The 144179-nt window shown below is 39.1% G+C and overlaps 3 protein-coding genes across 3 annotated transcripts; 2 read left to right on the top strand and 1 right to left on the bottom strand.

The window, feature by feature from the left end:
* The first annotated feature begins 2295 nt into the window (after positions 1-2295).
* Positions 2296-31217, top strand: SGCA (sarcoglycan alpha). The gene is made up of 10 exons (XM_087713629.1): positions 2296-2342; positions 7881-8015; positions 10187-10344; positions 13397-13469; positions 13744-13942; positions 14468-14630; positions 14743-14951; positions 17957-17983; positions 30352-30556; positions 30779-31217. The coding sequence occupies exons 1-9, from the start codon at positions 2303-2305 to the stop codon at positions 30542-30544; spliced, it is 1197 nt and encodes a 398-aa protein (XP_087569755.1). The 5' UTR covers positions 2296-2302; the 3' UTR covers positions 30545-30556; positions 30779-31217.
* On the top strand, positions 19660-20596 carry LOC148046010 (histone H1.1-like). Its single transcript, XM_087713630.1, has one exon. The coding sequence runs from the start codon at positions 19800-19802 to the stop codon at positions 20454-20456; it is 657 nt and encodes a 218-aa protein (XP_087569756.1). The 5' UTR covers positions 19660-19799; the 3' UTR covers positions 20457-20596.
* An 8083-nt stretch (positions 31218-39300) lies between the features above and the next one.
* On the bottom strand, positions 39301-79305 carry COL1A1 (collagen type I alpha 1 chain). Its single transcript, XM_014061051.2, has 51 exons — positions 79083-79305; positions 76615-76806; positions 75709-75746; positions 75564-75599; positions 74894-74986; positions 74726-74797; positions 73611-73655; positions 72432-72485; positions 72101-72154; positions 71371-71424; positions 70915-70968; positions 69983-70036; positions 69837-69881; positions 68397-68450; positions 68217-68261; positions 67865-67918; positions 66908-67006; positions 66614-66658; positions 66424-66522; positions 65624-65677; positions 65418-65525; positions 64686-64739; positions 63145-63243; positions 61369-61422; positions 61173-61271; positions 59675-59728; positions 58969-59022; positions 58817-58870; positions 58235-58288; positions 56894-56938; positions 56696-56794; positions 56240-56347; positions 54922-55029; positions 53863-53916; positions 53637-53690; positions 52221-52328; positions 52072-52125; positions 51167-51220; positions 50164-50325; positions 49128-49235; positions 47560-47667; positions 46823-46876; positions 46562-46669; positions 46191-46244; positions 45798-45905; positions 44649-44702; positions 44161-44268; positions 43784-44066; positions 42864-43054; positions 42517-42759; positions 39301-41248 (listed from the first exon to the last, which is right to left on the bottom strand). The coding sequence occupies exons 1-51, from the start codon at positions 79162-79164 to the stop codon at positions 41102-41104; spliced, it is 4365 nt and encodes a 1454-aa protein (XP_013916526.2). The 5' UTR covers positions 79165-79305; the 3' UTR covers positions 39301-41101.
* Positions 79306-144179: the final 64874 nt, after the last annotated feature.

The raw sequence follows: 144179 nt of genomic DNA on the forward strand, positions 1-144179 counted from the left end.
GAGGAGTTCAAATCACCAGGACCGGATGGATTACACCCCAGGGTTCTGAAGGAACTGGCAGATGAGATCTCAGAACCACTGAACTATATTTTTCAGAGATCCTGGAGCACCAGGGAACTGCCAGAGAAGCAAAGAAAGTAATAGCCAAAAGCCAACATGGGTTTGTCAAAAACAGATCATGCCAGATTAATCTTATTGCATTCTTTGATAATGTGACAAAATTAGTGGACCAGAGGAATGCCGTTGATATAGTTTACTTGGACTTGAGTAAGGCATTTGGGTTAGACAGCATCACCACCAGATGGATTTGTAACTGGCTGACCAACTGCACTCAATGTGTAGTCCTCAATGGAACTGCATCTACATGGAGGGAAGTATGCAGTGGAGTACCCCAAGGCTCTGTTTTGGGCCCAGTACTCTTCAACATCTTCATCAATGATTTGGATGAGGGAATAAATGGGAACTCATCAAATTTGCAGATGACACCAAGCTGGCAGGAATAGTCAACACTCCAGAAGACAAGCTTAAGATACAGAAGGATCTTGACAAACTTGAACATTGGGCACTATCTAATAAAATGAAATTCAATGGTGAAAAGAGTAAGGTTCTACATTTAGGCAACAAAAACAAAATGCACAGGTACAGTATAGGTGGTACCTTGCTCAACAGTAGTAACTGTGAAAGGGATCTTGGAGTCCTAGTGGACAACCATTTAAATATGAGCCAGCAGTTAGCAACAGTTCTAGGCTGCATAAACAGAGGGATAGAATCAAGATCACGTGAAGTGTTAATACCATTTTATAATGCCTTGGTAAGGCCACACTTGGAATGCTGCATTCAGTTTTGGTCATCATGATATAGAAAAGATGTGGAGACTCTAGAAAGAGTGCAGAGAAGAGCAACGAAGATGATTAGGGGACTGGAGACTAAAACATATGAAGAACGGTTGCAGGAACTGGATATGTCTACTTTAATAGAAAGAAGGAAGGACTATGGGAGACATGATAGCAGTGTTCCAATATCTCAGGGGTTGCCACAAAGAAGAGGGAGTCAAACTATTTTCCAAGGCACCTGAAGATAGAACAAGAAGCAATGAGTGGAAACTAATCAAGGAGAGAAGCAACTTAGAACTGAGGATACATTTCCTGACAGTTAGAACAATTAATCAGTGGAACAGTTTGTCTCTGGAAGTTGTGAATGCCCCAACACTGGAAGTCTTTAAGAAGATGTTGGATAGCCATTTGTCTCAAATGGTATAGGATTTCCTGCCTAGGCAGGGGGTTGGACTAGAAGACCTCCAAGGTCCCTTCCAACTCTGCTATTGTATTGTATTGTATGTCCAGGATGTGAGGGGTCCATAGTTATTTTCACAGCCCTCTTTTGACTCATACAGTATACAGGTCCTCAATGGAAGGCAGGTTGGTAGCAACTATTTTTCCTACAGTTCTAAATATCCATTGAAGTCTGTGTCTGTCTTGTTTGGTTGCAGAGCTAAACAAGACAGTTATAGAGATGACAGTCTCAATAATTCCTCCGTAGAACTGAATCAGCAGCTCCTTGGGCAATCTGAGCTTTCTGAGTTGGTGCACAAAGAACATTATTTGCTGTGCTTTTTTGACAACGTTTTTGATGTTAGGTGTCCACTTTAGGTCTTGAGATATGATAGAACCTAGAAACTTGAAGGTCTCTAGTGTTGATACTATCTTGTCTTGTATTTTAAGAGGTGATAGTATAGGAGGGTTTCTCCCAAAATTAGTTCCCTATGTTATTAATATTATTCTCAGAGATTTTGCCTAGTCTTCTTTTTCCCCACCCCCACCCCCAGAAATAATACTATTTGGTTACATTGTATAATATTATTTGGTTATTGAATTTCCCATTTTCTGGGTTTGAGGTTTTGAATTACTTTACATAGCATAGTAAGCCCCCCTACTCCACCCTACACCTCTCCCAACATTGATGAACATAACCACATTTAGCACCTTGTTAGACGTCCTAACATAATATGTATGTCATCTGAATGCTGCACTGCTTCTCTGTATTATCTTACCTACACTATTGAAATGCAAGCACATTTTGGAGTGAAGGACAAATTTATGCTTAACCATTTGACTAGCTGCTTCTCTTCGGAGTATCTATTCCTGGAATAGGTTGATGCTGCCTCCTTGTGGCAGTTATGGGGCCTAAAACATGCCCCCCAGTTGGTATACATTATCGTAACCTTTGTTGGCGACAATACACATACACTGCCTCCCCCATTTCCACACCAACCTGCCCCTGTCAATCATCTTCCACTTGCAAGATGGCAGGACAGTGCTTAACTGGGAGCTGTTTCCTCGCAGGCAAGTTTGTTCCGAGTTTTCTTCTGTTTATGGGAGTATAGAAATGTGCAGCACCCTGGGTGTGCTTGTGCGTTCCCTGTACGGCTCAACTCTGTCCTTCTGTGTGAAGGTGCAGCTTTGAACAGGGGCTGTTTATAAGGCTTCAAGAAGCCATAAGGAAAGATTGTAGAAGGAAGCTACCATGAAAGTTGTTTCAAACTTGCTGAATACCACTTGAGAAAATTCACATATGAATTTTCTTGTCTTTTGTACCTTCCCAATTTCTCAGGAATTGTATACATTGTCAAAATTTCACGGAGATCATGTTTTATCTGCTTTCTCACGGCCTCTATCAGGCACCTTCTAATTTTAGTGAGCTGCAGTTCCTTTTGTGGTTTGGAGCAGAGATGGTTGGTTCCCTGTTTGCTGAAGAAAATAGAGGAACAAAGCATGAGTGGTGGCATTTATTAGGGGCCCAAAATCCAATGGGTGTAATGTGCTTTTGAGTTATATAGAGCTCTGGTCAAAATAGGAAAAAAGATATTTCAATAAGATATGGAGCCAAAATTCAGGAAAATATCTTTGCTAGGAAAAAAGAAATAGAAACAAGGGTTTATTTTTTATTTTTTTAAAAAAAAGCAGGACCCATTATTTCTGGATGTTTTATTTTTAGCAATGAATAGGAGATCTGAACTTGATCCAAGTATTTATTTATTTGTTTGCCTAGGTTTAATTATTTGTTTGTTTAGGTTTAGACGCCACTGCATTCCAAGCGACTCTGCACGGCTCATACTAAAAATAAATGGCAATGAAATGGAAAGAAAATAACTTAAAACTGGTGTAAAGAAAATAAAACACCATTTCTTTCTATATCTTTTTTCTATTTTTTTCTCTCTTCCACTTTTACATTTTCTTTAATTTTTTAAATTTTCTTTTTTATTGCTTTACTTATTGTATTGCATTAGTTTTTTATCTTCTTTTATAACACTTTCATAAAATTATTAAAAAGAGTGAGAAAAAAAGTAAAGATGTCCCTGTGAATTTTACTCCTTTAGTTGTTACTGACTATATGGGGCAGTTTTCATCTCGGTTTCAAGGCCATTAAGCCAGCGCTGTCTGAAGACATTTCCACGGTCAAGTGGCCAACATGACATCATGCTGTTACCTTCCCACCAAAGTGGTACCCATTTATGTACTTGCACTTGAATGCTTCCGAAACTGTTAGTTTGGCAGAAGCTGGAGCAAGGATGGGTGCTCACCTGAACATGTGATGCTCGGGTTTTGAATCTGGACTATCAGCTTTCTAGCCAATAAGCCCAGCATCTTAACCACTGAGCTACCGCAGAGAGGGAGAAAGAGGGGGAAGGGATGGGAACAACCAACAACTCATCTGCAGGACCAGGAAAAAGACACAGGTTGCTGTGACAAAGAAGACAACTTCCATGGTCCCACAAAATGACTTTTTGATTTAAAAAGTCCTGGAGTACATCCACTTTGCCTGATCTTACTGGGCAGTCAGAGGTAATTGGTCCCTCAATAATGATGCAGTGTGTATATGCGCATGTGTGTTTGTAGTTAAGTTCTTCCCTGCCCTGTTTCATTACATTGAATTTCCCTACTTCACCACTACACCAAACTGGGGGTCTTTTCTATCATAATAAAATGGGGAAAATAAATGCATGACATCTTTAAAGACCAACAGATTTATTTTACTTTAAATTGTCTTCATATTTTTAGGATTCGTACCTAAATGTGTGAATATTCTTGTCTGTCTATGCATCATCCAAATCAATCTATTACAGATTGAAGATTCATTGAAAGTTGTGGGATATATTTTATAGTACTGGCGCAGTATGAGTTGATAGATATTTTTTTCAACTTCCCAATTTACAATAGATCTGAGAAAGAGTCACCATCTCAAAAGTCACCTAACTGGCTTAAAGGAAGTCTATGCTTAAAGGTAGTCTAACTCTCCCCTATCCAGCACCTGAACCACTACATCGCATTGGTTCCCACACAGATGCCTACGTGTACACACACACACACACACACACACACACACACACACACACACACACACATACAGTGCCAAACTTATTTAAAAGTAGGTTCCATACATCACAAAATTAAATCTTTATGTGTCCTTAGCTCTCAGTAAGAAAAGAACTGATTTATTAAAATCCTACATTGCTTGCACTAACAATGAAGAGTGATTCCTCCTCCTTCCCCTGGATAATTTCCCTTTCATTAGAACCAAGAGGAGAGGAATTTGACATTTTTGATTCTCTGTACATTTCCTGCCCAGTCAGGAAGAATAGGGACTGGGACAGTTTTGAATCCAGCAGAGTCAAATTTCTGATTTGGCTATAATACACTTCCTGATCTATTCTCCTCCTTCTGACATTCTCCTTATTCTGATAGCATCGCATGAGATCAATATGGATCTCTATTAATGAATGAGAATGAAGAAATTATAAAGAATTGAAGGAATTCTGCTGGGAAGATTCAAAGAAGAAGAAATAATATTTTCATCTGTCCTCTTGGGGGCGCCAGGGGCTTTATTGGTGTACACAAGATATTCAGAGAATGGGAAAGGAAACTTCTTACTCAATAGGCGTTTAAGATTTCTGTATCAGGAACTTCTTGAATCTTGCGGATGTGAGAAAATAATATATTCTAAGGTAAAAAGATCTAATCCTGTCTGGAAATAAATCAAGCAGTGGTAAGAAAAGTCTGAAACATTAACATTGTTTAAATATCACAACAATCACAAGAAAATTGAAGCTAGAGAGCAGATAGAACATCAAACATCAAAAGCACATAAAGTAAAAAAGAGAGAGAAATTCAGTTTGGTTGGACTTCTGCACATATAGAAGTTGGGTTTCAATCAGTGGTGGGATTCAGCCGGTTCGAGTGAGTTCGGCCGAACCAGTTCTTGAATTGCTAGCTGCCTCTGCCCCTTTCTGCCCAGCCCCTTCCAGCAGTCCCCCCCCCCCATGCCCTGTTTTGGCTCCCAGGTAAGTGCAGGAAGGCCTATTAGGCCCAAAAAGGGGTGCGGGGAGGAGTGTGATGCAGTCCCCTGCAGCCCGTTTTTGCTCCCAGGAGCCTACAGGGAGGCCTGCTATAGGCCCAAAATGGCCCGTTTTTGCAGGAGGCCAAGTTTTACCTGCCACACACCCCTAGCCACGCCCACCATGGCTACATCCACCTAGCCACTCATTAGGGCAGAGAACCGGTTGTTAAATTATTGGAATCCCACCACTGGTTTCAATATATAAACTCTATCTTATTTACACAAAAGCTATGTCTATTGGACTTTGAAGAAGCAGGATGGAAAAGATATTGACTCCTTTGAACTTCGAAGATTACTGAGAATTCGGTAGACAGCTGTAAAACCAAACAAATAGATCATCAAATAAATCAAAGTTCAAGGAATGTTATAATTTATCTAAATTTAGTTTAATAAAAGGGGAGTTAAAGTACAAGAGGGAGGTAGGATGCTATAGTTAGCTAGCTTATGTTAGTGTATGATTGTTAAATGTTTATACCCTGTATTTTGCTCTGGGAAGTTGGGGGGAGGGAGGGTTGGAGGGTGGAAAGTGAAGCGGAAGGGGAAATATTTCTAAAATTTATCAAAACTTTTCAATAATAAAAATAAATCAAAGTTCTCACTCAAGGGACAAATTACCAAATTAAAATTATTATACTTCTGACACATTATGCAATGACCTAGCTCTGTGGAGAAGATTATAATACAGGGAAAGGTGGAAGGAAGGTGAAGAAGAGGGCAGCCAGCAGCAAATTGAATAAAGTCAATGGTGATGGGGGCTCCATTGGAAGCCCTGAAAAGCCAAGTTAGGAGCAGATAATCAATAGAAATATTTATATTCTGTTCAGTACCAAGATTTCTCATCCACTCCAAAACAAATCGGAATCACAATTAAAGAAGCCAACCCAAAATGCACATGAAGACCTATGACAAGATTGGGAAGCTTCCCCATTCCTTCTGAAACAGTATTAAATGCAGATTTAACCTGTACCAGTGTTTCTCAGTCTGGGTAAGGTTAAGATGTGTAGACTTCAATTCTCAGAATTCCTTTAAAAGGAAACAGGTGTAAATATCTCTGTGTACTAATATTACAAATCTTCACCTCAATTTCTCTGAATAAATATTTATCAAATTTTATTACAACCAGAGTCCAAAATCCTGTCAGACCCAGAAAAATATACCTAATTCAACAGAAAAAGTAGCAGGTTTTGATACTACACCTTAATACTGGAAAAATCAAATTCATTCCTTACATGGTATGAATAACTCTGTTTAAATGGGGCAGAGTATCCTCCCCTGAATGTGACAATGGGACTGTCCAGCACACACTGCTTCACATAGTAACTAGCTGGTATCTTACAAGGAGGAAAAAGAGACTTTCTCCAATTAAGAAATACCACAACTGGAAAAATGCCCTAGATATTAACATAAAGAACATTTTTTTATTTACACGAACTAACAAATTTTAAAATATAGTTTATAACAATATACGACTTCTTGAATTTCTTATGCCTTACAAATTGGTCACACAACTCCACTGTATATATATCATATTATTATGGGTTCCTTCTGTATATCCTTACTATTGCTACTATTGCATATATTTCATGTTATATGCTAAATAAATAAATAAATAAGTGCAAAATCTCATTTAAAGTTTGCATTTCCAATCCTGCTTACATTATGATAATATTTTATAGTGTGATTTTGTAACTGTAATTATCCAAAAAGTTAAATCGATGAGAAAACCAACTAATGGAGCCTATAAATAACCTACAGAAATCTATTAACTAAAAAAAAAAAAAAAAATCACGAGAAGAACATCATCATTACGATGAAAATGGCTTAATGCAATTTAAAAGGAATTAAACCCAAGGAAATTTTATGTATTATCTGTGTTTAAAGCACATTCTGTGTTACAGTTTAATCTATTTCCAGGCCACATGATTTCAAATTATTGTTTCATTTTTAGCCGGAGTACAAATGTGCAGTTTTTCCAGATATGCAAAAATCTTGCTTCAGCTGGATATACAGATAGTCCTTTTCATTTAGCGACTGTTTGAAGTTAAAATGACATTGAAAAAAGTAAGACTATTTTTCACACAACCTTTGCAGCATCTCCATGGTCAGGTGATCAAAATTCATATGCTTGGCAGCTGACTCATATTTATGACGGTTGGCAATATTCCAGGGTCATGTCATCACTTTTTGTGACTTTCTGACAAGCAAAGTCAATGGGGAAGCCAGATTCACTTAACAGTCATGTTACTAAATTAACAGCTGCAGTGATTCATTTAACAATTATGCCAAGAAAGGTCATAAATTCACTTAACGACTGTCTCGCTTACCAATGGAAATTTTGGGCTCAGCTGTAGTTATAAGTTGAGGGCTGTAAGTTTTGCTGAAGCTCAGTCTACTGAAAGTAAGGAGCCCAAGAGATAAAATAAATATTGTATTTGTACCAAAAGAGATTTTATTTCTAAACTGCTACTTTCTCTACTTGCTCCTAGGGGTTATTTTCATTGGGGGTTTGGCAGCCAGTCTTCCTATTCTCAATCTCCATGCAGTGGTTGGAGTGATTTTCATCCATGAGCTGGACAGAGAGGACTTTAAGGATACTTTCCCCTTCTCCATGGAGGACAATGGTAAGCAATTCAAACATGCTCTTTTTGTTTTGTTTGCCCTTTTGTGAGTTTTGCTATAATAATTTATCATTATTATTGTTGCTATCATTCATGCACATGAATGCACACATCTTCTGTCATCTGCCTATTTACCCACCTATCTACCTCTTTCTCTCTCACTCCCATGCATACACACAAGTAAAAGTAATCTTCTATATTGCCTTCCCGCCTGCCTGCCTGCAAGATAAGAGCATCAGTCGCTACCCAGCTGTTCCTAATGTGATCAAATTACAAAGCTGGTTGCAATGGGACAGAACTTTTATACTGCCGTCCGAACTGAGCCATTCTCATTGTTTCTAAGGTCTTATTTTTCCTGGAGCTCAAACCAAAAAAGTGTAACTTTTGAGAGATCAGAAACTAATTTTTTTTCTCAAATTTATTTTTTCTTTTATTATAGGTTGCTAATAATTATATATTATCAAGGTAAAAGTGGTATTTATACTATATTAACTAGAAATTGTTAACATTATGACTTAGATAATAAGGAAACAATTACATCAGTATTAAATATAGTTTTTGAAATGTTAATGAATGTAAGGTTGCTTGAGTTGTACATTTAATATAATTCAATTTCTTAATCTTAGATTGATAACAGAATGAAGTAATTTTGGGATGTCTGATGGGTTTTAAAAGTAGAATGAGAATAGTTTGCCTACTATACTGTTTAAAAAATAACTCTGAAAAACCAACCTACTAAGCAGCCATTTTGCTGCCAGATTTTAGCAGTAGAATCTCAGTTACAATGAGATGCAGAGGGTCTGCATGATTTAAAGCAGTGTTTCTGAAACTTGGCAACTTTAAGCTGTGTGGACTTTAACATCCAGAATTCTCAGTATACTTTCTAGGGAATTCTCAAGGTTAAAGTCAACTTAAAGTCAACAACTTAAAAGTTGCAAAATCTGGAAAAAAACCCCACTAATTTAGAGCTCTATTGTAAGAAGCAGGAGAATACTTTGTGTCACTAGATTAATGCAAAATAAAAGAATGTTTTGATAAAATTTCCAAAAATTAGTAGCCTGTTGAAAATGTAATGTCTTCTGTTTTCTGCCAGTCATTCTAGTGGGGAAAAAATCCCATGACTGATAATAGAATGGGGAAAGCATTCTACTAATGTTGCCTTAATAATTCTAGTCCTATTCTTGATTCTATATTTATAGAATTTTTTATTGACTAAGTGTGATTGAACACACAAGGAATTTGTCTTCGGTGCATAACCACTCAGTGTACATAAAAATACATTCATCGAACTGGGCCGAACCAGGAGGATTTCACCCCTGGGTATCTGATTTTGCCTAGCTTCACCTGCTGCTCCCTGTTTGTTATGAAGCTTATGGTTTACAAGTGTGGTCAGGTACAGCTAGCTGATTTAGTTTAGTTAGAAGAATATCTGGAATGATGGTATTGAATGCTGAGGTGAAATCTATAAAGGACATTGCATAGGTCTTGGGAGATTCAAGATGTTGTAGGATGTATTGCAGAGCCATATTAACAGCAGCATCTGTGCAGGGGGGCTAACAGTGGGTCCATGATGGTTTTCAGGTGGGCCAGCACTAACCTTTCAAAGATATTCTTAACTACAGATGTTAGAGCAACTGGTCTGAAATCATTCAGTTCCTTGATGAAAGGTTTGTTTGGCACTGGGAGGATAGTAGAGCATTTGAAGCAAGAAAGAACATAGCAAATCTCTAGTGATTTATTAAAGATGCAGGTGATAATGGGGGCCAGGACAAGCTTTTAAGCAAGAAGGAGTTGTCTGGGCCTGGTTTCCTGGCTTTTGGCTGTAAAATAGACCTTGCACATCATTTTCTGTAATCTCCAGAGATGGGGGGCGCAATGGAATGGGGTCAGTTGTAGAAGACTGGGCTATTGTTAGTGTGTCTGGGATGGGGATTGTGGAGATATAAAAAAAACAATTATGTAGTTAGTAGTTAATGGAGTCTGCTGCTAGTACCATAATATTAGCCTTTTAAAGAAAATTCTGCCCATTTTAAATTAAAATTGTTTAGGTGAAAAAACAAATCTTCATTTTGTACAAGTATTGTATCATTTGAGTTTGGAACTTCACAATAGCATCTTCTTTATTGTGGGAGAGAAAACCACATTTAACTTAGACTGCATTTAAAATATTTCAGAAGAAACTCCGTTTGACCCTCCCATCACTTTCCATGCTAATCTTCTGCATCACCCTGATCTGCCTCGCTGGATACGCTACATTCAACGTACTCCTTTTGACACAGGATACCTTTATGGATCTCCCACAGAAAAGGACATCGGCAAACAGACAATTGAGGTTTCGTGTGTCTGCTTTTCAGAATGTTATATTTGTTTGCCTGCATCTCAAGTGAAGCTTTCTCAACATTGCATTTTATTACCTTTTATAGCAGGAGCTTAAAAACTTTATAACTGCATTCTGTGAAAGGTTTTGGGGGCCATAATCCAGTTTAGCTTAAGCTTCAGCAGATGTATTTAGTTGAATGTATCTGGGCCTGGAAGCTCAATGAAGCTGCGGCTGGGCACCACTAGGACAGAAATCTGCTTCATAGGACTGAGAAAGAGCGATTGACTCAATAGAATAGAATAGAATAGAATTCTTTGGTACATAAGCTCTCAGTGTACATAAAAGAAAAGATACATTCGTTACGAATCATAAGGTACAATAAATGATAGTCACAGGATACAAATAAGCAAGCAAATGATACTAGGAAACAGTCAATATAAATTGTAAGGAAACAAGCAACAAAGTTACAGTCATACAGTCATAAGTGAACGATGAGAAGATTAATAGTAATAATAATGCAGACTTAGTAAATAGTTTGACAGTGTTGAGGGAATTATTCATTTAGCAGAGTGATGGTGTTCAGGAAAAAACTCTTCTTGTGCCTAGTTGTCTTGGTGCGCAGTGCTCTGTAGAGTCCTTTTGAGGGTAGGAGGTGAAACAATTTCTGTCCAGAATGTGACGGGTCTGTAAATATTTTCACAGCCCTCTTTTTGACTTATGAAGTTTACAGGTCCTCAAAGGAAGGCAGGATGGTAGTTGTTTGATTGGGTAAAGGAGGCACAGTAGGCTTCAGTAAACAACAGGGTCCGCCGGAACAGAGGACCTTGGTGGAAACCGTGACCCGTCAAAAGCGCGGACGGCAAAAGCGCGATCGACAAAATCGCGCCTTTGACGTCATCACAGCGCGACGAAAAAGATCGAAAAATTCAAATAAAAATTAATAAAAATTAAATTAAAGCAAGCCGATTCACATAAAGGTAAGGGTTAGGAAACCGTGACCCGTCAAAAGCGCGGACGGCAAAAGCGCGATCGACAAAATCGCGCCTTTGACGTCATCACAGCGCGACGAAAAAGATCGAAAAATTCAAATAAAAATTAATAAAAATTAAATTAAAGCAAGCCGATTCACATAAAGGTAAGGGTTAGGGTTAGGGTTAGGGTTAGGGTAAGGGTAAGGGTTAGGGTTAGCTTTAGAGCGTTAGCGTTAGCGTTAGGGTTAGGATAAGGGTTAGCGTTACGTTTTTCGTTACTTTAACGGTTAGGTTTAGGGTTAGGTTTAGGGTTAGGTTAAGAGTTAGGGTTAGGGTTAGGTTTAGGGTTAGGTTTGGGGGGGTTAGGGGAAGGTTTTAGCTTTATTTTTACATTTTTTCGATCTTTTTCGTCGCGCTGTGATGACGTCACAGCGCGCTTTTGTCGAGCGCGATTTTGTCCTACGCGCTTTTGTGGTGGAACCGGTGGAAACATCTTGCAGTCTGTCAGCAGGGGGCGGGCGGATATCTAACAGTAGTAACTGTTTTTTTTTGCAGTTCTAATTATCCTCTGAAGTCTGTGTCTGTCTTGTTGGGTTGCAGAACCAAACCAGACAAGATCTTCCATCTGGCTTCATGCATAGTATGCATAGCTTCCTATTTTCTAGCCAGATGCCTTGACCACTCCATCAAATGGTCTCTCAACCATCAGTTATAATACAGGAATATTTCGGTATAATGGACATCTCTGAATCTGGAAAGAGAATGATAGTTTCCAAAATATCACAAGGCTAAAACAGCTACATATGCCTTCCATATCAGGGAGGTAAATAGCTATTCTAGCTATTTCAGAGGCAATCAGCAAGATCAAAAAATATCCGTCTTAATGAGCTTACTGATGAAAATCATGCTAATGTATATATATATACAAGGAATCCTCAACCGCAATTAAGCCCATAATTTTATTGCTAAGCAAAACAATTGTTAAGTAAGTTTTGTCAGATTTTACGATCTTTCTTGCCAGAGTTGTGAATTGAATTACTACAGTTGTTAAGTTAGTAACATGGTTGTTACATTCATCGAGCTTCCCCATTGACACTGCTTGTCAGAAGGTTGCACAAGGTGATCACATGACCCCGGGACACTGTGACCACCATAAATATCAGTCAGTCGCCAACAGAGGTGGGGGTCACATACTGCAATAACCGGTTCGTCCAGCACCAGAAATTTGAGTGTGCGCCTTCCATGGATCCATGTGGCATCAAAAAGCATGGAATTTCTCACAGATGCCTTCTGCACATGTGTGCAACATCAAAAACACAGTGATATAGGATGGGATTGTGCCTGGGCAGGGAGGGTTCCAGGCCCCAACTACTGGTCCACTTGAACTGGTCCGAACCGGCAGCAGCCTATCCCTGGTTGCTAAGCACATGAATTTGTGTGGAAAATGGTCATAAGTCACTTTTTTCAGTGTTGCTTTAAGTTCAAATGGTCACTAAATGAACTATTGTAATTTGAGGATTACCTGTTATATCTGTTTTCAAGATTTGGTAACCTATTTTTTTTCTTTTTAATAAATCTGGTTAATAAGATGTGAGAATCTAACCTTCTTGGTTGCAAGCATTGTAAGGTTTGGTTTTCTGATTCTGAAATGTTTGCTATTACTGTGAAGCCTCATCTCAGATTTCCAAATCGATAGAAGAAAGATTTGCCTTCCGGCATTTGTGTTATTTGGCTTTAGCAACTGTATTTTTTAGAAAATGAGGAGGAAGTAGGGGCAAAATTCAGCAGGTTCTGACATGTTCTGGAGAAACAGTAGCGGAAATTCAGAGATACAGCAAATACCACCTCTGGCTGGCTCCAGAGTAATGTGGGAATGGAGATTTTGCAGAATCCTTCCCCCAGGAGTGGGGAGGGAATGGGGATTTTGCAGTATCCTTTCCCTGCCAGGCCCACAGAACTGTAAAATAATTTGAATGTCACTACTGGGAGTAAGAATTTTCTTTCTTTTCAGGCAATAGATAAATAGATATACAAAAAGAGAGAGAATTAACACCCATACAGTAACCCTGTAACCTGTTGATTCTCTGTTGTAGGTGATGGCCTATAACAGATATACATTTGAGACTGTGAGGCAAACAATGGAAATACGAATTTCATTATCTCCAGGTAAATGGCTCATACGTAATAAAAAATATCTGATAGCTTTAACATAGAAGTGGTCTTTGATTAACTTGGCTTCTAACTTCTAGCTTTAAGTTATGAAAAAAATCCCTTAGTTAACATTACAATATTAATGTCTCTTTGAAAGAAGGCAGGTTGTCTTCTTGCTTAAAGCTGGCAATGTTCAATCTTTTTTAAGCAACATGCTGTGAATCCCTCAGCAATGGGTAGTTCTCACTTGCCTTTCCCTATCTCCCATTTTTCTGTCCTTTACCTAAAGATGGAGATATGCCGTACCAAGCCGACTTCCTTGTGAAGAACTGGGATGTTGAGGAAATGCTTCCAAAAGAAGCCCAAGACCTTTTCCAAGAAGCTGTAGATAGAATGTGGGAGCAAGAAGGCTTGACTGTCATTAATATTACCTCAGCCTTAGACCGGGGGGGCCGTGTACCTTTGCCAATTGAAAACAGGAAAGAAGGGTAAGAAACGTGACCCTGGAAATGACAATCAAAGCACAGTTGCTAAAGTTTTGAGTATCAATTGCTCAAGAAACCGAGGTAAGATTATAGCAGAATTAAGATATTTGATTGGAAGGACTTAATTTACTTCATTTTGTAGATTTCTATCTATGTTTTCCGGCAAGAATTTACAGTCTGAAGTATCGGCACCACCTATATGCTCTCTCTCAAAAACCTTGCGTTTAGCCTCTGGAGCCCTTCTAAAATTTCCCATTGAATTCTAATCATTGAGGTGGTGAATTTATTAAATATAATTGAGTAATCCAACTATGAATAAATTAAATTTTATTGCAATTACATTTAATTCAAGTATAGTTTCTTTCTGCCCTGACTCTGCCCAATTCTTCATCCTGGTCTTATCTATTTATTGAGGTGTGGTCCTCGGTATATCACTCAGTGGCCAAGATTGGATTTCAAGTTTTTTTTTTAAAAGGATGCACACTCCCAGGTCTGTAATCATTAATATGTTCTATGTTTGTCCCACAGGGTTTATGTTAAACTGGGGTCCAAGGATCCATTCACTGCATGCTTAACAGAGGCAAAGTCACCTGACAATCTTTACCGATGCAGATTGGAGCAACAGCCTATCATTACCTGTTATGATCACTTCAGTCCTCAATTCCAAGTTGATTGGTGCAACCTTACTTTGGTGAGAGGATGTGGGAGAAAATTGTGCATTGGAGGGAGAGGGAAAGCAATTAAGGAATCCTGGGATTTAAAGTGTTACCCCTCTTCTCGTTTTTCTTTCTTATATTCCTCAGATAGATCTTACAACTATGAATGATACGGAAATGGTGCTAGTTTATGGAGATGGTGTGCTTGAAGAAGGGACTGAATTTAATCCTCCTGATGATGCTCCTGATAGGATATTTTTCAGTGATTTCTTACTTACTTTCCTTCTTCCATTCCTCTTGGGCTTTCTTATCTTTCTACTCTTGGCCTACATCATGTGCTGTAGACGAGAAGGCGTGTAAGTTGGGCATGCATCCACTAGAGGATGTTATCTGACTTTATTAACATACTTGGGTACATATGAAGTAAATAAGAATGCAAAATACAGAATGACTCAGAGTCTCTCCCTCCCTCCCACCCTCCCTCCCCCCTCCCTCTCTCCCTCCCTCCCTCCCTCCCCCTCTCTCTCCCTCCCTCCCTTCTCCCCTCTCCTTTCTTTTATAAGTATGTTGGGTCGCTCAGTGGTGGTCTTTAAGAACTACTCTCATGTGTGGATGAAGGTGCAAGCAACTTGGTTCACACGTGTAAATTTCAAACTAACCACATTAATTGTATCCTGCCTCCAATATAGTATTTTGCCCAGGCTGCTTGCTTTATCTCAGGAACAAACAGATAAGGTCCCATGGACCTTGGGAAGTGTGGGAGGTGGTGGTGTCAGTGTTAGGTCTCTTGCAGCTGTTCAAGAACTCAGGGTCAATTCTCCACTTGAATCCCCCTCCTTGCCTGGCTGGAAGCTTCCTACAAGAGATCAAATAAAATCTATCCTATTGAATTGTTCTTTCTGGGGTTTGGGCTGCAACGGTTCATGGAAAGGACCTTGAAAAGCAGGAAGAGCTACAGACTGGAGAACCAGTTCAGTAAAAGATATCTCAGCCCACAGAAGGGGGTGGGTGGTGGGACACATTTCAGAAGAGACTTTCTGAAGAATAAAAGTAAAGGAGTGGGGGAGAAGTAGTAATGGCACCTGGAGTTTGCATGTATGTGTGTTTTAAAAATGCAGACAGACACTGTGCACAATTGAAGTCCCACTCTATTTCCCCCAAACCCACCCTCCCTCCCTCCCTCCCTCCCTCCCTCCCTCCCTTCCTTCCTTCCCTCCTTCCTTCCTCCCTCCCTCCCTCCCTCCCTCCCTCTCCCTCCTTCCCTCTCTCCCTCCCTCTCTCCATCTTCTTTCTTTTATAAGTATGTTGGTTTGCATTCAGCGGTGGGATTCACTTATCTTCCCTACCAGTTCGCAAATGGAAGCACCTGTGCATGTGCTTTGCTTGCACGCACCGCATCTGCGCATGTGCTCCACTTCCTGTGCATATTCAGTGCTTGTGCATTACGTTGGAGGGGGAGGGGCCTCACACCGCTTCCACTACTGGTTCGCGCGAACCAGAGAGAACCAGATGAATACCACCTCTGGTTGTTTTTCAGGAAGAAGGTAAGTCTCTCCATTTGATACCACACTGCAACTATCAAGATATATAATCCAGCCTAATAATATTTCCCAGGAGCACAAATCAGAAATTTAAAATCATAGTACAGGTAGTCCTTGACTTCCAATAATTAATCTAGTGATTGTTCGAAACTATAATGGCACTGAAAAAAGTGACTCAGTGACACGGTTTTCACACTTATGACCATTGCAGCATCCCCATGGTCATGTGATCAAAATGACCATTGATGTGTGCCAAGGCCATGTGATTATCTTTTGTAAGCTTCTGACGAGCAAAATCAGTGGGGAAGCCACATTCACTTGTTACTAACTTAACAACTGCAATGATTCACTTAACAACTCTGGCAGTAAGATCATAAAATGGAGCAAAAATTCACGTAACAACTGCCTTGTTTAGTGCCAGAAATTTTGCAGTCATAAGTCAAGGACTATCTGTAAAATAAATTAGAAAATACCAATTCCAACTCTTCATTCTGGGTAGGAGTCACATTAAAACATTAAAGATAAATGTCTGTCCAGCCTCTGTTAGGACTGAATTATATGTAGAAATAAAAATACTTATATCACTTTTTCTCACTTAGCAAAAGAAATTTTGGGCTCACTTGTGGCCATAAGTTAAGACCACAATTGAGCCCAAAATTTCTTTTGCTAAGTGAGACAGTGGTTAAGTGAATTTTGTCCCATTTTATCATTTTTCTTGCCCAGTTGTTAAGTGAATCACTTTAATTGTTAAGTAGTGACACTTTTGTTTAGTGGATCTGGCATCGACTTTGCATGTCAGAAGGTTGTAAAAAAGGATCACATGACCCTTGGACACTGCCACCGTCATAAATATGAACCGTTTTCTAAGTGTTCAAATTTTGATCATGTGACCATGAGAATGCTGCAATGGTCATGTGACAAACATTCATAAATCACTTTTTTCAGTGCAGTTGTAACTTCGAATTGTCGGTAAATGAATGGTTGTAAGTCGAGGACTACCTGCAATTTAAAGAGACGGTCTCTCCTATCTGGGACAGTTCTCCTCTCCATAGTAAACAGCTTTGGAAAGGATACCCATGGAGGAAGAGGGTACTTTCCTCAACTGAATTGATCCTGGTAATCAGTGGCGTAATCAAGGAAGGAGTTCTCCAACAATTTATCGAGCATATTAGTCCCCTTATTAATAACAGTAGCATTTATTTTGGAAAGATCCAGTGGGAAATTGTCTCCCGCTGAGGCTTAATTAATGCCTAAAAAGCCAGAAGCACTAAAGTTGGTTGCAGAGAGAACTGAATCATTTTGCAACTAAAGAAATGTTAATTATCTGCTCATGAAATATTCTCAAATTCTTTTCTCTTTTGAAACAATTTCTTATTATGGACGGATTAAGTCTAGGAGCATTTTTCAAAACATAACAATAGCTTAATAAGCTGTGTTTCTCTTATTGGGTGTGGGAGTAAACTGAGAATATGAAGATGGTTGGTGGGGCCTAAGAAGTTGGGCTTCCACGTAATTTTGGATGCCTGGTGACTATCTAGGCTACTCCCTGCATTTTTCTTTGTAAGATTTTTGAAGTGGTTGATCCTCACCTTCTTCCTAAGATTGAGAGAGAGTGACTGGGTGACCAGAGTCATCCAGCTGGTTTTATATGTGAGGTAGGACAACAACCCGCCATTTCCTGGTTCTTACCATAGAGATTTAAACCACTATGCCAGACTGTCTCTCATAAGGGGATGCTTGCAATTCTCAAAAATATATTACTGAAAAATAAAAATTTGCTTTTTTTCTAATTGCTTTTTCTCTGTTTCTTTGAATTGTAGATACAAGAGGGATCTGAGCACCTCAGAGTAAGTTGCTTTCTTTCTGTCTTTGCTTTTATATATACTTGAATGTAAAAATCTATCAATCATTTGTCTTGTTCAATTGTCACCATTTCCCTTACAACCTCCAGTGTGTTTGCATTTTCAAAATCTCCTTTCATTCTAGCTAAACTTTGTGAATTTGTGCCTTCTACTATATTTGCTTAATAGGGAGGTAACCAATTTTTTCCCTTAAAGTTAAAGCATATGGTCTAGTTTATGATAGTCCATATGGTCTAATCCATAGAGTCAGTCTAAACTATGGATTTCAAACTCGTAACGTCATGTCGTCACGTGGCATATCTAGTGGTGGGATTCAAAACTTTTTACTGGTTCTGTGCAGTGGTGGGTTTCAATTTTTTTTAGAACCTCTTCTGTACGTGTGCCCTGCTTTGTGGGAGTGGATTGCCAGCCATATGTCTGGGTGGGCGTGATCAACTTGTAAAATGTGGTGAAACTCACTTAACAACGCTCTTGCTTAGCAATCAAAATGTTGGCTCAGAAACTCTGGCATTTGAAGCATGCAAGTCTTAAAGCTGTCAAGTTACAAGACCCTTGCACCCCTAACCCTTTAGAAAAAAAAACCCAGGGGTGTTGAAACTTGACAGCTTTAAGACTTGTGGACTTCAACTCCCAGAATTCCTCCTCCAGTCATGTTGGCTCAGGAACTCTGGCATTGAAGTGTGCAAGTCTTAAAGCTGTCAAGTTACAAGACCCTTGAACCCCTAACCCTTTAGAAAAAAACCATAAGGGTATTCAAACTTGACAGCTCTAAGACTTGTGGACTTCAACTCCCAGAATTCCTCCTCTTGTTCTTCATTTTGATGATGTGCAGACGGGCGGGGGGAGGGGAGAGAGCTGGAACCAGTTCTAAATGGCACTGTAGATTTGTGGAACCTGTTCTATAGAACAGGTTAGAACTGGCAGGAACCCACTCCTGTTTCTGTGGTTTGGTGTACATGGCAGGGTAAGGATACTGCAAAATCCCCATTCCCTCCCCACCCCACTAACCTGCTTTCCAGCTCCATTCTCCTATGCAGGGCAACAAAAGAAGACCCAGCCGATCAGCTGGCAGGTTGGGAGGCAGTAATAGACTGACCACACTGATCAGGTGGGAGGCTGGGACGCAGAGAATAGATAGATTGGGTGCCTTAGCCTTAGAGCAAAAATGGCTGCAGGGGGGCCGTGCTGCACTCCTGGTGTCCCATTTTGGACTTAGTGGGTCTCCCTGCAGCCTCCTAGGAGCAAAAGCGGGCCACAGGAGGACTCCTGGAAGGGGAGGGGTGGGGAGGGGTGGTGCCAGCCAGAGATGGTATTTGCAGTTTCTCCAAACTACTCAAAATTTTCACTACCGGTTTACAAGAACCAGTCTGAACTGGCTGAATATGCATCGGTGATGCGTCTGGCCTGCGGGCTGTGAGTTTGACACCCCTGGCTAAACCATTAGCCAGGAGACACACATAGAGACACATAACACAGAGAGAGGAAGGCATCACAGAGTAACTGTGATACCACAATCTACCAAGCTGTTCCCACGGCAACACTTCAATAGTTTCAAGCACTTCCTCCACTGCTCTCATAACTGTGGCAAAGTGGGATGGCCTTGCACAGGAATCCCAACCAACATCTTACTTTCTGTGGCAGCCGGTCAGTCTTGGGGATTCCTGGAAGAACCATCAGAGTAAACTAACGTGGCACTCAGGAGGGAACCTCTACTAATAGGAAGGCACGAAGTGAGCTAAGCCACCTTGAAACGTGGGGTCATGTTGAGGAAAGAACAGGCCAAGCCAAGTTTGAGAAGAAAATGGGCACCATAAGTGAAAAACAGATGACTTTTTCTTTGACTAATGCTGAATCTTCAGAAGAAAGCATTCCTGAACCAATATCAGCCAACATCTTTGCACCAAACCTACTTTTAAATAATGACTTTGATGAACCTCAACCCTCTTCTTCAGGCCTGCACATGAAAACCATATCTAGTCACAAGTCAAAAGATAGAAGCAAGCCTTCTTTTCCCTGGAAATTCCTTCTGCCAAAGCGTGGTGTCTCCAAACTCATCTTCCAAGTGGTGGCTTCCACTGAGAAACGCAGTGGTGTCTCCCTGCAAGCCCTCAAGAAGAGTGTTGCAGCCACTGGCTACAGCCTGGAGAAGCGGACGAACCATTTCAAGAAAGTCTTGAGGGCCTTAGTGGCCAAAGGATTGTTGAGGAAGTTGACTGGGCATGGACTGACAGGCTCCTATGGGATTAGTAAAATAATGTTGAAAGTATTGAGAATAAGAAAGAGAAAAAGCAGGAGGAGGAGGAGGAGGAAGAGAAAGGCAATAGCTATCCTTAACAAAAAGAAACTTGCCAAGCAAAGGAAGAGGAAGAGGAAGAGGAGAAGGTCAAAGAAAGAAAAGGCCAAGCCTGAACAATCTGATCCACCCAATTGTTGTAGTGAGAAGTCAGTGACGACATGAAGTTTCCATAGCTGAAGCTGTGTGTAAGGAAAAAGAAAATAAAGCACCATAATTCAAATGTCTATTGTCCCTATTATTTGAAAAGGGAAGAGTAATGACAAATAAGGTAACATGGGGCAAACCTATAGAAAACTCTGAATGTGTTCTATCCTTTTATATTATGAACATGTGCTGCTTATAAGTAATGTAGAAATGAAAGACATGCTTAATCCTGTTGGATTGTAAACTTGGAGAAATGTTAAGAATGGTTTTATTTGCTTGAATGTTTGTGTGTGTGTGTGTGTACACTATGATAATTTTTTTTCCTTTATATATTGTATGGTAAATACTAGACATGATAAAGAAAGAAAAAGAAAGAAAGAGAAAGAAAGAAAGGGAGGAAAGAAGGAAGAAAAGGAAGGAAGGATGGATGGATGGAAGGAAGGAGTACATGAGGCTACCCTTAAAGAACATTCAGAAGTTTCAACTGGTGCAGAGTGTGGTGTCATGCACAGTCTTTGGGGCTCCTAGAGCAGCCAATGTTACAGCACTGCTTTGAGAGCTGCACTGGCTGCTAGTTTGCTTGGGGATGCAATTTAAGGTGTTGGTTATTACCAATAAAGCCCTTCATGGCACAGGTCCAGGTTATTTGAGGAACCACCCGAACCTATGGGACAGGCCTGCACCACCCATGCCAGCAGAGAGAAATGCTATGGGTCCTATCAAGAAATTCTGGCTAGCAGGGCCCATGAGAAATGCCTTCTCTGATGTAGCCCCAGCCCTTTGGATCATTTTGCCCCATGAGTTTTGCTCCCACCCTCCTGATTGACTATAAGAGCCTGAAAACCTGGCCCTGCCAGTGGGCTTGGAGCCCTAATGGAGGAATATCACACTGGAAGTGATTGTTTGACTAATAGTAGTTCCCACCCACTGCCAACCCCCATAAATTCTCTTCCTCCCAATCTTTAGTTACCACCTGTGTTTCATTGTAATTTTAATATTTTGTATATTTATAGCATATAAAAAATTGTACTTTGACCGAATATATACAGTATTTTGAAATATTTTTTTAAAAGAACTGTGCAGATAAATTATGTTTTGGTTGAAATATTCCCATCTGAATAGGAAGGCAGCTGTTTTGGAAAGTCTGATGTGGCAGAGCTAATGTAAATGATCTACAAAGTAGATCCGGTTTTGCTTCCCAAAGAGTGAGTGTTATTATTTTTCCTTTGGAAGAAAAGTTGTGTAGAAATTGGAAAAGGACAGAAATAATTTTTAATGCAATATTTCAAGACGGATATTTTTTATAGTGGTGGTGGGGACTAGCTGGCACATTTGTAAAGTTGACAGTATGCTATGGGACAATTCATATGAAATAATTGCTCTAGGAGAATTAAATTACTATTTGAAAACAGCTGCATTGTGGGTGTAACCATTCACAATATTGCCATTTCATGGCATATAAACAAGGTTGTTCCTAATGTAGTTCCCAAGATGGATCCCATTGACTCAGGTTAGTGTTATGTTTTGTGGGAGATATATCAAAATACTTCCAAAGGGAGTATTTGAGTATTGGCAACTATCTTGTGTTTTTATGTACACTCCAAAACCATATATACACACCCCATAACCACATATAACCCACAACCTCCCTCCCATAACTATAATTTGCTTTATTTTTCAAAGAAATGATAGAGACATTGTTGAATTTCAAATACAGTGATTGCTTTATTAGTCAAAAAGCTTCTGATGTCATTGTGAAAGATAGCTCAGGCATGTTGGCTTACACCTTGACCTGGCTTGACAAAGCCTGAACAGAAGACATCTTGCTTCTTTTAGAGGGTTTCTTGGCATTTGCCTTCGCCTGCTTCTTGGCAGTTTCTCGGCCTTTCTTAGACTTCTTTTTATTCTTCGTTGAATGTTTGGTCTTCGGACCTTTTCCTTTCATGATTGATAGATTCTTCTTTCCAATGTCAGGATTGATCTTGAATGAACCGGTTGCTCCAGTGCCCTTTACTTGCCAGAGTTGCCCTTTTGCCACCATATTCTTGATCGATCTCAGGAAATAGTGCTTCTTTTTGGTCACGTCATAGCCCATGTTTGCCACAATTTTCTTAAGAGCTTGCACGGAAAGACCAGACTTCTTCTGGGAGCCAGAAACAGCATTGTAGATCATTAAGGAAAGACTGGATGTTGGTGGCTTGGGTCCGATAACTCTTGTTTGAGTGAACTTCCTTCCAATTCTTCTGGAAGACGCGGTGGCTCTTTTCTTGGAACGCTTTCTGCCACCATGCAGCAAAGGATCTGGTGCAGCAGCGGACTCGGAAGGACCCGGAATATCTTGGGAATCTGGACCTTCATCTGCATCTTCCGTTTCTGGAGACTCAGCTATGTCATCAGATGTATCTGGAGCAGGAATCTCAGGAGATGCGCTTGACTCCATCATATTTTTCAAGAAGGGATTTTCTGTCACTTCTCTGTCGGATCAGGGGGATATTTTAGCAGCTTACAGCTCTCTTGCCCTGCTTGAAAGAGAGAGAGAAAAAAAATCAGTTCCTTCCCTCATACTTTTCAGATTTCAGTTGCCTTTCCTACCCTCCTCCTACTGGACTCTATTGTCCACACATGCCTATCACTTCATGGGCATACATTTGCAAATTTCTTAGGTCTGAGGATTCTGTTTTCCCTTCCACAGCTTCACTTTTTCACTCACCCAGTTCTTGCCTTGGTTCTTGAGATTCTAGAACAGATGCTTTTTCTTAAGTGCTTTTCTTTTAAGTTCTATAAGCATATCTAGTACATGTATACATTTATATATATATATATATATATTTTAAAATGGTTGTATGTCTTAGAGGATCTCAAACTGATGGTGCTCAACTGCAAGGCAAATAAATCCTATCCATCTCTCACAAGCACTTTTTGAGTGTTTAGCTCTAACTGGTTGTCAAGACAACATAGGTAGGTTCTCTATGATGTCGAGTTTCTGCACTATGATATCATGAGTGCAGGTACATCCTTGAATCCTCCTCTTTAGTTTTTAAGTATTTTTCCTTCAGGATCTTTAAAATAATAATTAAATGTGAGTATTTTCCTGACAATATTACCACAGTATCCAATAATTAAAACAGGGAAAAATGTGTATTTTGAAACAGGATCAGGATAGATTGGAGAAAATAGGATGTTTAGATCAGATACCTTTCCTCCCACAGTCTGCTACCCCCTTCTTGCCAACTAGCTGTCCCTGTGAGGAACCAAACACAATTGGGGAAGATAATTGGGAAGTCCCATCTCCCCTATATTCTTTCAGAAGCAAACAAAGACACCTCAGTTTGGGGGCTAAATTAAAGGCTTCCATTATCCTGGAGGGAAAATGACATGGTCTCCAAAATAATCTGCGTTATTTTTTTTGAAAGAAGTAAAAAGGAGGTCAGTTCCAGAACAGCTGATCCGTTTGATCAGAGAGTTGCATTGCTAGACCAGCCCCTGCTGCTTTGCAGTAATAGACTTACGTAACTTGGCTTGTTAAGAATAATGAAAGGCCAGTCTTGATGAACTTGGTTAGCTTAATGTTAGATTGGATTTTTGAGCCTTAATATATTGTGCAAACTAAGCCTGTTTAATTAGACTATGGTTCAGTGTTATTAAAGAAAATGGGTTAATTTGGTAACCAAAGTCAAACACAGCTAATGAAATTGGAATAAATTGTTTGAGGAGTGCAGCAGTTTTTGAGTTATTGGAATAGGAGTAAATAGACCTCTATGGCTTGGCTGTACACACTATCCTAGCTTGGCTGTGCTCACTATTGCAATTTAGGGGGAGATTTCCCTATACCTCCATATAGTTCAATTTTGTGCTATTAGGGAAATCTTCATTTGTGTTTTAGCTTCATTTCTTTTAGCCTCTTATTTTTATATATATTATCAAAACAAATCATTTTAATATGACTATTTTTCATTACTTATTGTAGTTTCAAACTGGGAGTATAACTACAAATACATCTACAAATTTATATCGATCAAAGTTTCTACTTTAACTCCACAAGGACAAATCCTGTTATTTCTAAAGTACATTAATGGTGACTTTCAAGACAGCAGGCTAAAGTCCTCTATTATTATTATAGGCTCTGTAGAGTGTAGTGAGATTAAAAGTTCAATTTATAATTAAATACTTATTGAATAATTTGCTTCTCTTAAAAAAAGTTCTATTCCTAAGCCAGAACTAGAACTCGTGGTGAGGAGAGCATGGCTTGCATGAAGAGAAAATTTTATGTCAAAGAAGCAAAGACTACCTTACTAGAAGAAGGCAAAGGGAGCTGCCCTAACTTTGACTTTAACATTACATCAAATATTAAACAGCAAGAGAACCTGCTTGTTGAATTAAGCTGCTTGCAAGATTATTTTTGGAATGGACCACCAAAGGAAAGACGTAACTAAGTAATAGCCCACTCAGTAGTATAAAAGAATGCTGAGGAAGCAATAAGACAAGGCTGAAAAACAACAAGAAATTCTACTCCTTCTACCACCTGTAATTCTCACTAAGTTGTAAGTACTCCCTTGCTTAAGAACAAGTGGACCTCCTACCTCAAGAAAGGAAGACTCTGCTTCTTCTCTCAATAGGGTTGAAAAAGAAAGGATCAGCTTCCTCTTTATAAGGATCCTTGTAGCTCCGCCTTCCACAATTACAAGACACAGGTGAAGTGGGTGGGGGGGGATGTAAAGGAAAAGTCATCCAATCCATCATGCTATACATACTGTTCTAAAGTCACTAGGAGAACTTTGTTTACACACGGGTTCTACAGTTGTAGTTATTTTTACTTCTCCGAATAATATTCAATCCAAACCTGATAAACATATGTACAGTAGTGGCCAAAATGGTGGAATTTTTTGTGTGTGGGTGGAGTGTATTTTTTAGGTTTGATGGCTAATAAATCCACTTTTTGGCGTACCATAACATTATATATCAATGGAAAAATAATTTAATCAAGAATGTAATGCAATATCTTTTATGAAGGATTTGCTATTAGAATAGCAGTTATAAAAAGAAAAGTGAAACCCATAGAAAAAACAAGATATACAAAAATTATAACCATAGAAAAAATGAGATATACTAAAATTATCACCATGTCAGTTAATACTTAGTTGGGTAACCTTTACCATGAATTATGGCCTTACAACGTCTTCCCATGAAGGGAACTAAGTCTTTTAATTCTGGAGCTGAAACCAAGATTGAATGATTGCTTCTGGATTTTATTGTTGACTATATTTGGTTATAATTTTCCATAGAATACAGATAACTAAACCAACTTCATTCTTCATTAAAGTATCTTTCCATTGATTTAAACCTTTATGGTATTACTACAAAATAAAGTGGTATTATTAGCCATCAAACCTCAAAAATACACCCCCCTCAAAAAAAAAAGGTTTCCACAATTTTGACCACTACTGTAGGTTCTGATAATATCTAGTGAATGGTATTATTTTTATTAACAGACTCTATAACAACTACTAATGTGGGGTGTGCTAATAAAAATAAACCCACATTGACTTTTAATAAACCCTACATTACAGAGTGTTTCAAAAGAACCAGGTTCTGTTGCCTATCCCTTTCAATGCCTTGCTTGCTAGGGATCTTGCACAATCCTATTCCTAAATTAGGATTGTCATCCCAAACATATAGATGTGGATAAGCATCATTTTTTAACCTAGCTCTTTGGGGTTTAAAAGATTTTGTCTTCTCTTTAATTCCTTTCCAGAATTTTTAGACACCTCAATTCACCCCCCCCCCCCTCATATTCAGCTACATTCTCCACATTTGTTTATGGATGCAGCTTTCTGCAAAGAACAGAAGAAAATTATCACAGAAGCCACTATTCTGGTACAGTGAGAATGCAATTACTCTTTCCTCTCTCATAGTGACTCATGATGCTCAACTAAAAGATCTCCAGAATGGTCTCCAGATTTTAGACCAACAAACCTCAACATTGATATCTCTTATCCCTTGGCTGGACTTAAGTGAGAACAGCCTGGACAAGAGATAATCCCCTACCCTAACCACTTACAGTCAGGTAGGTTATGTAGGAAAATTAGGTAGGTTACGGTTAGATTAGATAGAGAGCCCTAACACATTCCATGTGCCTTCAGCGTTTAGTCATGCTAGGCAGATGACCTCGAAGACATCTTCGGACAGTGCCTGTTCTTTGGAGATGAGCACCGCTCCCTATAGTCGGGAATGACTAGCACACATGTGTGAGGGGAACCTTTACCTTTACCTAACTGCTTAAGGCAACTCCATGAGAGGAAAACTATTCTAGTGAATTTACAATTTTACATCTACATCATGACCCAGCCAGGAATATACTCTCCAAAGGCAGAATTTCTTGCGCCTCCAATGCAAACCTAGATAAGGATTTTGATACACAAATGAAGTTGCTGGATAATGATGAATCATCATCTCACCTATTTGGAGGAAAGCTACTAGCTCCATCCCTAGATCATGGCTTAGATTCTACTTTAATACAAGAAAAGGATGTTAATGGCTTAGTCCCTCCTAATCAAGCTTGTATAAACCCATTATCACTGTCAAGATTGGACAAAGCTACCAGCCACGAAAATATGAGGAAGGGACCATTTAACATTCAGAAGCTGCTTTTATATGATTTAGAAGAGAGGAAACATTGAATCTCAAGGGATGCAACTACAAGGAGGGAGCAGGTTTCTGTACCCCAAACAGAATATATCATATCAGAAAATTGGTTGTCAGGCTTGCTTTCAGGGCCGTATAGAGGACTGACATGAGAGCCAAGAGAACCAAGTCACTCTGATTAGTTGGAGTGGGACTAACTGGCTGTCCAAATGCAGAAATGCTACCTTCACGAGCTTTATAACTACATTTGATGTCATCTTGCCACAAGAAACCTGGTTTCAACAGCCCTGACATTAAAGGGATATATAGCTTACTCTCTTAAATGTGTAGCAAGGTAAGGTAGAGACAAGCCTAAAGGGAATTCTAGGTATATTGTTAACCAGCAGCATGAATATAACAACTCAGGAACCTATGCCATTTGAATACTATGCTATGTCAGTAGAGATTCAATTAGGATCCTGCACTCTGGTGATAGTCAAGGTATATTTCCCACCTTTAAGAAGAAAATAGGCAGTCAGCAGCTTGTGGAATGTTACTTGAACAATGTATTTAATGCATTCCTATTGTGTATATATTGATAGGGGGAGATTTGGATTCTAGACTTGGACTTGACGATGAAACTCTGTATATGCACAATATAATCCTGATCAACTTAGTTTAGAATTTGACTTTCTCCCTACGTGCATGGAAAATAAAGGATCCAAAAGCAAACTTTGCAGGCTTATGCCTGGCCCAAAGAACTAACAGGCTGAATCTTTCCATCTTAAATGGCAGAGCTTATGCATTGGAATGGATCCAAGAGTAACCATATAAACTATGATTCTTTTAAAGTTTGACAAACCTCCCCCCCCCCACCAAAGTTGATTGTGATCATTTCCCATTTATTCAATGCTTGAGAGGTCCTTGGTGCTCTCTAAACTTGATTGTTTCAGTACTAGGTGACATCATCAGTGCTGGTAAGAAGTGGGGTTTGTTCTCAGTTTATATTCTAATAATTTTCCTTGTGTATGTTGGTAGGGATGGTCTCAGAGTTTCTTTGGTTGGGCATTTTACTGTCAGCTTGCTTGGCAATTCCTTGATTGATAGTTTAGTTCTTGATTGCTGGTCTAATGTTAATCTTGGAGTTCATCTAAGCTCATCTGGGTGTTAATTGTTAATGGGGAGATATCTTGGTCTTTTTTTTTACTCCCTTTTTGGTTTGCTGGTTTCTTTTTTCATAGTATATAGATTTTGTTTATGTCTATGTGTGTATTGAGATTAATTTGTCAGAGTGCCAGGCTTCTAGAAATTCCCTAGTGTTTTTGGATTTGGCTTGGTCTATGATGGTCACAGTTTCCACTTTGAAACAATGGTTAAATCTGTCCATATGTTGTGAAGTTAAAGAGTTTTAACATGTCTTCTGGCTGCTGTTTGGTGTTCATGGATGTGTTCTGCCAATCTTCTGCTTGTTTGCCCTCGGAAGTGGCTTTTGCGGTTGTTACACTCTACGTTGTAGATGATTCCTGTTTTGTCTTCTGAGACTGCTGGGTCTTTTGATTTATTTAGAATATTTTGAAGGCCTTTAGTTGGCTTGCGTGCTATACTGATTCCATGGGATTCTAAACCATAAAAAGAATAACACTGCCATACATAAAGAGCATTTCAGAAGCCACCTATAGGCTTCTACAATTGCATGGAATCAGAGTAGCACACAAATGAACTCAAGCCCTTCAAAACATTCTAGGTACATCAAAAGACTCAGCAGCCCCAGATCAAACTAACAATCAGCATCCAGATGAGCATAGATGAACTCCAAGATTAACATTAGACCAAGCAAGCCGGAAGTAAAATGTCCAACCAAAGAAACTCCAAGACCGCCCCCACCAACACAGACAAGGAAAACTATTAGAATATAAACTGAGAACAAACCCCACTTCTTACTAGCACTGATGATGTCACCTAGTTTGGGTACTGAAATGTCTGTGGACATCTCAAGCATAGAATAAGTGGGAAATGACCACTATCAACTTTGGGATGAGGAAAAAACTTTATAATAGAGCCAAGAAGCTAAAAATTTCCAAATACAATTGCATAGTTTATAAAGCTACTCTTGGACCCATTCCAATACATAAGCTCTACAAGTTGGCCTGATTTAAGGGACCCATTTAAGATGCTATTCTTTTATTATACAAGTAGAAATCAATATATACCTGCAGCCATCAAATGTGGGTAGTACTATTCAGCTTCCCATGATGGATAGTCAGATATGTATCTTGGCACCAGTCACACACCTTGATACGCTCCACCAGAGGAGGTCCTTTGTCTTAGTCCGATGCAATATCTTACCTACAGTACTATCTGGAAGATACAAAAAGATAGCATTACTCTTTATGAGTATGCCTTTGTGACTCAGGACAGCAGGAAACTATTGAACATGTTCTTTGTACTGCCAGTTTCCACAGCATTCCAAAACACTTTTAATTGCCCCATTCCTGAGTAGTAGTAATGGGATATAATGACTAGCAGTAAAAGCAATTCTTATTTTCTGAAATTACATGTAGTCCATAACTTACAACCATTCATTTAGTGACTGTCCAAAGTTACAATGGCACTGACTTATAACAGTTTTTCACACTTATGACCATTGCAGCACCCCCATGGTCACATGATAAAAACTCAGACACTTGGCGACTGACTCATATTTATGACGGTTGCAGAGTCCAAGTGTCAGAAGATCATTTGTGATCTTCTGACAAGCAAAGTCAGTGAGGGAAAGACGGATTCACTTAACAATATTAATTTATGTTACTAACTTAACGACTGCAGCGATTCACATAACTGTGGGAAAAAGGTCATAAAATGTGGCAAAACTCACTTAACAACTACCTTACTTAGCAAAATTAATTTTGGGCTCCCTTGTAGTATTAAATCGAGGATTACCTATAATACTAATTTCCAGGTATACAAAACTAGACAGGGAATAATTAAGAGCATTTGAACTTGTTTGAGTAGAGAGCAGTTTTGCTTCCCTATGATCCACTGGTCTTTTTTTTTTTAACGCCATGGTCTGTATTGTATCTTCCTCAGATTTGTCTGGAGCTCTATAATTCTACATTTTAGGTTAGTTTTAACTAATAAGAATGAAGCATGTTTTTCTGTGTATGGTTCGTTTAGTTTTGGATGTCCTGGTTAATTTGAAAACTATTTTTTTCTTTTCTTTCTTTCTTGCTGGTTAATGACCGTGATGCAGTTATTTGATTTGATTTAGTTCCATTTATTTCTTCTCCTGCAGCATCCAAATGGTGCATCATCACACAATCCATGACAATACAGAGGAACTGAGGGAGATGGCTGGTACTCGGGATGTGCCCCGTCCCCTCTCTACTTTGCCCATGTTTAATATCCGCACAGGCGAGAAAACAAATCCCATGCAAAATAACCGCTATGACAGTGCCCAGGTGCCTCTCATCTTGGCTCAACAATGAATAAATGATCAGGTTTGTATCATCTCTTTGAATCTGCCTGCCCATAACTCCAGCCATTTGAGTGGACAGAAGGGGTACAGGTGTGATTCTAGGCAAAGAAACCAGATAGCATAATGCAAAATCTATATGTAGCAATTCTATCACTCTCCCCTTCCCCTAGATAAAAAAAAGAGGAAACTTAGTATTATCAAGTTGCATTTTAAACTATGGGTTGTTATTGTTTTTTCTCAACAGGCCATTTTCACTGAGAAGGGTTTTTCCATCAAAGATGTTTCTCAGGATTGAGACAACTGTTGACAAACCTTGGCATGAGAGATCTGAGTTTATTGCAGTGTTTTATGTTGATAATAGTGAAGCTTGGAAATGAATGACGTGTGTTTGTTCGGTAATTCTTGGTCTAAGTTTGTAGGGTGGGTTTTGAGTCCTTTTGTTTCTACATATTCAATGGATGGGATATATTTAAGGTTAGTATAATAATCCTCTGTGTTGGAGATGCCCAGCCTTCCACACAACTATATTTTCTGAACTTCTTGCCAAAAGCAGTCAGAGTTAATATGTGTTTGATATGATACAGAATACACAATTTTCCTCTCCTCTTGTAACTTGGCATGATAAATGATAAACTCTTTTTCCTGTATTTTGCTTTCCTCAGTGAATAAATTGGCAAAACCTGGGTTTCTTTATAAATAATATTTATATTCACACATACATAACCATCACATTATACCGTTTTGAATAAACAGCAGTGTACAAAATACAGAAAACAAGAAGTACCATGCAAAAAAAAAAAAAAAAAAGACATGAGACAAGAAAAGAGAGAACTAAATTTAATGGAAATAAGGATTCATTGTAACTCTTTTTTTCCTATCCTTGGGAACTATTTTTTACAAATTATAAATCACTTTGAGATCTTTTAGTTGGGATTAGTATAAAATGATTTAAATAAAAAAAAATATCCATGCATATTATCCTTACTTCCACCATGACATCATACTGATTCATGTACTATCTTTTGTTCTTGAATCTTCTTTCCTTTCTCTTTTCAGGAGTCTAATAGCAATAGCAATAGCACTTAGATTTATATACCACTTCACAGTGCTTTACAGCCCTCTCTAAGTGATTTACAGAATCAGCATATTGCCCTCAACAATATGGATCCTCACTTATAGACTTCGGAAGGATGGAAGGCTTAGTCAACGTTGAGTCTGGTGGGATTTGAACTGCCAAATTGCAGGCAGCTAGTAGTCAGCAGAAGTAGCCTGCAGTACTGCACTCTAACTGCTGTGCCACTGCGGCTAATCAAGTCTTATTAAGCCACTTGTAATTATTCTACTGTCTCTCACTCCATTCACTCATTTCTTTTGCATCTTATTCTTTCTCTCTGCATAAGCAAATCACCCCATATTGATACTATTAGTTTCATTGTGATATCTCATTTTTATATGCAATTCATGATTGCTCATCATCTAGTTATCCTTGACCCTACCTCTTTTTGTTTCACAGTGTGTATTTCTTAGGTAACCCTTTCCCGAGATACCAAATTTAGCTTCCATATAACAAAGTGAGCAGAAGCATGCTCTTATATGTAGTAATCTTTGCTATTTTCAACAAATGTTGATGTTATATACTACCCATTCCTTTTCTATGAGCCATGATATGTTTGGAAGATATATTGAAATATTATTTCACCTGAAGGGAAAATATTATACAGAAGTTTACTAAAGTTTGCTCTGTACACCTAAGCAAGAAATACAGTAGTCAAGATAACAGCTGCACTTCAGTCTTCAAAGGCTCAGCTTAATGGGTATACGTTCCCATAGCTCATTTCAGACCTTTAGACATACTGTAGGTTTGTTATTTATGCTTACTGGTTACTATCAAGGACATCATTGGAGCAACATGCTTTTTGAATGTTCAGAACAATTGCTTTCTCACTGCAAAAATGAGTACTGGGAAGTCTTCAATTTACAACCTTTCATTTAGTCACTGTTCGAAGTCACAGCTCCACTGAAAAAAATGACTTAGAAATGGTTCCCATAGTTATGATCACCACATGGCGATCGCTTGATTCACTTAACTGCAGTGATTTGCTTAACAACAAGGGCAAAAAAAGGTCGTAAAGTTAATAACTATCTTTCTTAGCAACAGAAATTCTGGTTCCAATTGTGGTCATACCTCAAGGTCTATAAGTTGTTAAGTTAGTGACATGGTGTTAAGTGAATCTGGCTTCCCCATTGACTTTGCTTGTCAGGAGCTCACAAAAGGTGATCACATACACACATCATAAATAAATTTGAGCTGCTGCAGATGTTCTTCCAGTCTGAGTGTTCTTCACTTATCCAACTGTTCAGTGGGAAGTGGGAGACAAAATAGAATGGTTCCATGGGTAGATGTGATATTTCAGCAGCATTTAGCATTTGTATTTATATCATTGTTAAATTATTAAATGTCCCTTTCCACATTCAGTAAAAAGTTTGATGTCTGGCATTATTTGGATTAATTGCCCTTGGGAAGAAAGCATTGAATTCTTAACCCATTTTGTATATATAAAAAAGCTTGAGAATCCAATTTTATTTACCGTATTTTTTGGAGCATAAGACACACCTTTTTCCCCTCAAAAGAGAGGCTGAAAATTTGGGTGCATCTTTTTTTTTTTTGACAAACAACAGGCCCATTTTCGTGAAAAAGGAGCCGTTTTTTGCTCATCACCCCCCCCCCAGGAGCACTCTACGAGCCTCCTAAGGGCTAGTCATGCCCTTTTTTTGGAAAAAAAGGAGGGGCTATTTTCATGAAAAACAGGCCGTTTTTTGCTCATTTTTGCCTTTTCCCCTCCAGAGCACTCTATAAGCCTCCTAAGGGCTATTTTTTTTGGGGGGGGGGAGAGCCAATTTTTGCAAAAAACAGGCCGTTTTTGATAGGTTTGCAGACTGCAAAAACTTTTTATTTTTAATTTTTCTCTTCAAAACTTTGCTGTGTCTTATACTCCGGTGCGTCTTATTCTCTGAAAAATATGGTATATCAACATTACTAGCAGCCTATCCAATAGTATATCCATGCAGATTTCTAACTAGTTCCTCTTGTGCACATGTATGACTTAAAAATGATTTGTGCAACATAGTCTTCTTATGTATTGTAGTTAGATTCATGGAATGAGACAAATTATATAAGCCAGTCGCAATGATCAAAACATATTAGACGAGCTGGTTGGAAATATTTGGACAAATAAAATTAAAAGACAGTGACTTCATCATCATTCTCACTATCATCCTGCCCTTTGTCAGAATTCTTCCCCTGCTAGGATGTATTTTCTAAACATCTGTTCTCCTAATGTCACTAGTGATTAATAAGATTAAAAAATGCAAAAAAATCAGTGCCTTTGAAGTTGCATCACCAATACAGCACACCTTCAAGTCTTTGCATGCACTTTTGATCTTAATGGAACTGAGCTGCATCTTAATTTCTTTAAGAGGATTGACACTTTTGATCTTAATGGCCACTTAGAACATGTTGCAAGAAAAAAAACCCAAAATGAAAGCAAAGGGAATCAATGCTACAATATTTCAGGTAGTCCTCGACTTACAACAGTTCACTTAGTGACTGTTTGAGGTTACAACGGCACTGAAAAAAGTGACTTATGACCATTTCCCACACTTATGACCATTGCAGCATCTCCATGGTCATGGAATTTACATTCGGATGCTTGACAACTGAATCACAGTTATGGCGGTTGCAGTCTCCCGGGTCCGGGGATCACCTTTTACAACCTTCTGATAAGCAAAGTCAATGAGGAAATTTGTGTTTTCCCCAAAACAAGACCTACCTAAAAATAAGCCCTAGCTTGATTTTTACAAGGTTGCTCAATATAAACCTTACCTCCAAAATAAGCCCCAGTTAAGATCCTGCCCACTCTGTTGCACCTGGTTGCACAGGGTGGGGCGAGGCACATGGGTAAAAGCAAGTTAGGGTGGGGATGCGGGTGGTGGAGCTGCTTACCTTAGGAGATTTGCAGCCAGGCTTCGCACACCTCGACACCTGCCTCACCTGCCTCACCTTGCCATCCCACTTCTGTGATTGCTTGCCACTGTTTGCACATGTCGCCGCTGGCCTCTGTTTCGCTGTCAGAGGCCCCCAGGAAAGGGTTCTGCAGCCAATAAACAAGCTCCAGATTGATGTGCACAGTGCCCCCAGACCCCCGTTTTGCCTTCATAGGCGCCATCAGAGTTCATTTCTTGGCTTCAGAGGCTGAGATATTGTCGGAATATGTTTGCACCATGGATAGATACAAATAAGGTTTGAAAGGAGAGAAAAAGGAGAGGAAAAAAATTATGGAGAGAAGTTACATAATTTAACTGAAGCATGTGCTGGTCTCCAGAAAGATGGTGGGGGTACAATGGTTCAGTGGTTAAAGATGCTGAACCTATCAGCTGGTGAGAGCCCAGGTTTGAGGCCCAGGTTCAGTGTAACAGGGTGAGATCCTGCTACATGCTCCAGTTCCTGCCTACCTAACTGTTTGAAAGCATGCAAATGCAAGTAGGTAAATAGGTACCACTATGATGGGAAGGTAACAGTGTTCCATGCACCTTGGCATATAGTCATACTGACAAAATGACCACATAAATTGTCTTTGGGCAATGCTGGCTCTCTCCGCCAAGAAATGGAAATGAGCATTGTGTCCTAGAGTCAGACACAATTGAATGGAAACCTTTACCTTTTTAGAAAGATGATGATATAATAAAAAGCATCCCGCCAATGGCACTTCTCCAAAGACATTGTTCTGACCTCTTCTTTATTCTCTTGCATTTTCATGCTATTGCTTGAATGTCTTTGGACCCTGTTCCCTGAAGATTTGAAGTAAAATTGGTCAACTGAGTAGCAGAAAAATGGGTTCAACAGCCCACATCTTGTCTTTTGCCATCTTTGTTTCCTTGCTGTGTTTTATTTTGCAATAAATGAAGTGGGGGCGAGGTGGGGCAGGGCAGGGGGGAGGGGGAGGAGAGATAACTGTAGGGGGAAGGAGCCAGGGATGGGTTCCTGCCAGTTCTAACCTCTTCTATAGAAGAGGTTCCAGAAATCTACAGTGCCGTTTAGAACTGGTTCCAGGTCCCTCCCCCCACCTGTCCACATATCATCAAGATGAAGAACAAGAGGAGGAGTTCTGGGAGTTGAAGTCCACAAGTCTTAAAGCTGTCAAGTTTTTTTTCTAAAGGGTTAGGGGTGCAAGGGTCTTGTAACTTGACAGCTTTAAGACTTGCATGCTTCAAATGCCAGAGTTTCTGAGACAACATTTTGGTTGCTAAGCAAGAGTGTTGTTAAGTGAGTTTCACCACATTTTACAAGTTGGCCATGCCAACCCAGTCACATGGCTGGCAAGCCACTCCCACTTGGTCACATGGCTGGCAAGCCACACCCACAAAGCAAGCCACACCTACAGAAGAGGTTCTAAAAAAATTTGAAACCCACCACTGGAAGGAGTCATCAATTCCTAAGGAGAAAAAAAAAACCAAAACATTATAATTCCTGGACTTTAGATGGAGGAGGAAAATTTCACAAGCCACGAAACGTGAAGCTGAGAGTTTCTGCGAAAGGAAAGCTGAGCACCTGGATCTCCAGAAGAATGGCCTTGGCAACCTTTCCTCTGGAGCAGGAGCTGACATGAATGTGAATTGGCCCAGGCAGTATCACTGGGATAAAGGAAGACTTTGGAAGAAGACTAAGTGTAAGTACTTCATGCTCTACCAGTTAGAATCTTATTGAAATTCCCTTCTTTTAAAAAGTATCCATCACATTGAAATAATGTCTGGAAAAACTGAAGAAGAAAAAATATCAACATAGCATCATTGGAAGATTTTCAGCCACCAAACCAAACAGTGATGGAGTTTGTTAAAATACTCTCAATCGTGCTTCTATAAAAAGTTGCCAGGACAGAAGGAGAAAGACGTTCTCTCCTCACCCAACGCAGTAAATGCAGACACTGGTTTGCATGCTTCACTAAGGATGACATGTGGAGAGACCAGTTTAAATTGTTAGTTATCTGCACTCCCAGATATGTAATACTGTTAATCACCTCTACGGTTTCATACTTGATATTGAGTGGAGTATGATTATGCTGGCTCGCTCTAAGATCTACAATGACCTCCTTTGTTTTTATTAACATTTAGAATCAGGTTAGGGTTAGACAGTCCTGTGGGGAACCCGTACTCAAAGAAATGGAGTTGGAAACTTTTCTTCCAGCTCACAAAAACTGGGGCCTATCAATAAAGAGGCCAAGTTTGTTCACCAAATGCTGAGGAATTATTGTGTTGAACGTCAAACTAAACCATCAGCATTCACACATGAGTATTCTTCTCCTCCAGGTGTGCCAAGCCAAGATGAAGCACACAGGAAAGTGCACCTATAGAACAGTTCTTCCAATAGGCAAATTGCAATGAGTCAAGTGTACAGGGAAGGTATGAAACCATATAGTCCTTTACCAGTTTCTCAAAACACTTCATCCTAATGGAAGTGAGTACAACTGGATGGTAATCATTGAGGCACATGATAATAGTTTTTTGGGGCACTAGTGTTGTGGCCTCCCACTGCGCAGAGTTGGCTGCTGCAGACTCAGATGATGAGAAGTTTGGGGAGGAACTTGAGTGAGTTCTGGAGTCTGGGGAAGACTCTGATGGATGTCCTGTATCAAAGAGGTAGAGCCAGGGCCGTCCGACATTTCCCAGCCACCGTAGAGGCAGCTGCCTTTGGAGCAGAGGCGGTATTCAGCCGGTTCTGACTGGTTCTGGCGAACTGGTAGCAGAAATTTTGAGTAGTTAGGAGAACCGGCAAATACTCCCTCTGGCTGGCAGGATGAGAGATCCAATGGCAATAGAAGGGACAAGATGAAGTTTTGCTCGATATATCACTATGAAATGGCTTGAACCAAAGACTGAGAAGCCTTGAAGAAAGAGGGATGTTGGCAGCATCAAAGGGAAAAGCTATTGAAACACTCATTTTAGGCCTTGCATTTGAGCCTTGATCTAAATGCAGAACCCTCTCTATTTATTGTGTGTGGTATGTGTTATAAGCTCAATATTCATGAGTTTTGGAGGCCAACTGTGCATTTCTCTATCCGGCTTCTTTTGGTAGGGCAAAATATTTGCTATGCGTGATGTCTCCAGCTTCTGTTTATAAAGCAGCCTTTCATACAAAGAAGCCCACTTCTTTCCAGTTTCTGAATGAGGGCTATTGAACTTTGTTCAACTTTCTGGGCAGGTGGGGGGGAAGACGATGCCCCATTGGATGGGGAAGCATTTTTTCCCTTCCATGCTCAGAATATCAGGTAAGCAAGAAGAAGGAAAGCTCAATCCATTTGCAAAGTTCTCAGGGAAGCCGAAAGAGCTGCATCAGAACTTGTTAGAAAGGAAAAGAACAGCATAAGAAAACCATAAGTAGAGGGCACAAATGGAAAGAAAGGTGAGGATGGGAATGAATATCCTAGAAGAACATAAAGAAGAAGAGATGAAGAAAAAGCTACACAAGTTTGGGTTGAAGGAAGAATGTCTATCTCATGATGCTGGAGGAAAAAAGAGGAGGCTGTGAAATCTTCAAAGACTGGCTACAGATTCCGTGTGGCAGAATCCAGGGAAGAAAAGTATCGGTTCTTGGATTTATTTTCAGGATTATGTGAGTACCATCCAAACATTTTGGTAAGTCTACTATTTTATTTCTCCTAATCTTGTATCCATTGATCCTTTGTCACTTTACTTTTCTGTGGTTATAATCCAATAATACCATACCCATTCAGGGTTCCCCTTTCCAAAAAACCTTTCAGCTTTTATGATTTAAAATGAGAGTGAATAAGAGGGAGGGAGGGAGAGGGGGAGAGAGAGTGAAGGAGGAAGAGAGAGAGAGAAAGAGAGAGAGAAAGAGAGGTGGGCAGAGTGATGGTGGTAGGGAGGACTTTATGATAAAATAAGAGAAAGTCCAGAGAGACAGAAAATGACAAAACTGAAATGAAATGTTGGTGAAAAATAACTTCCAGAACACATAGAAGGGGAGAAATGAACCGTTAATTTCCAATACCCTGCTAGGCCTCGAGAAGTGGAGAGATGCCCACATACTAAATGAATTTTTATTTGAGGGAAAGAGCCAAGAAAAATCAATGAAGGAGCCATTTTCTTTAATAATTGTGATTTTTAATGGCATTAGAAGGAACAGGACTTCAGCCAGTTAAAAAAAAAAAAAGGCAAGCTCCATGGTGGTGCTGTAGGTGAGAGAAATAGTGAAAAATTCTAGATGTCACTCTAGGGGAATAGCAGGGGAAAGAATAGTTGGCATATTAGGAGAAGTAGGACAGAGTAAGCAAAGTGAGAAACAATAAGAAGGAAATAATGATAAAGAAAAACTTTTAAGCCCTTTTGGACTCATTTTCTCTGACAAGAGTTATATATTCTTATGAATAATATATATTTTTAATTGTTGTGGATTCTTCTATTGAGATACATAGAAAGGATGAATGAAAATTTATCAGAATCCTTACAAATATTCCTTCTAAGAAAGAAGGGTTGGTTTATGTCTTCAGTGGTAAGTCTACCAGATCTGAGCTGAAAAAGATCTGGGTGATTACTTGAAGGATCTGATAGCCTTATTTAAAGGCTGTTATGCTTGCAAGTGTGGAGATTTCCAAAATGTATATAAACTAGGAACCCGATCCCCCCATCAGCCAGCACCCCAACCAATTATTGGCCTTGCATGACAGAAAAGTCTGAAGAACAACCGGTATATTTGGATCATTTCACATGCTTTATTTCAGCAGTCAAAATAATTAAAAACATCTCAAATTATTATACATATACAAAATAGGTACAGAATCTTCGGTCGGTCATACTCCCTTGAACATCTGCCTCTTGTTACAGAGAAGAATGGATTTGCTTGAACTTGAACCCACAGGGGAGAAAAAGAAGAGTTAAGGTGACAAAGGTTGAGAGCAAAGAAGAGGTAGAAGAAAGGAAAAGGTTGTGATTTTAAAGCAATGAATGAAGACCATTAAAGAGCTAGAAGATTCAGCACAAGAATTTGCTAGCAGGGTTAAAAAAAGAAGTGGGGGGAGGAGAAAGAGCGATGGTGATGGAGAAGACCTGGATGGATGGGAAAAAGGCAAGCCAAAAAGGAATCCACCTGCTTTACAAGAGAACAACAGAAAATTTTCAGACCTTGATCCCTTGCAGCAATGTCTAATTATTATTATTTTTTGTCGTCCTGGTTTCTTTTTGCTTGTTAAGAAAATTAGCACCGTTTGAAAATTCACAAGTATTTTTGGGCACCGAGACACTAATTCTATTTCCCCCCCTTCTAATATTTCCATTTCTATAGCACCAAACAGGCTGCTCTTAGCAACATAATTTGCTTGGAGCAAAAGTTGTTTTAAGTTTCACCACTTCAAAAATAATTACATGGGACCTGAACATTATTAACATAGAAGACTAAAAGAATAAAATAAAATAAAGAGACACAGCACCTTTTGCTAAACTTGGAACCCTGCCTTGTTCCCTGGTTCCCACCCCCAGCCTGGTGATGGCGTTGAAAAAAAACTCCAAAACTACCACAAAGAACTTGGAAATCACAATTGTGAGGTAGCTGTCCATTACAATAATAACATACATTTAACATTGCAATTTCTCTGCTTTCTATATTAGCCATTTATTTTTCTTCACTTGTTCACCGACAACATATTTGTAGATCTTTAACTTATTTTGTCCACTTGTTCTGCTTTTTTTTTAAAAAAAAAACCTCTAACCATCTTTGCAGGTATACTAGCATTATTAGCTGTTAACACTTTTCCAAATTTGTATTTGTGTTGAAAACCATTCACTGCCACACGTATATTCAGAAGTAATTAAACTCCTTTCTATTGCCGGCTGAACAAAACAGAAAAAAAAATACACTTATAGTGGCTGAAATAATAATCTTTTCTGTGGTATTGCTCTGTATAAAAACAAATAAAACATGTAAAATTGCCAGCAGAGAAAGATGGCCTATAAGGAAATTTTGGGGTCTTTTTTCACTTCCAGGTTAAAGGGTAAGTTTACAATAATTAGGAGGATGTTATGGGCAGGCTGTAAGACTAATTTAGCATTGCTTTTTTGTTGCTTTGGAAGCAACAGATTTTTTTTTCTCCCCCCAAGAATTGTAGTTAATAATTCAGGTGTTCCTTAGTTGGTACTGATTTTTATCATTTTGTATGGTGGCTCTATATATTTATTTGGAATGTGCAAATTGTGATCCCAAGATATTACATGATTTTAAAAATGAAGAAGGTAAAATCAAGCCATTCTGTCTTCGGTGATTCTAATTTAAAAAAAAAAAAAGTCAAGCAAGTGGATGCATTTCCTTAATTATTTTTCAAAAGTCATTTATTTTTATTTTTTTTGGTTTAATGCTTTTTTTGGTTTTTTTTTAACGGAAATGAAAATAGTTTTAGAGATGATGGATAGAAAAAGACACAAATTCAAGTCCATGTGAAATTTCCTTCTTTTTTGGCTGTTTTTTATTTTATTTTTAAAACTGTCAGGTTTCCTTTGGGGTTTACAAGTAGCAGACTGGTCCAATATCAAAGCCGAATTCCTGGTCTGGAGCACCAACGTCCATAGGAGCCACATCAATGATGGGCAACCGGGAAGTTTTTGTTGTCTCGTATTGAATGACTGTCTTTCCCCAAGTGTTGGTGTGACTCTGTAAAGGAAATGGAAATGGCACGAAATTAGAAATGTTATATAGGCTATTTCAGGCATTTGTCGGAGATCTGTGTTTTTTAATCCTGATTCCCCAGCCTAAAAACAACTAGACCTTTGACATTCAAATCTCTTAAATTTGAATAAATGGTGAGGGGAATCATCAAGACTTCACCTCTTGTTTTATTTCTAAACTTTCCCGGTGCACAGCAGTTCCCACCCCTAAGAATCTTAGTCAAGACCTAACTACAAGTATGGACATTTTGCTTTTCTGCAAAGATCTAAATGTAGGACAGATCTTTATTTATTTATCCCATAGTTATTATTATTTTTATAAATAACCCAAGGTGGCACACATACTCAATACTCCTCCCTCCTCCTATTTTCCCCACCATAACAACCCAGTGAGGTGTGTTGGGTGAAGAGACAGTGACTGACCTAAAGTCACCCACTTGGCTTTCATGCCTAAGGTGGGATGAACAACCCCCAACCCCCTGGTTTCTAGCCTGATGCCTTAATTACAAGACCAAACTGGCTCTTCAAAAATTATCTTGCAAATTAAGAACGTAAGATACATACGATTATGATCCTCAGCCTGAATGCAACACTAGAAACTAGTAGAAAGTTAAAAGTGCTGCTATAATATCAAAGAACAACATTTGTCTGCAGAACAGGAACTCTCAATGGTTCATGGGTCTCAAACACTGAATGGACTGATGTTTCTCTTACTCAAATATTCAAACTAATAGATACAGAGGCATATTTCTTTATACTGACTGGATTAATGGCAAATCAGCCTCCATTTTTAATTCAGAAGAGAGCCATTATTTTCCAGTCTTTGACCTGGTTGCTACACACTATATTTACTGCATTTTAAATCTTAAGATCTTCCTGGTATCAATCCAAGATTCAGAACATGGAAAAAGTTTTCATGCAGAGAGAGAAAAAAGAATGACCTTCCCACATATATAGCAGTATATAACATATTCAAATATTTCTGCTTGTGTCTAGGACAATTTTAAAAAGCAGGTGATGTCCCTGTGTTTTATTGCAAGCCAGCTGCCCCATCTAAAGCAGGGCTCCCTTTTTGGGGACCAGGGACTGGTTCCATGGAGAAAGGTTTTTCCACAGACTGGAGAGGGTGTGATTTCGCATGTTGACTGCATCCCAAAGATGGGCTTCTCTTGTTTGCATGGCCCTGTTGCTGGCATGCCATGGGCTGGTGCCATCTATGGATTAGGGGTTGCAGACCTTATCTAAAAGACTCACCGTGCAGCCATCCTCAATAACTGAATAGGTGAAACGGCTGTTGCCCTCTCCTCTCATCTCAATGTCATTGGAGCCCTGGAGGAGCAGAGATTTCTTCAGGTTTCCAGTTTGTTGATCCATGTAAGCTATACTGTTCTTGCAGTGGTAGGTGATGTTCTGGGAAGCCTCAGTGGACATCAGGCGCAAGAAGGTCAGTTGGATGGCAACATCAGCTGGGTTGGATCCTTCACTACCATATTCAAACTACCAAGAGAAAAGAAAAAGTGAAATAGTATCTATCTTATCTCCTGTAGAAATCCCTCTACAACACCCAGAAATAATGTGTTGCTTAATCTTTCCAGTCTCACCTGGAAGCCACCGGGCATAGTCTCACCAAACCAGACATGTTTCTTTTCCTTGGGGTTAATGCTGCTGTACCAGTTCTTCCGTTCAATAGTGGCCTGAGTTGGGTAGACACAGCTCTCTCCACTCTCCATATTACAATAGACTTCGATGGCATCCAGATTGCAGCCTTGGTTGGGGTCGATCCAATACATTCCTATTTACAGGGGAGGAAAATGAATAATTTGACTGACGATGATCTTGAAAGGAATACTATTCTCATCTATTTCATCCTCTAAAGAGAATTGATTGGCTATCTTCTCTGTTCCTTCTTTTCTGAAGCATTTTCTCATGCTATAGGCTCTTTGTTCTCAAAAACTGTCCAAGTGGCTTCTCCATCTCCTAAAATATGTGCAACATTTGATAGCTGTAGTGGTGGTGATATTTAGATATGCCTCTATGAAAATAATGGGCCTAAGGATAATTATCAGGGGCATAACCACATGTAATCAAAGTAGATGTCATTGCATCACTTTCCAGTAATACTAATCAAAAGAAGAAAGATCTTTCTAACTTAAGTTACTCCTCTTTGAAGAGTTGGAATAGTTGGAACAGGCAACAGTGATTTACTTGTTGTAACACCCTTGGGAAGAAACCTCACTAAGACCTATGCAGATTATATTCTGCAGGAAGAAAACATTCTTAATAGAATTGATATTTCTGTGAAATTTATGAATTTTATGCTCAAAAGATCTTCCCAATCCCTGATGAATCAATAACTATCTTGTGAATAACTAGTTAATGAAAGCATGCAAGAAAAAGTTCAGCAGTGCAAGAAGGAAGAACAGCAATTCTGACAGCAGAAGGCAACATGTTCAGATACAAAGATCATTCACAGCAGTAAATACTGCCCTAGAAGCTCAGGTATGGCTTCTCCTGCACTTACCACTCTTCCAGTCTCCATGGCACATCTTCAGGTCCCGGCAGCTACGGGCTGGGTTCTTACGGGTTCCTTCAGGGCTACGGATGTTCTCAATCTGAAGAGAAAGGCTCTTGAGGGTAGTGTCAACTTCCAGGTCACGGTCACGCATTACATTAGCATCATCAGCTCTGTAGTAGCGGCCACCATCATGAGCTTTCTCCTGAGGAGGTTGGGGCAGGAAGCTGAAGTCAAAACCGCCACTGGGTGGGCCTGGGGGACCAGGTGGTCCAGGAGGTCCAGTAGGACCCTGCAGGAGGAATATGAAGAGAACAAGAATTAAAGGCAAAGGTCTTTTCCACTCATTGTAGGTAAGTTGTGATATTTCTAGAATCATTACATACAGCAGGGCCAACATCACCAGTACGACCACGAGGTCCAGGTGGGCCAATGGGACCAGGGAGACCATTCAAACCATCTTTGCCAGAGGAACCAGCAGATCCAGGGGGACCCTGTCAAGAAGGGAACAATTCATTATTAGTGAGCATTTGGCTTAAGATGGAAGAGGGGGGGAAAAAAAGCTAAGATAAGACACCTCCAGCAAGTCTCATTTTTTAACAGGATACATCTCTTTTCTTCTAAAGTAACACTGTATGTTTGCTGAGCATTAGAATCCAATTCAACATAGAAATACATTTCTCACAGTTGTCTATATATATATATAAAGTGTTATGTTATCCTCATCTTGCAATAACTCATTCTTTCTGGTTATTGCATTCTGATCCTGCATGCTGGATCAGATTCAAGGTATTTCAAGTTGTTCTCAGAGTTCCCTTATTCATCCTGGATGATTATAACGCAGCAAATAATGTTACAGAATAATCAGACTTACTCTTGGACCAGCAGGGCCAGAAGAACCAGAAGGACCTTGTTCACCAGGAGAGCCCTATACCAGAAAAGGAACTTGTCAATTACCAAATCATCTATATGGATATTTCCTTACTGTAATACAATGATACAAGTGAGAAAACTGAATTCCCAACCTTAATAGTGGCTTAAAAAGCATGTCTGGTAAAGTTTAATATGAAATATTGGGCTTCTTAATTGCCCATATTATCTCTCGCTCTCTGGCAAATGGCTTCTGTCATGGACTCAGGGAATCAACACATAAGCAGTGCACATGAATAGATGTATATATCTACTTCTTTGTAGACAGTCTTTTGTGATCACCTAAATAAATGTTTGAATACATCACACAATGGAGGAATACTTTTCTGCATGAAGGGAGGATATTAACCAAATGTTGATGTTTTTGAAAGTCTGTATTTCTTTGCCAGTTGGGTGGCCTTGAATTTGTGTCTACTATTATCAGAAAACACAACATGCAAAATGTTTTGAGGCCTACTGCATTATACTGGTGTCAGAGGTAAATTTGAATTCATTAATTCGTAAGATGATTTGTAAAGAAAAATATTTGATGAGGGCAGATAGTTCTGGTGTTATTCAACAGCTGATATCCTTACAGGAAAACCTGTAGAAGTAGTTTTAAAATCAAAGTGATTTCAAAAGGTAGCATTTTCCTTTTAGAAACAAATTGTAATTTTTGTATATTATAAATGCAGCTCAGTTGAGAAGTTGCATCCAATGCAGAAAAGTGTTCACCCCTCCTGTGCTGTTTGTGCTCAGAAATCTATCTACAATCTAAACATTGAAGATTCCATTTAATCATTTTCTATAAAACTGCAGCATTGAGTTAAACTCCTTAATAAGATATTTGGATTAGGAAGTTTCTTTGAATTGGAATACTCCTTTCTAAACAGTCGGCATGAAAAGCTACAAAATCTGTGATATTTTTCAAAGTCTACATTGTAATAAGATACCCATGAATCCAAATGTGAAATTTTAAGACAATGGGATTAACATGGAAATTGACTAACATAATGGACTAACCCAGAACACATATCCCTCCTCTTTTTTTAACCAAAGACAGCTAAAAAAAAAAAGAGTTGAATCTTGTTCTTCGTCAATTGCAGATACTCACAGGGGGGCCAGGGGGACCCTGAAGACCAGAGAATCCTCTGTGTCCCTTCATGCCTCTATCACCTTGTTCACCAGTCTCACCCTTGTCACCACGAGGACCTTGTGCGCCCTGGGAAAAGATCAGAAGACAGTCTCTTTAGAAATCAGTTTTTAACAAACACAGCAAAACCTATGGAGGGCCATTTCTTTGTAGACATTTCGGCTACCGAAAATATTGGTTGCTAGCCTAAGGCAAAAATAGCCTATATGTGGACAACAGCAAAGTCAACCACATTCATTCATTGCTGAATGGCAAGACTCCTGGAACAACATCTAACATAATATCTAACCAGAATATCCTTTGAATGATGTGGTTTCTTTAGAGGAAAAGAAGTATTTTGAAACTCCAACCTACCGCAGGACCACGAGCACCAGAAGGACCAGCGGGACCAGCAGGACCAGCAGGGCCCTGGAGAAAAAAAAGAGGAGAAAATGTTCAGATCATTAATTAAGTAGCTCCACTCGCTATTCATTTCTTTGGGAAATCAGTCATTCTATGCGACTGTTTCTTTTCAAGCAAGAAGTCTGGACAGTTAGGGAGGAATCAATGATATTTTACCAAAAAAAGAAAAGAGCTTGATTTTTGGGAAAATGAAAATCAATTGGAAATCCATTGTTTTGGATTAATATTCTCTTGTGCATGTGAAAGTTGGGCCAGGATCCCTCTGGTGTTTGGAAAAAGGACTCTCTTGCTACATATAAAGAATGAAAACAATTGTCACTTACACTCTCACCACGCTCTCCATTCTTGCCAGCAGGGCCAACAGGGCCAGGGGCACCAGGGGCACCGGGGGCACCAGGAGCACCAGCTGGGCCACTCTCACCACGATCACCCTATTTGGGAAAGACAAAGGGAGAGAATCAGCATGAAGCCAGCTTTTATTTCCAATGTGATTTGAATGGGACTTGTTTGAATAGGGTTATCCTATAGCGTTTGTAAGTTCTTGATACTTGTTATGTGATTCATATCAATGACTAATAGCTCACCTTGGGACCAGCAGCACCATCGCGTCCAGGAGCACCTTCAGCACCGGGAGAACCCTATGAATCAAGAGAGAAAGAAGACAGATTAAGCAGGATGGCAAGATCAAGGGAAATCAGAACCTGAACTTTAGCAGAATGGAGAATTTAGAATCCTACCCTGACGAAGAATTCCATGTTCTCCCATGAAATATTTAATTTGAATGGCTGACTCTATGAAATAGCTCTACCCCAAGTCAAACCTTGGGATATTACTCAGGGTGTTTGGCTAGAATACCCCTCCAAGGACTCCAGCAGAAGTATAAGTGTAATCTTTATTGTCATTGTACTTAAATACAGCGAAATTGGTTTTTTAGTCTTTTAAACAGGAGTTTTGAATGCTGAAAACTGAATTCAAGATGTTCATATATTTAATCTTTATCTTTTCCTGAAGCTCCCTTGTTCTGAATCCAATCACTGGTTTATTTAGCCTCCACCTGTCTGATACTTTCAAGTTCTCTTAAGGTCTCAAACACAGATCTTTAATGAATTTCCTACCGTCTTTTAGCTGGAGAGTTTAAGAATCAAACTGGGGACACCCTTGCATGACACTGAACATGTTCTGCCTCTAAGGGATGGCAAAGCTACAAATGTCTATTTTGAAATTAATAGTGGCAGGTTTGAGGACACTAAACTTGTATAGAGGAATGAAAGTGTTGAGGAGAGTTGGAAGCATCAAATCCTTTAGAAAAATGAGCACGCACCTCGCGTCCAGCTTCACCAGGGGGTCCAGCCAATCCAGGGGGTCCAGATGGGCCAGGAGGTCCACGTTCACCAGAGGAACCAGATGGGCCTTGTTTGCCAGGCTCACCCTATGGGCCGCGAAAGAGAATACAATGCTATGATTCACACAAACTGCTGTTCCGAAGAGGGAAAGGAGAATTAAATCTTATAGAGTATGAATGATATTCTCTAGTATTCAGTATCTGGGAAAATACTAATAAAAGGATCTGTTCAAAATTCAAGGCATAAGATACGCAGTAAGAGACAATATTTTGCTGCCTGATTCGGATTGCTTAAATCAAAATGCATAGTCAGCCAGCTAACTTGATCTTCCCTTTTTCTCCTAGTATATTAGAGAGTTAAGCATTTGCTGCTTTTTCATGACAAGCCGAATCTGATCAAACAAAAATCTCCTGTTGGAATAGCCAGATCTGAGAAAGATGCTTGTTCTTAGGATTAATGCAAGGCAAGATAACTCACTTTACCTAAATTCTAAATCAGGCTGCAAGATTGGGGGGGGGGGGGGGAATCAGCTCGGATTGAAAGATGTACAGTCAAAATTTTTGAAAGCCAATATCTCCCCAAAATATTTCCAGCTGCTGTTTCTGCAGTTGAAGAGTCCTTTTCTGTTATTGTAACATATTATTTAAAACAGAATTCCAGGAATTTGTGAAGCACATTTCTCAGAAAAGTCTGGCCTCTCAACAAGAAACAAGGGTTTTAAAACCCAGAAGATCCATTGACTCTATTTTGAAGGCCTAGCAACATGATTGAGATAAATACTTGAATGGACAATCAGGTAGTCTGGGGGTTTATAATGCTGTGTTTTGTTAGGAAACGGGGCCCCTTATGAGAAAAAGATTTGAGACGTCCAGCTGGAGGAACAGCTGGAGGAAAAGGAAAGGCTTAAACTGTGCAAATGTCTGGGCTAACCAGTAACTATAGAGTCGTGATTAGTGAAAATATTGAGTGATGTTTTGCCCTGTGAAATTTTGAAACTATATTGCTCCATTAGGAAATACTACTACATATTTTTTTAGTGTAGCCAGTATTGAGGAAAATCTACCACTAGCAGAAAACTTATCTCTTCAACAATGCAGATTAATATTATTACAAATGAGGAAACAAACAAATCAAGCCCATTACTATTGTGCCTTGTAAGAATGTGCAGAAATAAATAACTGGATTAAAAAATACACTCTTGCTTTGAGACATCAATTGCAACCCTAATCATTGCTCCTTGGAAATATACCCTGCATATCAATTGTGTTCTTCATGCAAACATGTTCAGCACAATATTATTGAAGAAAACAACATCTTTGTTGAGTTTGCCCATAGTTATTTATTGGTTGGTCTGAAGAAAAATCCAGTTAAAGTCTTTTGTGTTTGTGTAGCCCTATATATGTGTGAATTCTCCTAGGAAGCCTCAGATATTTTTTCTTTCTTTTTGGAGATCAAAGTTTATCCCATAAAGCTAAAGAATAAAAATGGATCCATATTGCATTTCTGAAAACTTCTGAAACTGACTGAATTGAAAAGAAGTACTCACAGTGGGACCAGGAAGTCCAGGGAATCCTCTCTCTCCTCGTTGTCCAGGAAGACCAACTACACCACGTTGTCCAGCAATACCTTGTGGGCCAGGAGTACCAGGGGCACCCTATAAAACAAAATAATGTGCATTTCAGAAACAAGGCATAGAGTTAGTGGACAATCAGGTTTCTTTTTTATGAGTAGTATGTGCTACCAGATTTCCCATTCATGATCTTTTATTGATTCATAGACTGCACATGTTCTCATCTTTAGTTAACGTTGCCATTGGCCATTAGTTTAGAGAAGATGATGGAACTAGACCTCAATAATTAAGTAGCAAGCAGTGTTTTGTCCCTTCTGGATGCAAGAATTTTGGAGGGTTTAGATGAAGAGAAAACTGGTGGGTGCCCTGATACTTTTTAACATTGCAAGTAATATCATTCTTTCCTAGTTTTCCAACCCATATCCTTCCTGAATAGGAGTTCCAATCCTCTGGATGGCTAAATGTGAAACTCCCACAGAAGACTCTGTTACTACTGAGATTTTTATGTGTTATGCTTTTTTTTATTCAAAACAACATAAGCAAACAAATAAACTAGTAAATATAATTAGACAAAGGTAGGAAACCATTAAAAAAAGAGTAACAAAAATGTAACTAATTTAAATATTTTTTCCAACTTGGGAATCCCTGTTGTGCATAGTTTGATTTCCAGAACTGGCTGTTGTTAAGATTTCTGGGGCATTTCCAGGATGCTGAGATTGGGGAAGACTGATCCAGGGGATACATGGCTTCTTATGACAAGGAGCAGCCTTTGCCCAGAAAAAGATGCAGAACTCTATAGATATTACCAATTGCCATGAAAATGGTCATGGATGGTAGTTGCATGAAAAGGCTGTAACATTACCATCAGGGAAGGATACATTAAATATTAGCTCGAGACAGATTTGTATTCAAAAAGTTATTGCTAGATGTCATAGGGAGATTTCTCAAAGAGGAGATGCCCTGGTTGATTCAAACATTTCATTGAAGAGAAGTGAATTTTAGATTTACTTACAGCAGGTCCATCAGCACCAGGAGATCCCTTCTCACCAGAAGGTCCAGGTGGGCCAGCAGGTCCGACTTCACCAGGGCGTCCAGCGGGTCCAGTCTCACCACGGGGTCCTTTGCTTCCTTCCTTTCCACTAGGGCCAGGTGGGCCGGGAAGACCAATGTTGCCCTTTGGGAAAAGAAAGGCAACAAGTCTATCAGTGACTGAAAGACTCAGCCAAAAGATTCTATGCAACAATGTTTTTTTTTTAAATATAAATCTTTATTAAATGAGGGGCTCTGGATGGGGATGCAATTAGGCTTCAAATCAGACAGATCATTCTGGATGAGCAAAATTTTCTCTTCTATTGGCTAATCATATTAGTTGTTTGTTCAAGGAAGCAACGTTAACCACATTTTGGACAAGATGTATGTTGAAGAAATCTAGCATGTTCAATTGAAAGGCATTAATTCAATGAACAACTCCCAGAATTCCCTGGGAAATAAGGTATATCTATTACATCAGTACTCCTGATATACTTTTCCTGTTCATTCCTTCACTTTGTTGTGTATTTTCTGAACTGAAATATCCACAAAATACCCACAACACTGAAATACTAAACTGCCCTCCATTACAAATGTTTTAATTTTGGGGCTGACTTTTTTCAATCAACAATTTATAAAAAAAGACTGGTTGCAAAACTATTTGTAAGTATAATATTTTAAAGCTTCCAGTTCAGAATTAAATATTAGATTGAATGCTCATTGAAATGAATCAATGTTTAGTCTCAAGAAAGAGACAAAAGGAAAATTAATTTGCATTTAACTCATTGAATATTAAGGCCTGAATTTCTCCAGCTGTTTCTCACATAGGTAACATTTCCTCTTTATAATTAACATTATGCTCCTCATTTGCCAAAGGGGACTAAAATTCTCCTTGTGAATTTTCCTTCCCTGATGGCCATTTTGAAGTTTTGAGGACCCCCCCCCCCTGCCCACTAATTTATTGCCGAAACTGTGTGGTTACTTACAGATGGGCCAGGAGGTCCAACTCTTCCAGCAGCTCCAGGGAATCCAGTAGCACCCTATAAAAATGAAGAAATATTCCAGTTTCAATTATCCTTTCCTACAAAAGAAGACTAACACAGGTTTACTGAATATACCATGTTCCAGTGGATGCAATTGTTTAAAGGGGTTTTGCTCTGATTCTCAAATGTGAAAGCTGGTGTGAAAAGCTCTCTCACATCTTTTAACACCTTGTCTGGATGCACCACTGTTTCTTGTTTAATGGAAAGGCTTTTATTTCTGATGCATTTCTGAACTGCTAATTGGGAATCCCAAATATATTAACCAAGTAAGAATACATGACCTAGGAGGTGCTAATAATATCTGCTAGAATGTTCTAGGCAGGATCTAAAATAGGATTCTTTCACCATCATACATGGCATTAAGCTGGCAGTGAGACCTTCTTAATAGGGACATCAAATTTATTTAATGTTATATTTAAATATCATGTTTATTCAAGACCCTTTTAATAGGGTTGTCATATTTATTTAATAAGATATTTAAATATAATATTTGTTTAAGGTCCTATCCCTTGGTGTTAGTCCCTTAGTCCCTTTCTGCTTAGTGTAAATTAAAGGCTCTTAGAGAAAAGTTATCTCTTTTGCATTCTGTTCAGCACTTCATAAGTGCTGAAAGTTTTATTAATTATCTAAATCAATTTAGGAAAATAAAATATCTGCAAGAAAATGATGCAAGCTCAGAGAGTACCAAGGACCGCTCCTTTCTAACCCTGAGCCACAAATATTCTCCTTTATTGGAGATTTAATTCTGCATTCTTTGAAAACAGGAACAATAATTTGAATCCTTACTGAACTACCATTTCATAATATAGCATCTGATTTAATAATATGGGGGGGGGACTCATACTCACAGGGGGACCAGCGTTTCCGCGAGCACCTTTGGGGCCAGGAGCACCAACAGGACCCTGCAATCAATAGGGAGAGGTTAGCATGAAACTAAAGACTGAGCGAAGAGCAAATCTTCATGGAAGAGAGTGCGGAGTAGTGAAGGAGAACTTACAGCAGGGCCAGCAGGACCAGTAGCTCCAGCGGGACCAGGAGGACCAGCATCACCTTTAGCACCAGCATCACCGGGTTCACCTTTAGCGCCAGGTTGTCCATCAGTTCCCTATTGGAGCAGAAACAACAGAGGTAGTGAAGATCAGGGAGATGGGGACAGAGACACAGGTGATTCTATGAGATTTAATTTCTACCTTTTTGTGCATTTCCCAAATATATCTAACTAAACCAATCATTGAACAAACTTTTAATTTCCTGTTAAAGAGAGGTACCTTGGCAATCAACTGCTTTGAAACTCATTGAATTTGGTACATAACGCATTTTGATGTGAAAAATTTGTCCCCATAATCATTGTTTGTTTGGCATTCAATGCACAAACTAGAATCTGTGTCAGCTGCCTTGTGATTTATTACATTATTCCTTGTGAGGAAAAATGTGTTTGGTACTCAGCGTTTTTGGTATTTATCCTGCCTCCTGGAACCAATTAGCAATGAGTACCAAGATATCATTGTATACAGTTTTCTGGATTTTCCATGGACGATCAACCAGGGAAAGGTAATGTAGAAGGCTAAGGATGGGGAATTGATAAGTTTTGAGAAATTTGCTTTTGCAGATTTATATCTCTGTTACTCTAGGCAGAATTGTTGGTTAAACCTTTACCTTTCAGTAACTAACTCGCTGAATGCTTGAAGAGCAATAATAATTTGTCTTTCCAATCACCTTCACAGAGTTGGTAGAACAAAAACAAATTTGCAATGCACAAATTAAAGAACTTGCAATATCTAATGTTCTTGGGATCTCAATCGAACTGGTTCTATGACCACTCTTTTATAGTCCAAATCACTTGCTTCTGAAAAATATTGGTAACAGAAATCCAGCTGGACATAATGGCTTACTTTCTGGACCTCTACTGGTTTCTGTGAGTTTCAAGGTGGTTCAGAGTATCAAATAATATTGGAGAAATCATTTGTATTCATTCATATCTATCAAACCACTGTAATTAGATTATGGGTAAGGACAAATTGATTAGATCCCAACTCTGGAATTGATTAGTTCAACTTTCTTTTCCTACCAAAGGTCATTTGCTGGTAATCTATGGCTGTTTTCTGGTTCACTTACTATGTTCCTACAACAATATAACACAGTAAATTGATTACAGAGTTAATCCAGAGACTTGGTTAATACCAGACCACACATTTATCTAATGGGCTGGATTCACATAATAAACTAAATTACAGAAAACACCCAATCAAATCAAGTGCTTATTGGGTTTAAGATGTTGTGTAAACGTGTCTTCTAGATTTCTAAGGTTAAGTATATTGTGCGAAGAAAGCTTTCGCCTCATTACAGCAGTAAGAGGATGCAAGCGTTTTAATGGGATTCCTGAGAAGCAGGAGAGATTTTCCATCATACTTACAGGGGGTCCAGCAAATCCAGCAGGTCCAGCAGGTCCAGGTTCACCACGGTCTCCCTGGGAAGGACAAGAAGAAGACAGGAAATGTCATGATGAGAGAAAGAATTGCAAAGTTGAAAAGAAAAGATAAGAGCTATGCAGCTATGCCAGAGCTGCATAAACAGCATTTCAAGACAAGTCATCTCAAGGCAAAACAACCCAAACAAACATAGGAAGGTAAATTACTTACAGGAGCACCACGTGCACCAGTGGGGCCAGCAGGGCCGGAGGGACCACTTTCACCCTGGGGAAGAAGACAAAGGGAGAAGGTTAAGCACCAGACCTAGCAGTAGGGTCCTATGCATTAAAAATGTACTATAAGGACAATTTCTTTTTGATAAGTCAGTCTTACACTAGGTACTATGGATAAAAATCACAAATTGCTTCTTCTTTGCAATCATGTGAAAAATTTAAAATGGACAATACGCCTTCAGTTCTAACTAGAGTTTCACTGAGTTTTCAGTACAAAAATATGGGTTTTCCATTATTTGTGACTATTAAGCTGAAAGAATGCAACAATGGTTAATAGGTATCAAGAGAGAGATATGGGAGGTGGGAAAACTGGTCATGTCTTTTGGGTGGGTGGTTTAGTCAGTTTCTAGTCTTTTTTCATTTACAAGTATACTTCAAACTATTTTCATATTAAGTAAGTTGTTTTAAAATCTACTTGAAATGGCATTTTCCATCTAGGTATTTTGAATTCGTTTAATTGTAAAGTGGACTCATTATTTTAATGCATTTCTCATGAAATCATATGTTTATAAGCCAGGAAATGCATCATAAAATATGGAGAAGTGTAATATCCAAAGAATAATTGAATTATAGTCTCTGTATTAAAATGAAAGATGCACATTGGGTTAGTTTGCTTGAAATAAATGAAAGCAATGAGTATCCTACTGATTTAGTTTTTAGCATTTGTAAAAAGCTATCCTTCAGATCTGATGTTATAACTAAAATTAAGCAGAGGATTTTCTTAAAGTCCATAAGTTGCTACAAAAAAGTCTTTGAGGCAGTTTGTCCTAGATAAATATTTACATCTTCTCAATTATATCATTTTGCTTTCTCTGATGCTTTCTAAAAAAAAAATGGCAATCCAAATTTGATCTGAAAATGGCAGCTACTTCCTAATTCATGCACAAATCTGTGGAAATGCCAGCAAATGTTAAATATTAAATAAAGCATATGGCACGGCTTCCAATAATCAGAAATCAGTAGGAGTTTAAGAAGAACAAGTTGGTGGAATATTTGCCTTGTCACCAGGAGAACCAGCTGGTCCAGGTGGGCCAATGGGTCCAGTCAATCCTCTAGGTCCATCTTTGCCAGGAGAACCATCAGTTCCTTTGGCACCTGGGTCACCCTAAAAAAGAGAAAAGACAAAATAAGATTATCAATATTGAAAAGATCAGAAAGGCGTCATGATTGGAAAGAATAATAGAATAATAGAGTTAGAAGGGACCTTGGAGGACTTGTACTCCACTCCTGCTCAAGCAGGAAACCCTGTACTATTTCAGATGGTTTCCAATGGTTGTCCAATCTCTTATTAAAACCTCCACTGTTGGAGCCTCAACTTCTTGGAGGCAAGTCATTCCATTGATTAATTGTTCTAACTGAGAGGAGGTTCTCCTTAGTTCTAAGTTAATTGTCTCATTTATTATTTCCATCCATTGCTTCTTGTCCTACCTTCAGAGGGTTTGGAAACTGACCCCCTCTTCTTTGTGGCAGCCCCTCAAGTATTAAAGTACTGCTATAATGTCATCCCTAGTCCTTCTTTTCATTAAACTAGATATATTCAATTTCCCGTTCTTCATATGTTTTAGCCTCATCTGTTGTTATTCTCTGCACTCTTTCTTAACATCTTTTTCAATATTCATATATTTTGAAATCTTGAAATAAGATTTCACATCAGGCTTGATGTTAGGAATTTTCTTGAATATATCTCAAAAGCTAAATATCAAAATCATGATTCTGGGTTGCCCTCTTAAGTTTTACTTCTTATTTCAAGGCCTCGGGCCAAGCTGGAAGACAACAATGGTCAATCAACCTTTTAATTTGGCTTGGACTGTATTCAGAAAAATATCTTAAAGCCAGTTAATGGAAGATAATATAAAATTAATTCTTCTTTGCCTTTTTGATTCTCCCAGCAGTTTATTTGTACGGTGGCATTAGAAATGACCATAACTTATAAATAGATGAGAAACATGGGTGAAGACTGTAAATTCATCAACTGTCATACTTTGTCTAAAATAAAAATAAACCCCTATTCACAACATTGGGCACTGATATCATTCAGATATCTCAGTATCATTCCAGACTCCCATCCAAAATTTTACTATGCAGTCTAAATCAGACTGACCTGATGGACAGGTAGTGAAAATCTATGTCAAGATTATCTCTAGGTACAAATCTTGAAGGAACTTAACCATGCATGATATGTAGATGATATTTGGAAAGGAATGGATGTCCTTTGAAAAAAGCAGGATGCTTTTGCTGGTTCTCCACCTTTTTAAGCATAGTAAGATGATGGCTGCCATTTTGATGACAACAAAGTTCAACCGTCATGTACTTACTCTATCTCCCTTGGCACCAGGCAGACCAGCAGCACCACGTTCACCAGGCATACCCTGAAGACCAGGAGGACCTTGACCACCAGGAGCTCCAGGAGCACCAGCATCACCCTAGAATTGAATAATCAAGGCAACAAAGATTAGGAATGGAACCATTTGAAAACTACAATGAAAGAGAGAGAGAGAGAAAAGAGGTGCCTATCTATTCTTTCCTTTAAAAATGTTATGTATATATTGTATCTTCTGAATTCTATTTTCCACACATGTATCTAACACAATATTTAATTTTTCTGATCCTTACAAGGTATATTAAGGAAAAGTAAAAATGATATTGTTCCCGGGAAAGCAACAGTGTAATGGATTTGGATATATAATCTATCAATCTGAATACCCAAGGGTAAAGTCTATTCATTTATCTTTAAGATAGCCTTTCCATTTTAACATTTATTAATCTTTTACCTTAGCACCATCATTACCCGGAGCACCATTGGCACCACGGGGTCCAGAAGGACCGGCAGGACCTTGGGCACCACGTTCACCAGGGAAACCTCTCTCGCCCTAGATGAAATAAAGAGTGAGTTGATTACAAATTGTTTATGGAAGCATTGTTGGACAAGTGAAGACAAATAAGAACCTAGGGAGAAGATCTTTACTTACTCTTGCACCAGAAGGACCAGGAGCACCGACATCACCAGGGACACCCTGTCAGAGTGGAGAGAAACAGATATTGTTAAAAGATAGAGCCATTGAGAATGCATGCAGCTAATGAACTTAATTTGACATGGGGGGTGGACAGGGGGAATGCAGTTCAGCAAGAAATGGATTGTTCACACTCATGTCTGAAGGCAGGATTATATTTTTTGCTTCTTTCATTTATGAAGTTTTAGAGAACTTTAAATAGAAGAGTAGGTATGAGAAGGTAGGTATTTTTTCTAGTGGAAATAAGAACTCTCAAGACAAAGATACACTGTAGAAGAAAGAAGTATTTATCTTCTTCCATGAACAAGAGATTGTTTCCTTCGAAATGTTTTATTTGGAATATAAATATTTCTCTGGCTAAATTCTAAAGATGGCTTTCCTAAACTGCTAATTTCTTCTTCAGAAAAATAGAAAAATAATTGAACCCTGTATTGTTCTGCTGCCATATTGATGATGCACTAGTCAAAAATGAAATTCTCCAGAAACTTTATTGTTTAATTTCAAGTCTCAAGGCCACTGAAATCTTCAGAAAAAAGTTCTATGTGTTATGTATTAATCTGCATTTGAAATTATTATCATGCTACATAGAAATAGAATAGGCTCATTGTCTTATAATAGGCTCATAATCTCATAAATACTTTTACATTTAAATTTGAAAGATGTAATCCCAAATTACAGTAATACAGGAATCCACTATTACAGCATCTCTAGTATATAATTATCAAGTGCCCCTGAAAAGTGATAATAATGGTTATTATCAATGTCCCTCACTGGATGAAAGAGAGTCCACCATCTTCCAGGATAGTTTGTTCCAAACCTTGGAAAGCTACTAAAAGTCTTTCTTCCCCTATGGAAGTATTTTTAAGTGACTTGGCCAATCAAATAACTGTTTCATCAAAAGAATATGAAATCATAAACTGGTCATAATAATGTCCTGAAGAGAAAGTAAATTTCCTCCTACTGAAATTCTCTACAACTACTAAAAGAATTTAGGAATTGGGAATTATAAAACAGAAAAATATGGGCCTGGTTTTCCATATGCCAGTAGATGCTTTTCAGTTGTTGGATGGTGTATGCATCCATTTAAAAAAGAAATGCACAAAAAGTTCCAATGGGGAAAATGGCAGACATTATTAATGTGCAAAGTAAGGTTATTCTGGAGAATATTTGTGCTGAGTTCAGACTCCCACTAGCCTGTTCCAAAGTCTGCAACTCAAGGGTCCTAATTTAGTTTGTCCCTGCTTCAAAGCATGTACAATTCCTTCTTAACACTTCTGCATATAGGAACACATTACATACTTGTTCACCAGGCTTTCCAGATTCACCAGGGGCACCAGCGGGACCAGGAAGACCCTGAAAACAAAAATCGGAAGTGAAGGAAATATTAGCTTTGATAGGAGTGGATGAGCCCGACAATCAAATACAGCTTATTAAACAGGCTAACTTCAAAAGGTTTACGTCACTAGTACCACTAGTACCTCATGAATTTTACATGCTTCTATTTTACAGCAGTGTTTTCCAACTTGGCAGCTTTAAGACCTGTGGGTTTCAATTCCCAGAATTCTCCAGCTAGCTGAAAGCACTGTTTCAGTTTTCTTACAGGCCTTATGGCTTGTACTCAATAAAAACTATATATACTGAGTATTTTAGTTCTGTTCTCCTGAGCAAATAAATGTACATCATTTGAACATTCAAAAGAAACAAAAAGTAATGGTATTAAATATTTAACTGGTATCTGTCTGTCTGTCTGTCTGTCTGTCTGTCTATCTATCTATCTATCTATCTATCTATCTATCTATCTATCTATCTATCTATCAATCATCTATCTATCTTTGTAGAGAGAGAATGTACACATTTGTTTTTTCAAGCAATCCTGCTCACCTGGAAGCCAGGAGCACCGGAGGGACCTTGTTCACCTCTTTCACCAGCAGGACCCTGTAATGAAAAGGTAGGAAAATTCAAACCTTGACAGAATCCAAAAAAGGGATAAATATTCATAATACCGAAGGAGGAGAAATCAAATCCATACTTACAGCTGGGCCTGGAGGACCTTGGGCACCAGCATCGCCATCTTTGCCAGGAGCACCCTGGGAGAAACCAAGGAGGAGTAAGGACAGGAACAAGCAGAGCCCAATGTTTTAAAAATAAACCTGGCACAAGAATTCTGTTGATTGAAAACCTTCCCACCAAATGCCTTTTCCCACCTACCACATGATCAGATAATTTATCTCTGTAGAGATATTCCCCTGTATTCTCTCTATCATTGCATGGAAAACCATCTCAGTGTGGATGTAGTAATGAAGGTGATGGAGTGGCGTGGGGCATCCCAGGGTTTAGCCCACCTTCGGTCACAGAACCTATCAGATGATTTTCAGCCAGTCCCCCTCCTAAGCCTCCATTCCTTGCCCCCCTCTCTCTTATATAGATCCAAAACCCCCTAAAAAAAGGACTTTTGACTATAGAAAGCTTAGAATATATATGTGAACTCTAGTGGGGGAAAGTAGCAGCACACACATATTGCTCTAATGCAACATTTATGTATATATGTATCTGTGTATGTGCAAACATATGTAGGTATGTATTCGGTATATTTATTTGTAAGATGTGTATAGCCTCCCAGTTCTATAAAACAACTCTGGGTAACTATTTATTACCAGCAATTATGTAAACTAATCCTTGTATATATGTCCATCCAGATCACTGAAGGGAATAATAGAGGGCGAGGAACAAAATACTTACGTTAGCTCCAGTGGCTCCGGGAGCACCTCTCTCACCAGGTTTGCCAGGTTCGCCCTAGAAGAGGATGTGGTGGTGGTGGGGGGGGAGAGAATAGATAGAGAATGGGAGTTATTTCAGGGAGAGAGTCAATAACTTCCATTTCATTCTTCAGTATCTCTCCATGCTGTGGCAAATCTAGGATGCCCAGGTTCAATTTGTATTACATAAGCATGGTCTTATACATATTTGAAAGGCAGTTGAATGTCTTTCATACAATCATAGTATGTGGGGATGACCTTGGGACACAATGGCAAGAGTCACAGCTTAGACAATGGTCAGATAAGAGGCAACTGAGTTCACAGAAAGAATGGGAGATGGCAAAAATATCAGAATAGCAATAGCAATAGCGGTAGACTTATATACCGCTTCATAGGGCTTTCAGCCCTCTCTAAGTGGTTTACAGAGAGTCAGCATATTGCCCCCAACAATCTGAGTCCTCATTTTACCCACCTCGGAAGGATGGAAGGCTGAGTCAACCCTGAGCCGGTGAGATTTGAACCGCTGAACTGCTGATCTAGCAGTAGCCTGCAGTGCTGCATTTAACCACTGCACCACCTCGGCTCTCAGAAGGTCCCTCAGAAGGGACCTTCTGTAGTTTCTTGGACTATTAAGGTGAGGGGGGGGGGAACCTGCAAAATTCCATTACTGTAACCTTACAGTAAAGATAGAACAAGTAGTTCTAGATGTGTTACTTCTCTGGATTACCTAAAAGGACTGACCCAAGCAGCCTATTTTATTATGTAGAAAATCTCAGTATCTCTAGTATTCCATTTTCATTTGGAAAAAACAACCCATTCTACCAACAATTTCCTCTCTCCAATTCACAGTCTAGAGTGATTTTCACAACCAACCAAAGCCAAATGCCCCTTGAAACAATCTATTTCAAGTGCATTCAAGTGCAGTTAATGCTTCTGCTCTCCATGAATCTATTTATACTTCAGTTAGTTGGTTGCTGAATATAAAGTTGTAATCATTAAAAACAACAACCATGAAGGCCTCTCCGAAAATGGATTAAATAGGAGGTTCTGATAATGACAGGAAGATCATGAAGAAAATCCTTCTATGTGATCACTAATAATTGAGGATGACCTGATGACACATAATCAATAGTGGTTCAATAGTGTCAATGTAGCATATACATGTGGATTATTCACGAAATCAGTTTTGAAATGAAATTGACTCTCATAGTAACCATCTGTAAAATATTCATATTGAATGAATCAGGAAGTTAGAGGTACAAATAGGGGGAGCTTTAATATAAAGCAGCCACCTGCTGCCCTTATTTCAGATATTCTTTTGCTCCTTGAAGAAGAATTAAAAGCAGCTGTTCTGGTGTCATAGTTTTTTCATGGGTTGAGTGCTAAATAAGGTGGTCATTTGTGGAAGAGAAGTAGGCGTCATCCTTGTATCTCACCCATAGAACATGTCATTCGGGAAGTAAATGCGGAGTGTTACTTACAGCAGAGCCTTTAGGTCCAGGGAATCCCATCACACCAGCTTGACCTCTTGCACCAGGTGGACCTGCAGGTCCAGGGCGACCATCTTGACCAGCGGGGCCCTATAAGTGAAAGGAAACAATAAGCCCATTTTTTTTAAAAAAAATTGTTCTATTGCAAAATATAGGGGCGATCCCAGTAAGTTCTCTCAACACTTACAGCAGGTCCAGTCTTGCCATCAGCACCAGGACTACCAGGGCTACCAGTCAGACCCTAGAGAAGAAAACAAAAGGGAGAACTTGTGTGAATGGGGAAGATGGTGTGATGGGATGTAATGAAGAGATGGATCCTCCTTTCAGAGGAACAAGACTTAACTCCGCCCAAATATCATGTGTGAAAGAAAGAGGGTGAAGACAGGTCCTCCCTAATAGTTCACAAAGGGTGTTATAGATGCAAATAGTAGGATTTTCAGTTTGGTTAAGGTTTAGTCTATAGGAGCGAAGCAATGGAGAAATCAACTTGGAAGAATTGTCATGTGTTTGGGAAGTTTTGAGGCCTGACAGATGGGAAACTATACCTATCTTATTTTTGCCTCTACAATGTATGACGTTGCAGAGTTCTAATTTTTATGCTACAGAAGCTCCTATAAAGATCATGAGCTTTAACTCTTATATTACACAGGTTGGACTAGACCTCGTAAGCTTCAAGGCAATAAAAATACCCGTTAAGCATTGTAAAACCCCTGTTTTCTGTTTTAAAACACCTGAACATATAAGCTGTATTTTGTAAGAATTCCCGATTGGGCATTTCTTCTGTGGAAGAAATATGCCTTGTACTTTAAGGGTTTCTTCTGCAGCACAATTGCACAATTCTGTTTAATTGTGTTTTGACCATGTTTGTCTTTTGCTTCCTTTCAAGCACCTTCAAGTGTGCAGGCTTTTGAATTTAATCCACAGTCATCCAAATGAGCAATGTTTTGATCAAGGATGAAGAGACATTAAAAAAAAAACCACCAAGTGGAAATCTTAGTATTTTTAACACTAATTGTTTGTTGCTTTAAGGATTTATGTTAGTTTGAATGGATTAATACATATACTCAATTGATTAAGACATGGGTATCCTAAAGGGGGATGATGGTAGTAATAATATCCTAAAATATTTTCCAGTGAAATGGGGACAACACACAATAGAAAGAAATTGCAGTGACAATTTTGTCCCAAAGAAAGAGCTGGGAAGCAATTCATTAACTATAGCAGAATTTAAGAGCCTAATATAAACCATTGGTAAAAACAACTGAATCTGGTTTCTAAATATAATTTCAGTTTGCAACTGATATATTTGATTCCATTATCTTTTCTACATTAGTTTATGTCTCTTGGGGAAAAATTAGATTATGAAAAGGGTTTTTAAAAATGACATTTTAGTCCTTTCACTGCTGTTTCATGGCTAATTATTTTACAGACTTGATTTTCCTCCCCATCCCCCAAACCATCAAAGTCTCACCTGAAAAAATACATTTCATATCATAATGCTAAATGGCCAGTGCAATCATGATTATAGCAAACACCAATCCAAACTGAACCAATATTTCTGGATTAGCATTGCCTTCATTGTGATGAGTGAAAATATTTGCTCCAGTTCACATATGCTCAGAAACGTAACTAAAATAGAGCAATAAAATCACTGCAAGGAACTTAATTCCTTTTAACCCATTCCTATTTATTCTCTGCTTTGTTATCCTATGAGTGAAATGAGATACGAGTGAGTGCCACTAATTCACTTAGTTGGGGGAAGTGGATTACTTTGCATACGGTAAGATCCTTGATTACTCTTTATGACAGTGTTTAATTCGCTGTTGTAGACCTTCAATGCTGCACAGGGCTGGGCAGGGATGGTAGAATGTGCCCCATTCCCCACTGTCTAGGAGCCAATGCGAAGTATGAGAATATTTCCCATTTGCTTCCCTCTTCTGACCAAAGCTTGCTATTCGCTTACCTTGGCTCCAGGAAGACCAGGCTCACCAGTCCGTCCAGCTTCACCAGTAGATCCTTTAGGTCCAGCAGGGCCAGGAGCTCCACGTTCACCAGGGGGGCCCTGGAAGAAGAAAAGGCATCAAGAAAAGCTACTAAGAGCAGGTAAATCCTAGCTTTTCATTTCTCCTCAGTTTAGGAGGCCTCTGTGTGATCAAGACTATGAAGAGTGTATCTAAGAAGGAAAGGATATGTCTGGTGTGGCAATGGGTGGCTTTGGCTGCAGACATTATATATATTCATGAAAACAAGCTCTGAGAGACCTCAAGACTATACCCAAAGTCCAAAGCGCCACAACTTGAGCAGCCTGTAGTTTTGGCAAACAAACATGCATATGTTTGAAGTCCCCCACCTGACATGTATTTAGGGAATTCTAATGTGAGCGAGGGACAAAACATGAGACAGAAGAAAGCAATATGGTCAGGGAGAAGAAAGCATGAAAGAAATGAAAAGAGAGATTGAAACTCCCTTCCAGGCAAGATCTGTATATTAGAAAAAAAGCACAAATGTATGGGAGAATAGGGATCTTATTTACAATGTTCTCTGGTGCCCAGAGAGATATCAGAGTGTCCAGGATTATTAGAGAAGAGCTAGGTGTGAAAGCAGGTGCTAGTAGTCCTACTAAATACAAGGACCATGAATATTTGCAAAACAGGCTTTAATATCATTCATAGGAATAAAGTTTCCTATGTTTTGTTAAGTGAGGTTGGCCACATCCCTACTGAATTCCCCCAAAACCTGATTATGCCATCAGATCTGGGGGCCTGAGGGAATGGGTGAGATACTAAAGTGACTCCTTTGTTATTAGCATCAGATGTTCTCTCTTAGCCTTGTGTTTTTTATTCTAAACATTTTAAAAAAATAATTGGCCTTTATATATATTAACTTTTTACCATCTTCTTCCATGCCACCCAGAGTCACTCCTTTGTGAGATGGATGACCCTGTAATTCTGGGGGGGGGGGGGGGAAACTAGCCAGCTCTCTTAGCTCTTATAAATCCTCACAGCACTATTCTACTCCTTCATACAAAATTGAAAGGCTATAAAAAGGACATGGCAAGGAAGACTTTCATCCCATCCCCACCCACCCTGTTTCCTAGGCAATAAGAACCCTAGATGTCTGAGTTTCTGTATGCCACTGAACATGATCTTGAGCAAATTGCCTCAATAATGAGAGTAACAGGGAGCAGGAACAACTGTGGATATATTGGTACTTCTAAAAAAAATATTGTTTTAGATGTGACTCCTCTTTTGCTAGCCTATAAAACATTTGGAAGGCAGGTCAAAAATAATCAAAGGTTGTATTTTGATAATCAGAAGTCAGCTCTAGACATAGAAGAATATGCAGACATTAAGAAAGATAGATGATAGATAGATAGATAGATAGATAGATAGATAGATAGATAGATAGCTGATAGATAGATAAAAATATGAGTCTCCTGTGGATAGCCCATAGGAAATCAAGAGACTATTTAGCCATATATTACCCACAAGACACACAACCCACCTTGGGACCAGCAATGCCATCAGCACCAGGGAAACCACGGCTTCCAGGAGCACCCTGTGACACAGGATTAAGAATATTATTATTGCTTATTGATTTAAAAAAACCAGTATTGTTACCAAGTAACCTACAAAGAGGCCTGTCCTCTCAAAATGCCAATATGAAGTCATTTGTTTTTCTGTGACTGGAAAAAGACAGTCACAACATTCTGCTAGAAAGAATGAAAAGCTAAAAGCCAGAACTAAATGCCAACTTCAGATTCAGGATGATATCCTTTTCTCAAGAATTATAATTCAGTTTCCTGATCAGAGTCAAAAGCACCCATTTGACATTTTGCCTCTTGCCTTAAATTAGTGCATATGCCTTGCAAATAAAGGAAAGGCTATAAAAAGCCGCTGTCAGGTAGAACAGAAAGCTTAATCTTTCCTTACTTATTACCAGAGGAAACAGCAGTGCGCTATTTTAATTTAGTTTAATTTAGTTTTAATTTTTAATTTTGAAATGTTACAACACACCTTGTTTTATGGATGGCTCCGGGAGAACATTCCTCTGACTTATTAAAATTAGTCTTCCCACTTGGCCTGTTTCTATTACATCTGTAATTTAGCTTAGCAATTCTCCACCAATCTAACTAAATGTTATGAACCTGTAAGGCAGATATATCTTTCTGCCCATGTTTGTTCTAAATGCATCTTGGTATCCAAAGGCTAACAAACAACAAACATGGTTACATACACGTTCGCCAGCAGGTCCAGGCAATCCAGAAGGTCCTGGCTCACCACGGGATCCTCTCTTGCCTTCCTCACCAGGTGGACCAGAGGGGCCTTGAACACCAGCGGGACCCTAGAAGATAAAGTGAAGGATATAAATAACTTTGCAGGAGAGGTAAACTAAAAGCACAAGAGAAATAAAAGCACACATCATTCAGGTGAAATACTTACAGCTTCGCCTTTAGCTCCAGCATCTCCTTTGTTTCCAGGAGCACCAGGTTCACCCTAAAGTTATTAAGAAAAGACAAAAGCATACGGTAACATATCTCATTCAGTACAAAATTGCAACAGTAGATTTGTCTTATTTTATATCTCGCTACAGAATAAGGCAATATTCTATTATTTATTTAAGTACTTATTAATTATGCAATATAGGGAAAACAGCTGGAAAATGTTTATAAAGAATTGGTAGTGTGGAAGAGAACTAGGGATCTGTGAAGATACTTTTCCACATGCTTCAGTTGATATAAGCAACTTATGAGAAGAAGAAATCTGTGGGATTTGTGAGCAATAAAACTTTAGTCAATAATTTTGAAATGGTTATCTTTAAAAGCCCACATGTCCATATCATCATATTCCATGTTTTTATAACTATCCCATCTGGTCAACAGATCAGTTTATTCTGAAATGCTGCACATTTTAAAATTCAGAAAGCAATGTATATCCTGATTGAGTAATGATATGGTAGAATGGATCCTTTATCCCTTTTAGTGGCTAAAGAGGTTGAGATTTATGTTAATACGCTGTTCTACTGCCCATTTATCACAGAATGGGCACCTGATGGATCTAGATGTTACTCTGAACAATAGCCTTAAAATCAGACACATCTGAAATCCATGTGATCCAACCTAGTGGTCTCTAAGAAGACTGGACTATCATGCATGAGATTCTCCTTATTGGCCAATATATAATTCAATATAGTCAGGTGACACCAGTTGATGATAAGATTAGAGCAATTGGGTGGCACTTACGCTATTACCCTTGGGACCGGGAGCACCAGTGGGACCTTGTGGGCCAGCTGCTCCACGAGCACCGGGGAAGCCAGGAGCACCAGAAATACCAGGAGCACCCTAGAGAAGAGGAAGCGGAAAGGTTGAGAGAAGTGGCAAATGAAGACAATGACATGAATAAAGAGAGTTATTGGGATTAGAAGATACTTACAGGGGCACCTTTGGCACCAGGTTGACCATCAGAACCAGGATTTCCCTAAAGTAGAGGAAAAAAATACAAAATAATTACTATATTAGTTCACTGATTGTTTAAGTCGCATCTTCTGTCTCCTGTGTGGGCACACCATGTAATAAACTACCTTCAACCTTCACCATTAACCTTGAAGCACTCTCCAAAAAATAAGTGAATATATGCATTTAAGAGTGCTCTTAAAATTAAGAAGTGAATAATTTTTAAATAAATCAGAAGTATAGGGGAGGTGGGGGGGAAATTGGTAATTCTTACAGCAGGGCCAGCAGCGCCAGCAGGACCAGCAGCACCAGGCTCTCCACGAGCACCTTGTGCGCCTTCACCACCACGAGCACCTTGAGGACCAGTTTCACCCTGTGCAAGAAGAGAGTGAAGATTCATAAGTGTGCAGGCCTCCCTGGGTTGATGCACATCTTTCTCTCTGGTCAATCCCCTTAGTCCCTCCAAGACCAATTTATCTCCTAATTGGTTGTATTATATAACACTATCCTAGTTAATCAGACTTCATGGTCCTCCCAATCCCACCCAGATATCATGAGGTCTTACTCCTGAGTCACACATTTCAGACTTTCAAAGCCTGTTCAATGTAATGGAGGACTCTATGTAAAATGTAAACCTGAACATTATTGCTATTTTCAGTTATGATTTAATTTTATATTATTCAACTGATGTCTAAAGCTTGATGTAGTAGTTTATGCAGTTGTTTCCTTAAGGCAAATACTGAAATAAGCCATAATAATGCCAGCTTCCCAGCTCTGGTCCCTAAACTTTATCTTTTCTTAGTCCAACAATCCCTTTTCTGTATCTAAACCTGGGCTTATATTATATTGGTCATCCCTCCTGATCCCTAAACAAGGAATTATTGAGGCTTCTCAGTATTTTTTAGCAAACTAGAATGGAGAGAGCTTAAAGCAGGAACTTTTCCAAGTTCAGGCATATCATCCTCCATGCATTTATCCTCCAGGAAATGCTTTGTTGCCCCCTTGCTAAGAAACAGTAAGGTAAAGATTGATGCCTTCCTCTGTAAAGAAACCTGAGAGACAACTATCCCCAATCTAATTTTAAAAAAATCAGCAGCCAAATTGAACAATGTTAATGCTTTCGTAACACAAATACATTGCAATGGCAAGTTGGTCATTCAAGGCCAGTTAGAGTCACTGTGAAACAGTGAGATGGACAACAGATAAATTCAATAATAATAATCATCTTTACCTTAGGACCAGCAGGACCAGGGAATCCAGGGGGACCAGCTGGGCCAGTGGGACCCTATTAAAAAAAGAGAAGAGATTAAAGGTTGATTATAGAGCATTTTCATACTGTCCCTAATTAATAGTTCTTAATACTGCCAGATCTGCATTAACTCTGGCCTTTGAAATAAGGGAAAAAAGAAAAACTGACTCAAGGCAAACTAGAGAGAAAAGGATACCTTCATTTAAGGGCAGAAAGCTTGGAAGATTAGTCTTCATCTTCTAGATGAAGACTAATCTTCATCCCTTCTCTAAAGAAAAGGATTCTCATGCAATATGAAGACTTTCCAAGAGAAGCAAATGAGAGGGACACTTACTGTGGGACCAGCAGCTCCAGCAGCACCATCGTTACCACGAGCACCCTGTAATGCAAAAGAGGAGAAAGGGCATTTGAATGACCTACAAAATTACATAAGATATGAAAGAGAACACTTGAATTGAGTCCATAAAACGCTATGAATACGTAGCAATTTAAAAGTTGAGAGGAATGCACTTACAGCTGAGCCAGCAGGGCCTGGACGTCCTCTCTCACCAGGAAGACCACGTGGGCCCTAATTAGAAGAAACAGAGTGGGGAGGGGAATCAGTGAAAAGGTAGTTTGACTGGATCTCATTCTTATATCTTTATCCTTTCCATTGATTTTTAATTATATTTAGTATTTATCATACTCTTCCAAAATCATCCTGTTTCTCAATCTTAGGAACTTTAAGATGCATGGACTCCAATTCCCAGAATTCCCCAGCTAGTGTGACTAGCTGGGGAATTCTGGGAGTTGAAGTCCACTCATCTTAAGGTTACTAAGATTGAGAAATACCAATATACCATATTCTTCTAAAAGTTGTCACGTCTTAAGTAAGTTTTAGAAGTTTACTCATTTACTGGAAAGCCATATGGGTTGTAGAAAGCTATAGGAATTATACTGTCCTATATCTAGGACTTAACACTAATTTTTAAGACCTCTCTCTTCCCAGATATATGATGTGGTCCTTTTTCCTTATTATGTTTTCCTGTTGGTATGGATTTACTTATAAATATATTTAAAAGCAAGTGAAATGTCACCGTAGACTCTATTAAAATTTGCCATATTCAAGTACTACTAACACCCAGTTCTATTATGAATTTAGCATTCTTTCCATTTGATACAGTCCCTGTTATTCTTAATATCAATGTTTTTCCTTTATATAGGAGGCTCATTTAAGGTTGGATCTAGAAAGGACTTTTGCATACTCTTTTGGGTTTGCCTTCTATTAACAGTAATGTGCAAGTAGATTATCTTATCTTATTTGGTACCTTTGGCCAGAATGCAAAAGGAAGTCCATACTGGACATTTTTAGATAAGGTAGCCCCATAATTCTCATTTTACTTTCTATTCCACTTTTGTCTTCTCTGTCTGAGGGTCAACACCACTAGATAGGCCAAACCTGGATATCAACTCCACATGAAGGCTAAAATTACTTTCACAGAGATGGCATGCGCTTTGAATCTCACAAGTTTGGTTATGCTACCCCTCTCCTCCTTCTTATACCCCAGTGGATTAGGAAGGCATCTGCCTGAGTCACTTCTGAATGCTATCCCTCTGAACTGGACTTAAAAAACATTTCAGATCCTTTTGCTTAGGTAACAATTCCTGGACATCTCTGTAAAGACCATCTTCCTTCCTCTTTACAGTGTTACAATAGGTCATCCCTTTTCTGAGCTTTCAACAGATATTCTTGCTATTTCTTATAGATTTTGCTCCAGGCAGCCAATTTTGTACAATATGCATTGCATCAAAGTACTATGATGCAATTAGATTTTTTCCCCTCCATGGCAAAATAAGTTGCTTTCATTGATGGTACAATTTAAACAAATCTATTGTCCATCTAAATGACTCCATTGGTACATAGCCTATATTTCTTAGAGCAATGGATCAAAGAAGGGTGAAAATATATACTTACTACTTGTCCGGGAGCACCGTTTTCACCAGGGCTGCCAGGCTCACCCTAGAAGGAAGGAAAAGAAGAAATGACAACACAAGTTGTTAAAGTGAACAGAGGTGGAATTTTGTATCAAATAAAGGGATGTACTTAAAATGGACACTTACCTTGGGGCCTGCAGGTCCAGCATCACCTTTAGCACCATCAAGACCACTGAATCCCTAAAGAAGATAGGGATAATATGTATTTATTATTAAGTGTATAATAAGAAGCGTGAAGAGCAGAGACATTGGAAAACAAATCAAAATGTTCAAAGTTACAACAGCACTTGTGACTTATGACTGCTTTTTACACTTATGACTATTTGCAGCAGCCTCATGGTCATGTGATCAGAAGTCAGATGTGCTTGGCAATTGACTCATATGGTTCCAATGTCCAAGTTTCATGTAATCATCTTTTGCGACCTTCTGACAAGTAAACTTAATGGGGAAGCCAGATTCACTTAGCAACTGTGTTATTAACTTAACAACTGCAGTGCTAACAGTGGGCGGAAAGAAAGGTCATAAAATAGGGCAAAATTCACTTAATAAATAGTTTAGGCTCAATTGTGGTCTTAAGTCAATACCTATTTATATTACATTAGAAATATTATTTAAATGAGTTACAGGAGCAAAATGCTACATGACTTTGAGTATTGTGAGCCCCAGGATGGATAGGAATCACAAAGATATACAATATCCAATTTTTAGAAACTAGCTAGATGTTTTTCCCCCCAAAGAATATATTTAAAGGACTAGTCTGCTTGTGTTTCATATACCTTTTAAAATAAGGGGCATAGGAAATTATGAAGTTGTAAAATATTACTAGGTTCACTTGACTGTGTGGTCTATATTTGTGGCCATATTGAATGCCAGGAATTATGGAGTGAACACTTTCTGACAATGCCTACAAACACTATTAACATTTTGAAAAGTCCAATTCCTAAAAAAATCTTCAGAAGACATGCATACACAATCTAAGTTGTAATCTAGCTTTGGCAGACTTTGAATTGTAGAATTTGTGAATTGCGTTGGATGTTGAATGATTGAAGTGTGCTTACTCTGTGTCCCTTCATGCCTGGGAGGCCAGCAGTTCCGGGAAGGCCACGGGCACCCTGGAAGAAATAAGACAGACATTCTTGAGAATAAAAGAATTATGACAAATCACTTTTCAGCATGTGGCCTTAGCCAGGTCCCCATTTCATGACTATCCTCCCACCACTACACTTGTCTATGACGATGAACTGAAAAAAAAGGCGTTTTTAAATTTCTTATTTAGAAATCAAACAAAGCCATTTCAGTACTTGAGCTTATTCTCTCTAACCCAATCTTCCAATTGTCCAATATGTGAGATTCTAATATTTTCACAACCATCTTACTGTTAAAGCTTTGAATTACCCATCTTATGATCAAAAATAAATTTGTGTTTGAGCAGATGAACAATGCATGATTCATCATAACAAAACAATTGCTGGCTAACTAACCCATCATTCCCTCCTATGGACAAGACATCTTACCTGGGGGCCAGGAGGACCACGCTCACCAGGACGGCCAGGTTTTCCAGCTTCACCCTTGGAGAAAGAAGGCAGAAAAAAAAACTAAGCTAAAACAGTAATAATTCAGAAATCAGAGAGGGTTTTTTTTTTTAAAGGGACCCTAAATTCTCTCATCTGCAAAAGAGATCTTTATGATTTTCAGAAGCCAATCAAAAGTTATGGCCTGAAACCTGAGAACTCTGAGCTTGATAATGTAAGCAGAATGTTAGAAGAAAAAATGGTGTGCAATAATTAAGAAGGTCTACCTTGTTACCTGAACTCTACAAATACCGGTTGAGGAATTAGTGGCCTTAAACTGCCCCTTGGATGGTTTAATAGTGTATTTTTTTAAAAAAATATAAGATTTATGGCAAGATCAAGGTTGTAGTAAAATTAATAGTTATCTTTTGGAGATCTGCCATTCGCTGCAGTCTATAATAGGAAGACCAAAGAGAACAAGAGAAATTTTCCAAGAAGAGAAGCACCACCCTCCATTTTTGCACCACTTTTGCTATTGTTTCTACTGCTAGGCTCGCATGTTTCAGAAGACAAGACAAGGCTGATACATCGTGAACCAGTTCCCTCAAACTTGTGGATTCAGAGAAGCCTTTTTGTTTGTCAGATTTGCTTGCAAGGTGTGTATTCTATCTGTGGATAATTAGAGGAAAAACTGGGGGTTCCTCCCCCTCTAAGAATGATATAGTTCACTTACATCATCTCCATTCTTGCCAGGGGGACCGGCTGGACCACGAGGACCCATTGGACCCTAGATAATTTATTGGGGAGGAAAAAACAAAGGCATTAAAATCTGAACAAATACATCTGTGCTCCTACATCTTGCTTATATCTAAGACTGGAACAGAAGCCTGTCTACAGCGTGTTTGCGTTCAAAAACTATTCTAGGTAATGAAAAATAAATTTTAAAAAAGATAACTGGGAAGAGGGGGGGGAAAGACTGTTCTGGCTGGCTGTAATCATAATATAGCTCCCTCCATCCCTCCACCACCCCCAAAAGGCACCCCCCACCATCAAGCAATACTTACAGAAGAACCAGGCTCGCCAGGCTCGCCAGGGGGACCTTGGAAACCTTGGGGGCCCTGGAAATTTAAAACAGGGACATATATGTTAAAAAGAAAGCAATTCCAGAAAACACCCCTATTTGTTTTGGGCTGCATTGTTTTCTGCCATGTCCCAAATATACTTTTTGAAAAGGCAACTGGACTTTCTTTTTTCCTTTAGCTTCTTGGATGAGAAGCAAAATAATCTTCAAGGAAAGAGACAAAGTCCAGCTGCATTTTGAAAAACACCTTTGGGACAACCCTGACCTGAATGACAGAGAATCTCCCTAGACACTTTCAGCCATGGGTCTTTCATTTCCATGGCTGACTCCTGCCTTCACATCTTTTAGCCCCGCAGTTTGCCTGGCCTGAAACAATTGCTTTCATCAGTGAAGCTGACTGTTTCCCCACACAGTTAATTTACTGAATTTCTGTACGCTCCATTTTCATTATTCTAGTATAGACTGCAAATCTCTGGATATGTTGACCCAAAGATCGCTGAGGCTGAATGATCGATTGTGCAGCAGATAAAAAGAAGCAAAATATGATGTCTGTGAGGAAATACAGAGCAGATGAAAGAGGAATTACATCCTCTATTATATTAGGGTTAGGCTTAGTGTAGAAGGAATGGATTTAAGAAAGTCTTGTTTGTTTATTTATCTACAATAAGCAAGTTTTGCAAAGCAAATGATGGTTCTAGTTTGTTTCTCTGAATGAATGCATATTATGCGTTCCTAAGTTTAAAATTTTAAAAGGAAGGTGGCATCTCCAATATCATAGATGGAAATGCAAGTAACTTGTCTTCCTTCCCTTGTTTTCAACTTTCTGGATTGTCTGCAAAGTTTGTAAATAATAGTAGGCCTTCCCCCCAAAATTGCTATAATTGCACTAAAAAAGCCCCCTCCAGTTCAATGTGGGATTCTGCACAATTTAAGCATCTTTGTACTATTTTTTGAATAAGTGTGGCTGATATTCATTAATAACTGAGCAGAGCATAAAATTCTTGTTGCCTGCAACATGATAATCCTCACTTTTACAAAGTCTCTGCTCTTTAAAATTGAGGGAGGAATAAAGATTTTGAAATGTTTCCCCTTGAAAGTAGTACCAAATTTACATTATCTTTCTTATATAAAGTTCATTCTTAAGAAGAGAGAAAATACTTACAGGAGCACCAGGGGGTCCGGGAAGACCACGAGGACCAGCTGGACCCTAAACATCGCCAAGAAATAAATAGTCAGCTTAAACTGAATTGGTACAATTTCTCCTTCATCTCGGTGGGTATCTATATCCTTGAATCTATATAATCATCATATTGCCTTGATCTTGTTTGATCATTTTGAAACTTTCATTAACCATACATTGGAGAACTGTTTTGTTGAGGAAGTCTGGTGTTGTGTATCATTTTCAAGGTGAACTTTCTTCAGTCTTTTCATATCTCAGGGCCCAACTTTAATTTCTACATTGATTTTCAAAATGCATTTTATAATTGCTATGTTAACAGTTACATGTAATTTGCAATCCCTCTAGTGATGGGTGAGTTGCCATTTTTTTTTTCTTAAGGTGAAGCATAAGGCAAAATGGCCATTCCCTCTTGAGTGAAACATCTGAATATTGCTTTATTCTTTCCAGAAGCAAAACGTAGGTTGTACATTTCTGCTTCCCCTAAAACTGTATTAAAGGATGGATTTAAGCCATATTTCAATTACTTTTTATTACAATTTTTTTTAGCTATAATAATCACAGCTCAAATTCAAGCTATTGTCCTTAACTTGCAATTCTCCATTCAATTAAGAAGACAATGTAATTATAATCTTTAAGAAGCCATAGTAACATTATAGTCTTAAACTCCACTGATTTCAATGACCTGCTTTTTGTAACAAAAGTGCCTCTGCTAGTTGTATAAAGTTTTATTCTAAATCACACAGGCTATCATTATGGGCCTTAATTAAATGAGTGAATACCCATGCCTTGAATTTCCTGTCTAACCCCACTGCTTTTCTGCAGTACTTTTTCCCTACAAAACAAACCACAGAAAAGTGAACCTTTCCTTTTTCACCGAACAATTGTGATGATGCTTGTGCTTATATCCCCACAGATTCACCTTCTGGTCTTAATCATTATTGAACCAAGAAGAGTTGACTTGTTTACATCATATAACTTAAAGTATATATCTATTATTAGAGTTCAGTGTTTTGCTACTACTTCTTCTTCCTTCTCCTCAGCAATCCTTTCCCTTCAACCAGCATTTTCTCCACAGCCTCAAGGACACCAGCCCTTACCATTGGGCCAGGAACAGCTAGGCCGCCAACAGATTTTTCATCATAACCGAAAGACATCTGACGAGCATAGTTCTAGAAAAGGAAAGAGTGAAAGGAGGAACTTGTGAACAGGTACTTAAACACAAATGCCACGTAACTAGATGGAATAACCAAATTAATCTTGCTTACTCCACCAAGGCCAAAGGGACCAGGGGGGCCTGGAGGTCCAGGGAGGCCAGGTTGTCCGGGGATGCCATCATTGCCAGCGGGGCCTGGAGGTCCCTGAAAATAAATATAGCAAGAAGCCAGGTATTACTATTATGAAAGTATGTCCCCATTTATTGGCATGATTAGAACTTGTTGAAAATTCCCTGCAAAATTTGGATTGGTGCGGGGGGGGACACTTGTTCCCCATAAACCTTAAAAAAAACCACCTACAATTAGGATGGGAAACTTTTTAAAGTATGAATTGTGTATCCCTGATAAAGGGGTCATGAATCTTTTTTTTTTTAAAAAAAAGTTAAATATTAAAGCTGAAATGTAAGTTTTAATTTTGGTGCTGTTTTATCTTACTGTTATTTTGGAAAGTTATAGCAAACCAATGAAATTGGGGTGTGCTTCCCATTGGATGAGGTGCAACAAATGTAGCCATTGAATATTTATGGGCAGAATAGCATGTGTTTGTAATACAAATTGTAAAATTATAGCAAATGTGTAGGAGCAATTATAGGATAGATTATCAATCTCCCATATTAAATCACAATATTACAAAAAAAAATTTTTTTGTACTTTTGAACATGGCTTTTATATTTTTATCTTTAAATTTGAACTACAATCAGCCAAACATGTGTATTCTTACCCTTTCTCCTCTTGGGCCTGGATCTCCTTTAGGACCCTACCAAATAAAAGAAAAAAAAGGGGGATTATTCATATTGCTACAGGAATTTAAAAAAAAAAAGACATAGCTAAAAAATTGAATTTTGGATTGCAAAAATATAATTTACCTCTACACCGGTGACATCTGAGTAAGCAGGAATAGAATCTTGAATGCAAAATGTAAAAGAGTATTAAGAACCAGAAACTGTGACCATCCAAATAGCTTCATTGTTTTTAATAAGCTTCTAAATTTCTCTTGCCTATCATGAGTTTTTTTTTAATGCAATGGAATTTATGGGTTAAACATGCTTATCACAGTCTTCAGCTGCATGAATCCAGTTAATTTCAGAAGATAATAGAACATTGACACGCGTGTCATTAGTGGCCTAATTAGAAAATGCCATGTATGATTGTTAATGCCAAGCAGATTTCAAATTGCACACATTTCAGACAAATACAGTACTACCCAATTGTCTTTCCATGTTATGCTGTTTTGCTATGCGATAAAGCTTTGATATTGTAGCCTGAAAGCATCTTTTCCAAACTTTACTCAAATCTTGCCTAACTCCATAGATATTATCTCCCTTGACAGTTTCCTCCCTGCCTGCAAATGATTTTCATAAATATTTATATTAAACCCAAATGTTTAGATTGAAATGGAAAGCGATCAGAAAAAAAAGCAGCCTGGGTAAGAACAATGATTTGCCATTAGTATTTAGAATGAAAACTCAGTATTAAGTGACTATAGAGGTGACAAATGGATTGATGGATAAATAAATAATTGTTAAATGTTTAATATAGGCATGGCTGATTAGTTTTAAAATTAGACTTTTTTTTAAATAAGTGAATAAGGAAGTGAAAGTGAATTTAAGTAGTTTAAGTGAAGGTGGATGGTTTTGTGTAAAATGGACTAATGATAGATAACTACCAGAGGATATGAGAATGTATGAGTGACAGTTCTGCCTGTCAGAAGAAGTGGACAATTAGGATGGGATGATAGAGTGGACAGGAAGGAGATAAACAGTAGCTCATACCAGATCCAGGACAAACTGGACAACATTCGCCTGGAGGGGTTACAGCATTGGGGCAGTCTGACACATCTGAGCATACAATGGTATCACACTGTAGGGTACCATAGTCACACAGGCACAACACACACTTTTTAGGCCTCCAAAGTGATTTGTCTTGGTAGATTTTTCCATTGTGTGTGCAGCTTCCAGGTTCGACTGTAGAATATAAAAGTAAGATGAAGAAAAAAAGAAGACGGAAAAGAAGCAAGATGCAGATGTGAACAACTGTTCATTGGGCCAAGTGCTAGCAAGAGCAGGAAAATGGGAGACATTTTAAGAACAGTGCCATTTTAACAACACATGCGTGTTTTGGTGTTTTTATCAGCATTTGCTTTCTTTTCTTGCGCTGTTCTGACTTGATTCTCTGTGGGGCTTTTTAAACCTCATCTGCTTTTCATCAAGCACAATTCTATGACACAGGAAACTAGCTCTCTCCACAGTAACTCTTTCCAGTCGCTTTGGAATTTAAACAAAACCTCTAGCCAGTTGTTACATCCAATTTGTAACCTCAGCATTTTGGCACTGAAGCCAAACCAAACACAAGGCAAGGAAAAATAAATTAATATTTTGGAACAAGAAAGAGATTGGGAAGAAGAAGAAAGAGAAACAAAAATGGCATCTGAATTGAAAGATGATTCATGAATGGGAAGAAATTGTTTCTTATCAATCATTTGTGCTTTCGGAAAATTGAATCCAAGGAATTTCGGGGAGGAGACATGGCATGCGTGAGCCAATGCAAGGCAATTTCCACAAGGCAGGTGCAATGGATGAAATATTTTGCTAACTCTTTGCATGATAAATGAAGGAGACCTAGCTAGGCCAAGAGTAGCAATTAAAGGAGAAAACCAAAATAAAGAATTTTTCTAATATATGTCATTTAAAAAAGTAAAGAATACCATAATTATAAATCTTGATACCTAGCCAGGTGCTTTTAAAATTGAGTGCTTCCTTTTAGAAGAGTGTATAGTTTCAAGGTTCCCCAAACCAGAAAATTTTTTTTTCTCTTTGCACCAATGGATGGGAAATGACAAGATGAAAATAAGTAATTTCTGGGAATATTTTTTAAAAATAAAAGCAAGAAAAGAAAAAGATCCTTAGAGATTTAGGAAAATAAAAATTTCCTGAGCATTGCAATAAAAGTGCAAACTATCCACAAGATGGCAGCAAAATATCCACAGTTTGAAATCAGAGGTCATCAAAATTCTCTGCTAAGGCATGTCAGTTTTCTTTCCTTCCAAAGAGGGCAGGGGTGGTGTTCAACAGGCATATTTAATCCTTGACTCCAGAAGGAGTCTCACTTTGATTGATGTCGATCCCTTTCAAGGCCACCCCCACAACCCAGTTGGAAGGCTACCTCGGAATGGCTCAGTAGCCAAAAGCAAAAGAGAATTTCTTCATGGCCACTAGATGTCACCACTGGATATTTTTTACTAGAGGGGGTAAGTCATTCTGAAACATTCGCAGTCCAAAAGGCTTTGTCTGTGAAATGATGTCTAGACTTTTGTGCTTTATAGATTGCTGAAACATTTTCCTTATGAATCATTATGAAGCTTCCCCCCATCACCCACCCACTTAATAAGTTTGTGATGGCTTCTGCAGGCTTCTTCGGCAAGTCACTACAACAGGCTTACTTTCTGTACTTCTTCTGGCTCATGATCTTTGTGTCTTAGTTTTATAAGCAACTTTCCAATGACTTTTCCATCATTTGCTGAATACCCCTTTCTGTCCCTCCCCAATGACAGCCCACTCCCTTTCCCTCTCCTGACATCTGATTTACTAAACTTGGCAAGACAGCGCAAGGCTTTGAATTGGTCCAACTTGTTGCTTTTCCCCAAGGCAAGGGGAAAAAAGGGGGGCAGGAAAAACACCCCACAATGCCGAAGGCTATCCACAGCTGCTTACTTTTCAAAAAGTTCATGTTCTCTGTTAAATACTGCACTATTGTGGATTTAAAAAAAAATCAGGTGGAATAAAATTTTATTTTTCAGCCTTCCAAAAGTCCTTTCCCTGCATTCAAGGCAAGCTTAAAAACTTTTGGAAGGTTAAGGACATGTACTGATCTTTCCCTCTTAACAATAACAACAGCCTCAGAATTTTATTAGCATGTGTACTTTATTTGCCCAGATGTATTTGTCTTTCAAGTTATACCACATATAACAATAATTTCTGTTGCAGCAAAGCATGACGAAATGTTAACATCTCTTCATGCTTTGCCACTCCAAGCTTGGTCTCCTATTTTGTAGGGAGGGTTGACTCTTGCGCTGTGTTTCCTGATTATAAATGATTTGCGAGGGGAGCAGAGAAGGAGGCAGCTTTATGTTCAACACAAAACAGTTAAAGAATAAGAGAAAATGCACTCCCCTCTCAGGATATGATAAAAGCTGCCACTTAATTTATACAGAGAGTGAAAGAAAATAAAGCACTGTACATACCATCTTCTTCATCTTGGCCTTTGGTGAGTAGAACAGTTGCTGCTATCAAAAGCAGTAACCGGGAATCCACAAAGCTGAACATGTCTAAATATTAGACATGAAGACTCTTTGTATCCTAGGTTCTGCTTTAGTGTCCAGTCATACAGGGACGGTCTGCTTTATCTAGTTCCACTCCAGACCCCAGCAGAAACTTCCTACTGACTCTCTCAAGTTTTTAGGTTCCCTATTTATATGATCCAATGCCCTAGAGGTGGATCCCTTCTTCGCTTACTCCTTAGTGTTGGAGGGGGAGATTTTGGGCCAGCCTCTCAGCCAATCAGCAACTGCAGTCTGCCCTCAGACACGCACACCACACACAGACACACACACACACACACATGCACATGCACCCACTCCCAAAAAGTTGAGAAGCAAAGCCAAACCCCTTTCTATCCAGTCTCAAAAGAATGGACCATGTTCGCCTCCAAACTAGTTTTCATTTGGCAGTGCACTTTTCAAGAAGAGGGAGGACTAGGAGGGGTATGAACTAAGGGAATATACATGGGGGAAAGGAAGATGTATGTATTGAGGAAAGGCAAGTTCCTTTGGCAAAATAGGAGCTACAGAAAAATTCAGAAGAAGTGTGTTGCAAAAATTGACTATCCAAAGGAACGCAGTTACAGAAAACTGTACGCTGGAATTTGGAACTTCTGCATGATCTAATAAAGCATCTGTGAAGGTGGGGCACCAGAGGGTGATATAGAGCAAAGCATGCATTTCTTTCTAAATAGCTTTTCTTTTTAAAATATGAACAAAGCAAACTTTTAGAGATCATGGGAAATATCCATTAATTTTAGTTATGCTGAGATTTGCTTAAGTTTGGATGATTGTTTTATTTTTTATTTTTTGTTCCTTCCTCCCCTTCTATCTCCATCTCAGTTGGAGTAATTTATTTAGTTATTTAAATTAAAAAATAGATATAAATGTTTTTTTTTAATTTTTAATTAAAAATAGATATAAATGTAGGACAGTGAAAAAAAAAGTGATTAAAAGGCGCCGCTACAGTTTGTCTTGCTTGGAGAACATACTAAAGAAATAGGGAGAGATTGCAAAATTAATAATAATAATAAAAAAGTAGAAGGGCAACGTGATGAGATATTCCTATGATTTAGCAGCTTCTTCTGTGCTGAAGGACTCTAATATATCTATTGAGTTCTTTGACCCACCAATAGTTCCTTATCCTCTTCTTTATTCCTATTGATGGAAACTGCATGTATGAATTGCTCTGAACACAAAGCTCAGAGTCCAGATATCTGTACTTATTACTGATTGCAACGGAAACTTTTGCACCTTATTTTCAACACATTGTCCTGGACATTTTATAGAAATCAGTAATACATAAATCTGGGAAAGATTGTATATAAATATCACCTCAACTGAAACTTTCATTTAAATAAATAAATAAAGATTTCTGTATCATATTCTGTTCTTTAGCCTCTAAATATTGCAGCTATGTACATACGGAGTGGTATCTAGATATCTGTTTTGTTTCGCTAAACAGTATTATATAGATTAACCCTGTCAGTGGGTCAAAATATGTATGTTCAGGATAGACTGCAGCATGTGAATTTAACACGAATAAACTCATTTTAAAGTACTTTAAAGTTAAATTTGTTTTTTTCAATTGAGAATAAAATGTTTCCTCATGACACAGCCCATTATTTTATTATTACATATGTGACTAAAATATTGAAAAATTCAGTTTTTTCAACCCTTTCCATTATTTTATTGATCACTTCTTCTGCAAAATGTAAATGGAAGTTGCAAAGATTTCTTGTAACAACAACAATAAGCATTTCAAAATCCACAGAGAAAAATGTAAGAATACGTTTTTATGATTTATTATTAGACCCATTATAGCTTTTTTGTTTAAACTCTTTAGGCATCTTCTTTTTTTTTAAAGTAATAAAACAAAAAAAATGTTATTGGCAAGGATCCATAAGTGTTCAAAAGCGCAAAGAGCCACGTTGGTTGGAAAAAGAAGCACCATTGTAACAACAGCACATAAGACACAGTACCATTTTTAGAAGCTGCAATTACGGGTGTGTTTAAATGTGTGTGTATCTTTACCAGCTATGGTAAACCATACCTTTCAACTCCTGGACTCTAAAATGAGGGTCGGGAAGCTTCTAAATGAGGGACATCCTGAGACCAAGCATTTTGGAATAAAAGACCTCAGGAGAGTTAACTTCCCATGAAGAAATAAACATGCAAAGAATGTACCTCTGAAGAAGTTGGAGAGCTAAATATTTTTTTTTTAATGTTGCTTTAGAAATTTAGGATTCAAGATGGGTCTGTGACATAGGTTACTAGCATCCTAGAACATGATAAGTGCCTGCCAGTCATACGCATTCAACAAAAAATATCGGAATTCCAAGTGGTCTGAAATTCACTCTTTGAGAGGCAGAACATCCCTCGTACTTGCTGAAGATCAGGTAGCTTGCACATTTAATAAATAAATTAACGAATTAGCTTCAGCTGTATTGGCATTTGATCCTAGCCATGAAAAAAAATTAAGTATTTATGTCATGATGCAAGCATTATGATAGCTCATTTTGTCATTTGTCCCACTTCCCTCGCCTGTCCATGAGAACACCAATGCTCAGCTGGCAAATTCTGGAGAAAACATATGCCAAAAATCAGGAACACTAAAAAGCTGAATGAGACTCCATAGAACATGGAGCTTCATCAATGATATTAATCAGAGTGCCTTGACGGAGCTGAATCTAGGTTTTTCAGTGCTTATAACTATGCACAATGCAAAATAATAATATACATCAAAGTGAACACAACAATGCACTAAAACCAACTAAGACCACACCTAAAACACTTACTAATCAGAATGGTTTATAACATTTAAAAAATATTAAGACCTATATGTAAAATAGGTCTATTTCAGATTATGATCTATATCTAAAGTGAAATAAATATTAAATATCATTAAGACCTATATCTAAAATAAATACAACCACAAAAAATATTTAAATCACAAAGCCCACAAAAAAGAAATGTAACACATTTTAAATTTTTTGATGAAACTACAAGTATATTTCCAGTAGAAGAGTTGATTTCAGAACAGATTACTAATGAGAATAGTTTTAATTATTATAACCTTTTATAATTTGATACCTAGACTACAATCTCCATTCTCTCCACTTACTATTGTTATCCTCACTGGTACAATATAAATGTATTTTTTTAAAAAAATATAGGACAATATTATTTTATGAGCTGCCAGGTTTGTGGTTACAATATGAGTGGCTGCATGTCTTCAAGTCAAATCAGATCAAATCAAATCAAATCAAATCAAAAGATTTGTAGTTGGATTTTCAAGTAATTTGGTACCAATGTACAGAATTGATCCTCTTTTGGTCTTCTGTGCTTCTCTTTGAAGTTTTCCTCTAATATGCAAAATATTTCTGGATAGATTTTGAAATAGCAAAATTATTAAAAATTCAGACATATCCTCTCCAAAGTTAGAGAGAAACAATCATCAAACTTTCACCTTATACCACCTCTTCATCTGGTTTCATGTTTTATTGTGGGCAATGAGACTTTGCATAAGAATAAGAAGGACTAGGAAATATTGCTGACACTATTTCTAGAGAAGAATAAGTCAATAATTTTCAATTTAGAATAATGATTTGTATAATGAATAACTACCCTGTTTCCCAAAAATAAAACTTCCCCAGATAATAAGCCCAATTGGGCTTTTGAGCGCATGTGCTAAAATAAGCCCTCCCCAAAAATATTGCAACACAGCAGCAGCTATGAGATGACCACGTTCACCGCCACCTTCACCTCAAAGATAATAAGATCTTCCCAAAAATAAGGTAAGTACATATTTCCCAAGTACATATTTCAGGGGTCAAAACAAAATAAGACACTGTCTTATTTTTGGGGAAACATGGTAGTTAACAATGTGCTTGGTGTTTCTTCTACTAGTTGAGCATAATTTGAATGTGGCTTGTAGTGCATTGCCATTTTAATTTAATTCTCCTTCAGTGAACACAAAATTAGTTTATCAATTGTTGTATGTGCAATTAGGTCTGAAGGATAAACTAAGACTAGTGCTTATTCCTTCCCTTCCTGTGCTGTCTTGCACCAATTTTGACAGGTGCTGATATCAGTTTTTAGTATTCAATTACCTCAATTCCATGCCTTGGGTATGAATTTTGCTGAGATGTGTCCCAGTCCAGGTCATTTCTGGCCCACAGCAGAACAATTTCTGTGATACATGCTAGGCCTTGCAGTAGTTGTGAGGTGATCTTCTGAGGGAGAACATTGTGATAGTCATATCATCCTATAACCATGATAGTGAACCTATGGCACATGTGCCACAGGTGGCACATGGAGCCATTTGTTAGGCACACAAGGCGTTGCCCTGTCAGCTCCAGCACGTATGTGCATGCTGGCTAGCTGACTTTGGTCTTCTTTTTTGGCTTCTTTTTTCACTTCTGGGTTGTCATAGGGCCATTTTTTGCTCTCTGGAGGCTTCAGCACCCTTCCAGGGTGCTGTTTTTGCTCTCCCCAGGCTCCTAGAAAGCCTCTCGAGCCTGGGAAGAGGGAAAAATGATTCCATCACGGGCCAAAAGTGTCAGGGAGGGGCCATGCGCATAGCATTATGAATATGGGCATGCCCACGCGTGACCCCCCCTATGCTCCCCCCACTTTTAGCATGTGATCAGAAAAAGGTTATCTATCACTGTCCTATAGTGTCCCTGTCTATTCTTGCTTCACTTAACCACTGCAATAGAGATGGGCCAATTTAAATGGCCCACTTCAGGTAACTAGTTTAAGTTTGCAAGTTTAATAACATTTATATGCCGCCCAATCCCATAGGATTCCGGGCGGCTTACAGTACAGAAATAAATCAAAAAAATAAAATACAGAGAAAGAGAAGATAGATTTAAAAACAACACACCATGCACTCCGTTCTAAATGGGGCTGGACCGTATTCTGGGTTTGGATAGTTTCTTAAGTATATTTATGGACATTTCCAGCAATTTTATGGTCCTCCTTGATTTTTTATTGTACAAGAAACATTCCTCTATCCTCTCCACATTGCTGTTTTTCATGACAAAAGAGAAAAGACACTAGTGATGTTTTCTTCAGCAAAACCACCCAGAACTCTGGTGCTACATATTTCTATTAATTTGGTAAATGCTTCACAGTATTTATGCAAATAAGCACACAACGTTTCAGACACTAAAATCTAAAATGCTGTCTTCACAAAGCCTACCTTGAGGTAGATTAAGCCTACTTCAAAATGTTATTATCAGGGTAAAATGTACAAATCTTACTCACATTTCATATATACCGCTTGTAAAATTTATTATGTTTCTGGGCCAAAGTGCTATATCTCTGACTTCCCAGAATGGGAAGTTCCTAAAAACAGAAAAGGTTTTTAGGAAAGCATCATGGTATTCTGTAATCAAGCCTAGGTACTCCCTATAAAGATTTCCAGGTTCAGTTTTGGCATAACCTGATTCAAATCCTAGAGATCTGCTGATATTTTTTGTTAGGTAGGTTCAATGGTGCAGAGTTCTTAAAGAAGAGATCATAGATGACATATTAACTAACAATGTTAGTTCCTAGGTTTCTGATCTCACTGGGGTCCCTGATCTCGCAATGTTGAAGCAATGAAGCCTGGGGGCTGAAAATTATTTAAGGCAAATTTTAGTCTTAGATCTCTTATATTATTCTCTTGGATATTTTGTGCAATATGGAAATTGTATTAGGATGGGGGTCACAAACCTTGGCTGGTTTGTGACCCCAGCAATTGACTTTGATATCCCCAAGTCAGTTCTGATAATGATTATAGAAAATGTGAAGATGGGTCCCCTTTTGGTTTATTCTTTCCCATACAACAATACTCCCACTCTTTAAGATTTTAAAATCCAATGCATTCTTCTAGGCTTTAAAACAAACTTAATATAAAAATGATACAAAGGAGAATCCATGAGCTTCAGTATATTCTCTCCTCTCTCTCTCCCTCTCCCTCCCTCCCTCCCTCCCTCCCTCCCTCTCTCTCTCTCTCTCTCTCACACACACACACACACATACACACACAAATATATCAGGCTGCAAAGTATTGGTAGAGTGTTTTTTTCTAAGTATCCTTTTCTCCTTTAGCAACACAGATTCAAACTATCTGGCAGACTTCCAAGACTGTATCAACGTACCCCAGACACGTTGCAGGAGACACCACTCCCCCCCGCCCCCCCCTCTCCTCCAAGTCATGACTGCTTTTTTGGAAACTTGTAAAATCTGGATCCTTTCCAGGGTAGATGTGTCTTTAATTTTTGCAGCATGACCAACAAGAAAAGAATGCCATAATATATATATATTATACAGTGTATACAGTATATATATATATATATATATTTGGAAAGAGAACAAGACAGAGAAAGAAAGAGAAACAAGAGGCTGGGTTAAAAAAGGGGGGAAAGGAACGCCACCTCATCACTTGCTGTTAGCAGTTTGGCCTCAGGAATGTGATGGGTTTGCCGGAAAAGAAGAAATGAAGACAAAAATACAGTGCAAAAGGAGGGGGCAGGATATTAGCCATTCTTGTTTTAAGAAGAAAATGCAGAGAGAGAGAGAGAAAGAGAGAATGCAACAGTGTTTGATTGCAATAAAGATCTACAACAGTATACTTTGGAATTAATATAAGTAGTCCTGGACTTACAATCATTCTTTTATCAGCCATTTGAAGTTATAACAGTACTGAAAAAAAAAGTGATTTATGACCATTTTTCAAAAATGACCCCCCTCCCCGCTGTGGTGCATGCCCACCCAGCAACTGGACAGAGAACCTATTGCTGAAATTTTTGAAGCCCACCCCTGAATATATTGTTTTGTCAAAAAGGGAACAGAGTAATGTATCATAAATGAAGCAAACATTCCTGTTGAAACATTGTAAATATTCGTAAGAAATTCCCAATTTAGTACTACAAAAGTACTGTCAAGCGCTTATCTGTAGATAGAAAATTAAGTTAGAGAACCATCTAAAACAGAAAGAGTAACAATAATGAGTGACTTCTGTTGGATCATACATAGTAGAAAAATGGACATTCTTGAAGTCTCATGAAATGATTGTGCCCAGGAATTGCTAGACAAAAAGCCGATGAGGGCAAATATGTACTGAACTTTATCATCATCATCTTCCTAGTGTTATTCCTGCAGGTGCAGAGTCCACTTTTCAGATCAAAAACCACCATGTTATACGATCAAACACATTATCCAGATCCAACTGGAATTTTTTTCATTTCTGCATTTATTGTGTCTTGTTATTGTGTTGTGATATTCAGTACAATGGTATTGAACTTAATCCTAAGTAATGCCCAAAGGTTTGCAAAGGCATAAAGGTTGTTGAACTAATTGGGAATAATAATTTCTGAACTTTGAGTACAAATAAACAGATTGTTGTCAAAAAAGTTCCACATGGTCATTTTGACTTCAGAAGAAGACAGTTTCAAAAATGAGGTGACTGGCAAGGGGGGTAAAGAAGAATAAAAAGGATAAATTCTTTCTGCAAAGCTTAAAGGGTATTTACAACTATAAAAATAGAATGTCTATCTTCAATCAGGAAATATATCCTGAAGTACAGAAGAGATCATGGTGACTATCAAGCAGGGTAGAAATTCTGTATAACTAAAAGCAAAAAGGCTTCTTTCATAGTTAGGCTTCTTTCAAGGTGTGGTCTTTTCTAAATAACTAAAAATCAATAACAAATTCATTGTGATTTGATAAAAAAATGCAAAACATATATATTAATGTGGTAAAAAACATTAGGACCAATGAGATTTAATATATATATATATATATATTCAGAATATGAAATCAATTATAGAGACATCATAATGAAAGCATTAAACTGTGCTTAAACGGGGATAATGAAATAGCATTGTAAGTAAGGAATTATTTGCCACTTCTGAGGTCGTTGCACACATGCCCAGGACCAAGGTGGTTTTTCCAGAGGAAAATCAGATTCACTTTCACAAACTACGTAAGGAGAAACAATAGTATTTCTGAAAAATAACACACACAAACACACACACACTCCTGAATTTAGATTATATTCATCAAGATTAAATTGATGATCCTTTTGTGAAATATTAATTTTCCCACAAGGACTGGAAAATAGCCAGAACATCCATTTTTCATAAAAGACTTAGCGGTGATAAAAGAAGCTTTAGGCCACATAGTTTAACATTTCCTTCCCTGGGAATGGCTAAATATTATTAAGCAGGAACAGGGAAAGTTTGTAGAACGAATCTCACTGGGAGCCATCTTGACAAGGAACCAACCTGGCTTTTGCAAATATAATTCAGCAGATTCTGACAGGTTCTGGAGAACCAGCAGTGGAAATTTTGAGTAGTTTGGAGGACCAGCAAACACCACATATGGCTGACCCCAGAGTGGGGTGGGAATGGAGATTTTGCAATATCCTTCCCCTGCTACACCCACCAAGCCACGGCTGTAGAACCAGTAGTAAAAAAAATTGAATTTCACCACTGAAATACATTATAAGTCTTATTTCACTTCCAGCCCTTGAAAAAATGATAAAGACTTTAAAAAAAAAGACTGGGAGTTTTATATGGACTTTTGGTTGAAAGAAAAATAAACTGAATTGATTGTATTATTTATGGTATTTGGGATTCAAAAGAATCAAAGAGAAAAGGGAAAGAATAAGATGGCAGTAACTTGGTGGAAACAAGAGTAGAAATAATATTTCCATGTTCTCTTTTCCTTTTCTTATTTTCTTACTTTTAAAATCTTTTAATTTTGTTTACCTTTATTTGTTTACTTAAAATAGTGGGTGTCAAAAACCACGTAAATTAAAATGATCAAACAAAAAGCTTGTAGGCAAACTCAGTTGTTATAGGATAAGATGGCAGGCAGTCATTTGGTTAAAAGTAGGAAACAGAGGGTAGGAACAAGAAGGCAATTCCCAGACTGGGAGGATATACCTGGCCCAATGGCTACATGGAATATTAGGTAGCTCTGGTCTTTGCATCTTAGCCAAGGTACAGTTTGTTTAGAAACTGTTACAGTGGCACTGAAAAATGTGACTCCTGACCATTTTTCACAATTATGACACAGCATCCATATGATGATGCAATCAAATTCAGATGCTTGGCTGGTTCATATTTATGACCTTTGTTGTGTTCCAAGGTGATGTGATTACCTTTTGCAACCTTCTCTCAAGCATAGTCAATGAGGAAGTCAGGTTCATTTAACTAACTTATCCACTGCGGCAATGTGCTTAACAATATGGCAAGAAAAGTTGTAAAATGGGGCAAAACTCACTTACCAACTGTCTCGCTTAACAACAGAAATTTTGGGCTCAATTTCAGATATAAGTTGAGGGCTAACTCTATTAAAAAGTAAGTAAGGCCACACTTGGAATACTGAATCCAGTTTGGGTCGCCACGATGCAGAAAAAATGTGGAGACTCTATAAAGAGTGCAGAGAAGAGCAACAAAGATGATTAGGGGACTGGAGACTAAATCATATGAAGAACGGTTGCAGGAACTGGGTATGTCTAGTTTAATGAAAAGAAGGACTAGGGGAGACATGATAGCAGTGTTCCAATATCTCAGGGGCTGCCACAAAGAAGAGGGAGTAAAACTATTCTCCAAAGCATCTGAGGGTCAAAAAAAGAAGCAATGGGTGAAAAATAATCAAGGAGAGAAGCATCTTACAATTAAGGAGAAATTTCCTGATAGTTATAACAATTAATCAGTTGAACAACTTGCCTCCAGAAGTTGTGAATGCTCCCACACTGGAAGTCTTTAAGAAGAGATTGGATGACAATTTGTCTGAAATGGTATAAGGTTTCCTGCCTAAGCAGGGGGTTGGACTAGAAGACCTCCAAGGTCCCTTCTGTTATTCTATTCTATTCTATTCTATTCTATTCTATTCTATTCTATTCTATAAAGGGTTGGAACAATTTCCATGTGAGAAACTTTTGTCAGTGTACTTATTTATTTATATTTAATTAATTCATTTGACTGCCCATTTCATCAAATGGCACAGTTATCCCTTCTCTCTGCCAATGATTGAACTTGAGATCACCATTTAAAGCAAAGACGAAGACTCAGGAACCCCGGAGCATCATTAAATAGTCGAATTCACCAGCAATTGCAATAGCAGCCAATTTGAAGATTTTTTAAAAAGTTGATGTACTGTTAGAAAACATGCCTTAAATCTATCAATATGCTAGGAAGTGATAGTGAAAGGGAGCCACTGCTCTTCAATTCAGGTCTGTGAACTTTTTAATGCATCTAGATGGCCACAGTAGGCTGAATTTGATGAGTCTATAGGCTGATCCAACTGGGCTCGTCTGCTAGACATTTGCTTAATTTTATATGTTCCTCTTGACCATATATTCTGCTTTTAACCTATAGCAGTTCCATTAATCTTCCGTGATTAATAACATTGTGCTAGCAGTGATGATGTTATCTAGTTTGGTAATGAAATATCTGCAAGAAAAACAATGTATTTAATCTACACTTTGTCTATTACTTACTTATTGTGTCCAGGTTATTTCGAAGTGCACATTTTTATGTGGAGGACAACCAGAATTGAAACCACTGTGCAACTAAGACAGAGAGAACTGAGCTACTGTGAGAAGTTTTATATCAAAATATATATTTACTCTTTATATTGTTTCCATATTCCCTTGTTAACCAAATCCACAATGATCTGAGAATCAATGTCTCCGCTAGACAATTGATGGTAGAACTGAAACTAAATCAATCAAGTAAAAAATAGCAAATGGGGGGGGGATCCCTTTCTCAAACCTCTTCAAACCCCCAAATAAGTTACCCAGACCTAGTCTACATACCAAAGGATATGGTCTGCCAACACAAACAGAGTTAATTAAATTATGTCTCCCAGAGGAACTGCATGTACACACACACACACACACACACACACACACACACACACACACACACACCTCAAATATCACCCTAGAATCAGCACATGACATCCCAGACAAGCTCTCTGCTGCTGTATCCCATTTCTCTGCAGCTTGTCCCTAAAAGCAGACTGTTTTGCTTTTAGGAATAAATATTTTTTCTTTCCTCAAAGTTGTCCGGATCTCATTTTTATTTATTCCTGTGCAACCCCAGCTCAAGTAGGAATTAGTCTTCTGATATCTCTGTACCTCTTCTATTGTAAAGATAACAATAATGCCTAAATAAGATATAGACTTGTAAAAAGCCAACATTTTGCAAATGAGACCTTCTGGTACCTATTTGCTAGTTCTTGAGAAAACAATTACTAAGGCATGGTATGTTTTTATCATGCTTTCCATCCATTAATGTACTATAAATACATTCATTTATGTACCTGTCCTATCTTATCTTTGAATACATAGTCTTGCATGAACATTTCTTTGCCAATGGAGATTTTACTCTCCTAGCTAACTTACTAAGAGGTATCAATGTGAGATTTTGAAATGGACAGTTTTCTGATTTATACAGTTTTCTGATTTATTAAAATAAGCTAATCAATTGCTTCTTGTGGACTATGCATTATTTAAAGGCCTCTACTAGCTTTTCAAATAATATAAAATGTCGCTGTAATTGGGGTACATTGATAGCTTTTCTATTTATAATCATTTTTGCATGTGTTTATTCATACATCTATTTCTCTATCAATCTGCTTTTTCCAAAAAATGCATTTTCACATTGATTTTAAACCAGATATGCATGTTTACAATATGCCTAGTTTGTATATATTTTGAACTAATAGTTGCATTTACATATGAATCTATTTTTACATTAAATTTGGGTAGGTTATTATTATTATTCATGGACATTTGTTTCATTGCAGAGGTTTAGTGCTTCTTTTCTTGTATATCACAAAATGTCATGATTGTAAGCAATACAAAACTCTTTTTTTTTTTAGTTTACAATGATTATAAAAATTGAGGAAAGTGAAGTTATTATATTTCAATGAATATGGGAAGATCAGTACACAATTCATAATTTAAAAATGAAATTTAAACAAAACCTGGATTTTTTGATTGCCATGGAAGGCTACGAGCATATGATTTCTGCAAAACGGTAAAATCTTTCCCCTCAGTTCTCAAACTTATTTTGTTATTGTTGTTGTTCTTGAGATATATTGTCATATTGTTTTCCTTGCTTTTCCTGAGGATGGGCACCATTTAAGTTTAATTATGCTTTGTTTGGATGAGAGAGAGAGAGAGAAAAAAAAATTGTGTTTTTGTAATATTCTTCCTTTTTCTTACTTCCTGGTTATATTTTAAGAATATAGAAAATAAAATGATTTAGACCGTTTCCTAGTGCAAACATTATAGCTGCCTGGGTTGAGTTTCTAAAGAGGGAAATGTCTTTCATCTTTTCATCCCATTCACCATTATTTCTTTGCCATAAAGCAAACCGCTATCAGGTCAAGCACACCTTAAACTGAAGGTGGGCAATTAATTTTCTCAAGAGGCCACATGAGAAACGTTGTGGAGGGCTGAATCAATAGCCCTGTGAAGGTATCTAAGTACACATGAGCACACATAATTAAATTGGGGAAAATAATCAGCCACTTTCAAAATAAAAGGAATGCTGTTGTATTGCACCCACTTATTTACATTTGATTTCTAATTTTTGATTGATCGCGCTGGACAAAGACACCCAAAGAGCAGGATGTGCCCAAAGGCATGTAAAATGCCTAAGTCTGCCTTACACTCTCATGTTCTAAGGCAGAAGGAAGACACTACTAAAAGTCATTAAACTCTATTTTTTTATATATTCCTGCTGTCTCTGGGTTTTGTGAGCAGAAGCCAGAATGATAAATCCATGCATGTTAATTGAGGCAGTTCGAATTCATTAAAAAGAGTACTTACAAGCTTTCCTGCCCTACACATTAATCTGAGTTTGAGAAAGAACTCTCTATGTCAGAGGTGTCAAACTTGATTTCATTGGGGGCTGCATCAGGGTTGTGTTTGACCTTGGGGGCGTGGGGTGGGCGTGGCCAGGTGCATGGCCAGTTCAATGTCACTCATCGAGGCTCCGTTTTTGGCCACGACAGCCTCCTGCAGCCCTCTGCCAGTGAAAACAGAGCTCGGGGGGCTGCATGCAACCTGCCTGGGCTCCATTTTCATTGGGAGAGGCACATTGGGCTAGTCCTTTGTTGTTTCCAGGGTGGGCCATGGGCCAGATGTTCTAAGCACCCCGCAGGCCAGATTTGGCCTATGGGCTTTGAGTTTGACACCCCTGCTCTATGTGTTTGAAGCAGCACAAAAGAAAGATAGAACTGCTCTGCAAAACTTAAAAGCAATTGAATCTGCCCCAGGATTGCCTGTAACAATAGAAAAAGGTTTGGCTGCCTTAAGAAAACAAATAGGTATAATACTCATGCTCCTGAAGTGCTAAAGCATTTTCTGAAGATTGTATTCAAAATGCTGCGTAGCCTACTAGTTTCTGAGCAATGTTCTATACGCATCACAAACAGATCTTTTTTCCAAAAATGTGTCCACATATGAATATTAACAGACAAATAGGTTGACTCCATTCAGATGCTGCTATTTATTTCCACCAAGTTAACTAAAGAAAATATCTCTGATGTTACCAATTCAATTTTGGCTGTGTCCCAACAAATTAATTTCAACCAAACTTAAGACACTAAGAGAAAGAATAAGACTTTGTTTATTATTTATTTGTGATGACTGACTATGTAATACAAAACAGTGATAGGAGCTTTCAGGAAACTGACTGACCTGAATTATGCTGGCTCAAGAATTCTGGGAGTTGAGGACCACAGGTTATAAAAGGGCCATAATTCCCCACCCCTGTTCTAGCTCTATCTTCAAATCCACTCTACAAACCACCACCACCCATGCCAGTGGTGGGATTCAATATTTTTTACTACTGGTTCTGTGGGCGTGGCTTGGTGAGCATGATGTGGCTTGGTGCGTGTGGCTTGAAGGGCATGGGAGGGGAAGGATACTGTAAAATCTCCATTCCCACCCCACTCCAGGGAAAGGATACTGCAAAATCTCCATTGCCTCCCGATCAGCTGGGACTTGGGAGGCAAAGAATAGATGGGTGTGCACCCAGTCAGAGGTGGTATTCCTTGGTTTTCCGAACTAGTCACAATTTCTGCTACCAGTTCTCCAGAACTGGTCAGAACCTGCTGAAACCACCTCTGCCCCATGCAAGCTGCAGGTCAAATGTTTATTTCCAGAATTACCAATAAGGCAGCAAAACATTGAAGCTTGACTAATTTGAAAGGAATTGATTGTGAGGACCATTGGAATAATAAACATTGTCCCTGCCATTTTCCTGCATGTGAAAGGAAGTGAACATATGGAGATGGTACCTTGCCCAATACAGAGATATAATTTTTCCTCTTTCTCCTGCTCCTGCTCTACCTAGAAAGATGTTTAATGGCAATAAATCTCATTGGTTTATTACTTCCTACCCTGTACAAAAATGTTGCAGGATGGTGAACCAGCAGATTCAGGGAAGATCAGATACCAAGGCTATCAGTTGCTCCTATTCCTGACATTCAATAATTGCATGTATGGATTACACAATAGAGTCCTGGAAAATCCAATCCTGACAGTAGACAATGAGCAGTTGCCAGACCATGGAAGGAAAATGGGCTCCATATAAAATGAAATTTGTGAAATGCAGCACTCGTTGGGATATATATGATGGCGTTTTTCTTTGCTTTACTTTTCTTCTGTAGAGAAAACTACAGCAGATAAAGGGCATCTGGGATTTGTTAACTTGGTTCAATATTGTAAACACATGAGTTGCATTAAAACAACTCTCTTTTCTCTCCCTTGCCTTTAGTGTGACGGAAAAATATCTTAAGCACTTCATTCCATTGCCATTTGGAAAGGCTTGGTATCTCTGCAAAAACGAGGATTCGGAGTAGAACGAAGGAAGGCAAATTCTGTGCTTTATTCTACACTCAACTCCCATCAGTCTAATCTGAAAAAAAAATGCAAAACTTTCTGTGTAGTCAAGCCCCTCCCCCACTTTTTTTTTTTTTTTACCAACCCCCACATAACTGTTTCTAAATTCTGAAGACCACAAACTTTAGCACAGTCTCTCCACAGCAGCTTTGGAAGGTTGATGTAAAAAAGTCCCTATGAGCTAAGACAGTGCATCCATGGGCAAGGGGCTATTGAAATGGCAGCTCATCCCCTGCGATACTTCACCCTCTATAAGGACTTGAGGACCTGCCTTTTAAATCGTTATCTGAAGAAGAAAAAACACCCGGGAATTCTGATCTGTTTTATATGTAGATTTTGCCAGATTTAGTTTTCTTGAACATATCAACATGTATTTGTGTGTGAGTTGAGTTTATTGGTCTTGGTCTTGTATGCCGCCCTCTCCACAAGGACTCCGGGCGGCTTACAATAAACAAGGGAAGGGGATAAATAAACAAAACAACACTTTAAAATACACAACATTCACAGTTACCGTGGGGCTGGATATTTCACAAGCCCCCCGGCCTGCTGGAGCAGCCAGGACTTGGTGGCTTTGCGGAAGGCCGGTAAGGGTCCGGATCTCCACGGGGAGCTCATTCCAGAGGGCTGGAGCTGCAACAGTGAAGGCTCTCCCCCAGGGAGTCGCCAGCTGACATTGGCTGGCAGATGAAATCCAGAGGAGACCTAACCTGTGAGATCTAATCGGTCTATGGGAGGTAATTGGTGTGTGTGTGTGTGTGTGTGTGTGTGTGTGTGTGTGTGTATCTATGTATGGATGTATATACATACATACCAGAGGGGGGTTGCTGTAGGTTTGGTCTGGATCGGCCAAACCAGTAGTAGTGGTGGAGGGAGACTTTGCCCACCCACCCAGATGCTTCTGCGTATGTGCAGAAGCATTGCGCGTACAGAAGCACACCTGAACCAGTAGTAAAAAAAATTAGCAACCATCTCTGATACATATGTGTGTGAATACATACACAATTTGTCAAATTTATATGACCTAATGAAAAAATAACTGTATGGCAAAGAACAAAATTATAAAACATATAAAATTATTAAAACGTTTTAAACGAAGCCTACAAACGGTAGCAAAATAACACGGAGGGTCCATAAGGTTCCATCCTAGGCAAAGTACTCTTCATAAATGACTTCAGATGAGGGAATAAAAGGGAAACTCATCAAATTTGTAAATGATACTTTGCTAGCAGGAGTAGGCAACACCCAAGAAGACAAATTCAGGATACAAAAATATCTTGACCGACTTGAACAATGAGCCCTAGCCAACAAAATTACATTTAATGTGGAAAAAAGTGAGGTTTTACACGTAGGCAGGAAGAACCAAAAGTGCAAGTATAGATTAGGTGAAACCTGACTCAAATAGTAATTGTGAGAGGTACCTTGGAGTGCTAATGGATGACCACTTAAATATGAGCCAGCAGTGTGTGGCAGAAGCTAAAAAAGCTAATACAATCTTTGGTTGTATAAAAATAGAGGCATAGAATAAAAATCACATGAAGTATTAGTACTGCTTTATAAAGTCTTAGTAAGGCCACCCCTGGAATACTGCATCCAGTCGCCACATTATAAAAAAGATGTTGAGACTTTAGAAAAAGTGCAGAGAAGATCAACTAGGATGATTAAAGGCCTGAAGACTAAAACAAAGAACGAATGGTTGCAGGAACTGGGTATGGCCAGCCTAGAGAAAAGAAGGAGTGGGGGTTACATGATGGCAGAATTCCAGTATTTGAAGGGCTGGCATAATGAGGAGGGAGTCAATTTATTTTTCAAAGCACCAGAGGACAGGACAAGAAACAATGGATGGAAACTAATCAAGGTGAGAAGCAATCTGGAATTAAGGAAAAACTTCCTAACAATTGTGAGTACAGCTAACAATTAATTAAAAAGTAGAACAGTTTGCCTTCAGAAGTTGTGGATGCTTCATCACTGGAGATTTTTTTTAAAAAGAGACTGGACAGTCACTTGTCTGAAATGGTTTAGGGTCTCCTGCTTGAGCAAGAGGTTTTTTTAAGTAGATTTAAGTAGATTTATTGAACATTTATAGGCCGCCCTTTTCCCTGAGGGGACTCAGGGCGGCTTACAACAATGGGGGAAGGGAGTGCAAAACAAGACATAAAAGAAAAATGTGAATTAAAAAAAATAACTATAAAACACAACATTCACTCAACATTCGGGTGGGGTGAGAGTAAATCCTATCCCCAGGCCTGACGGGATAGCCAGATCTTGAGGGCTGTGTGGAAGGCCTGGACTGTGGTGAGGGTACGGATCTCCACGGGGAGGTTGTTCCATAGCGTCGGAGCTGCAACTGAGAAGGCTCTCCTCCGCGTAGTCGCCAGTCGGCACTGACTGGCGGATGGAATTCGGAGGAGGCCTTCCCTGTGCGATCTGATGGGATGCAGGGAGGTAATTGGCAGAAGGCGGTCTCTCAGATAGCCAGATCCACTACCATGGAGCGCTTTATAGGTGGTAAGTAGGACCTTGAAGTGCACCCGACGATCAACAGGTAGCCAGCGCAGCTCACGGAGGATCGGTGTGATGTGGGCGAACCGTGGTGCGCCCATGATCACTCGCGCGGCCGCGTTCTGGACTAGCTGAAGACGCCGGATGCTCTTCAAGGGCAGCCCCATGTAGAGCACATTGCAGTATTCCAGCCTAGAGATCACAAGGGCTCGAGTGACTGTTGTGAGGGCCTCCCGGTTCAGGTAGGGCCGCAACTGGCGCACCAGGCGAACCTGGGCAAATGCCCCCCTGGTCACAGCTGACAAATGGTGGTCAAAACTCAGCTGTGGGTCCAGGAGGACTCCCAAGTTGCGGACCCTGTCTGAGGGGTATAAATTTTGCCCCCCCAGCCTGATTGATGGAACGTTAGCCGAATTTTTGGGAGGAAAACACAACACAAGGTTGGACTATACACAAGGTTGGACTATAAGACCTCCAAGGTCCCTTCCAGCTCTAGTCTGATTAATTGATTAATTGTCTGATTAATTGTTAACAACATTAGAGCCACCTCAGTACTTTACTGGTCCTCTTGGACCCCAGGCCTCATGGCATAAGTAAATTCTTCTGGAAAATCAGCAGAGATAAAGCAAGCCTCACTTTCGGTGTTGGTGTTAGTGGGGGGGCAGAGATCGTCCCCTAGGCCCCTAACATATGGGGTGCCTCAGGGCTCGGTCTTATCCCCCCTACTATTCAACATCTACATGAAACCGCTGGGAGAGAGCATCCGCAGGCACGGGATCAGATACCATCAATATGCGGACGATACTCAATTGTATCTGTCCGCCCCGTGCCAACTCAATGAAGCGGCGGACGTGATGAACCGAGGCCTGGAGGCTGTTATGGACTGGATGAGGGCTAACAAGCTTGTGCTCAACCCAGAAAAGACCGAGTGGCTGTTGTGTTTCCCTCCCAAAGATTCCACCAATATTCCATCTCTCAGGCTGGGGGGTCAAATTCTATACCCCTCAGAGAGGGTTCGCAACTTGGGAGTCCTCCTAGATCCACAGCTATCGTTTGACCATCACTTGACGGCTGTGGCTAGGGGGGCATTCGCCCAGGTTCGCCTGGTGCGCCAGTTGCGACCCTACCTGAATCGGGAGGCACTCACAACAGTCACTCGGGCCCTTGTGACCTCTAGGCTGGAATACTGCAATGTGCTCTACATGGGGCTGCCCTTGAAGAGCATCCGGCGTCTTCAGCTGGTACAGAACGCGGCCGCGCGAGCGATTGTGGGTGCACCACGGTTCACCCACATTACACCTATCCTCCGCGAGCTGCGCTGGCTACCTGTCGATTTCCGGATGCGCTTCAAGGTGCTATTAGTCACCCATAAAGCCCTGCATGGTAGTGGATCTGGATACTTGAGAGACCGCCTCCTGCCAATCACCTCCCTGCGACCAATTCGATCACACAGATTGGGCCTCCTCCGTATTCCATCGGCCAGCCAGTGTCGGCTGGCAACCACAAGGAGGAGGGCCTTCTCAGTAGTAGCCCCGACCCTTTGGAACGAACTCCCCGTGGAGATTCGTACCCTCACCACCGTCCAGGCCTTCCGCACAGCCTTGAAGAACTGGCTAGCCCGTCAGGCCTGGGGATGAAGATAGTTGCCCCCCCCCCCCCGAATGATGAATGCATGTTGCCTATTGTTTTTATTATATGTGTCTATGTTACTGTTTGCATTTCCCCTTCCCTGATTTTATGTGAGCCGCCCTGAGTCCCCTCAGGGAAAAGGGCGGCCTACAAATTTCAATAAAATCAAAAAAAAAAATCAAAAACTTTGGCAGATGTCTGTGTGTGTGTGTGTGTTGTATAAGACAACCATCATGGCAGAGAAGAACTTTCTCCTGAGAACTATTGAGTGTAGCTCCCTAGCACACAGGACCAGCTGCATGCCTCTTCTGCAGCTTCAGAGTAGAGGTGTAATGTGTGCTGTTTTAGAGGCACATACAACTGTCCACTAGCTGCATTTTTCTCATTTATTTTCTATTTCATTAGATCCCCCCTTTATTACTTTATAAATAGCTCAAGCTGGCAAACATACATAATACTCCTTCTTCCTCAGCTTTTTCCCCACAACCACCCTGTGAGGAGGATTGGACTGACAAGAAAGTAACTTAACCTCATTTATCTAGCTTGTTTTATCAAATTTAGTTTTATATTGGCCCAGTCCCCTGTTTTTGAATGTGATCCTTGGCACACTGTCCAAAAATTGTATTTATGAATTGTTTATAATTCAATTATAATGGAAATTGTACCACTCATTTTGTGGAACAATAAAAAAAAAGTTTACATAAATGAATTTTGCATTATGACTGGTTGTTTGGTGGCCATTTAAAGTTACAACAGACTTCCCCAAGCTATTTAAATTCAAATTTTCATTCCCCACCCATCCTCCTGGACTCTCGTGAACACATTTCGAGCACTTGGCAACTGGTCCACATTTATATCTATTTACTATGTCTTCCAATTGTGTGACTGCAATATATTACTTTTTTTTGGTGGAAACTGGCATTTAATTCTAGTATCTGATTTTAAAAAACTCATTGCAGACAATGAATTCGCTTAACAACTGTTTAATTAAATACTGTGAAAATTAACTGCAAAAACCTCATAAAATCAGGTACATTCATGTGATGATCCATTTAATGACTGGTACAACATCACTGTAATTCTCTGTTAAGTTACGATCATTAATCAAGGACTTTCAATATGAGCAAGGAAAAGCAAATGCAAACTCATGTGTGATAATATCATTGTGCAAATGATGTGGTTCACATACCTGCATGAGACACCATATTATTATTGGCATAATTATAGAAGTGATCCATTTGTGTGGTGACACCTGTTATCATTTTGATTTATGGATGATGCTGGCTGGGTTAAACTGCACACAAAAACAAGCTATATTAAAATTATATAGATAATTCTGAAAAACGAATGCATTAGGCAAAAATTGCATACAAAAATGCACAATTTTGGAGGAAAATTTACAGAATGCCTAGAGTTCTTGGGAGTCAGGTGGCATTCAAATTGAATAAATGTAATTAAATTAATTAAGTTACAAATGTTTCAAAGAAGGGAGATGTTTAAGAGAAAAGTATTTATCAAACTGGAATAGAAACAGGTTAAATAAACTAAAAAAGAGAAATAGAGATAGGGACAGACACATTCAAACAATGATAAAACACAAGTCTCTTTTTTATATATATGCCTGTGGACATCCTGAACGGGAATAGGTTTGCTGTTTAAAAGAGATGTAATCTCTTTTTGTTGCAGAATTTATGAACTGGGAAGCTTTTTCTGGAATTCTGGATTCCAGTTCAGTCTCTCTTTGAAATGTACAATTGGGGACTTTCCTGGACTTAGTACTATTTGGCAAAGCACAGATGGAAGCAAGATTAAGGACAGCCATTTATGAGGGTGTCCATTTTGTGTACTAATCCATTCTGCTAACTATAGATATGATTTTAAAAGAAAATGACATATACTTTGGTTTAACAGGAATACAACCTTACTAGGAACCTGATGGAATCCTAGTTTTTAATATTGATAACCCTCTTAAATTGACCTTCCACTCAGAGAAATAGGGTCACGGAAACTCAGCTACCACTTAAATTCCTGCAATGTTTCTTCCACAATGCCATTCCAGAGCACTGTGGGAAACAAATAGCAGTTCCAACATTCCAGTACTGACATTAAAGATGGAATCCAGACATTGGAGATCTGCTTTAAGCTGCTCCTTCCAGTTCAAGGGATGGCACAAGAGTGTGGCGGTATACTTTAATTTGTCCCAACAATTTGGCTTTATTTTGCCTCACTTTATTGCTGGCAAGCGCTGTTGTCCTTACACTTTCAACATAGAGCCATTGAGGTCTGCATTCCCACCTATCCCCTTCCGCATCCGTCTTTCTATTCCCATCTGCCAAGATGCAAAGCAAACACTATCGCTCTCCGTAGCATTGTGATCGAGGAGGGTGGGGCAACAGATGTCTATGAATCAGAGTTCTGGTCTTTTCCCCCATCTCCAATGCTATTGCCTTGTTGAAAGTTTAGCAATCATATCAGGAACAAAATAAAACTCTTGGGCCACCATTTGGGAACCCAAGTTGTTCATCTTTGTAACAATATTATTGTTACTATTCCTGCTTTTCACAGATTTTTTTTTTAAATGAGAGATTTAGCACATTCAGAGTTGTAATGAATACATGTTTTAGGAGCACTGCACAAGCCTGTGAAAGTCAGATATCATGTTAGTCCTGATCAGAGGTGGTATTCTGACCAGTTCTGGAGAACCGGTAGCGGAAATTTTGAGTAGTTTGGAGAACCAATAAATATTGGTTACTGGCCTTGCCCCCATCTATTCTCTGCTTCCTGAGTCCCAGCTGATCAGGAGGAAATGGAAATTTTACAGTATCCTTCCCCTGCCACGCCCATCAAGCCACACCCACCGAACTGGTACTAATAATTTTTGAATCCTATCACTCATCCAGATGCACAAAACCATCGTGGTCACAGAAAGTAAAGCCCAATAACCACAACGGAAGGAAGCAGAATGTGTGTATGCTGCCACGGAAAGGAGCCAATGGGAAAGGGGCAAATTTTGGTCTGATTGCTGCTGAAGCACCTGAAATCCTGCACCCAATAGGATTTTATCAGAAGAAGATGTAGAACACCTCTTCAGTAGTAGATCAAAAACAGTAAGGTGTGGATGAGACAAAGGTAACATCATGAGGAGAAATCTTTTAAAAATTATTAGCAACTCTGAGCTACTATTATGTGGACATGTGGAGGTGTCTCAACTTTGCTTCAGCTCAAAAATTTTGCACATCCCCATAATGTCTTCATCAAAGTACATCAGTTGAAATCCCTCCCCTTCAACCTCTTACATGCTGACAGCTTATTTCTTCTGACTCTTCCATTCAACAGGAGGTTCAACCACAAGCTACATGGAAGGCAACACCCAGTTTATTATGGCCCTGCCACTGGGCCACCATACAATCGTCCTTTTTCTTTCCCCTTAATTGTGGCTGCCCTGGTGATACCCAGCAATCAGTCCTACAGGGTTCAGAGGCTATTTCCAGCTCCAAATTGAACTGTTGCTTGCCAAGATGCCATAAGGCCCATTAACAGAGACCTAAAAGAGAGCCTTGGGGGAGCCGATCCCAAAGGAAATGCTTTCTGAAAGAACTTCAAATACAGCACATTGGGTAGGGTTTCATTACAAAGCTAGTAGGAGGAAGATCTGGGAGCAGATTGTTTGAGAGTGTATATTTGCTTGGAGAGTAGAGAAAAGACAAGAAGCAATTGTATATTTCTCTATATAAAAGGATTCATGTCAACTATTCCTAATATATATATATTAGTATTTATAATACAACTGCTTAGTTAGGACAGTCTTAAAAGTCACATACAGCTCTCCGGAATCTGTTTTGACATTCTACATAATCAACTTATCATTATCAACTCACAATTCCTTCCTTCCTTCCTTCCTTCCTTCCTTCCTTCCTTCCTTCCTTCCTTCCTTCCTTCCTTCCTTCCTTCCTTCCGCAAAACTAGTACTTTATATTAATTTCATTTGTGAAAATTCTCCTAAACTCTCTTTAAAAAGATTCCCGTCACTTTTAGACTACAGTCGTTTATAATGCCATGCAAAGCCTAGTATGGTTCTCAGAATAAGGGAAACAGCCTTTTGCTGGTCCGGCATATGGACAACATTTCTTCTCTGCACTCTTTCTAGAGTCTCCACAACTTTTTTACATCCTGGTGACCAAAACTGAATGCAGTATTCCAAGTGTTGCCTTACCAAGGCATTATAAAGTGGTATTAACCCTTCACATGATCTTGATTCTTTCCTTCTGTATATGCAGCCTAGAACTGAGTTCACTTTAAACAATGTTTAAATAAAAATGACTTTTAAATATCATTTTAATTCATTTTTCTTTATAAATAATAATAACATGATGATAATGATTTTTTTGATAATCTGTTAGTGTCAACAGATTGTATAACTGATAGAGCATGGGAAGAATTTCCCGTCTCCATTTTTTACAGAGTGAGGTGGGAACGAGGTATAGACAGTAATTAACTGTATATAAGAAATAATTGTGAATTTTGTTTTTTTTTTCATTGCCTTTATGTTAAATTGCAGCAAAATATGGTCTGAGTTAAAGGAAGGTTAATACCTGCAACACAGGAACTTCAATAAAATACCTATTTAAATCCATGTTTCTAAACTCATCTTCCTCCACATTCCTCAAAGTTTCCTTGAAAGAAAGCATGAATATGTCAGCTCACTTTTCCCATACCTCAGGAAAATCCATGCAAAGTAATGTATACATTAGGAAAAATATGTCTAAATATGAATTTATTGGAGAAAAACTTTATAAAAATCACATATGTGACATGAAAAGTTCATTAAAATGTCAATGAAAAACTACATGCATTGAACCAACCGTAAAATTATTATTTTAATAATAATAATAATAATAATAATAAAATTATTATTATTAATGCATATTGGAAGTAGGCATGAAAAAGTGTATCATCTGACAACTGAACATAATAACAGAATAATAGAGTTGGAAGAGACTTGGAGGCCTTCTACTCCAACCCCATGCTCAAGCAGGAGAACCTTTACCATTTCAGACAAATGGTTGTCAAATCTCTTCTTAAAAACCTCCAGTGTTGAGCCATTCACAACTTCTGGAGGCAAGTTGTTCCACTGATTAATTATTTTGTCAGAAAATTTCTCCTTAGTTCAATGTTGGTTTTCCCCTTGTTTCGTTTCCATCTGTTGCTTCTTATCCTGCCTTCAGGTGCTTTGGAGAATAGATTGACACCTCCTTTTCTTTCTAGCAGCCCCTTAGATATTGGAACACTGCTATTATATCATCCATAGTCCTTCTTTTCATTAAACTAGACATACCCAATTCCAACAATCATTCTTTATATGTTTTAGCTTCCAGGCTCCTTTGTTGCTCTTTTCTGTACAATTTCTAGAATCTCAACATCTTTTTTACATCAGGGTGGCCAAAACTGAATGCAATGTTCAAATAGGTCTTATGAAGGCATTATAGAACTTGATAAATAAGGTCAAAGAAAATTTGCCCTTAATAAGATAGGAAATGAAACTAAATAAAATTGACACCAATAGGCATTCTTATTTATTAATTAAACAGTGAGCTTTTCAAGAAAAATAATTCAGTGCTACAAATATGGAGGATACACAGACTGGCAACCACATTTTCGATGATAAGCAAGTCTTTTATCATTAAAAGTTTCTTACAATGCCTACATTAGTAGTAGGATTGGGTTGCTGAGCTGCACTATGCAAAAACCACGTGCGATTACACCTTCCATGGCTTTTAACCAAGAATTAATACTTGCCTTGTAACGGGAACAGCTGCCATTTGGGGTTTGTACCAAGTGGCTTTGTGACCTTTATTGCAAACAAGGTTACAAAGTCCAATTTTTATAGGAATGAATGGTGACTGTTTCCAAGTTTATGAACCACATCTCAGAATGTATTTTTAATGAAGTAGGCATAGGAAGTAAAACGATGGCACTTGGTCTTAATTAATCATGGTATGGCATATTCTGTGAACACAGGTTAGTTTAAAGTCATTGAAAGACCCCATCCTCTTGTCCAATATGCATGGCTGCCTGGGACAGAAGCGTAAGAAAGTATATACCCTCTTGTATTTTACATAGCTGAATAAGTAATTGAGTTTCTTGAATATAGATAAGCCCTGGGCATATCTAATTGGAAATGCACTGGTGCTAATCAGCTACAACTTTTACTATTCTTGGACTCTTAGCTGTGACTGCTGTTTTAACTGAGAATAAAATCACTGTCTCTTATTCTCATTTAAACTATAGGAGGAAAAAAGTCAGCTCATGCAATGTCCTGCATTTTATTTGGTTTAATTCTAGAAAATGCAAATATTGCAAATAAGCAGCGAACTCTCTGACACTTTGCTGGGGGGACATGAAATAAAGAGAGATGTAGAAAGCAAGGAAAACTGCACCTCAGCCCTCCCCCCCTGTCTATGGAAGAAGAGGGCGTATCCATTGACCACTAGTGTCCTCTGCAAGACATGCAGTATGTCATCAACAGGCATCTGAGACATTCTGTTGCCTTCCCATTATGTTAAAGAGATTTAAATTTCAGATAACAAAAAGAAATTCTCCACCCTATTTTGGACCATACTTTAAGGGTTCAGGACAGATTAATTGAAGCAAACAGAGAATTTAATGGTGAGCAGACTGTGGAAACAATGAGAACGTGATGGAATCTGGAAGCTCTGGGTAACTTTTTCACTCTGTCTAATGATAAACTAGTTTAGTCTGTACATTTGTTATTCTCCAGGCTCTACCAATGAATGAATATAATGCATACCAAGAGCATTTGGATGAGATCTTCTCTATCCAGGAGACATTCTTATATGAAGAATGGCAATTCAGTTGCTTAATTGTATTCTATAGAATAATTTACCATTTTAAATCTGAACACATAATCAAATCAAGGGAAAATATACTATTGGTGTAGGTTGTAGCTTAGAGCCCTTCTTATGTGGCAGAAGCTTATTGCCATGATGGATAGACTATTGTTGATGCACTATGTAGGGAAGCCATCTGCATGGAAAAGCAGGTAGGCAGAGAGAGTGGGGTCTGGTGAGTGGCAAAGCCACTGTCCTGGAAGAAACCCAGAGCATCCAGGACTACATCATTATCATGCCATCCATAGATGAGCTGCTGAGATGATGCCTGAAACATTAGCAGACATGAGAAGAAGATCAAACATAAAATGTGCCAAAGCAAGGCAAGACCTTGGATGTACCATCAGCAGATAACTGAGGTGGTTGACATTGGAAATCCTACCAGTATCTGAAAAGAGCTGGACTAAAATCATAAGATATAAACATTAGGTTCATAGAAACAGGAATCTACGATACTTGACAAGGTCAAAGCTGCAGAGTGTTCAGAGAAGTCTCAGAAACACTCCAGCTAATAATGGCATAGTGTAAAAATGCAGGGAGGAACAACATAATGGCCTCCCCAGGCACCAGCTCAGACAAGGAGGAAGAAACCATTCTGGGGAGGGCCTTCAAGTTATGGTGGCACCATCTGGAAGGGGTCACCACCAGATAGAAGTTTGTACTGACCACCAGATTCTGAAACATTTGAAAACTGCTAAACCAACATCAGATTTGGTGGTCTCTATTCTACACTCCTGAGGGCCAGAACCAGAGGACAATGCCCTCTCCCAAAAGCATGAGTATAGTCAAGCTGAACATAAGGTGTTACCCTGGATCGTGATTCTCTTAGATAAATTCACAGCAACCCAGACACCAGTGGACTTCAAAAGAGGATCCAAGAGGAGCAACAAGAACAAGACCCTCTGACCACAGAGGTGAGTTGGACCAGTTACTGATGGGTCAATCTAGCCTCTGGTCATGGTCAGAAGACTTATTCCACTTCCAAGGATGGATCTACATTCCAGATGGGGCCATCATGGAATTACTCCTACGCCAGTGCCACAACAACCCGGCAGCTGGGAACTTTGGGTTTTTCAAGATACCAAGTGGTGGGGCAGATGTTCTAGTGCATTTGCATAGACCATGATATGGAGTATTATGTAGTCTTATGTGGAGTCTTGTCTCTTTTCCTGATTGCTGGCAGGCCAGTAAGGAAATATTTCTGACATGATGACCCAATGGGACATGGGTTGCTAGTGTACACACACACACACACACACACACACACACACACACACACACACACACACACACACACACACACACACGTTACCTTCCCTACCGGTTCACAAATGTGAGCATGCATGCTTCACACGCATGGGCCGCCTCTGCGCATGCACACTGACTTCTACGCATGTGCAGTCCTTGTGCATTACATTGGGGCAGGTGGGTGGAGCCTCCCGCAGCTGCTGCTACCAGTTTGCCCAAGCCGGAGAGAACCGGCTGAATACCACCTCTGGTTTGTACATGTTCCTTATTTGTATAGAATTCCATTTCAATTTCTTCTATTGTTGAAAACAATGAGTTATTTTGTTTACATTCAATCTTTCTAATAACTACAAGTAAAATTGTCAATTATATATCAATAACTTTGGCAGAACTGAACAATTCCCCAAGTTGCCATTTCTTTAAGCCCATCAATGACCCTTATAGTAGTAGAGGGGCCACCCTCTAATATATGATTTTTTTACATGTAAGATTATTCCAAATAAAATAGCATTTAACAAAAAACCAGAAATCACATTTGGCTGGGTATTTGACTACCTTTGCAGATGCACAAATAATTTATTCTAAGACAATAATACATACACAGACCTTTTAGTGACTATGTTTGAATTTAAATGTAAGAGAATTAAAATTTAGGCAATTAATTTACAGTAATTATTCTTCCTGCTGTGCCCTAAAAAAACTAAATATGAGATGAGTCCTCGTTTATTTATACAATTTAAATATAAATTGATGGTACAAATGCTATGAAGAGCTGTAATACTAGGCAATGGGGTTCAAAAATAATTAACCTAAGTTTTTAAACCCAAAGGGTTCTTTTCCCCAATATAATTGTGTCCAATTCTCAGAGACTATTTGGATAAGTTCCCTTTTCTTGGTAAGGTTTTTTAGAACTAGATTGCCATTGCCTTCTTCCTAGAGCTGAGAGAAAGTGACTGGCCCAAGATCACTCAGCTGGTTTTGTGCCTACGATTAAAACTCACATTCTCCTGGTTTTGTAGACTGATGCTTTAACCACCACATCAAACGGGCACTCCTAAATTTAATTCAAGTTTAACAAAACACTATTGCTGTGCTCATGTAACATGCAAAGCCCATTTCCTCAAACCACATTAAGACTTAATGTGATTATCTGTTTCATCCAAGTCAATGAGACAATGGCTGTGTTCTCACAATCTATGGAATTACAAACACCCCAAATCTTTTTTAGTTTAGCTGGGCTTAATCAACTGTGTTGCAAAACCAAAAATTTGAATATAAGATTTAGTTTGCAACAACAATACTACACTTGGTATTTTCCAAAAGTACAGGTAGTCCTTGACTTACAACAGTTCATTTAGTGACTGTTTAAAGTTCCAATGGTATTGAAAATAAGTGACATTACCATTTTTCACACTTATGACCATTGCAGCTATCCCCATGGAGAAATGATCAAAATTCAGATGCTTGGCAATTGGTTCATATTTATGACAGTTGCCATATCTTGGGGTCATATAATCATCTTTTGAGACCTTCTGACAAGCAAAGTCAATAGGGAAGCCAGATTCACTTAACAACTGGGTTAATAAATTAACAACTGCAATGATTCACTTAACAATTGTTGCAAGAAATGTCATAAAAAAGGGCAAAACTCACTTAACAAATATTTCACTTAACAACATAAATGTAGGGCTCAATTATGATCATAACTCAAGGACTACCTGTACTGGCACTGTGATTCCCAAGCCACAGATACTAAGAATCCTGAGATTTGCATTGCTTACATGGCTGGGAATGATGGGAACTGTGATGCAATAATTTCTGGAGAAGCTCATTCTGAATCTCATTGAGTGGTCTCACCTAATAATTCATCCTTTTCTTGTGATGAGTAGAAATGAACCTTGAGAACTTTATATAATCCACACAGTATATGTCATCAACTGACTTCAGTTTCCCATTCAAATCAGGGGTGAAATCAACTTACCTTTGCTACTAGTTCAGTAGCAATGTGAGTGCGTGCGCATTCACACACACGCTTGCTTCGCCCACATGCACCACCTCCACGCATGCACAGAAACTTCTGCCCATGCGCAGAGCATTAAAAAATGGGCTACAAAAGTAAGCGAACAGCGATGGGAGGTGGGGAATCTGCTGTGCCACGCGATTTAGATTATCTAGAAAGCAGGAAATCCTGCTTTCTATCTAATATAAATCTCCCGTCACAGCTTTGGAAATACTGGTTCACCCAAACTGGTAGGATTTTTTTAAACTACTGGTTCAGGCGAACTGGTAGCATTTTTACCATCAGTTCAGTTGAACCGTTCCGAACCGATAGCATTTCACTCCTGATTCAAACCATCATGGATGAAATTTTTTAATTAACATAGTTCTTAGCGGCTTCCTTCTAGCCTGGGAAACACAGAAGAACAAATGATTCCCCCCATACTTCTTTCTGAAGAATGAGAAACTAATTGAAATCTTCCACAGATTCTTCATATATTTTTCTGTATCTCTCTATGGTGTGTTCATGTTCTAAGGGGGTGGGGGGAGTTGAGTTTTCTGTTCAGAGAAATTACAGAACAATTTTTTCTTCTCCAATACATGAAGATAGTAACTTTACTAATGCAATATATTACACTTCTGATTTCAGGGCCTCCTGTGGAGAACTTGAAGAACAGAATGCATTACAAAGTCACCCACCCACAAGACCCAAGAAAACCTGGCAGAACTGCTTGGCTCTCCCATGGATATAATTAAATCCATACTATATATAGCAAAATGCAAGATGGAGTGGGTATGGGGTTGAGCTGCTGCTGACTTGGGGTGGATTTGAAAAGCCACGTCATTAAAGCAGTACCAGAAAGAAACGGGGCTGGAATAAGGAGAAATGTTTGCCTGGCTGAAATGGAGATTGCAAACTGAGCAATACAATAAAATGTGCAACTTTTTTTTTTAAGTGATCAGAAGAAAAGAAAGAGAGGTTCTCCTTTTCCTTCAAGGAAGAGATATGCCTCATATTGTAACTCTTCATGAGGTCTTCATTCCAGACAAGGACTTGAACTGCCACGTTTCCTAAGGACTGAGAGTTGTGGTCTGGCATAAAGTTGTCTGTGCTAACAAAAAAGGGGGGAGGGGAATTCCTCTCTCTCTCTCTCCCTCCCTCCCTCCCTCTCTCTCTCTCTCTCTCCGCCCATCCTTTGCTTATGATGACATTGGTTTTAGCCAGCAATGGTGCCTTGCTTTTCATAAAAGTCCAAAGTTTTACTGATTTGCCCAAAGTTAACAAGGTGGCAAGAGAAAGAGAAGAAGATGAACGCGTTATAGAAGTAGTTGACCTGATTTTTTACTTTACTCAAGTCTATACGTGGGCGGGCTCTTATACAATTGGTGTTCTTTTACGCAAACAAAACTTCCACGTACAGAAAGGTTGCTTGCCAGGAAGAAAGTTCACAGAGAATTGTGATATGTTAGTTTTCTACCTGAAGGAGTTGGATGGTATGGGAAAACATTCAATCATGTCAGTCTCAATCTATAGTTGTTATTCTGAAGTGATAGAGTCTAGACACAGGCTTATTATATTGTAAAATAAGTCAGAGAATGTTAGTCCAACTCCCAAGGTGTTTGCGTGGGAATAAAGATGCTGAGATGTGAAAATAAAAAGAATTCTTTCTTTAAAGCTTTGTAAAAATTAATAATACAGCAACAGAAATCTGGTCTTCTTTGACAGAACCATGTTCACTCTAAATAAAGGAATTTTCAAACTGATAATGTAGGCATTAAAATTTGCTCTCCGTTGTAAAAAAATAGTTGATTATTTTATTCTTGCAGAAAACTAACTATAATTAAAAAAAAATGTTAAACATTTTGCCAGATTTTAACTATACTCCATATGCTAGAGAATTTGGGCTCAGTATAGTTTTCTCAGACCATAACTGCGATTTTTTTAGTTATTATGAATAATAAATCATATTAAACCTTAAGATAATCTTATCTAGGCAATACACCTGAATACACACGCGTAGGATTTATATCCTGAAATCCCCACTTCCCAAAATCCTATATTCAATGAAACAAATATATCCACAAAAAAGCATATATTTGAAAAAAGAATGTCTATTAAGAGAAAATAAAATGCAAGTGTACTTTTTGCATTTGGAGTCTGCTTATATTGCTGTACTGACATTTAAAAAGAAATATATAGAGTTGATGCAGACAATATAATAATTTTAAAGTGGGAGAAATGAGAACTAAGTTGTATTTGAAATTGGTGTAATCAGCAATTGCTATTGAGCATTGATTAAATATATTTTCTATCTTATGGAACTCAACCATGCAGGTGATTTAGCCTGGGCATATGTAATTGGAAATGCACTGGTGCTAATCAGCTACAACTTTTACTATTCTTGGACTCTTAGTTATGACTGCTGTTTTAACTGAGAATAAAATCACTGCCTCTTATTCTCATTTAAACTGTATAGGGGGAAAAAAGTCAGCTCATGCAATGTCCTGCATTTTATTTGGTTTAATTCTAGAAAATGCAAATATTGCAAATAAGCAGCATTTTATTACTGTTTTATTTTGGTCTGGCTGATTGTACTAAGTACTCAGATTTTTTGTTGGCAACAAGGAAATCTTTGGTACCGAATGATCACCTTCAAATTGCTTGTGCTGAATTTCAATGGGGGAGAAAATGGTACTCTTCTCTCCCCACTCATTTCTAAATATGCCTAAATGTGTCACTTCAGAAGGTTTTATATAAATAATTGCTGTAGTAGAAATGCTACTGTTGAAATTCTTTGTTATTTCCTACCATAAACTGTTCTGTCTTCCTTTCAAAGTAATGATTCGGTTCTTCTTTTCAACTTGGATTACTGCTGGATTCTATCCTTAGATCAAAATTTCTAAGCAAATTGGGAAGTACATGCATTCCTTTGAGATGTACATAAGTAAAGCTTGCTCAACCTGTTTTCTGGATTGATTATCACCTTATGATTCCTTAGACCAGTGGTTCCCAACGTGGGGCCCATGCCCCCAGGGGGGTAATTTGATTTTTAATGGGGGCAATTTGAACCTTGTTTAAACCAAGTTAATGGCCTTTTGGGCTTCCTCCGCATGAATAGAGTTTACTTTTTGAGTAAAGTAAGAATTATATGTCACGGGGGGGGGGGGGGCATCAAGATAGAGATGTGTAGGTGAGGCATGGCCAAAAAAAGGTTGGGAATCACTGAATTAGATGGAAAATCATCTGTCTAGGATGGGCCTGTTCAAACTATGCAGATCTTTGAGCACTAATATAGCTTATGTTGTAAGGAAAATATCCTAATTGCAAGATGGGGGAAAATTTATCAATAGAATAAGCTCTGCAGGAGATGAATGGACACTCACTGAGGCCCCAAGAGTCAAAATATAGAGCTCCAATGGGGGAACAGTTTTTTTTTTTTTTAGGGAAGATACCAGTGAAGGTTCTTCTATGAAACAGTATGAAGTATGGACCATGAGCAGAAGATTTGAACAGACTGATTATATCTGACCCATTACTGAAGTACTCCACCAAATTGTGCTCTGCAGAGCAAATCCTACATACATCCCATAATTGAAAGCAGATGCTTTGTTGCTGCTGAAAAAGGAAACCCAAGCCACAAGGAATTTTGGTCAGCTCCTGTGCCCAGACTATTTTTCCCTCCACTTTCTTCCCCTCACCCAATTTTCCTCCCTCCTCCCTTGCTTCAGTTCTTTCTTTGCATCCAATGTAAGGTTTTCTTTCATCTTGGCCATCCTTCTCAATCCCCCACTTCTACCTTCTTCAAAGATGAGCTGATGCCATTGGCTCCCATACCAAACAACTTAGAAGAGGGTTTGCTGGAATTTCTAGCTGGGAGGAGCAGACACGTCCTCAGGATTCCAGCTCAGCATTTGTGCCTGGGAGAATTATCCACGTCGGCAACCGTGGCAAGAGGAGGAGAGAAATGAGCAGCAAACTAGAAACTGGAAGATGACGTGTGCCTGGAGATGGGGGACTGGATCAATTCCTTTGGCAAGCTAGTCTCATTTGCCCCATCCCCTCCAGAGAAAACCACATGGTTCCTCAAATGTTCTGTGAAATGTGATCCAAGATGATGAGTTGTGCGAATCCTCTGACACGTTGCAGTTGTGTAGCAAGAGACCATGGCTGATCAGGTCAGCACTTCTGAAAGTGGGTCAAGCCGGGAAGCAACAAACTATTTTCTAATCTTGCACCAGAGGCATGTCGTAGCATTCTTCAAATCAGAATTCTTCACAAGAATTGTCAAGGCTAATAGAGTAAATTTTATGTGCCTTTAATAAAAACATTCCTCAGATTTTCCAGACGTTCAAGCAGACAATGTAAAGCAGTTTGCTTTATTCTTCTCAACTCTAAACATAAGATGCATTCATGACCAACAATTTCTCTTCAGGGCCACGAGTAATAGAATAAATTGGGTATTTGGAGAATAAACTTTTACAAAAAAACGAAACAGAAGCTCCTCACAGGATATATAATATATTTCTGTTGCTAAGCAAGGCAGTTGTTAAATGAGTCACTCCCCATTTTACAACTCTTTTGCCACAGTTCTTAAGCAAGCCAATGTAATTGTTAAGTGAACCATGTAGTCATTAAGGGAATCTGGCTCCCTCCATTGATTTTGCTTGTTGGAGGTCAGCTGGGAAGATTGCAAATGGCGATCATGTGACCCTAAGATGCTGCAAATATTGTAAATACATGCCAGTTGCCAAGCACCTGAATTTTGATCACATGGCTACAGGGATGCTGCAATGGTCACACGTGCAAGGACCAATCATAAGTCACTTTTTTCAGTGTCAGTGTAAATTCAAACAGTTGCTAAATGATGATGATGATGATGATGATGATGATGATGATGTTATTCGTTTAATTGTGTGTGACTCTTGGAAATTCTGTGGGCCAGGTCTCTCCACATCTTCTGATCTTGTACTACGCAAGTTCTTCTATGCTCTGGCTGGTATCAGCTTTGATGGTGTCCAGCCACCATGTTCATTGATAGCCTGGTTTCCTTTTACCGCCAATTCTTTCAAACATCATTGGTTTCTCCATTGGTTTCTCCAGTGAATTCCCCCATATGACATGGCCAAAGTAAGTGAGAAACAGTTTCATGATTTTGCCTTCTTGTAGCATGCCTGGTATTATGCGCTCCAGTAGTTGCTTGTTAGTCAGGTTAGTCGCTAAATGAATAGTAAATTGAGGGCTACCTGTATGTGTATTTAACTTGGTTGCTTTTCTCAATGATGAGATTTGAGATAAATTGTTGCTGCAAATTATGTAAGTTAACCTAGCTAAAAATTGCTTTTGTCGGTTGAATTTTTTAAAAAAGTTTTTAATTTTTTTTTTGAAATTTTAAACAAAGTTTGAGTGGAAATGAAAACTCTTTTATTTTGCAACTTTCTTGCTTCCTGATGAGGAAAAACACTCCGTGTATCCTCAGTGAAACTCCTTCCTGTGGCCCTAAGTCTTAAGTATAACCTCTGATTTTGGAAGAATTGTTGCAGAAGTTGATAAAGTTGGCTGAAATGGCAAAATTGACTATTTTGGTTAAAGAAAAGAACCCAAGTAGTTTTGTTTCCACATAGAAACCGCTTCTGAACTTTGTCCTTGATGTGAAAAAGAAAAGAATGAAATTTTGACTTTGGGCTTTACAGATTAGATTGATAGATCTTTACAGAAATGACTTGTTCATACTATTATGGAAAAGCAAAAAGCTGTGATTTGCTAATGCCTTATTCTACTGCAACAGAGAGTCGGAAATCAATGCTTCTTTTTCTTTTTCTTCCCTACCCTTCCTGCATTTTTCTTTCCCCTTTCCCCTCCCCCTTACTGCTCTTTTAATTTTGTATTTTATAATACTTTATCATTTAATAAAAAATGTTTGAAAAAATAGGTATAATTTTTGGACACAAGTGCAAAGAACAAGGGGAAAAAACTGTTTTCTTCCATGAACTGAAAGAGTGAAATCAGGGAGACCAGCTGATTCTCTCCCCGCTTTAATTTAGAAGCAGGGATGAGAAATTGAAATTGATTTAGATCAGGTGATAATTAAAATCAATGTCTTACTCTGCTTAGAAAGGATGGGGAGAGGAAGTACACTTGAGGGCCACTAGAGAAACGTTTGCAATATCTACAAAAGAAGCAAAGGGATGCGATCTGGGCTCATTACCAAAAGTAGATGAGTCAGAAAGATAAAGAACATCTCTCATATCTCACTATCATTCCTTACACTAAATCTAAATGTTTCTCTCAGCCTTCCCAGCTTTGATATTCTACACATGGGTTGGACTCATGCTGCAGGGAATTATGGGCGTTCCAACCCAGTAGATCTGGAGAGAATCTATGGTTTATCATCATGTGTGAAGCCAGCTATTATTCCACAAAATTAGAAGCCTATGCCATTACAAAGGAAAACAGGGAAAATAAGAGTAAGAAGTCTCAAATCTTCTTAGATCCTTTTGATGATGGAGGCTTGACGGATATCTAGCAAATGGGTAGCAATGTAGGCATTTTATTTTTCTGGACTATTTGCAATCCTTCAGCAAACCTATGACATCATCTTCCAGTTTTGCACATTTATTTCCCCTCTTTTGCCTTCTTCCTCCTAAAAAGCACTTTTTTTTCCAAATTGCTTATTGAAACTTCATGCAGTACCTGCATCTTTCATCTGACTTTTTCCTGTTTCCCTGCTACATGTTGATTTATTAACAAAATGCAGCAGTGCATTGTGTTGTCATCGAGTGACCTCTTCCGTTATACACAATTCCATTCATCTTCCCGCATAGTTTTCCATTCATCCCTCCCTCCCCCTCCAAAGTCCTGCTGCCAAAAGTCGACATTCCATAGTGAGCTAGCTTTTATTTGGATGTTTGGGGGGGATTCTCTCGTGTATCCCTCCCTCCCTTGCATAAAGTTTTTATTTAAGCCACCAGGGAAACTGGGTAGGTGCAATCAGCAGGAATTAAGCTTGGTTGAGAGTTCCTAATCTTTGTATTTCCTTTTTGCCTTGCAGATTTCAGGGAATATTTTCAGACAAACATGTGGGAAGATTAAAATATTCATTTTTTAAAAAAAAGAAAGGACCACAGGAAACGAAGTATGACATAAACAGTGCAGAATGTTATAATAGTATTTATTAATTGTAGTGTTGAAGTACAACATTGCATCTTAATGGGGCTGTGTGTTGTTGTTGCACTCCAACAAGATTGCAAAAACAATCTTGGAAGGAAGCTATTTGAATAGTCCTCCCTCCAAGCAGAGCTTTGAAAGTCACATGGCAGCTGTCAATTTGGAACTGCTTAAAAAGAAACCTTCCATCTGTTTCCTGTGGTCTATTATATTTTTAATGAATATTTTAATCTTCGTATATGTTTGTCTGAAATATTCCATGAAAAGTGTAGGGGGAAAAAGATAGACATAAGTTAGAAACTCTTAAACCAAGCTTAATCCCTGCTGATTGCACCTATCCGGTTTCTTTGGCAGCTAAAAAAAAAAACTTTATGAAAGGGAGGGAGGGGTACATGAGAGAATTCCCCCAACGTAACCTTTTGCAGGAGAATCTGGGGTGGATAAGTGGGATTGGGGGGATGGGAGTGGAGACGGATGCAGACATGGAAAACAGCTCATAATTTCTGGTTTGCGTAGGGAGAAACAGAACAGAGTTTTCAGACAAGCTGCTTAAATCTGGGCTGCAAACTTAAGAGGTGTGCAACCTTAGCCATGAAAGCCAGCTGTGAGACTTGGAGGCCAGTCACTCTTTCTCAGCTCTTTCCACCTCACAGGATTGTTGTTGTGGGGAAAATAGAAGGAGAGAGGTGTGATGGATATATTCTTTGGCTTGTGTTGATTTTAAAAAATAAATAAAAGTTGAACACAAACAAACGAACTATTGTACTTTAGGAACTCAGTATTCCCTTTTCCTATGGGGGCTGTTAGGCTCTGAATGTTTGTAAATACAACAAAATTTGAAAATATTGAAACAACAAGAAATCATAGTATGAAGTACTCAATGGCATATTGTATTACTAATTCTGGGACTTTCGGGATCAGCTTATCTGGAGGGCATCAGCTTGTGGAGAACAAAAATAAATTCCTGGAGATTTGAGAACCTGCAAGAGAGCAGTTTTGGTCTTCATAACACATGTAGTAGTTGGCTCATTGCTAAAAGTCGAAACTGGAAAAAAAAACAGTCCTCTTGATCCAGTGATGGTGAACCTTTTTTTACTAAGGTGCCGAAAGTGTGCACATGCTAACACCCAAAATGCAATGCCCCCTGCAGGTCCCACCCTCGCACATGCGCATGTGGCCTACATTTTGGTGCTAGTAGGCCTCCCTGAAGCTTCCTGGGACCAAAAACACGGGGTGGGGGGACATGGCATGCCCCCTGCCCTGTGTTTTTGGTCCCAGGAGGCTTCAGGGAGGCCTGCTAGCACCAAAATGGGGGTGGGGGTGTGAGCCACATTCCCAGCCCTCATTTTGGTGCTAGCAGGCCTCTCCAAAGCATTTTGGAACCAAAAACAAGGTGTAATCTTGCCCCATGCATGTGCGCATGAACCCCACCCCACCCCTGCTCATGTGCTGATGTCTCCTAAAAGAGCCCCTAAAATCAGCTGGCCGGCAGGAGGCACGCATGCACATAGAAATATTGCCATAGAAGTCCATGGTTTTATCAAAGGCCTTTGATCTTCAAAGGTTTGATTTCTGGTCTTTCACAGAAACTGCAGTTTTTAAGGAAAGCTAGAAAAATCCTGGTCTAGACACATCAACCAAAACACAAAACCATAACTCTGCAGAAAATAGACATTCTGTTTTGATCCTTTGAATTTTTAGATAATGCCACCTGATGAGAGTCAAGGACAAACAGAAATGTTTTGTAGATATACCACCTGGGAAGAGTGCGAGGGAGAGAAAGAATTGATATAATCCTTTCTTCATCTTTGGGCCTTCGGCACTCGTCTGCATACAAAAGCATTCTGCAGATGTTGGAGTCCTAGACAATCAGTTATTTTTATCCTTCTACTTTATGAACTGCTGCATTTCATTTTGTTTAGAAAATGTATACAGTACATGCCGCCTAGGCCTTTAGCAACTTGAATAGCTTGCAAAGCTCAGTGGGCAAAGGAGTTCCGTGGGAGAAAAAAATAAAAAAAAACCTGACCCATCTTCCCTGCTTTTTCCCTCCTCACTGAAGTTTATGCAACTTTCCTCTTTGAAAGAATTCTTGAATATTTGCATAACTTCCCCAGCCCTCATAGTTGAAAAAAGATGATGTTTTTTCTCCCTGAACAGTCTGCATCTTTTTCAGCCTTCATGAGTCTGCCAATCTTAGGAGAAAATGGTGAGGAAGAGGAACATAGACCAAAAAAAAAACAAAAAAAAACAGGCCTTCTGGGGCATTTCCCTCCATTATGGAGCACTTAATGTGTTAAAAGATTTTTTTTAAATGGGCCTTTGTTGCCTAACTTATGCTAACTATTTATTTAATTTTTTTATTGCTTTCAAAATAGTTCATTTAAAAAAAAACACCTGAAAATCTTCCAACAAAGATGAAGATGCATACATTGTTAAAGGAAAAGCCATAGAAAGACACCTATAGAAAGTGCTTTTAAAAGAAAATGCAAAAAAAATCAACAACCACGGCCTTGTCTTAGGTGTCATCAGACCCATCACTTAAAGGACCACCAATGGACCTTATTATTAGTTGTGGATGATCTGGATATGTAGGACATATCATCCAAGCTTTGCAGTGGTTGAATCACTGCCAACCAGGATCAAAGCAGGACAAATTGATTACGGTAATTTAGATGGCCTGCCGCCTGCATCCGATGGACTTGTATGGATTCTATGGGCATATTTTTTAAGCAATCAATAGGTTACTCCATCGATTGCCGAGTCAACTGTAGCAACAGGAGGCAATTTGGATGTGATTTGCTACTGAGCAGCCTCTCCCTGAATGCCAATCTGAGTCAGTTTAGGACTAGAATGCTTCTCCCCTTCCCTTGCAATACCAACTAGAATTGGCCCCAGAGGAAGGAGGTAAACCACTGCAAAGCAGTAACTCCCACTTCCTTAAGCAAGTGTTTCTCAACCTTGGCAACTTTAAGATGTGTGGACTTTTTCTCCCAAAATTTCCTAGTTAGAATCCTGGCAACCATAGTCCCAGGCGCCCCACATAAAAGGGAATCAAAGGGATTGGTATGTTAAAGGTTGGAAATCATTAAACAAATATAATAGCAAAGGGTACTTTCAGGATTCCACCTTCCACAACATGAATATTTTATACTGCCCGATCTCACATTTTTAAAAGGGTTGTGACAGGACTTCAGCTTTGAAGGAGGAGCTAAAATGGCCCTGTTTTTGTTAAGTTTTATTTGCTGTAAATTAAAATTGGGTCTCATTTCCTTCCCTTGCTGTTGTTTTAATTGGACTGTATTATCACAACCTTCACCAAGATTGCCGTTAACTGGATGCTGTTGTCATCTGTTAACGATTGAATCACTTAAACTTTCAATCTACTCAATGTCTTCTTGAGAATTCACTCATAAAAAGTACCATATGTATAATTATATAATTCTTTTTTTTTATTGCGCACGATTGATAGCAACTATAAGTAGGATTGGAATTGTCTGCAACAAGAAGAAAGAAACATAGAAAAACATGAACATTATGTTTGATTTGGAGAGGCTCAGTTGATTCAGCCTTTCATCCTTCTGAGGTGGGTAAAATGAGGATCTAGATTGTTGGGAGTGGTATGCTGACTCTTTAAACCACTTAGAGAGGGCTGTAAAGCACTGTGAAGCAGCATATAAGTGCTATTGCTATTTTTTTCCCTTCATGGTACGTCTACTGGAGCTGTGGCAGGAAATTATCCATTCCCACCCCTTGCAATCCTAACTTCAGAGCTGTTTCTTGCCTTCCCCATTTCAAGAGGATGCCTCTCCTTTTAGGGACAACTCTAGATGAGTAATACTCCCAGAGGAATGCTCGCAGAGGGAAGAAGTCAGCGGTTCTCTTACAAAAATCTTTAGGGAGGTGGGTCGTAAAGGGCTTCCCTGATTTATGGTGACTTAAGGCCTAATGAAATGCAGAAAATACCAGGTAATCCTCAAGTTACAACCATAATGCAGCCTGCCTGTTATGTTCAAAAGTTGGGGCACCCATTTTCAGGCTGAAAAACATTGCTGGCATGGACATTGATGAAGAGACATTTTAAAGGCTTGTAAGGAATAAGGTGTTCACTTAAGGTTCAGAGGACCTAATCCAATCAATTTTCCGATTAATTTTCTTGTGTATATATCTTTTTAAAGACCATAATATTTAAATGGAAATACAAGGTAAATTTCAGTAGTGAGGAAAATAGCATCTGCTCTAGGATTATTTGTTTTTAAAGAGGACTTTTCCCCACAGCAAATAGTTAATCTCTGGAATTCACTGTCTTCATTTTTCCTTTTTTGAACATTTTTTCATGCTAGTGCATCCTGACCGTTTTGTTGCTAAGAGGCAACAAATGCTAAATGCTTCCTTGCTGAAAACAGTAACAACAGGGACAATCATGGCTAAATGCTTCCTTGCTGAAAACAGTAACAACAGGGACAATCTTTGCAACAAATTGTGCATTCATAGTTCTGCAAATCCGTTATGTTGCTTCCTCTTGATCGAAGTTGCCACATTTAGACATTTTTTTAGACATTTATTACGATTTATAGGCCGCCCTTCTCCCTGAGGGGACTCAGGGCGGCTTACAATCACGGGAAGGGGGTGCAATAATACAAGACAAACAGTGAGTAAACAAGATAGATAATAAAACACCAACTTGCATTCAACAGTCAACACTCGGGCCACATTCTATGCACTAGCTGTCCGATAGAGGATATCCTCGATTTATGACAATTTGTTTAGTAACCCTTTGAAGTTAACACGGTCCTGGGAAAAGTGACTTGAAACCAGTCTTTATGCTCACAGGACTATGATGATGCTTGGCAACCAGCCAGAACAGTTGCAGAGTGTCCTATGGACAGGTGTGTCTATAGTGATGGGATTCAGCCAGTTCGCACCACTTTGGGAGAACCGGTTGTTAACTTTCTGAGCAGTTTGGTGAACTGGTTGTTGGAATAAATAATTAGGGCAGAGAACTGGTTATTAAATTATTTGAATCCTACCACTAGTGTGATCCGTACTTGCAAGTTTCTAAGCTGTTTTCTGACCAGAAAAGCCAATTGGGAAGCTGAAAGGAGGTGGCAAGTTGTAGTCATGTGGTCTCACTTAACAACCGCACCACTTAATGATGATTTTTCTGGTCCCTATTGTAGTTTGTATATTGAGGACTACCTGCATAGGAATCCCAGAATAGGGTGCCATATAAATTTAATAGGCGAGGAGAGGAAGAGAGGAAGGAAAGTGAAGAATTTTTTTTATATGTAAAACTATAATACAATTAATCCATATCAGAGAAAGATATAAATAATAAAATATGTACATTGGTGTTATAAAAAAGGAAATTGTTCATAAAAATTACGTATATAAAGTCAGATTGCAAAAACTACATCTGCTTGAAGAGTCATCTATCAAACTTATATTTTTAGTGCAAGCTTTAAAATAATCCTCAAGTTTAGCCCACTGACCTATACTGATTTTCAAATGGAAGTCACTATTTCTCATTCCTAATGTGGAGCCACTAAAACAGAGGAAGCCATTTCTTAGCAGATTCTTTGCTCAGATTATCCATTGGCACTTCCCAGATAAGAGTGACTTAAAATTCTGGCTGGCTGTAGAGTTTTGAGTGCTGCAGTCCACACATCTTTATTGTTGCTAAGGTTGAAAAACACAGCATTATCCAAGGCGATGATTGGATTTGCAGAACTACTTGTCCCAGAATCTAATAAATAGTGTCATACCTGGATTCTCACATTTGACTAATATGGTTTCTTCAATTTTGGTTTTGTGTATTATATGAATCTAACTGTGGCTCTGCCAGGAGGACATAAAAATCCACCAGAACTCCTAAACAATGGGGCATTATTTGCTAGAAATAAACAATATTCCAATAAAGGAATCACCAACTCAAACAAACAAGCTAACTGTAAACAACAGCCTAATCAAAGAACGACCGAGATCACTCCCACCAAAACTTCTATAGTCACTAATATATATTGTGTGTGACGAGCCGATGGACAGAGAATGGAACTACTGAACTTCCTCCCATATTTGGGCATACCAGGGGTTGTAACTTTATATGTATGTATGTGTATATATATATATATATATATATATATATATATATATATATATATATATATATATATATATATATATATATATATATATATATATATATATATATATATATATATATATATATATATTACACACACACACACACACACACACACACACATACATACATACATTTAGAGGTACAACCCCCAGTATGCCCAAATCTCCCTTTATTTATTTATCAGCACAAATACAACACACACACACACATATATATAAATATATGTGTGTGTGTGTGTGTACGTCTGTTTCTGTGTATGTACGTCTGTGTGTGTATGTGCATGTATATGTATGTATGTATGTATGTATGTATGTATGTATATATATATATATATCTCACCGGCTCAGGGTTGACTCAGCCTTCCATCCTTCCGAGGTGGGTAAAATGAGGACCCGGATTGTTGTTGGGGGCAATATGCTGACTCTGTAAACCGCTTAGAGAGGGCTGAAAGCCCTATGAAGCGGTATATAAGTCTAACTGCTATTGCTATTGCTAACTGCTATATACCTATATACCTATATACCTATATACCTATATACCTGTATACCTGTATACCTGTATACCTGTATACCTGTATACCTGTATACCTGTATACCTGTATACCTGTATACCTGTATACCTATATACCTATATACCTATATACCTATATACCTATATACCTATATACCTATATACCTATATACCTATATACCTATATACCTATATACCTATATACCTATATACATATATACATATATACATATATACATATATACATATATACATATATACATATATACATATATACATATATACATATATACATATATACATATATACATATATACATATATACATATATACATATATACATATATACATATATACATATATACATATATATATATATATATATATATATATATATATATATATATGCTGATAAATAAATAAAGGGAGACTAGTATAGATCTATTTCAAGCTATTTAGCTCTCATCAGCTAGCCACACCCTTACTGGGAATCGAACCTGTGCTCTATTGACTTTAAATATATATATAGTGCCACAACCCCTGGTATGCCCCAATTATGGAAGGAAGCTAACTGCTTCCATTATCTGTCAATCGGCTCATCACAAGAGTCCATCACGACAGAAACCCAATATTTTACTGTTGCCTTTTGTACATTTGTGTTGTATTTTTGCTGATAAATAAATAAAGGGAGACTAGTATAGATCTATTTCAAGCTATTTAGCTCTCATCAGCTAGCACAGGTTCGAATCCCAGTAAGGGTATGGCTAGCTGATGAGAGCTAAATAGCTTGAAATAGATCTATACTATTCTCCCTTTATTTATTTATCAGCAAAAATACAACACACACACACATATATATTACAGAATGAGAACAAATCATACCCCCTTTTAGCATCGATGATGTTATCTGGTTTGGTAATGAAATGTCTACAAGAAAGCAACTAAGGTCAGAAAGCACCACGGACCCCTCAAGTTCAATGCTGGGTTACAAATATTCTATTAGAAAAAAAAAATAAAAGATTCCCAAATATATGCCAATTTGGACTAGCCTTTTATGTGCAGCATAATAGAAAGTAGCACCACATTGTTCCATCTGAAGCAAAGTCTGCTTCAGCCAACTTCTTGAAGGAGAAGAAATCAGACTGGGTCTTTTTTATAATTTCTAACCCAGCAGCCCTTAACATCTACCAGAGTATGCCAGATGCCTCTGCAAATTGTCTGTGGGATCGCAGCCATTGCAAGGGTTAAGCTGTGTTTTGCTTGGTTTCCATGTTCTATGGACCAGCCCATTGTAACCTACTTCTGACATAACCATGTTTATGCAAACCATAGCTTAGCATCTACATTAATCTTAGGCCCATCTGACATAAAGGTAAAGGTTCCCCTGGCACAAATGTGCTAGCCATTCCCGACTCTAAGGGGCGGTGTTCATCTCCATTTCAAAGCCCAACAGCCAGCGGTGTCAAAAGACGTCTCCGTGGTCGTATGGCCAGCATGACTAAACAGCGAAGGCGCACGGAACGCTGTTACCTTCCCACCAAAAGGTGGTTCCTATTTTTCTACTTGCATTTTTACATGCTTTTGAACTGCTAGGTTGGCAGAAGTTGGGACAAGGAATGGGAGCTCATTCAGTTACGTGGCTCTAGGGATTTGAACCGCCGAATTTTCTGATCAACAAGCTTAGCGTCTTAGCCAGTGAGCTAAGCATCCCTTTTTCAACCTACATGGTAATGGGTTATTGTTCCTGGGATGACAGAAAGATCTCTATTCTAGAAACGCTGTTTGCTGATATCTCAAAGCTCTCTGTACAAACTCAAGAGTCCTCAGAGTTGTTGTCTGCCTGCAAAGGCATTTCTGTTCCCAGCAGCGATTTTCAATTTTCTTGGTTGATCATCCTAATGCAGCTCTTTCTTGCCCCATCCCCCCTTTCACTCCGAAGCTCCAAAGCATCTGTTGTTGGGGAAAGAGGGATCCTTCCTCCCCTCCAGGACCTCATGGAGAAGATAGGCACCCAGAATGGGGCCGGAGAACAGAACTATGGAGTTGAGCTCCTGTCTGGAAACAGAGGAATTGTGCTTGTTTCTGATTAGCTGCTTTTGGCAAGCCTGCTGGAAAAAATAGCTTAAAAGTCAGAAAGCTTTAAAACAAATGTCTCAGACAGGAGGGGGATGGGGGAGAGAAGGAGGCAGAAAGCAAGAAGAGAGAAGCCTAGGATCAAGGGGAAAAGGGGGGGGGGGAAACAGCTGGAAAAGGATATAAAGCAGAGAAGGGCTCTGCTTTGTCCCATTTGTTTTGAATGAATGGATTGGTACCAGTTCCAGAATCCTTGAAGCTGGGTTCGAATCTCAGACCTGATCTTAATCTCTTGGATTTTAAAGCGTTAACCTTAAAATAATTACATCAGGAAGCAACTCATTGTACTATACCATGAGACACCCTCCTTGGCTTTGATGAAACATGATAGTTGAACCTATCTCATTGACATTTATGGATTAATCTCAGCTAATTGTTAGTAATGCCATGAAACATGCTTAAGTAAACTAGCTTAGTGCTTTATGTGAATTGATCACAGCTATTAAACTGCAGCACAATCCATGCTTACTCAAGAGTAAGTCAATTCCAAGGGCATACTCATTTGTTATTAGAGGGCATGGCCATATTCATACCACATATTTAACCAGATTAAGGAATGGAGGCATGTTTGGGTGCTTGTGCATACATTGGATCGTAAACTAATCAGACAGGCTGAGTTCACTCAATGTGCAAAATCAGAAAACAAACAAATAAATCTGGACAGGTTTTGCAATTGTGCCATTGAAACTTATAGGTTCTTAGGTATTCAACTGATCTTGCTAAGGGTGTTATGTGTAATGGAATTTACTTCTGAATGCAGAGGAGAGCTCTGTTAAAAGACTTAACGGGTCTATCTGCAAATAGAGTTCGCAGTGCTTCTTTTTAAACTGAGCAAGGCTGCGCATTCTTCCTCTAGCATAACTGAGTTGACACCATTAAATTCTAGAAAGAGAGAAGCCACCAAAAACATATTCTCTCTTAAATATCTGTAAAATGTCTATAAAAGCCAATATTTTGGAATACATGTACATACTCAACATTAAAAAATAAACCAAAATAAATTATAACTCTACCATCTGCTTATTAAAACAAGTCACCCCGATTGTAAAATTTCAAAGACAGAAGATCTGCCTATACCCAGGCACTTTCTGTAGGAGGATTGCAAAGCCCACATTTCAATCAGATGTGATGCAGGAAATCTGTGAGCAGTCAGTCCCCTTCCCATTTCTGAGACTTGAAAAGCAAGTGTTGGGGGCAGGGCCTGTGAATTTGATTAAAGAAGCAGCTTGATGAAACACAGTGATTTTTCCTAGTGTTGTACCTGTGCTGTTCTTCCTCACACATTCAATTCTATTCACGAACAGGGATTCAGGGTTCCACTGCCAGCCTGCTCATAGAGTTCTTGATCTGAATGTTGTGAAGCTGAGGTGTGTTTTGTGTGTGTGTGTTGGCAGATTCAGCTTCACTTATTTGTCACCCAAAGTAAAGAACATGGTCCTTTCCTTGGTGCCTCTCATTTACTCCAAAGAAGGGAACTATCTGAATTTCTCCTTTATTGTGCCAGCTAGATAGTAATTGGGGAGCTTAATAACAGTAGTGATACATACATTGTTTTAAAAAAAAGATAAGCTTTTACTCTGCTAGTCGTTGCCAATTATAAAGGCTGGTGCTCAAGAGCATTAAGCCAGGGCTGTCCAAAGACATTCCCACAGTCATGTCACCAGCCTGACGTTATGGACTGCTGTTACTTTCCCACTGAAGTGGTACCTATTTATCTACTTACATTTCTATACTTTCAAACTGCTAGGTTGGCAGGAGCTGGAGTAAGAATGGGAGTTCACCCCTTAGCATGGTGCTCTGGTCTCGAACCTGGGTGCTGGTTTTTCCAGCCAACAAGCCCAGTGTCTTAACCATTGAGCCACCACACCACCTAACATTGTTAAAAAGAAAAAGAATCACATATAAAGGTAGTCTTCGACTTACAATCACAGTTAAGCCTGTTGCTGAGCGAAACAGTTGTTAAGTGAATTTTGCCCCATTGTACAACATTTCTTGCCAGTTATTAGGTGAATCACTGCAGTTGTTAAGTTAGTAACATGATTTTTAAGTGAATCTGGTTTCCCCATTGACTTTGCTTATCAGAAGGTCACAAAAGGTGGTCACATGACCAGGGACACTGCAAATGTTATAAATATGAACCAGTTGCCAAACATCTCAATTTTGAACACACAATCATGGTTCGAATCCTACCTTCGTCGCTAGTTTTATGCCTCTACTTCTACATTTAAGAGACTAAGACATGTTGACTGGATGCAGAACTATTTATTAACAGAATGACAACCAATAACAGAACAACAACAACCCCCCCCCATCTGACAGCTATTTATACAGTAGCTGTCAGACAGGGAACCAATCGGTGGGTTGTGATTGTCCCAGCCAATCAGAATACTCTCTGCATTTCTTGACAGTCACTGGTCGTATCTCCAAGGACACAGGCACATGGCGATGCTGCAATGTTCGTAAAGTGCTACAATCAAAGAATTAAAAAAATAATTCCATAAAAACAAATATGATATGTCATTGTGACAATACATGGTTACCATTCTATATATACTTGTCTAATGCAGCTATTATTCAAAATGTGCCAGATATATTTCTGAAACATGTAACTGGTAGCCTTGTTAAGGGTGGCTGATTTGCTACTAGTGGGGGATGATCAGGTAATGCGTGCTTCGACTCTCCTGCCTCCTGTGCACTAAATCCATAACTGAAAACAGCATGATGGGAAGTGTTTGAGACCTGGTCAATGTATTTTAAGAAAGGATGATGTCTACATTCTTGAAGAAAGTTTTGGTGGGTATCCTCTTCAAATAGCCCTCCTTGGATCCAGCTCTTCTTGATAATTATTGCCCAATCTCCAAGTTTCTCTTTCTGAGGAATGTTGTTATGTGACTGGTACAAACTGCAGAATGTCTTGGAAGAAGTGGATTCTCTAGGCCCCTCATAGATGGACTTACCAAAGCATTACCAAAAAACAATAGGGCATTACTTACTCTGGCAGATTACCTTTTCAAAATAGACCCTCCTGGTCCTTTTCAGAATGGACCTATTGGACATCTAGATACCCTTCTATAACACTTATTGTGGTATTTTTCAGTACTGCCCCCAGGGTTTTGGGAATATGAGGCATTGTTTTCAGTAGTTCCACTCTTTTCTTAATGGATATCTCCAGTCAGGATGAAGATAAGGAGAGAATAGTCACGTGGTCACTTCCTCATACATGCTGCAAAGTCTAATGTTCTCCCCCTACTTTTTAATAGAAAGTTACTAGAAGAAATCATCAGTCAGTTAAGTCTGAAGTATCTGAATGCAAGAAAGAATGCTCCATTGCCATTACAGGCCCAGCAAGAGATGCTGCTGAAAACATTTTCTGATAATCCAGAGGCTGTCCTGATGTCCAAAACCTGTTAAATTGAACCCAAGCAAAGCCAAGCTTCTATTTGTCCCTTGTTGTACTGTATTGGCTCTGCTATTGTCCCTTTAATAGAGGGACGTGGTGGCTCAGTGGCTAAGACGCGGAGCTTGTCGATCAAAAAGGCCGTCAGTTTGGCAGTTTGAATCCCTAACACCGCGTAATGGAGCGACCTCCCGTTACTTGCCCCAGCTTCTGCCAATCTCGAAAGCATGTAAAAATGCAAGTAGAAAAATGGGAACCACCTTTGGTAAGAAGGTAGCAGTGTCTGTGCGCCTTTGGCGTTTAGTCATGACCACGGAGATGTCTTTGGACAGCGCTGGCTCTTCGGCTTTGAAACAGAGATGAGCATCGCCCCCTAGAGTCAGAAAAGACTGGCACATACGTGCAAGGGGAACATTTACCTTTTACTGTCCCTTAAAGCGGGAAAGCTACCTGAGGGTATAGATCTATTACTTAGGATTCTGAGCTTCATGGCTATTGCTGAATGGAAGCCATGGCCAGGAGGGATTTTGACTGACTGGTGTGCCAGTTGCAGTCCTATCTTGATGGGGGAAAAACTTGCTACAGTGATGCATGCTATTATCACCACACCTCTGGATTACTGCAGTATCTCTACAAAGGGCTGTTTTGGGGAATGCTATTGCTTAGAATGGACTAATTTGTGGCTAATCCTTGTCAACATAAACATATTTACACCTGGATTTCAGGCCCTGTATTGGCTGCTGATTTTTGGGGCGCAATTCAAAATACTTATTGTAATCTTTAATACCCATTATGGATTGGTGTCTACATAGCAGTGGTGGGTTCCTACTGGTTCGGAACGGTTTGGCCAAACCGGTAGTAGTTTGGCGGCCTGGGTTGTTGGAACCGACAGCAACTCAGGCCTGCCACACCCCCAAACCGGTTCTCCCAGTGGCGCTGTAGGTGCTGCCATTTTGTTTTTTGCTTCTGCGCAAAAAACACATGTGCAGAACGTGCATCTGGTGCGCAAAGTTGCGCACGCACCGAGTAGGCAGTAATGCCAGCAGCAACCCACCCCTGCTACGTAGGTAACTGCAGGACAAACCGCTCAAACTGCAACTATTTTGAGAGGCTGTTTCTAGAAAAGAAACTGGCCACCTGTGAAACCAGAGAGGAGGAAATGCTTCTTTTTGATAAAGGCTCCTGTATTGCCTCACCTTGAAAACTAGGTTAGTAGCCTCAGTAGTAGTCTTCCAGAAGCCAGTTAAAACACATTTGTTCTGGAGAGCATTTTAGAATAAAGCCATTTCTTTATAGAACACAGAATAACAGAGACAAAAGATATCTTGGAGGTCTTCTAATCACCTGCTTAAGAAGGAGACCCTATACCAGGGGTGGCTTCCTGCCAGTTCTAACCTCTTCCATAGAAGAGGTTCCACAAATCTTCAGTGCTGTTTAGAACTGGTTCCAGCTCCTTCCCCCCGCCCGTCCGTACCACGCTTGCCCCGCCAGCCACTCATTGATTGGCTGGGTCACCAATCACCCTGCCCGCCTCTAAGAGTCCTGTCTAAACCTTAAAGTCTTAAAGCTGTCAAGTTTGAACACCCCTGGGTTTTTTTTTTAAAGGGTTAGGGGTGCAAGAGTCTTGTAACTTGACCGCCTTAAGACTTGCGTGCTTCAAATGCCAGAGTTTCTGAGCCAACATGATTGGAGGAGGAATTCTGGGAGTTGAAGTCTACAAGTCTTAAAGCTGTCAAGTTTGAACACACTCGGTTTTTTTTTCTAAAGGGTTAGGGGTGCAAGGGTCTTGTAACTTGACAGCTTTAAGACTTGCATGCTTCAATGCCAGAGTTCCTGAGCCAAAATTTTGGATGCTAAGCAAGAGTGTTGTTAAGTGAGTTTCACCACATTCTGCAAGTTGGCCACGCCCACCCAGTCACATGACTGCCAAGCAACTCCCACCCAGTCACATGGCCAGCAAGTCACTCCCACAAAGCAGGCCACACCCACAGAAGTGATTCTAAAAAAAATCAAACCCACCACTACACTATAACTGTGATGGCAAACCTATGGCACGTGTGCCAGAAGTGGCACCCAGAGCCACTGTGATGGCAAATCTGTGGGCACATGTGCCGTCACCAACTACTCTTCTGCTTTTTGTTGTGTGGGTATGCACACCAGTCAGCTGCTCTCTTCTGGGTTCTGATGTCCTGGCATGCACATACACTCCAGTTTCGGTACTCAGTGCCGAAAAGGTTAACCAACACTATCCTATACTATTACCTGTGTGTGGGTTTCTTCCTTAATGTTACTTACTTTTCATATTTATATTGGGACATTTTAATTATTTGTACTGTGAGGCCTTATAATTGTTAGGCATCAAGAGTTGTGAGTTTTTCCACAACATACACTCTAACCCAGGGCTGTCAAACTGGATTTCTTTGAGGGCCTCGAAGGGATCAGCATTGTAGTTCTCCTCTGCGGGTCAGTCGGGGTGGAGGAAGATGGGATGGATGCCTCCTGCAGCACCCTGCCAGCCAAAAAGGGTTTGACACCCCTGGCTTAACCCATCAGTCCATCAGGAGATTCCATGGGGCTCCCCTGATTAAAGGACAATACACCTACATGGATCTTGAAGTTGATCAGAAAAGCCTGTAGGCACTCTGGATCTCCAATGCTATCCTTCCTTGGCTCTTTGTACCTTGTGGATCTCTTTTGGACTCTATGCTAAATGCTGGCGTCCTCCCTTCCTGCCAAAAAGAAACCTACGCTCATTTATCAGTTGTGTACTTGGGCGATTTCAAATGATCCTCAAGGGAAACACAGATCAACCTCATTTCCTAAAACAAATAATGTGAGACAACAAAGATTGTTCTTCTGTTATGAAATCTGAGCTATTTCTCATCCATCTTCTCCTACAAGACCTGAGTTCTAGCAAAGCCAGATAACTGTTCCCTCCATACTAAAAATGCAGTGTTACAGAGAGATGCTTAAAAAATAAAACTAGTTTTTTAAAAAAATCTAGGTTGGCTTTTTTTCTTTTAGTGAGGTGGCAAAACCTGATCCAGAATTCAGGAAGGCGGGAGCCATGGATACGTTATTTTCAGGAGGAGGGGGGCTAGAGAGAAGAAGGCAGAAATATGCTGAGAAATCTCTTCCCCACCCCTTGCCACCCTTTCTCCTTCCAGCTATAATGTGCTGTGCTGGCAGATCCAGAAATAGAAAGCAAATGTGAGTTTGGCGAGATGACAACAAATGAGGATCAAATTCAATCATTCCACCGACGGAGTCACAAAATGAGAAAGAAGAGAAGGAAAGGCCCAGAAACAATGCTGAAAAATCCTTCAAAGCCCTGATTTGCTTTTCTTTATACTTACACCTAACCAAAAAAAGGTGATCCATGATTTGGCATCACAGAAGACTAGCATTCTGAAAGCCATAAATTGGGATACTAAAAAAAGTAGTTCATGAGTTACGACCACAATTGACCCCAGAATTTCTGTTGTTAAGAAAAACATCTGTTGAGTGACTTTTACAACCTTTCTTGCCCCAGCTGTTAAGTGAATCACCACCGTTGCTAAGTTAGTAGCACAGTTGTTAAGTGAATCTGGATGCCCCATCGATTTTGCTTGCTGAAAGGTTGCAAAAGGTGATCACAGGACCTCAAAAAGAACGACAACGGATGTAAGTATGAGTCAGTTGCCAAGCATCTTAATTTTGATCACATAATCATGGGGATGTTACACATGTCATAAGGGTGAAAACGATCATAAATCACTTTTTTCAGTTCCGTTGTAATGTTGAACAGTCATTAAATGAACTGTTAGAAATCAAGGACTATCTGTATATTTACAGCATTTTTTCTGTATGTATTAGATGCATAGAGCAAGATGACTCACTCTCACAAATGAAGGCCCAGTTAACATGCATTGTTTCTTGAGGACAATAACAAACGGTCAGGCACATAAAGCTCTTATAGCCGTAATAGTGAATTTTGCACTTGGTGTACATGGATGATTTGAAGCTGTTTGGTAAAACAAAAGCTGAACTGAATTTATTAATTGAAAGAATTATTGGTATTCAGTTTGGAATTGACAATGTGCAACAATGGCAACCAAAGCAGGCAAGGTCATAGAAGATGATGGAATAGAACTTGAGAATGAAGAAATGATAGAGCAGTAAAACCAGAAGAAGGCTACAAGTACTTGGGGATTTTAGAGGCCTCTGACTTAATGCATAATAAAGTCAAGGAATTAATTTCAGCCAAGTACATTCGACGGATTCGCAAGATATTAAAGTCCAAATTGAATGGAAGAAACATCATAAAAGCCATAAATACCTGGGCTATACCTGTGATCCGATACTCTGCAGGAATAATTGACTGGACCCAGATGGAGTTGGATAATTTGGACAGAAAAACAAGGAAGTTTATGACAATGAATCATGCTTTGCACCCTAAATGTGATGTTGACCAATTATATCTACCAAGAGCAGAAGGTGGTCGAGGACTCCTATAAGTAAAACAGACTGTGGAAGAAGAAAAACACAACTTGAATGATTACATCCAGAAAAATGAAGAACCAATGATTAAGGAAGTAAATAAAGGAGGCCTTTTAAAGACAACTAAGTCAAAAGCTGAATATAAGAAAGAAGTAATTGAGAAGCGAGCTGAAAATTGGAAAAACAAAGCTATGCATAGCCAATACTTGAAAAGTATTGAAGGCAAAGCTGACCAAAAGCTAACTTGAAAGTGGTTAAGATCAGGAGCACTGAAAAAAGAAACAGAAGGCTTTATTTTGACAGCTCAAGAACAAGCCTTAGCCACAAATTGCATGAAGGCAAAAATTCAATGTTACCACCATCAGCAAATGTCGCCTATGCAATGAGAAAAACGAAACAGTCGACCACTTGATCAGTGGATGCAACAAAATTTCACAAATTGACTACCTAAAATGCCATGACCGTGTTGCCAATTACCTCCCACAGACCCATTAGATCTCTCAGGGTTGGCCTCCTCCGGGTTCCAGCTACCAGCCAATGCCATCTGGCTACTACCCGGGGGAGGGCCTTCTCTGTGGCAGCTCCGGCCCTCTGAAATGAACTCCCCGCAGAGATTCGGACCCTCACCTCTCTCCAGGCCTTCCGAAAAGCCGTCAAAACCTGGCTTTGCCGGCAGGCCTGGGGGCGATGAGTTCCCTCCCCTCTCGACATGCATGGTTGTGTGACTGTTGCTTATTTTATTATCTGTATTTCGTTTTTATGTTCCCCCTTTCCCCCCTTTTGAATTGTTCGCCGCCCTGAGTCCTCCCGGAGAAGGGCGGCATATAAATAATAAAATTCCATTCCATTCCAAGATTATTCACTGGAAATTGTGCCAAAAGTTTGGATTTGAGGACAGCAAAAACCATGGGGACCATCAGGCTGAGAAGGTTTTAGAGAATGATCAAGATTTTGTGGGACTTCAGAATCCAGACTGACAGGCACTTGGCCTACAACACAGCTGACATAACAATAGTTGAAAAGAAAAAAGTATGATTCATTGACATTGCAATACTTGGTGATGCACGAATTGAAGATAAACAGCAAAAAAAAAAAAAAATCACAAAGTACCAAGACTTGTAAATTGAAGTTGAGCGACTGTGGAAAAAGAAATTTTGTGTTGTCCCGATTGTAATTGGAGCCCTTGGAGCAATACCTAAAGGAATACCTCGCTATTTGGAAATTTTAAATTTATCAGACTTGAACATTCTGATTCTACAAAAAACCACCCTACTTGGAACAGCTTATATCCTCCAACGTTACCTTAACAGTTCCTAGGTCCTTGGTTAGGAGTCGAGCTGTTGAGCTACCAACCAGGCCCAAAGGCTGTGAATCTCACCAAAGATTATCATCATCATCATCATCATTATCATCATCATCATCATCATCATCGTCATCATCATCATCATCATTCTAGACATGACTGAGTTGCTAAATTAATCCATTGGTCATTATGTAAAAAAATATGATTTACCTGTATCCAGAAAGTCATGGGAACATAAAGTGGAAAAGGTTATTGAAAATGAGAAGGTGAAGATCTCGTAGGACTTTCAAATACAAACGGATAGTCATTTGGAGCACAACACAGCAGATATCATGGTTGTAGAGGGCCGAAGTGTACAGTTTTTTGATATCGCTGTTCCTGGAGATGCCAGAGTCGAAGAAAAAGAACTAGAAAAAATCATGAAATATCGCAACTTGGCCACCGGCTATGGATGAAGCATGTAACAGTGATACCCATTGTCATCAGGGCACTCGGCACCATGTCCACGAATTTTACAAGATACATCAACAAATTGCAGCTTCCTGCAATAACACTAGCGGAACTGCAAAAAACTGCGCTACTCAGATCTTATATTTTAAGAAGGTACTTGGTTGATACCTAGGATGCTGGCAGCAAACCATAACAACCATTAGCACCAGTCACTAGTATTTGTAGTGCATTTTTTAAAGTTCAGTTGACTGAGTTTCATGTTTAATGAATAAAGTAAATAATAATAATAATAATAATAATAATAATTATTATTATTATTATTAAAAGGGGTTTAATAATAATTATTTAAAAAGGTAAAGAATTGGACATCACCTGGAAAGGACCAATTACATGGTTACTGGCTCAAATACTGACCAGTTTACATGCAATATTGACCAGGCAACTGAATGAAATTTTACAAAAAGGCCAAATTGATGAATGGTTGACAACTGGAAAAACATACTTGATTCAGAAAGATGCAACTAAAGGAACAACACCTGAAAATTACAGACCAATAATATGCTTGCCAACAACCATCAAATTACTCACAGGCATTATTGCAGATAACATGATGGATTATTTGGAAACAAACGACATCTTGCCAGTAGAGCAAAAAGGCAACAAAAGGAGGAGCAGGGGCACAAAAGATCAGCTCCTAATTGATAAAATGATATTAGAAAATTGTAAGAACAGAAAAACAAACTTGAATATGGTCTGGATTGATTATAAAAAGGCATTTGACTCACTGCTACATAGCTGGATCATAAAATGCTTAGAAACAACTGGCATTAGCAAAAATATTACATCCTTTACTGAAAAGGCGATGAAACAATGGAGAACTGAGTTGGCAGTATGGATTGGTTAATATCAAGCGAGGAATTTTCCAGGGTGATTCACTTTCACCTCTTCTCTTCATCATCGCAATGATTCCACTATCAGTAATCTTTAAAAAAAAATGAAATTAGGCTACCAAACAGCCAAACAGGCTGAAAAAATTTCGCATTTACTATATATGGATGATTTAAAACTCTATGGAAAGTCAGAAATAGAAATCCAATCATTGACAAACACAGTCCGAGTATTCAGCACCGATATTTCAATGCAGTTTGGCATGGAAAAATACGCCACTGTATCCATAAAAAGGGGCAAAATCACTGCATGTGAGGGAATTGAAATGCCTAATGGCCAAATAATTAAATGCAATGAAAATGAAGCCTACAAATACTTAGGCATTCTGCAGTTGGATAATATCAAGCATGGAGAAGCAAAAACTATTGTCAGGCGAGAGTACACCAACAGAGTTAGGAAAATTTTGAAATCTAAATTGAATGGTGGAAATACAATCAAGGCCATAAATACCTGGGCAATACCAGTTATAAGATACACAGCTGGTATAGTTAACTGGACACAAGCTGATTTGGACATTTGGAACGGAAAAACCAGGAAACTAATGACAATGCACTACAGTTTACATCAACGTGGTGATACTGATAGATTATACCTGCCCCGAAAATCAGGTGGCAGAGGATTATTACAAGTGAAGCAAACAGTTGAAGAAGAAAAACATGCACTGGCTGATTATTTAAAAGAAAGTCAAGAACATCTATTAATCGAAGTAAAGAACAAAAATCTACTGAAGGCCCAACAGACGAAACAAGAATACAGAAAAAATGTGATAAAATCAAGAATGGAGAGTTGGCAGAACAAAGCACTGCATGGCCAATTTCTGGAAAAAATAAAAGATAAAGTGGACAGTGAACAAACTTGGTTATGGTTAACAACAGGTATATTAAAGAAAGAAACAGAGTCACTAATCCTGGCTGCGCAAGAACAAGCTATCCGCACAAATGCCATTAAGGCCAAAATCGAAAAATCCTCTAATGATGCCAAATGCAGACTTTGCAAAGAAGCTGATGAAACTGTTGATCACATACTCAGCTGCAGTAAAAAAATCGTGCAGACTGATGATAAATTGCGGCACAATTCAGTAGCACAAATGATCCATTGGAATTTGTGCAAAAATTATAATATTAAAACAGCAACAAACTGGTGGGAACATCAGCCTGAAAAAGTCACCGAAAATCAGATGGTCAAGATCTTGTAGGATTTCCGTATACAAACAGACAAAATACTGGCGCATAATACACCAGACATCACACTGGTTGAGAAAAATAATGTCACAATCATAGACATCGCAATACCAGGTGATAGCAGGGTCGCCGAGAAGGAACATGAAAAAATCGCAAAATACCAGGACTTAAAAATCGAAATTCAACGACTATGGCACAAACCAGCAGTGGTAATTCCAGTGGTAATTGGCACACTGGGTGCTATTCCAAAAGCACTGGAATTACATTTAAAACAGTTAAAAATTGACAAAATCACCATCAGTCAAATGCAAAAAGCCGCACTGCTTGGATCTGCACGCATATTACGAAAATACGTTACGACGTCCTAGGCCCCTGGGTGGGGCCCGACTAATAACCAATGCCAAATCCGGCGAAACAACTGGTCGCTGTGGTACAATTGTATAATAATAATAATAAATGGGTTGTCACCAGAAAGACTACTTGTGAACCATTGCCATTGCATGTATTTAACATATTTCAGGATGTATGTAATGAAAGAGATTTTTACTGTATAGGAATAGCTTTCATATGTCTATGATCCTTGCATTCAGTTACTCAACCCCTGGGAGCAGCATCGTCCTTCTGGATTACTGTAATGCAATCTACATGGGGCTACCCTTGAAAATCCATTCAGAAGCTTTAGCTGGTAAGAAGTGAGGCAGCAAGATCCATCTTTCAGGCTCCAAAAGATAAAGGTTCCCTTATGTGCTAGTTGTTCCCGACTCTAGGGGGCAATGATCATTTCCATTTCAAAGCCAAAGAGCCAGCGCTGTCCAAAGACATCTCTGTGGTCATGTGGCCGGCATGACTAAATGCTGAAGGTGCACAGAACACTGTTACCTTCCTGCCAAAGGTGGTTCCTATTTTTCTACTTGCACTTTTACATGCTTTCGAACTGCTAGGTTGGCAGAAGCTGGGAAAAGTAACGGAAGCTCACTCCGTTACGCAGTGCTAGGGATTCAAACTGCTGAACTGCCGATTTTTCTGATCGACAAGCTCAGCGTCTTAGCCACTGAGCCACCACGTTCCTTGGGCTCCTAGAATAGCCTTTATTATTCACTTTGTTCTGCAAACTTCACTGGCTGCTAGTTTGCTTCCGAGTGAAGTTCAAGGTGTTGGTGACCTTATGACCTTTAAAGGCTTTGATAGCATATGTCCAGGCTACCTGATGAACTGCCTCTTCCCGCTAGGACAAGCCTGTTTTACTTGTCCCAGAAAAGAGAGCCAACTTTGGATCCCATCGGTTAAAGAACAATGACTGCTGGAAACCAAAAGAACAGCCTTCTCTGCTGCAGTGCCCTCCCTTTGCAAAATCTTTTCTTCTAAACTAAGATCTGCTCCCACCCTCCTATCCTTCCACAAGGCCCCAAAGACCTGGATCTGCCAGCTGGCCTGGAGACCAAATGGGAGAGTTCCACATCTAAAGATCCCCCCCCCCCCCCCCCCGTTGCTCCACTCATCCATCCTTTCGATTATCATATTGCTATATTTCCTGTTGTGGTTCTTTTTCATTGTTTATTTTATTGTTCTATTATTTTACTTGTGTTGTGTTTACACTCTCTTCATTTCTTCACCAAAATGGCAAGATAGGCAGCAAATGAATTTCACACACACACACACACACACACACGCACACACACACACACAAAAAAACACTCATATTTTTAAGATAACATTCATAAACAAAATAAAGGTTATATATTTTATATTAATACTTGTATAAAAATTATGCAAAATACAAAGTTGCATAATACTTAAATTATGTAACCGTGATAAAATTATGGAAATTATTTCAGTTTATTTTCTGCAGGCTTCAGTTTATAACATCATCTCCTCCTCCTCTTATTTCTTATTACTGTTTCCTGTATTGTGATCTGTCCAATGTCACTTAGAGTTGGACAGCATTAAATAAATAAACAAATATTCGCATAAGATGTTAATACATAGTACAGATAGTCCTCATTTATTGACTGTCTTGTTTAGCAACTGCGTGCAGTTACAGCAGTGATGAAAAAGTAACTTCTGGCTAATCTTTTGTATTTACAACCTTCACAGGTGTATAAAACAAAAGAAAGCTGAAGCAATATATATTTGTTTAACATTCAGGTTGCTAGTTCCAATTGTGGTTGCTACACTAGAACTTTGGCCATCAAATGAGAAGGCAGGAAAAAATCTTGATGTTGGGAAAGATTGAAGATGAAGGGGAAGGGGACAGCAGTGAATAAAATGGTTAGATCCTGTCACTGGTGCAGAGTGTGGGAGATATTGGAAGACAGGTGGGTGGGGGGATTGCTGTGTTGTGGTCCATGGGGGTCATCATAAAAAGGTAGACATGACTTAGCAACTGGACAAAATTAGGACTGCCTATTAACACCTTACCGATGCCTGCGGATCTGTACCGTAAATAGCAAGTGAGGGCCACAAGTGGGACATCGGTAGGACAAAAGGGCCAGCCATGATTTCATTTAATGTGACTTTATAAAACTTCTCCATTGCAAATCTTCACTTCTCCCCAACTTCTCTGATCAAAGCAATCCAGTCCCAGATTACAAAAGTGGAGGAATGGTTGATTCTGGAAAACATAAGCTTGACATCATCCAGACTGAAGGATTCAATCACAACTATCGGATCTTCTAACCGGGATGTCATATTTTGCAAAGAATAAGAGGGAGAAAGAAAGCAGAAATCACAGCTTTGCAATGAATTGTTTTGGGATGTCAAGGGTGGTTGTTTTCTTTTGTTCCAACCCTCTTTTCCAACTTCCCATTACAAGACCCCAAACCCGTAGTTCTGTTCATGGCTGTTTAGTCTTGTGGTGAGAAGGTAGATTGCCTAATTATAGAGAGCCACCAAGGCCCAGAATCCGCTTCAAAGACCTCTCTCAGCCTGGGCAGAGAATTCATTTCCCTGTGGGCGAAGTGCCAGGTAAACAGGCCACAAAGACCGTTTTGGCAGAAGCACCCACCTGCCTTGCCCTGCTATTTAAGCTTTCTGGAATGGAGTTTTAATTCTAGGATCTAGAAGAATGGCATGTAATTAGGATCCCCAAAAAGACTCTTCAGACTAACTTGTAATCTCCAAGACGGATGGTTGGCACGCCGCGCTGCAATGAAAATCTCACAGAGAAAGGACAAGGAGGAGACAAAATATGGAGACTCACGGCTGCCAATTTAAACACACCCCTCCTTATTTGAGGAAGCTGTGGGTGCTCTGCAAAAAAAAAAAAGCAAGAAAAAGAAACACAAAAAGAAAAAGGTGGAAGGAAGGAAGGAAGGAAGGAAGGAAGGAAGGAAGGAAGGAAGGAAGAATGTGTCTACTGTCCCTGTCCTACTGTTCCCATTTATTTGTACTCATTTCTTATGTATATACTTATACCTGCTTATACTTACATGTTATACTCATACATACTTGTTTTCTCAGACATGCTTGACAAATAAAATAAAGAAAGGAAGGAAGGAAGGAAGGAAGGAAGGAAGGAAGGAAGGAAGGAAGGAAGGAAGGAGCAGCTAAGAGTGCCAGATAAACAAATAAAGAAATCAAAAAATCTTTTGCAGAGGCTCATAACTTTTCCTAGGCTGGAGATTATTCTCAGCTTTTGGGTGAGGAACTTGGATTACACTCCAAACAGTAGCAGATAATTTCTCAAGTAGATAATGTGGAGTTTCTAGAAACTGCTAAACTCCACTTCCCATCAGCCATGGTCCCACAGACCATAGCTAGGGATTGCTTCTCCAGCAAAATCTGGACAAGTACACATTGGTCCTGTCTGCTCTCTGATTTTCCCTCTTCAGAGAACTTTCTCATCTCCCCTCTAAGAAAGCAGAGTATTTCTTTATATTTGTCTGAACACACACACAATACTTGGCGTCTCTATTTTTCTTTGCCTCTCACTTTCCCCACCTCTCGATTTTCTTGATTGCTGTATTTGGCACGACTCCAATCATAGCGAATAATGATGATCTGACAATGTAGAAAGGTTGTTCTACTATGAACAAACACAATCAGGGCGTGGAAGAGAGCCACTGTAGAAATCGAAGAGTCTTAGAAAGTATTTGTGGAAGAAAGATGGCACTAAACTATCTAAACCAACAAAATTAAGACATTCCAAGCCCTTCCAGTTCATGCAAATAGCTTCTCACAGCCTGTAATAATGCACGATAGCATTGCTTTTTCAGAGAAAGCAAAAAAGCCCCACCCTTTGAGACTCCTTTTCCCAAAGGCTTCTCCTTCTATCCACATTTCTATTTCATCATTCTATCTCCTGCTTCATGCAGTCCCTGATTGGTGATTTTTTTCCCTCCTCCCCTTCCATTTTGGAAGATGGTTTAGTCCAGAGAGCAGCTTTGGAAGTTAGCCTTATAGATGCTTCGATGCAGAAAACAAGAGGAGCCATCAGGGGCAAAGCAGAGGCCCCTCCAGGGTGTTTATATTGGCAAAGCCAGGCATTGCATTACCCCACATCTGGAATGGCCAAGTGCATCAGAAAAGAACTGCAGGACGAAGCGGCTATGAAAACTTCTTTACATTTGTTGGAAAAGAAGAAAAACTCCCTTCAACATTCTGCAACTGCAGATTTCCTGCAGTGCAAATGTGCCTTTGTGGACCAGAAGAAGGGATCTAGGCATATAAAAGCTATCTACTGGCAAAACACACCCACACAAATACATACACATCTATTTGTCTGTCCATCCTTTCATCTGTCTGTCTGTCTGTCTGTCTCACTCTCTCTCTCCCCTCTCTCTAATCAATCAATCTATCTATCTATCTATCTATCTATCTATCTATCTATCTATCTATCTATCATCATCATCATCATCATCTATTATCTTCTATATATCTATCCATTCATCCATCCACCCACCCTCTCGTTATCGATAGTTCTTTCTTGCCTAGCTCAAGGATGTTTTGCCTAGTTTGGTTGAGGATATGTCATCATAAGATAGACTTCACCTTGATACCAGTCTCAAGTATGTTGAACCTGGATCAAGGTGACCTAGTAGGAATCCATTCAAGTAGGTCCTAGAATTTTCTTTGCAAACTTTCTGTTTTATACCTAAAGAAGAATATTTCAATCTGCAGGGCTCCAGCTGGTATGCTGCAAAATCACTCCCTACTCCCCAATTGTGGGAATCTGTACCTTCATAACTCTTTCTATTGGATCTGCCAGAGATAATAGAGACTTGCCTAGTACTTATTGCCCCAGCTTGAGCAATATCAGCTTCATGGAAAATCTTTGACCAGACTGATAATTTGTTCTCCCCACACACACACCTCCAATTTAAGAGTCAGCTATTCCAGACTGTATTTTTCATAATACTATAAATATTCAAGGCATTCTCTCCCACCTCCAATATTATGGTTTTTAACAACACTTACAGAGTTATGAAAAATACCCTAGAAATTTCTTTTTAAAAAAAAAGATTTAGGCAGGTAAAGCCAACTCACTTCACAGAGAAGTTCAGAATGTGTGAACTGGATAACTTCACATGTAATAAATACCTTTTAAAAAGTACACACCTGAGTTACTTTGCTTAATATCTTTTTGTTCATTAGCGACACCTACCCCACAGCCATTTAGGCTTTGGGTGCAAAAGAAAGCAAGAGTTGCCCTTCAATTAGTTTTCATGGGATTAAAAACACGGAAATTTCACAAGTTTAACTTTCTTTAATGAATGGTTACTTGGCATCTGCTCTTCTCTAGCAAGGAAGGATGGTCCTCCCTCTCCTGCTTGGGAGCCTCCTAGAAAAATTGGGGTTGGCTCTATGAAAATAAAATATTGAACAAAGATGGGCCTTGGCTTGATCCAGCAGGGCTATTCTTATATTCTGATGTCAAAAATTCAGTCTGTGACTGCCACATCTGCAGGCCCCACACCTTGCCAAGCAGCTTTGGCAGATGGAGTCCAGGGCTTTCATTCCAGAAACAGCTGCCACAAAGACTGGTCCCCATTCAAAAAAGCCAAGGTGGAAAATGTACATTTGGGGATGAGCAATCCCTTGCTGAGTGTCAGATGTAAAGGAGTGGGTGGGATTTGCCATATATTTGCACAACCTCTCAGATGGTCTAAAACAATATCCTGTATTGAATTCATATTGTGAGAATTGGCCACAGTCTGGCACATGAGGGACTCTAACGGAGCAGGAGATGTTATTCTTTTTTTCACCTCACTCTCTCCCTTCCAGCCTTTGTCTCTGCTCCATTTTTCTGCTTGGAATGGGCAACATATGCACTAAACCCACATGCAGAAACTTGAATTACAGCTTTGGACTGTAGCGCCTCTCTGCTTTCCCCCACTCCCCCCCATCTCCCTCTTTCCAGCCTTTAAATGCCTCAGCTTCCATCTCTCCTATCCAGGCATTTCATTTTTCTAGGTATTTCTGCCCATCTTCCCTCCGCCTTTTCTTTCCATAGCCCCACCCTTTTCTACTTCAGAGCGTCTTTTCGCTTTAAGCTCCATCTTCTGGTTCCCTCGCAGCATGAGCGGTGACTCAGCCAAGGCAGGCGCTTTAGTCAAATACATACTTTTAGTGTCATTCTCCTCACCCCCCACCCCAACCGCACCTAGGCTGATGCCAAAGTTAACACAAACCCAAAGTGCTACACCATCTGGAAGCCCCCTGGATCAAACCAAAAGAGGCAGGCTTTGCTAGCCAGCCCTTCCTCTTTCTTTCTGCCTAGCAGTCTCTCACCCTCTCAACCGGTCCTAGCACCATTCAGGGGATGAATCATGCCCCTATCAAGCAGGGCAGTTCCCCCTCCCCATTTGGAAGAATCCAAGGGCACGTGGTGTTTTGCAAATTCAAAGCCACACAGCAGCAAAACCAGCTCAAAAGCTGGGATGTGGCAGCTGTCAGAGAAAAGCTGCCACATGGACTGCTGTCTGATGGGGGGTGATGTGGTTGATTGCTCCAAGAGGAGAAAACAGTGAACCAGAGATGAGCAATTTATAGAACTGCCTGCGTTTCTGATTCTGACATGGTAAAATTAAAAGTAATATATTTAGCTCTGTCTGTGTCTGTCTGTCTGTCTCTGTCTGTCACTCATCCATCTTACAAGTTGCTTTTGGTGGTGTACAGCTAAAGAAAAAGTATAAAAACAATAGACATGTCAAATACAGTCATATAGACACACACACACACGAGATTCAGTCAGTAATGGAGCCAACAGATCTCATTGGTCCCCTGAGACCCCCAGGCCTGATGACAAAGTCAGGTCTTGAGTGGCTTCTAGAAAATAAGGAGAAATGGAGCTGGCCCCGCTTCTAGAGAGAAAGTGTTCCACAAGGCAAGTGCCACATCACCTCCTCAGGCCCACCAAATGTAATCCCTGAGAGATGGGATCAGAGGTGATATTCAGCAGGTTCTGACCAGTTCTGGAGAACCGGTAACAGAAATGTTGAGTAGTTTGGAGAACTACTTATGATCTTTAAACTGCTCTATGGCTTAGGCCCAGGGTACCTGCGAGATCACCTACTGCCACCGGTAGCCTCCCATCGTCCAGTGCGATCCCACAGAATTGGCCTCCTCAGGGTGCCATCGGCCAGACAGTGTCGGCTAGTGACCCCCAGGGGGAGAACCTTCTCTGTGGGAGCCCCTTCCCTCTGGAATGAGCTGCCCCCAGAGCTTCGTATAATCCCCAACCTCCGGTCCTTCTGACACGCCCTAAAAAGTTGGCTTTTCCAGCCTGAACAAAACAAAATAAAGTATTGATCACTGTTAATTTTAATTTTTTTTAAAAAAATGTATTCTCAATTTGAATTGGGTTTGGGATATTCCATTTAATTTTTTAAAAACTTTTATATTATGTGTTTCTTTTAATTGTTGTACGCCGCCTTGAGAAGGGTGGCATATAAATCTAATAAATCTCAATCTCAACCAGTAAATACCACCTCTGACTGGCCCCGCGTCCATCTAATCTCTGCCACCCGAGTCCCACCTGATCAGGAGGAAATGGGGATCTTGCAGTATCCTTCCCCTGCCACAGCCACCAAGCCACGCCCACAGAACTGATAGTAAAAAAAATTGAATTCCACCACTGGATAGGATCCACTTTTGGTGGATCTGATG

This window comes from Thamnophis sirtalis, unplaced genomic scaffold (genome assembly GCF_051295495.1).
Source record: "Thamnophis sirtalis isolate CommonGarterSnake01/CBP01778 unplaced genomic scaffold, rThaSir2_p1.2 scaffold_4, whole genome shotgun sequence".
Lineage (NCBI taxonomy): Eukaryota > Metazoa > Chordata > Lepidosauria > Squamata > Natricidae > Thamnophis > Thamnophis sirtalis.

Bases quoted from the DNA above. Each gene is read 5' to 3' on its own strand.
- SGCA (XM_087713629.1), top strand. From the start codon at position 2,303: ATGGCAGGACAGTGCTTAACTGGGAGCTGTTTCCTCGCAG. The intron at 8,016-10,186 runs GTAAGCAATTCA...AAAATATTTCAG, and splicing joins CTTCTCCATGGAGGACAATG to AAGAAACTCCGTTTGACCCT. The intron at 14,631-14,742 runs GTGAGAGGATGT...TATATTCCTCAG, and splicing joins ATTGGTGCAACCTTACTTTG to ATAGATCTTACAACTATGAA.
- COL1A1 (XM_014061051.2), bottom strand. From the start codon at position 79,164: ATGTTCAGCTTTGTGGATTCCCGGTTACTGCTTTTGATAGCAGCAACT. The intron at 72,486-73,610 runs GTAAGTATTTTC...TTAAATTTCCAG, and splicing joins CCGGACCCCCTGGTGCTCCT to GGCCCCCAAGGTTTCCAAGG. The intron at 52,329-53,636 runs GTAAGTATGATG...CTGCTCCAATAG, and splicing joins CTGGATTTGCTGGACCCCCT to GGAACTGATGGACAACCTGG.
- LOC148046010 (XM_087713630.1), top strand. From the start codon at position 19,800: ATGGGCACCATAAGTGAAAAACAGATGACTTTTTCTTTGACTAATGCT.